This window comes from Rattus norvegicus, chromosome 9 (assembly GCF_036323735.1).
Source record: "Rattus norvegicus strain BN/NHsdMcwi chromosome 9, GRCr8, whole genome shotgun sequence".
In the NCBI taxonomy this organism is placed as follows: domain Eukaryota; kingdom Metazoa; phylum Chordata; class Mammalia; order Rodentia; family Muridae; genus Rattus; species Rattus norvegicus.
In genome coordinates, this window is record NC_086027.1 from 82,296,184 (window position 1) to 82,402,463 (window position 106,280).

At 41.8% G+C, this 106,280-nt stretch overlaps 1 long non-coding RNA gene across 1 annotated transcript; it reads left to right on the forward strand.

Moving 5' to 3' along the window:
- Nucleotides 1-19,914: 19,914 nt before the first annotated feature.
- LOC134480294 (uncharacterized) lies at nt 19,915-97,617 on the forward strand. Its single transcript, XR_010054665.1, has 3 exons — nt 19,915-19,997; nt 21,391-21,464; nt 97,236-97,617. It is a non-coding gene; the product is annotated as an uncharacterized LOC134480294 (long non-coding RNA).
- Nucleotides 97,618-106,280: the final 8,663 nt, after the last annotated feature.

Below are 106,280 nucleotides of genomic sequence, written 5' to 3' on the forward strand. Positions count from 1 at the left end.
TTGTGTGTATGTGTACACATGTAGGTCAGAGATAGAGGCTGGTGTCTTCCTCATTCACTTCGCTCTCTTTTCTAATTCCTTTTTTTTTCCTTTCTCTTTTGAGACAGAGTCTCTTTCTGAACACAAATCTCACTGACTCACCTAGGATAGTAGCTGGCTAGCAAGCCCCAGGGATCTTCCTGTCTTCCCTGCCCCAGCCCCACAATGACAGACACTATTGCACTTAGTTTTTATGTAGTTTCTGGGCATCAGAATTAAGGCCTTCATGCTTGCATGGCAAGCACTTTGCTGACTCAAGCATCTCTAAGCCCTATTTATTGCCTATTAACCAAGACCTAAGTGATTGAGTCTACAGTGCCAGGGGTTCTTTTCTGATGGACTGGATCAAAACCTTCATGTGTCACTCTATAAAATCTCCTGTCTTGACTCATCTCCTTACTGACTGACTCAGGTCTTTATCCTTGTGATAGGCTTGATGGTTAGTTGACATGAGCTGCATTTCTTTGTAGCTTAAGGTAGAAAATATTATGTAACTACTAACGGGTAGTTTCTCAACTTATACATAAGTAAACTACATAAATCAGAAACTATTTTCTTGCACTTGTTAAAATTTGAAGTGAAGAAATGTGTGAGTGTGTTTGTGCGTGTGCGTGTGTGTGTGTGTGTGTATGTGTGTGTTTGGGTACACATGCATCGGTGTATAAGCAGGAGTGGCGTTAGTTTTGGGACCAACCATCCTCTCACCAGGCGTCCCTTTCTCTGTTAACTATGGACATCACTTTTGAGTCCCTGCAACAAGCAATTTGATTGAATGGGCCATGACGGTTGTAAGGAGAATGGATAACTTTACAGACTTGCAACTATCTCTCTAGTTTATCTAGACAAGAACAGAAATCTGTATGTCCCTGACAGCTATAGTTCAGAGGAAGTTTCAAACAAAGCAAAATCAAGAAAGCACAGAGATATCAAACTTAACAGGACAGAACCCAGGTGAGACACAGTGTTCTAGAAACCTGAAACAGACTGCTGTTTACCACTGCTGGAAGTCTGGGCCGGGAGCCCAGAGGAGCTCAGTGTTAAATAAAAAGACCTGGGTAGGGCATAAAGAAGAGCTCCTCCTTGGTAGTGAGTTTAGAGGATTAAGTCAGAGACACTGGGATGTGCTTGGCCATGCTTTAAACTGTAACAGGCCAGTGCAGCCATAGCACAAGGCCCTTATCTGGACAAAACCGAGTGCTGTGGGGTCACCTGATAGTAGGCTGCTTTGCTCATCTCTGAGCTACTCACACCAGCTCTCATAAGAGTCCCTCCTCAAGTTTACTTTTAGAAACCTTGTTCTGTATTCAGTTACCTTAAAAAATTAAGCCTGAGTTCTATGGGGTTCAAAAAACCCCATCTTTTTAATTTTTGCTTTTTTGTTGTTTCATTGATTTTTTTCCCCAAAAGATTGATGTGTAATATTTGTAGTTCTTTTTTTTTTCTTTTTTTGGTTCTTTTTTTTTTTTTTTCGGAGCTGGGGACCGAACCCAGGGCCTTGCGCTTCCTAGGCAAGCGCTCTACCACTGAGCTAAATCCCCAACCCCTCTTTTTTTTTTTTTTTTTTTTTTGGTTCTTTTTTTCGGAGCTGGGGACTGAACCCAGGGCCTTGCGCTTCCTAGGCAAGCGCTCTACCACTGAGCTAAATCCCCAGCCCCATATTTGTAGTTCTTTATGAGTTGCTATGTGATCTCTCAAATTTCATTTACACTGGATAGATTTTTATGAGAGCCCAACAAGGACGCTCCTCACACCCTATGAAGGCTTTGCACCCTGCATCACGGGTACTTTATATCCCACGTTGCAGATGAGGAAACCTAAGCACAGAGAGACGTGACTGGATCATGGCTTGAGGGCTGCAATGCTCATTGGTGATGGAACTGATGTGTCTCCCCATTCCCAGGCAATGTGGCACAGAACTTTAAGTCCCACACACAATGTCACTCAGACTGGTATTTACTTCCTGGTCTTGTCATAGCTCCCTTCAGTTGTTAAATTTCTTATGCATGTGGAGATGACTGGGATTTTTATCTAAGATGTCCTCTGAGGTTTCAGGTTTTGACCACTTGGGTTTCAGTCCTTGGGGTTTTGGAAAGTAACTTGATCACGAGGGCTTTGAGCAAATCAATGACTTAATCCCAAGACTGATTCAGATCCTGAATAGTTTCTGAGAGGTTGAGAGGTTATAGAGCTGTAGGAGGGAGTTGGAATGCACCTCTGCAGGGTAAATCTTGACCCTGGTTCCTTTCTGGTTTTCGTCTCTGTTTCCTGCCTGCTGTGAGGTGAGAAGCTCCACCATTCCCTCCCTTGGCCATATCCCTCCATCATCATGGACCTAAAGGCAACATAACTGTTTGATCGCAGCTATGAACCTCAGAAATCATGAGACAAATTAATCCTTTCTCCTTTATATTGTGTCTTTCAGATATTTGTCATGGTGAGGAGAAGTCTACTGATGGAGAAAGCTTAAGGCCACCCTTTCATTTATTCTAGTGGGTCTCAGCTCCCATTTGATTCTCATTGGACTGTATTGGAAACACTTTTAGCTCAGGTCCATGTACTGAGAGTCACAAGAATGTAAGGAGATCATAAGACCCTTCACAGACTGGTGCTGGCTACAAACAAGTCCAGCCCTTTCCATTCAGTCCAAGCCACACAAGAAAAGAAGAAAGCAGCTTTGTTAAAGATGGTGTTGCTACACTATGTAGTTAGATTCTTAGGGTCTGGTATCATCATGCCATCCTTGAGTCACTTCCAGACAGTCTCAGCCTTCTTAAGGGCTGCACTGTGGTCTTAACTGTGAGGAATTCCAACAGGAATGGATGGATGCCACCAGCTCCATAGAGTCATGAAACCACGTCGGCCTGTTGACTAGCCATGGGCCACCAGCACTGCATTCCTTCCTGCCTGCAAATGTCCCACAGATTCCCAAAGGTCCCAAAAGAAGGGAAAAAAGTGAGGGAGTGCAGAGAGCAAAGGAAAGGAAGAAGACCCTCTGTCTAGACCTTGGCAGCCAATCTCTACACTGTCTTCTCTGAACGCTCACTCTTTGTTGCTCATGTCCAACCTTACCGTCCTGCTCTGTGGTCACTGAAGCCCTGGGGTTCCAACATTTAGGCATAGGGGACAAAGCTCACCATACCCTGGTGCCCTTGAATTGCCTTTTAGCCAACGATGACCTTGAACTTTTGATCCTCCCATCTCTGCTTCTTGAGTGCTTGACTCAGAGACCTGTGGCAGCACTTCATTGTTTTATGCAGTGCTGGAGATCAGAGCCACCACAACTTTGTGCATACTACAGAGTTCTTACCCTGCTCTATTTGTAACTCTTGTCATACTGCTATGTTCCTCTCCCTTTCCTCTGCCCAGCTCCTCCTGCCTGTCACTCTCCTTTTCTACCCTGTCAGTTTCTATCTCTTCTTCCCGTACTCTCAGTGATGTTAGCCTGCATAGGATTTTCTAATGTAAGTAGCATTTTTCCTGCTTCCTGTCCTGTTTTTTCTTTATAATCTCCCATTTTCCTGGAATTTCTTCTCTCAGGACCTTAGACTGATGATTCCTTCCTCCTTATCCTCAAAGAATCAACTCAGTTTTCCTCCAAGGAGCCTGCCCTCATCCACTGTCCCCTGTTTACCACTGTAATACAGTGTTAGGTCTCAAATCCCAGTGATTTTACCTTCACAGGAAAAAAAGCTCCATGGAGGAAAAGACAACATCCCTTCATATTGTTTCTACAAAACACAGCATCTGTACTGTGGAAGGTGCCAGCACGTCTATGTAATATTGGAGATGCCAGCATTACATAATGATATAACCCGGTATCGATCCCTAGCAAATACACTTAGCCTTATCTCATGCACGTAATCAGAGCCAGACCTAGAAAAAAGGTCAAGGCACCAGTAGAGCATGAGCAGCTGTTCAGGTTACATATGGGACTGGAGCCCAGGCCTATGAGTTTCTCAAGAAGACAACATATCATATGGAGTCTGAGTCTCCAGAGCCCAGTGTCATGTCCGGAAAGTAGCAGGTGTCAAGTGAATGAATGAATGAATGAATGAATGAATGAGTATACTACACTCTGTTCTTTCTGCAGCTCAGTATAAAGTGGAGCATGACCAACTCTGATGCTACGCTTGAACTGCTCAGTCTTGGCAACTGAGACAAGTAATCAGAGCCTATGATTCCAATTAAATACAAACTTCTCGTCAAAACCTACCAGGTAGGCTGACAATCGCCCAATTGCCTTGGTGTTCTGCAAATTCAGTAAAAAAATATTGTGTCTCCCTACAGGACTACCAGGTAGGCTGACAATCGCCCAATTGCCTTGGTGTTCTGCAAATTCAGTAAAAAAATATTGTGTCTCCCTACAGGACTAGTCACAATAGATGGATTGCCTCCTAAGGTGTCCTAGATACACGGTTACCAGCCTGCCAGCAGAAGGAGGTTGCTACTATTTTTAAATTTCCTCTGGAAAGTAGGTGATATGATTCCCCTTGCTTGTCCATTCTGATGTCACTCAAACCTCCAGGGAGGATAGCTCCCCTTCCTGGGCTGCTAAAATTGATCTGCCTCAGGTTTGGAATCTCTGTCTAGACAGGTCAGATCAGAGATGTGAGGACAGGCTTCTGGTAGCAAGCTATCACCTTAAGTCAGTCCAATTTTCCTGGCTCGGTGGAAAGTACAGACCAGAGGGTGCATACATTTATGTGATGTTAACTACAGAATGTGGGCCTGGGCTGTGAGGGCTGCTACTGCTTCTGCTATAGGGGCATCAGAGAATGCAGAAGCCAAGGACAGCATAGCAAGCACTGTTATCTGCCTCCACTAATACTATGTTATCTGCCTCAGTTTGTGGCAGGGATCCTTGTGACCATTCTGCTCAAGGTTTTCATCAGATACTGGGTAAGAAGGAGCTGGGATATCCCCGATTTCCAGGGATTGGAATTCATAAAGCCCTATTTTGAGCTGAATTTTTTGTTTTGATGTAGGGTCTTATACTTATGTGACCAATACTACCCTAAATTTACATCTCTTCCCCTGCCTCAGCACCCCAATACCACTGAAATGAAATCCCTTGTTAATAACTCATATGCTAATGCTATCAATGATGGCGATGCTGATCTTGTTTACCCGATTGGATTCAGTATTCACCAGACTTTGTGTTTCTCATTTCCATACTCTAACTTTTAGAAGCCAATCATAAAGTGCAGCCCACACGTGAGAGCAGAAGTGGGGGCATTAATCTACTGGAGAGGGGAATAGACAAACTATTTGAAATACAATGCAAGAAATATTAGTCTCTTCTCTCATTATTTATTTATCTAATCATTATTTATATTGGTATAGATCCTTGGATGTTTATTTTATATTCTAGGCTATAACCTAATACTATGTTCTTTATTTTTGTGCTCAAATTATTTTGTTATAGGATATCAGAAACTCCTGTTTTGGCTCTCGTATACTTTGATGTACTCCCATCATTTATTCTTGGAACTTTCTTACTTTTTGGTACCACAGGATTGTCCAGCGATCACTCTGTATGCCAGGGCATTAAAAGTTGTTTGATAAAATTATAGATCTAATTATAGATCTAATGTGTATTATAAGTGATTTTGAACTGTCTGAACTTGTTCACTCTGTTGACATTTTAAGTAAAAGCATTGCCTACATCCTTTTCCACATGTTACTTTTATTTAATCAATTAGTGTAAAATTAATTTCATTATCAGTATTATGCCTCCAACTGAATTTATAATGTTATATTATGTTCCACTTTGAATGGAATCAAGGGTCAGCAAAGAACAATGGCCAGTTTGCTTACTTTCTGTTTGAAGCATCTGGGCATTTGGCATTTATAATATTTATTGATATTTATATTAATTTAATTAATTTAATTTAATTAATATTTATATTGTCTTCATTTATAGGTTGGCCAGATTCTTCCTCTGTGAGAATGACTAAAACAGGGGGCTTTACATTCTGTGTTTCATATACACTCAAGAAAAACTGTAATAGAACTTGAGCACCATTAGTTTAGAAGGTCCATGTAATCTAAAAGAAAACCTGTGCTATATCAAATGATATGTAAATACACTGCAACTGCACATGCCGAATTATCATTTTCAGGCATGTATTTTCTCTAACTCCCACTAAATCTCAAGAAAGATGGTAGTGATTCTTCAGCAAATTTGGGACTGTGCCTTTCACACAAAAGTGATATTATCCAAGACCCTGCTGGGGTCAATATTTTTTATCAATTTAGCTGAATTCAGAATCACTTAGGAGAATGAATCACACCCCTGTGTATGCCTGGGAGGACATTTCAGAGAGAAACCCTGACTGCGGATATCACCATATCTTGGCCCGAGGCTTAAGTGGAATAACAGAAGAATAAGAGGAAAGCTAAGTAGTCGCATTGTTTCTCATTGCTTCCTGCTATGCTAAGCAGCTAGTCGCCATACATTGCTGCTGCTGTGGAGTGACCCAGTGCCACGCCTTCCACAACATGATAGACTATAACCTGTCACACAGTGGATCAAAATCCATCTGCCTTCCTTATGGTTCTTACCAGTTAGTTGATCACATCAAAAAGAATAAGAAAACAGAAAATTAATACTTTGAAGTTGGGATACTGCTGTGAAAAATTGAAACAGATGGTTTGGAACTGGTTTTCAAATTCAAGATAAATTTGAAAGATTGGAGCTGTGGGCTAGAGGAGCAGAACTTAACAGGGCACTCAGGTAGGGACATGGAAGACCAAATTACTGATGTAAACATAAACAGTAACTACCATGTTTGTGTTTTTAGAGCAGAATGAAGACTCCAAAAGTAACGAGGCCAGCAGCCATTCATGTTTGATTCTGGCGAAGAATCTGGCTGTGTATTGTTCATGCTCTGAGAACTGGAGAAAAACTGAATTCTGAACTAATGGATTAGGTTTCTTGGCAGAGGAATTTCAAGACAGCATAGCATCCAGGCCTTGGCGTGGTTACTACTCGCTGCTTTTAGTCACATTTTACATAAGAAATGGAAAAAGAGAGAAGGGGAAATAAAAAAATAGAGAAGTAGCAAGGAATTGAGGGTGAACATAATTCCAATTATGGTCAGGGAAGTTGCTGATGGAGCAGCTGTAATTTTTGAAGGGGTTGGTGCAAAAGAAATCCCTTATTCTCTAGGAGGATAAATGTAAGCAAGGCTTCTCTGCAGAGGGCTCCAGAGCATAAGAAGGCGAATTCATTTAAAAGGGGGTACCTAAGTACAGAGCTTTCTACTGCAGGGTTTTCTGTGGAGAGACAACCTCCTAAGGAAATGTTTTCTGAGGTTCAGACACTCAGGCACTGCAAGACATCCGTAAAGGTGGACCTGGGGCTAGGCTATATTGTTAGCTGGCAGCCAAACCTGGAAGCATCAGCCACATGCTGATTTTTGGAGGCAAACAAAGTGCAAGAGTAACAAGGTCATGAAGGTTTGCACCAAGGTTTCAGGAAGGATCTGAGGCCAGGCTCTGTGAGGAAGGATTGAGTTCTTGTGGGTAACTCTTGAGTAGGCTGTGGGAGGCAAAGCTTTAGTTGCAACTGAGACCCCCAGATGTTAGAGCTGCCAGAACCATGGGATTTCCATGAAGGAAAACCATATGCTGCATGTGCTACAGAAAGCAGAGGAATACAGATACCCAACCCATAGGTTGCCATCACAATCCCTAATGCTGGGCGTGGAATTAGAGGGTTTAGCAGCTGTCTTGCTTGGTTTCAGTTTTGCTTTGGCCCAGGATTTCTGCTGTCCTCCTGTTCCTCATGTGTATATGATTGTGCATGTGCATATGCGTGTGCATGTGCATGTGTATTTGTGTGTGTTTAAATGTATGTGTTTTGGACCTATATATATTTTAAGTTATATATGTATTTATGTACTTGTATGTACACACACACACACACACACACACACACGCACATAACCTAAGGTCCAAATTTTCCCATTGTTCCTCCCAAACTAATCACCTGGCAACTTCTTGTAGTATGTTATCACAGACCACAATAATCTAATTGGTAACCTAAACAACTAAAATCTTATGATACTACTCCCTGAGACTTGACAGATCCACCTATGTACCCCCATCTGCCCACATACAAACATTTTATCCGAGTGCACCCCGCATATGCACTTAAAGGAACATGTGGGGAAAGGGCATGAGGACCGCATGAGCCATGGGAGCTGAAAGGAGACTCGGAGAAGGTTATAAGGTGAGGGGAACAGGGAGCAGGTTGGGAGGAGGTGGAGAGATAGAATAACCTATGAACACATAGCTTGTTTGAAAATAATATAGTAACATTTAATGCTTTATATGTTGAGTTAAAATAAAAAATAAGTTATAAATTGATAAACAGATGTATAAATTAAATAAATAAAAAGGAAATGTTGTGTTACCTATAGAGAGTTGGGAAAATAGAGATGAAGTATTATTGGTCACACCTCTTCTAGCTTACTTTAATGCAACTGATGGCAATGGTTCTTTGTGAAGAAAAGGGGAAACCCATGAGTAAAACTAAAACCACGTATGGCAATATGGCAATAAGCTTAAAACTGCACTCTCCTGGGCTGAACATGAGGACATCTTTTGTTTTGCTTTGTTTGTGGTGTGTGGGGTTTGTTTGTTTGTTTATTTGTTTGAGACAGGGCTTCTCTGTGTAGCCTTTGCTGTCCTGGTACTCTCTCTATAGACCAGGCTGGTCTCAAACTCACCTGCCCCTGCCTCCCTAGTGCTGTAATGAAAGGTATGGCATCATCTTCTTTAATGCTCTCTTGTCCTCAGATGAGTAAGCCTTTCAAAGATTCCGAAGTCTAGATAAGACTCAGAGAATTTTGCTTCTTCAAAGCACCGTGAACTTGTGCACAGGCTCACAGGACCACATATGGTCTCTAGCATGTGTCTCTCAGCTGTCTGGAACTTAGTACCTCATCTAGATTGCGCTGGATTCCTGTGAGCAGACACCTAGAAAAGTCTCATCTGCCCATGTCAAAATTCGGTCCCATACCCTGTGAGTTTGACTGGACAACAACAAAATCTTGAGGTTTTTCTCAGCCTTTCTCCTTCTCTTCAGGTCCTGTCATGGATCCTCAGCCTTTCTCATAGATCTCATCTAAACTTTTATAGTTAGACTATCTATTAATGGGAAAGATTTTCCAGAGTCCTAGTCTAGCAAGAAAAAAACAAAGGAAAAATATGAGGTTGAGTTTGTCAGTTTTCAGTTCTGGGGCTCAAACCCAGAGTTTCATGCATTCCAGGTAGGCATTGAGCTGAGCCCTCAGCTAGACGAGGAGTTTTACAAAGACCTAACTCTCTTCCCCAAAGGGTAAAGCTCCCATTTCAAGGGAAGATGGATAGCAGGGTGCATAATACAGCAGTAGTTCTGTTATGTTCATATGTGATGCTACCATTTTTTCCCTTGCTTTGAATACACATTGGAATAGGGCCACAGTTGGATATTGGGCAATGGGGCAGCCAGACTGCTTATTGGGGATAAAAGATATTTAACATAAGACTCCAGACCTCATGGAGTTCATGGGTTACTTCAGAATCTTTCTCCCTGCTACAGTAAACTGCAACATCAGGTTTGCTAAACCCAACCTCAACGAGGCACACACATCATTTGGGGAGGTGATCATGGAATTGAGCCCTGAATGGGAGCCAAACCAACCCACCAGCTGCACACTTTCCACACTCAGACTTTTGGTGCAAACCCAAATCCGTCCCTGAGAACAGCTGCCCACTGAGGAGCAGTAATGCTGAACAAGGGTGTCTTGGTTTACAGCTGGCGCTTGGTGGTTGAACGAAATCATGGATTTTGGTTCTTGTGGCATTCGCTCTCTAGAGCACATGTGATAAGTTATGACAATCAAACGGCTCTTTGTGGCAGGCATAAATAGTGGTAAAAGACATATATTTTTGTTCCTATGATTTCCTCTCATTTTCTTGCAAGGCTTCTTTGGGTTTGTGCCTTACGATACTCACTGCTGGGCCCAGATCAGGTTTCATGAAGAGATTGCTTTGAGAATTAGGGATTTCTCCCTTATCTCCCCCCTAGGAAAACTAAACACTCTTTGTAGGAAATATGGGTCTAGAAAAATATGTTCCACAGATATGATTGGTAAGGTCTGTTCTGAAGGGCTATTTTTTAAAAAATCTCTCTAAGTAGGAGGGTGCCTGCCTGTGGGTTATCTTCTATTTTATTATGGATATGACAGAGAAGAGAATGGGAGCCTGTTAGCCAAACATCCAGCTTCGGTCACACCAGGTATGGTGCCCTGTGATCAACTATGGAATTATAGAGTATTGGCGGTGGATAAAGATCCAGGGGTCATTATCAGAGGTGAACAGAAGCTCAGTGGTCACCTCAGTTCTGACTTTTGACAATGCAGAGACCAAACATGGTGGTAGAGCTGAAACAAGAATCCAGGCTTTTTTGTTTTGCTCACTCCAGAATTTTCCCCACGTGGCCACAGACCACGTGGATCCTTTGAAATCCTGCTGGAGAGAAGGAGATCTTTGAGATTGAAGTTTGAGATTGAAGAGATGATTGGCAACTTTGGAACATAATTTAATATACCTCTTGCTTATATAATAGCATCCCTGGTGATAAATGCACTTATTCTGGGGACAAGTTCCTTAATGCCATCTGGGAACTGCCTTTTCTTTAATGTCTCCACCTACCTCCTAACCACCCACTTCCCTAGAGGGAGTTTGAGATGGCCTTGGTTTGTCTCCCCTTTTGGAGGGGGCCAGGGTGAAATCTACTATGAAGACCAGCAGAAGGCGGGGTTCTCAGAAAAACTAAGTGAGGCAGAAACTCTGGTGATCTCCCACAAAAACTATCTTCTCCATAACCCCCTGATAAATTTTTACCTATGTGCAGAAATCTTCATTACTGTCATCTGTCCTCTCATAAATGCCAGTCTCTTCAATGCTGCATGGGGTGGCTCATGCTCACAGTCCCAGCTCCTGAGAGGCAAAGGCAGTTTGGCACCAGCCTAGGTTACCCACAGAAACTTGGTCTCAAAACACAGTTTGATACTTAATGTCTCACTATGCTGATCACACAAGCCTCAGGGAGTAGGTTCCAGTGAATGCTCAAAGTTCCCACCTTCCTTCCACAGAGGTTCCATTTTTTCTTTATATTGTCATAAAGCAAAGGCTAGGGTCCAAGTTCTTAGCTCCAGTTCCTCCTGTACTTACATTTAGTGAAGTTGTTCATGTTGTGTGCCCAACAGAGGCACTGGGGCTCCTTTCTGTGCCCTGCCTCTCTGGAACATTCTTGCTAATCCTCCTGCAAGTGTTCCCATTACCCTGACCAGGAGCTCCTGAAACAGATATCTGCAAGACATAATGCAGTTTCTTGTTGGCCTCTGATCACAAAACATAAGCTTGGTGAAAGATGGTCCGGACTCCAGAGGAGAAAGCAAGAACATGTTCATCATGCCAAAGGCCACAGGCAGTCTAGCCACCATAACCAGACTACAGATGACACCGGCACAGTGCTGACACTTCTCGTGACTGGCACCATCAACTCTCTCTGTGACAGCCGAGTAAATTAAGCTCCTAGAGACCAAGCACATTTTAAATGGGAGATTTTAATTCACTGCAGATCTGATTCACTGCTGTCTAGTATGGATTTCACCCAAATATATGAGCTCAAAAGTAAAAGGAGATATTTTATGTCTATTTTTCCATCAATCATGTTCCGTTTTAGTCTGGTGTGTCAGGAAATTTAATCTTACTCTCTACACTTGCCAAATCTCTCATCTAGGATGCACTAAATGTTCATGGCCTCACATCAGACCCTGTATCTTGATACCTACCTATAAGTCTCAGGCAGCTGTCCAGTCCTCAAGTGCAGGGTCCTCCCTTCAGCTTTCTTCTGTTCTTGGCAATCCTGGGTTCTCATCCCGTTTTCCTGCCCCCAGCAATTCCCGCTGATGGCAAAGCAATCTGTTACCTCTCTTCCCAATCTTTTTCTTTATAGCCTTCTTTTCTTTACCCTCAAACTCTAGTATCTTCTGTGGATCTAGCTTCTAGAGACAACGGCATGGAAATTCTAGTGAATATCATTCCTAAAACAGATGGCCACAATATCCTCTATGTGCATGAATGTTTAGAGGGCCAACAGGAACAAGCAAATTACAAAAAAGGCTGCCCCATGCCACTACCCAGAATGACCCGAGACGGGCACTTGGCATGGTGTTATCCAACTACAAGTTGCCCCATGCCACTACCCAGAATGACCCGAGAGGGGCACTTGGCATGGTGTTATCCAACTACAAGTTGCCCCATGCCAATAACCAGAATGACCAGATGGTGTTTTCCAACACCTTCCCTCTTTCTCTCTTTCTGTTTTCCTGAGGCCTTCCTGGCCATTCAGAATAAGCCATCTACCTTGACTACTTCAACTCCCAGTTGTCTGTTTCCAACAGTAATACTTGTTCAGTATTTGGTTCCTGCTCTGGACCTTGATCCCTCAAGATTGAATGTTAATAAAACCCACCCCTCCACTTCCAAACTCCACATCTCACCCCAGACCAGGCCAGTTCAGAATCTGAAATCCTTGTTTCTACCAGTGTTTGATTTTTGGTTATTTGATTGTGACTTTCTCCTGATGACTGTTACAACCCAGCTACAAGCCACTCTGTCTACACCCTATGCTAATAATGTCTACCTGGTTTCTGATGGCATTTGCGTTGAGACCAGCAGCTTAAATCGTTCCATTGGAGGAAGACTGGTGAAATCAAGGTCTGTCCAGCTCTTGCTCCACCGTATGTTCAGTGCCTAATGGAAGTTCTATCTAAGGAGATGCTAAAGTAGACCAAGAATCCTCTCAATCTTCCAGTCTCTGAATTTGGTAGAGTTCCTTGGAGTCTGTCTGGAGGCAAATTCTGGTTCTACCACTAAATAGCTTAGTGATCACTTTCCGTGAGATAACTTTATCCATGAACCGGGCATACCAATCATCTCTCTTTCAGATGAGGTGAGCTTTCACACGTGAAGTAGTCAACCGGTGGCTACACGTCACTGAGGTTCTTAGTGAATGTTATGTATGTGCGGCCTTGCCTTACCCTTCCTAATTAATTGAGAAGGGCCTGGCTCTGGTTTTCATGGAGCAGTTTCAACGTTGTTAAAACACAGAGTGGCCTATATGTCTTACTGAGAAAGGCCCTTGCACTATGGCGTTCTTCCCAGCCTTGTATCTGGTCTTGCCTCAATATCACTCACCTGTGTGCTTCTGTGCTGTTTCAGGCGAGTACATGCAAGCTGACCGTGCTCTGGTTCTTTGAGAGATTCCCATAGGACACAGAGGAAAGGTAGCTTTTCAAATTGGTTTAGGAGAGTCCATGACCAGTTGTCCAAAGCTGAGTGGTTAAAAGCAATAGAAAGGGAGGCTGGAGAGATTGCTCAGAGGTTAAGAGCACTGGTTGTCCTTGAAGAAGACCCAGGTTCTTTTTCCAGCACCCACATAGCAGCTCACAATCACCTGTAACTACAGTTCTAGGGGATCTGATGTTCTCTTCTGTCTTTTGTGGGCACAAAGCATGCACACAGTGCATGCATACACATGTAGGCAAAACACACACACACACACACACACACACACACACACAGAATATAAATAAATCTTAATGAAAACAAACCCATAAATGTACCATCCTGTCATTTGGACAGCTAGAGATGCAGAACTAAAATCATGCTCGGACCATGCTTTCTGATTGTTCCAAGGGAGGCCCCTTCCTTTCTACTTCAGAGAGTTTCTGCAGTCCTGGGGATTCCTTAGCTCAAAGGCATTAGTTACTTCCCTTCTGTTCTCACCCCTTCATGGGCAGTGGGAGCACATGCATCTTTCATGTCTAAACATAGACTAGGATGATGTCGTGTGTATCCTAAATCCACCTTTGCGTTTGCCTAATGAAAAGAGATTAAAAAATTAAAACCAAATTGTAGGGTCTTTTCTATAGATCTCATAATAGAATTAGAATAGGGTCATTCTAAGTCTGGCTTCCTCCTCTGGAGATGGAGTCCAGCTGCCAGGTCTGGTGGATTCTCCCACTTTGTCAGTGTGATTTTTTCCCCTCTGCATACTGAGTGGAAGCACACAGCTACTAAGATCATTCTTGCAACTCCCTGTCTCTGTGTCACCATCTTTGTGTTCCCCATTTGGGGATTTATTTTATCCTGGTCGCATGTTGAAGGCACAGAAAGTAGGAGACTACAGTAGGCTCTCTTTTACCAAGCAGGGTGTTTGGTATTCACTGGGCTATGTTGGCCAGGTACTCAAAAATATCAGAGAAGGCCTGGGCTAACCAGTATTGTTTAACCAGCAAAGTAAGAAGGACTCAGGTTACCCAAGCCTTTTTGATTAGTGGTTCAGTGCTTATGTGATGCAGAAAGGACATCTCTAGGGAAGGAGAGCATGGTTTTGAAAGTGTCACTGATTTCTCTTCATTCAAGATTCATTTTTATAGTATTTTATCAAATGGGCATCGAGAGAACATTGCTTCTTACTATCTTAATGATTCCTTAAAAAACAAAAATAACCCTAACTCTTTTAATAACACCTGTTGCTTTATAGTAAAAACAATCTGGCTTTGCCCACAAATGTGAGTGTTGTATATACATAATACATACATACACACACACACACACACACACACACACACACACACACACACACACAGAGCATTCACATTTTTCTTTTGAAATCACTTTCCTTACTCATACTCTGCTGCCTTTTAGGCATAGTTTCCTTCCTGATAGTCTACTAAATAACCAAGTGAATTTGTCTTCAGCCTTAACCTTGTGGTTTCAGCTGCAGTAAGTACTAGTGTGACACCTTCTTAATGCTCACATCCTAGCTAGTCAGGTCCTGTAAGAGCGATAATCTCTCTACCCTGCAGTCAGCATTACAGCACTGATGGACAAGCCCTTGTCATTCATCCTTCCTTTCCCGAGGAGAATCCCCTTTTAGTCCTTTACCAGGAGAGAATGAATAGCAGTACTTACAGATCCCATGGCCTAGAAAGCATCTGTGCTATGTAACAACTGTCAATCTCCTCTTGTGCAGCCCTCTTGAGTATATTTGTTTCCAGGCCTGTGTTTGCTTCACATCCAGTATAGCATCTTCCCTGGTGTCACCTGAGAGCCCAAGGATGCTTCCTGTCATCCTGCCAGTCTCTGTGTGGACAGAGTTTAAAATGATGAACAGCTACCACACAGCAATCTGTTTTCTTCCTTTTACTTCTCCTCTGCTCCCTGCTGTTTCCTAGAAACTCATTGCCAATGGAGTATTCATCAAGGTCTCATTTTAGGCTTAATTATGGTCTCGATTTTATTCTTTTCTCAACTTTGACAAGCCCTGTTGTTTAGGGAATGGAAATATAATACACTGCTGGCTAGAGAGGGGGAGGACACACACGTTACCATCAACTGTGTTTTAGGAAAAACATCACAGTGATTTCTTTGTCCTTGCCCTGTTCATATTAGGGGTATGGCAGTCCCCCCAAAAAGATGGTAAATGATACTGCCTAACTTGGTGGACAAGACCTGAACCATAGAGGTCATGGGTGTAGAGAAAGCAAGAATGGGTTAAATCCTGAAATGTAAAGGCTCCTCAATTCTCTGTGATAACACACACACACACACACACACACACACACACACACACAAACACAAACACACACACACACACGTGTATATGTATTATATGTTTTTTGAGACAAGATCTCTCTGTGTAGCCTTGGCAGTCCTGGAACTCACTCTGTAGACCAGGCTTGTCTCCAACTCAGACATCTGTCTGTCTCTGCCTCCTGAGTTCTGGGATTAAGGTGTGTGCTACCACACTCAATAACATAGGTCTTAATTTACAGATCAGTAAAGTAAGGAACAGAGAGATATATCACCCTATGTAACCCAGGTGAGATGAGAGTTTAGTAAAGGAAGCCTGGCCCAAGAACTCAAGAGTTAATTACTGTTATTGTGTTTTCATTAAAAATGTCAGATTCATCAAAGATGTCAGCAGTGAGAACAATCCAGTGCAGTGCAAGAACAGACGATGTCTTGATGTGGTTCTGAGGAAACAATAGAACTTCATAGGAAGAAGTGACCGGTACACCATGGAAAGTCAGAGAATTTTCTAGAGACTGTGTATCGAGGAACCAAAGAAGAACCATTTAAAGATGAAGAAGAAGAGAGAAACATGCAGCGTCATGAGTGAGAGTGGGCAGTGAGGCTGAGGGTGGGTGGTGGTAAGGAGAATGGAACGGCAGAGGCAGAGGTAGAAAAGAAAGTTTATCTCCATGAGTGGTTGGGATCTGGACTTTGGAAGTTAGATCCTGGCAAAGATTTTCCATAGGGAAATACTGCTGCCAGTATGTTGTGAGTTAGAGTCCAAATCATGTTATTTGCTTGGTAGGAGGGGGAATAAGTTGTTCAAGAAAACATCAGAGGCAAGACAACGCTGGCTATTGGTGTTCTGAATCTGTATCTATGCTTGTTAAGATAAGGAAACCTAGGGTAAATTGTGGGGACCAAAATAAAATGCCTTTCTCACTTTCTACCTTTCCCTCAATTAGACAGCTTTGTGGCTTCAAAGTTCTCTTCAGACATCTTGTGGATTCCCCAAATACAGTCCCATGTTGCTTAACAACAAGGATCCATCCTGAGACATTGCTAGGTGACATGGTCACCAGGAAGACTCACAGAATGCATGCACATGCATATAAACCTGTGTGGCATATGTCAGTCAGTCCACATGGCCTACAGTGCAAGGGAGAGATTCAGTCAGCATGAGGGCGATAGAAGCTGCCGCCGCCAGTATGCTGTGATGATAAACTTTTACTAGCAGGAGTACAGTAAATTATGACAGCATGCAGTCACTAAACTCATAGAGAAACGGTGTAACTGTTTATCACTTTCAAGCATACAGTCACTGTGTGTGACTAGATGTTCTGGACTTTTATATGGCTGGCAACACTGTGGTCTTATTTATACCTGCTTTGCTATGGACACGTGACCATTGTACCATGCTAAAATGTCACAATGGCTGAGAGATCACTGGGTCATAGGAATGTTTAAACCCACTATTATTTTATGGCACCACTGCCATATTTGTACTCTATTGTAGGCTGACATATTGTTGCATATCAGTGACTATACATACGCTCACTCATCAGAGAAGACTCATGGAAGCCTTGCTGCTTTCATACTTTGAGAGACTTCATAGCTCTCTAAGAGCAAGAAGATATAGCCCTTTATATCATGCAACAAAGACTGATCAATAAATACACCTACCTGTCTTCGTATCCCAAGGCTGTGAACTTAATTCATTCCAATAGGAAGGTGTGCAGGGGATAAGATTGTTGTCAAGGGAGATGGAAATGGACCACATCTGGAAAGGTATCACAGGGTTCTTCCTTTCCCATGCTCACAAGCCCCTGGGTGTTGATTGTAAAAGAGCTACCCCTTGCATTTTTCTGATCAGGGAATTATAAATTGCAAAGAGCAATTGCATGCATGAGCTCATCTGAGCTGCATGGAAGCTGCCATTCACACCTCTGTCATGGAGACCAAAATACCTTGTGACTTCGCTCAGCAGCTGGCTGAGGTGTGAGGAACTCAGCTGCACAGGTGGCTTGGGAGGCTGGGGAGGGGACCCTAGAACTACTTCTGAGTTGTAGGAGGAAGAACAGTAGCTAGGGGAGAGTTAAGAGAGGTGAGCAAAGCCTGAAATCGTTGTTGTTTGTGTTTGCATTGAGACGGGGTTTTACCAGATAGCCCAGGCTAGCTTCCTACTTGCCACTTTCCTGTCTTGGCCTCTAGAATGCTAGAATTAGAGCTATGCATTACCGTTTCCAGCAAGCCCATCCTCTACATCACTCTTTTTGCTTCTCTCCTTAAGCCACATTCAGCTGAAATGGGAAAGGACGTGAAAGCGAAGGCCCTCAGTTGGAGAAAGTTGATTTCGTTTCTATAACATTCATAATTAACAAAGTCATAGGATTTTCACTTTTTATTACAGCCAAGTCTGTTTCCCATTGCTGTTATCATGCTAATTTTGATTTTTCTCTTCATGATAATAAATATTCTTTCTGGGAAGTGGGAGCTGAATCATGTCTTCCGAACCACTTTTTTACATAGATGCTCATATTGAATTTTTCATGGCTTATGTGATATAGGGAGGAGCTGAGGGTGAACATTAAGATCAAGAAGAGATAATAGAATGGGGACCCCTTTAAGACTGGGTTTACTGCTTACCCAGAACTCAGCTATTTGTGTTCCATGAGAACATCATGGGGAATGAATGAACAAGGCTGGAAGGTAGATTCGGTGTTACAGAGCACAGTTACTGTACACTTGGTTTCATAATGCTCTCTTTTCACGATTTTCTACATACATTATCTCATCCATTCCCTCAAATGTGGACTGTCCAAATGCAATTCACTCAGCAGAGAAAAACAACAATCCCAATATAGACTAACCCACCTCTAAATAAGCAAGCTGAGAGGGGACCCACACTTGTGACTTCCAAGCACACATTCCCTGCTCTTAAGAACTGCCAACCTCTAACTTGTCCACATGCCTTCCTAGCATGGAGGGTATATAGTTGTCAAGAAGGACTTCCCTCCTGGTTCTGAAGAGGAAGCAGGAATTTTGTCTCTTTTCACTGACTTTGGGGCAGACTCAGAATGACAGGTCCTTCCAGGGCAAGTCAGGACAGACCAATTAAAAAAGACATGATCTTATGTAGGTGACTCCCTTTGGGCTTTGAGATGGCACTGTCAGATGGTTACGGCTTCTTCCATGTCTGAATTCTGATTTAGGATTTATATTCTTTCCCAAAATTGTTCAGAGTTTCTTCATGAGTGGAACACCTTCATCGTGTCTGGGCTCAATTCGATTTATTTAATTTTATTTTTTTGAAGCAGGCTGGCACTGAGAATCAAAGGTGCTGAATACTGTTAAGGACAGAGCTGTGTGAAGCAATTTTTTTTTGAATAACAAAACAAAACTAGTTATTCCGCACACCAGTAAAATCTTCAGAAAGAAGTTCAGGACTGGGTGAGCCATGGCAGCCATGGAGAAGGAGGGTGCCTGAGGCTTCTCCTCATGACAGTGGAATGTGAGTTTTATTTGGATGAATACATTATTAAAGATAAAATTAGTCTCATGGCCCAGATTGACCATAGTGACAATATTTTTTTCCCATTTAAGGGAGACATGCACATTTGCATGTTGTTACTTGGATGTATCTAGAAGCATTGAGAAAAAGGCCTCTCTTGTACACAACCCACATCGTTCCCTTTAAAAAACAAAATCAGCTTGTCTGCACGGAGCCCCTCCCTTCTGAAAATCTCTACATATAAAATCCTGTCTTGAAAGGCCTTAAGAAGATGCTAAGGGCTTCCAAGTCGAGGACTTATTGAAGGGCTATCTCCCCAGTCGATTTTCTGTCCTCCCCACACCCCTCCTCTCTCCTCCGAGGAGTGCCAGAAGGGGTTAGGTTATTACATTAAATAATAATTCCTGACATTCGGCTCTTGCTTTCTGACTGCCTTGGTTACCGGACTGTGTTTGCTCAGGGAAAATGGGTCATAGATTGCTGAAGGGGCTCCTCGCCGTGCGGTGGTTAAGAGCTGTTTGTTTTTCAAATACCTTAATTGTATGGTCTACCAGAAAAGAACAGCACTGAAAATTATACCTTTGCACTAACTGCAACCAGATGGGCAAAAACAACAAGGCGTTTGAAAAAGATAAATGCCCCACAGTCCCCCTGTGGCTGGTTTTATCGCCAGTTAATTTCATAATGGCTTCTTCTGGAGCAAGGGGGTAGGGGTGGGGAGTGGATATTCCCCTGCGGTAGGAGCAGGGCCTCAAAGAACCTCCCGGCAGCTTCTAGAAGGAGGGTCCTCCTTGCAGCTGAAGTGGTGAGAATTGGAATAAACGTGTTGGTTTGGGACTGAGGTGATGGGCCGAGCTGTGGGGAAAATGGAATTTGAAGCCAAAAGGCAGCACATCCCCTTTTCACTTTACGCTTCCTGGTGCTTTCAGTGTTGTATGACCTTCCACGAAGAACAGTGTGGAAGGGGAGGGGAGTGTTGGCTACTAGAGCAGAGGCAGTGGGAAATACACTATTAAACGATCTGATTGGTCATTGTCAGCTCAAAGGCACAGATGCCAAAGCTACTACTGAAAGAATAGTGCATGCTGGGCGAGGGTCGCGTGGATGCTTCAGTGAACTTAGGGTGAGGCTGACTTCTGGATCATTGGTGCTTCTCCCAGGACCACAATGTCCAGGCTCCAGATCAGCTCTGTGGGCATGCTGTAAAACCCAAGTGACCAGCTTGCCAGACGGTTTTCAACCCACACATTAGTCCTTATTATATGCCACTCTTACAGTATAGAGTAAACATACTGGATCCAGGGACTGTGAAGAGGTAGTGTGGGGAGAAAGTCCTGAAAGAGAGGAGGCAAACGAACTCGTTGACTCTCTCTTAGGAAGCAGCTGTGGGACCAGGGACTGGTTACAGATCTTACTAAGTTCTCCCTCTCCTACTCCATCATCAACTCTGACCCCATTGCCACCAACAAGGAGACCTTGAAAATGGAGGACAAGGAAGTGAAACACAAATTTAGGAAGACCAGGGAATGGTCAGTCAGTTACTAATGCTGCTGGTTCTGTTCTAGAATGATCTCTGTTAAAGCTGCTGGGTCTCTATGTCGCTTCAATGGTAACAAGTCCCCAGTCACCCCAATTGGACTTTGCTTCAAAAGGTTGTTTTTCTGTGAAGTCTCCTTTGGGTCTTGAACTCTCCCTCACCAGAAATGTTATCATACTGTCTCCCTTAAATATCTTCTCTGTTGTATGCCAGTTAAACCTCAATAGAGCTGGTTCTAAAACAAAAGTTTTAACTTTTTATTATGGTCATAGGCTTAGCCACAGACTTCTGAGAGGTGGGGGAAATATATGTGTGTATATGTTTTGTGTGGTTATGTGCACATGTATGTGGAGGCCAGAGGTATCTTCCTCTGGTATCAACACTGGTATCAATCACATGCTCCGTCTAGAGCTTGCTGAATCAGAGAGAGTCACTGACCACTGAGATTCAGAGACCCTCTTACGTGGTGACAAGTACCTTTATCCATTGCACCATTTCTCCAGCCCATTTCTTGGGATTTTAAAAGCTAACCAATGAGACACACAGCTTGTTTCACAATAAAATTGACTTAAGTTTTACTAAATACATTCATTCGTACAGATCGATGTGGGAGATCTCAATCACCTTAGCATTTAAACATTATTTAACTTTATCTTCTTAGGTGTATTGGGGCTTTATCTGCATTAACATCTGTGTAACAATGTCAGAACCCTGGAACTGGAGTTACAGACAGTTGTGAGTTTAAATTATTTTTTCCTGATTTTTACCAATGTGTGTCCTAGTTTTTCTTGTTCTAAAACATCAAAAGGTTGAAGTATACACCAGGTCCCTTTGGGCCTGCTTTCTCCTATTGAACTTGCTGGTTCTGAGTCATTTGTGTTCCTATCATTGAAGCCTTTGAACAGGGGCAGAGCGTACTGTTGTTATGAATAACCTACAATTTGTTTATTCGTTCTTCTGGTTGCACACATTTGAACCACTTCAAATTCAAAGCTGACCTAAACAGCCTTATATAAATCTCTCTGCAAATGTTTGTTTTATTTCCCTTGGATAAATATAACTTCAATGTTTAGGAGAGTGTACACTTCGTTTCAGATATAATACATGTACTAATGAAAAAAAACCCTTTCTTAGACTTCACTGTTCACACCAGGCTTGAGGGCGTGGTTGGGTGGAGGAGCATTTTATAACATCGACCAGTTCTCCAACACAAGCTAGGCATCCAGCAATTCGATTATCACACTACTTGTAATTAGTGCAGACACTGTGGGTTAAGGTCTCTAGCCCATAAAACTGTCCCTCCCACATTTTAAGCCTCGATCATAATGGCGGGTCCCTAGGTTATTCACAGTCTATATGATTTTGCCATGAATTGGAGGCTACCAATTTATGCTTTACTCCTTAGTTTCAGTAATTTGCTGAATTCAAGGAAACACTTATGCCTGTCAGCTTATTCTGACTATATGCTAAGGATGCAGAGGATCACTCAGGTGAAAGGGTACAGGTACTCGGGGTGGGGTCTGGAAGGGTCCACAGCACAGAAGCATGCTTCTCATGGAGTTGGGGCACACCACTCTCAGACACAGGGATGTGTTCACTGTGGGTTTTTTTTTTAAAAACAGATTTCATAACACAAATGTGGCTAGTTATGAACTAATCTCTAACTGCTCTCATCACCATCAAGGATAGGAAAGGAACTAAAAATTCCCAAGCTTTTAATATGGCTTTCTGACAGACAGGTCCCACCCTGGGACCTACTGAAACCAAAGCTCGGCCTCCAGGTTCATTACTCAGAGACTGCAAGGTTTTAGCAGATCGGCATTGAGAACCAATATTCGTAAATTTTGTAATATTTCACCCATATATCTCTTAGTCACTAGGAAAATGCAAGTCCAAAAATACAGGAAGATATCACTTAATACCTAATAAACTGACTTTTACCAAAAAGATGAACAGCAGAAGGGGTTGGGGCAGAGTTAGAGCCTTAAGGAATTACTGTTGGGAGCACGAAGGGGTTGATTTGCTTCACAGAGGTTTGCGGTTCCAAATTGAACACTTCCCTAGTTTGTTTATCTGTCTAATTCCATAAGGGCCTCATCAGCAGTAAAGGAAGCTCCATACCTTCCATCTAACCACAGTCCTGAGCACAGGCAATCTGTCTTCAACTATGCTTGCCACTTCTGAACGTGTTATACAATTGGAATGATGTGGGATATGCTCTTTAATGACTCTGTGCTCTTTACTAATGACGGTGTTGTCTAGTTCACCCATGCTGGCATGGGTGTTGGCTCTCTATCCCTTTTAATCACCAAATAATATCCCATTTCATGCACTGCCATATTTGGTTCATCACTTGTGGCATGGACATTTTATTTGGTTCTGCTATTTTTGGCAATTATGAACACATTGCTATGCATATTTATTCACAAGATTTGGGATAAATACGTAGCTAAGAGTATGATTTCTGCTTAATATTTTTGAGGAACTGAAAATTTGGAAGCAACCACCCCCTTTTACACTTTTGCTAGTGATGGATGACGGGATCAGTCCATGTTTTTCAAGTCTCACTGTTGCCTGTAGTTTTGGTAAGAGTCAACCCATTGAGTGAGACTTGGTATCTTCCTGCTTAGGCTTCACTATTCCCTCATGGACCCCTTGTTAAGCGCTAACTGGCCATTCATAGGCCTTCTTCAGAGAAATAACTGTGCAACTCACTGTCTATTTTGACATCTCAATTGAGTCATTGCAAGATTTCTTCACATGGTTTATATATATATACATAAATATACAAGGGGCCTGAGGGTATGGCTCAGTGGTTAATAGTGTTTCCTGCTCTCCTGGAGGAGGACTCAAATTTGGTTTCATACACCCATTTCAGGTGGCTCAAATCACTACAATTTCAGCTGTCGGGCATCCAATGCTCTCTGTGAGGATTCTCACATATATGTCACATGCTAACACAGATAACACACACGTACACATAAACACAACATGACATCATGCAGCCTGCTGATGTTATCATGCATTGAACTTCTCGATTTTATTTTAGAATACTTATGTTTATTTTCATTGATATTTATATATTGAACTTAAATCATAATCCTGTGTGTGTGTGCATGCGTGAGTATGAACAAGCACAGATGTGTGTGGGGTGGGGTTACTGCTTAGAATTTTTATGTAGAAGAATTATGCAAAAGACACACTGTTTTACTTTTTCTATTCAGTATGAATGTCTGTTCTCTTTGCTGCAGAATTTCCTGAGTAGACCCTCCAGAACAATGTGGGTTAGAGGCAGCAAGAGTTGAATCCTTATCTGTTACTAGTGTGTTGAGAAGCTTGCAATCTTTCATTGTTAGAAGTGCTGTTAGCTTTGGGCTCTTATTAATGTGCTTCTATTCTTAGCTCAAGTGTTTGTATCATAAAAGTGTGTCAAATAGTTGTCTGCATTTCGCGCAATGATATAGAAGTTTGGTCCTTACTTCTACTACTGTTCCATGGTATATTGATGCTCATATGCTACATCGAACTTGAACTCTCGGATCAATCCTACTTGGTTGTGGTATATTATTCCTTTTGCATGCATCCCCATTCTATTTTCTGGCATTTTGCTGAGGATTTTATAATCAATATTCATCAGGGGCATAGATTTGTGTTCGTTTTCGGCATGTGTAAACCAGGTGTGTCAGTTATTTCTATGTCCCTCCACATACCCCCAATTAACTTGTGAAAGCAAGACATTTCATTTGCAGAGGTAGGAAACACAGCACTCGATGGGGGTCAGCTGCAAGCTGTTATGCAATCTCCATCTTTGGATGACAATCAAAGAAAAGCAACTCTCAGGGGACTATGAAGGTCTATGTCTGTCTAAGGAGGGGCAGGAGTCAGGGATATTAACCTGGTTGTAGCTTGCTGTACCAAACACATATATAGGAAGCACTAACTAGAGGTAACTCTCTGTCTGAGCTATATCTTCAGATTACCACCCCAGAAAGAGAGAATTGTGGCATTAAGGAGTGTGAATGGAACACGAAAGAAAAGACTAGACAGCAAATGATCTTGCAGTAAAACAAACAACAACTAAAACAGTCCCAATATTAAAATGTACAGACACCTGGGAGTTTCTCTTTGGACAGATTTGGATGTAGAGTCCCAGCCATCTGTCTCAGACAGGCTTAGTAGAGTATATGGTGGGACAGGAGGGTTCTGCTTAGACCTTCTAAATTGCATATGCTAAGATTTGTCATGGGGCTAACAAGATGGCTGGCTCAATGAGTAAAGGTAATGCTTATATTTGATCCCTTGAACTCACATCAAACTGTAGAGAACTGACCCTAGAGAGTTGTCTTCTGATTCCCACCAATCCTCTACCCCCCCAAACATCATGTAAGCACATGTAGAAAAAACTATAATAAATAAAATTTGTGTTAAAGAAAAACAGCTCTTTCTTCATCCTTAGCAGCATCCACCCACCATCAAAAACTATTCGGTTTACCAGCCATCTTAAGCCAAGACTTTTCTTGGACTCTGAGGTGGTCTTAAAGTGACTCTGCCTTCTCCAACCATAACACAGAGGGACTCCAACATCCCTGCCCAGCCTTCATGGCCAATGTGCAGCGGCTGAGATCCTCACACCCCTCAGGATGCCTGTGGAGTGAGGTCACAAGGTGTTTCAGTTCTGCGAAGATCCTGTGAGTCACAGTAAAGGGGGAGGAAGAGAGCTAAGCCTGGGTACCAAGGTAACACAGGCTTTCATAATTTTATGACTCCATCCTCATTTTCTGTTTTCTTTCCCTCTCCATCTTTGTCCCTTTCTCCCTCTGCCACTCTCTTCATACTTACCCTGCAAAGGAGCATATAGAAAAGGTTGTCTTATTTTGTTTTAAAGCCAGTGTTTTAAACTTTTATCCAATTCAGAAACAAATGCATTTCAGAAAGCATAATTTTTGTTTGTATGGTTGGTAGGCATGGTCTCACTGTGCACTCTGGCTGGCCTGAAACTCACCATGTGGAACTCACAGAAATCTACCTGTTTCTGCCCTTTCATCATGTGTGTGTGTGTGTGAAACAGCAATTAAAGGTAACGAGACTATGAATTTGAAGCACCACCATCTTTTTGTGGAATGGCCTATCGGAAGCCCAGAGTTTCTGAAAAGGATGGTGTTCAGAGGTTGGGATAGAGTTGGTTGGGCTACTGAAGAAATGATAGAAGCATCTATTGGGAGATTAAAATGGGTTTGGGGCACTTGTTTACCTCCACATTCTTGTGTTCTGGTTTGGAATCCAGGATCTAAAGTTGTAAACTGAATTAAAAACTGGCCTCTACCAGTAGAACCAGCTCATTGTGGTCAGCCTCTGCCATCAACCCTCAATTGCAGCCATTGCTGTTTCATCCCTGCTAAGTCTCCTCCCTTTCCCAGTCCCTTCTTCTTCTGCTACCTCAGGTGCCTGTGCCCAATTTCCCAGCTCAGCATCTACTTCTCTCTTTAAACCAGTGGTTCCCAACCTTCCTAGTGCTGCTGCCCTTTAACACAGTTCCTCATGTTATAGTGACCCCCCCAAACCATAACATTATTTCATTGCTACTTCATAACTGTAATTTTGCCACTGTTATGAATCACAATGTAAATATATGATATCCAGGGTATCTGATATGCAACTCCTGCTGGGAGTCGTGACCGTGCTTTAAACTGTTTCTAGATAGACGAATATATATTCTGTCTTTTCTCTCTAGAGTCTGATACCTTCTATAATTCCAGATACTTTCAAACAGAGCTCTGTTCCCTAAAGACTGTCTTCCAGGACAATCAGGAAAGCATTCTGTTCTTTTGTGTTTGTGCTCATGTGACCCCCTGCCTTGTGCCATCAAACCTAAAGAACATTCACACAGGCCGAATCGAAATCATTTACTCTGCACATTGGCAGTGATGTCTAGCATCAGTTGATCCTTTGTCTGTGACCTGAAATTTTAGAACCTCAGAAGTTTTCAGAATTGTGCCAAGTCAGGAGGAATTCGTAGATGAATCTACAACGCATGTTGTTGGGAGATGCCTTACTCTGCGAGATAATTTCTGGCTTTCATATAAGCTCTACATGTGATTTCACACACATAGCCTCTGCTGCGGTCATCTGTCACATTTCTGGACCCTCTTCCATGTCACCTGTTATTTCTGAGGACAATGAGATTGCATGGATTAGTAGTGATAACAGCAAGGACCGTTTCCCATATTAAGCAGCAGCAGGCCTTAGAGAGACCTAGCAGGCTCTATGGTTTCTTTCCATTACGTCTTTTATCTAGTGTTTCAATGGGAATTTATGGAGTGTGGATACAGGATGGGGGTAGGGGCGGGTATTATGAGGAGTGATGACGGATGGGAGGAAGTCGCTGATGAGCTTTGCCTCAGACTCTCATGCTTCTGCCTGGTCGGACCTTGAGAAGATAATGGCCATTTGTTCTTCCTGTCAGCTGGGGAACAGGCAAGGGGACGATGGTTAATAATGTGGCAGAGAGGATCAGGGCACACAGTGAATTTCACCACTGACAAGCTCCTTGGACACTGGAACTATTGACCAAGTGCTCTCTGAGTGGGGTGACATGCCCTTCTCTGGAGGCCACCAGACACATCTGTCTGACCAAGTATGAATGTGGTGTGACCCAGAGGGAGAAGAATGGGTAAATTCATGCTTGATTCTTGCACTCCAGCCTGGCAATATTTAGTTTAAACCCCATTCCTGACCAAGGACGGCCAGGTTTCTCAGTGTGATTTTAACGTTATCTTTTCCTTTTCACTTAATGGGCCTGGACGGGGATGGCAGTGTGTTTTTGTGAAAGAGAGAGACCAGTGGTTCCTATTTCAGGTATTCACATAAACAGCAAGAATTTACAGGCCTAAATATTTACATTAGAAAGAATGACAATTGACCCTTGTAAAGTCAGCGTGGTGTGGGAAGTGTTGATTTGTCTTACAACACATCCTGATGATAAGCTAAGGGGATGGGTTCCAAGAAAATTGACTCAGAGTTATCAACTGTGATGACTTGAAAGTACCTTGAGAATCCTCCAGTGGATCAGGAAACTGAGTCACAGAGAGATGGATAAACCGAGGGGAGGGGAATAAGAGCAGGAGGTTCAGCGGAGGTGGGCAAGCACTAAACATCAAACAAGATGGCAGAACTGTGGAGAAGCGTTGAACTCAGAGGGGAAAGACATTCTTTCTAATGTAAATATTTAGGCCTTAAACCGGCTGCCTTTTAAAGCCTCAAAAGGAGGAAGTACTAGCTGGTAGTGACTCCCAGAAACCAAAAGCCTCCTTTCCTATCAGAGATTCAGGAGAGATGGAGAAGAGTTGGGGTAAGCTGGAAGCTTCCTAGATGTCACTCTTTGCTCCTCCTCACACCTTTGGGTGTCTCGGTTTCTTCAGGAAGAGCTCCATTTGCAGAAGTGGAGATATTTAAATGTTGAGCTACATTTAATTCTGAAGCAGGGGTAAAAGCAGCTACGTTAGACTAGTCAAAGTTATCACACTGACCTCCAATATGGAAGCTGTGCTGAGTATCTCCTGTGTTCATTATACTCTGCACTCCCCCCTCCCACTTTTTTTTCTTTTCTTTGCATATTTTATCTTTCCTCATGGCCACAGAACTCTCTGTAGATCTTAATCTACGGGGACAGTTTCATTCAAGTCGCTCATCTCTCCACCAGAACTGATTGCCAAGGGACCAATGCCAGTCTGATCAGTATAAAATTTAAATAAGAAATTATTTCCACTCAAGGAATCTCTCACTATTGTCCAGTATAACACAAGGGCTGCAGAGGCAAGCTTGGTCGATTCTGGCTGTTTTGTGGTTGGAGTTAGTAACAACCGGTCTGCCAATGACGGGGGCCAAGCATTCCCTCAGTGTTCATTGCTACTCGGGAATCTGTGTTCATGTGGAAATGCTCCCGTGTTCCTTCCAGGACCTGAAAGATAGCAGGTGAGTATAGAGGGTTAAGTCTGGGACAGTCTTGATCCACAAGCCCCTGCATGACTCAGATAAACAAATGACCCAATTAGTCTTTCGTTTGCCCACTTCCACTCATCAAGCATTTTGAAAAGAATCCTAGTTAATTACAGAACTTCTGCCAGAGACCTCTTCAGGCTCTCTCCAATTTTTTATTTCCAAGAATTGAGATCTCATTTTGAGAGGATAAAACAAGCCCTACATGGTGCAGGGTGCCCAGGACTCAGTCAGTGAGACAGAAGCCTCCTCTGATCACTTGCCTGCTGCAACAGCCAGCTTTTTGTTGCTGTAACAAATGCCTAAGGAGAAGCGGCAAGGCTTTGCTTTGGCTCATGGTTTCTGAGGTTTCATTTCATGGTTTGCTCCATTGGTGTGGCATGGTTATGAGGCAGGGCATCGTGGCCAGAAGTAAATAAGAGTCCAATTACCTGCATTGTGATAGCCAGGAATCAGAGAGAAAGAGAGACACTGGAAGGTGCCAGGAACAAGATATCAAAGCCATGTTCCCAATGGTCCGTTTCCTCCAACTCCCATCAGCCATTCTGTATGACCTCATTGGATTAACTCATGGATGAGATGAAATCATGGCCCTGAGGATCATCTGTCAGTAGAGCAAACAGCTGGAGACTAGGCCTTAAGCAAATGAGCCTTTCCCAGGAACGCTTTATACCCAAACCCTAACATTATAGTAGCATCCGTTCCTAGCTTCATGGAATGTGCATCTATGGATGAGTTTTGTAAACCTTCTAACCCTGTTTCCTCAAATGCCTCCCGCAATGATAATCCTCTCTTCAGATTTGATTGGCTTTTAAACTGAGGTCTCACTTTAAAATGCCTTAGCATAAAGTATGGCACATTGTAAATATTCAAAAACAGTTCTCCTGATACGTTATTAACTTCCAAATAAGTTAGGTATGCCATTTCATAGTTATGTCATTTCTCAACAGAGGAAATCTCAGGACATGATTCAGGTCACGCCAGTGAGATCATTCTCCAGGGACCCTCATCTTCTCCAGGCCCTTCTGCCTGCTCTCACCCCTCTGACCACAGTGCCCAGCACTTTCCTTTTGAGGTCTCCTTCACCTCTCTGGCCCAGGTTCTCTCCATCTGCATCTGTAACACCTCTGCACGGTCCTCTCAAGCATCTACTTGAAGCATCCAAAGAGTTTACCCACCACTCGCTCTGTGATAAGGCAGAACACCGCTGTGGCAATATGTGGAGCAAAAAACCCCCGCTTACCTCACAGTGACCAGGAAAAAGTAAGACAATTTGCAGTCCTAAATAACTTCTCTACTTGAGTTGGAAACACAGTGTGCCGTGTAGCTCACCTCTAATCGCATCACATCATCCTCATGATGATGAGGATGATGAGGATGATGATAATGATAATAATAATAACAATAATAACAATAATAATAATTGCAATTACAACTATCACTTATTCAGCCCTTATTATATTCTGGGCATCTGTTTCTACTTTAGTATACCTATTAATATTACAAGGTATGAATTACTATATTTATTTTGTAGTTTATTTTTAAAAAGAAAACCCTAGAGCTCATTGAAGTAATGTAGCTGACCCCAAGTCATGTCAGTAAACAATTAAGGCAAACTTCAGCTTCCCTGGTTTGACCATGTTAAGTCCCTCACCGGGGAACATAGACATCCGGTAGGTACAAAATGAACATTGGTGGGTTGGCGGGGCAGCAATTAGGATGCAGCCTCGTACAGATGTACTCAGTTGAAGCCTCACTGTGCATTTAAGATAGGGAAGGACAAGAGGAAATTTCCCCCTTCCCTTATCTTCCTATTTCCTCTGCACTGTAGAGAAACTGACACAGAATAGTAGAGTCAAGAAACGCAGGTCCTGCACTGACCCTCCCCCGCCACGCCCGACAGCCAGGCATAACCTTACTGCTACCTACAGTTGAATGTTTCTGGACAGGCTGGGCTTGCTGAGGTCACCAGTACCATACTCGAGGTTCCAGACGACATTGTTAGATGGAGAAAAAGAATAACACACTAGAGGATGCTGGAGTTTTCTTTCCCAGAAGGCCTTAGACTTGAGTCTACCAGAGGAGCTGAGCATCTCCTAGCTCCCTTCTTTCCACCTACCAAGTGCCAGGTACGTTGCAAGCCGCTTGGCACGTACAGCCTTTCTTTAAAAGACTCACCACAACCTCATCCAAACGCACTGAGGAATGTGCCGAGTGGGAGTACTAGGCGTCATCTCGCCTGGACTGGAACGGAGGGGAAGTGCTTACAGAGCCCTTTCTCCACAGCCACGCAGCTTCCTGAGCGAAATCATCTTCACGTACCCAGAAACCCTGCACCAGGGTTCTTTATCCTACCGCACTACCCACCTCCTCTTGGGATGCCTCAGCTTTTATAAAATGTACATGGAAATCTACCCCACATCTCCTGTCTCCTCCCTCTTCACAGCCCACTCCAGGACCTGTGTGCTCTGTCGTATGCAAATGAACCAAGCACCTACTGGGAACGAGCAATGACAGGAAGATTGGCTGGCTATTTATACCTCTACATACATCTCACTTTCTCAGCTACTCAAGACGCTTAGGGGAAAACCTGTAACATACACATTTTTCCATAGCTAGCCTCCTCCCAGTCTTGCTCCAGTTTACTGAAAGCATCAAGCATTCATGGTGCTGAACATGCCCAGAAATGACATACAGAAGAGGCCTCCAGAGCATCCTCATCCTAGAAAGCAAAGTTGTATTGAGACACAGGACAGGGAGGCTGGGGTAGAGCCCTTGACTGCTATTTCACCTCACAGGACATGTTCAAGACATCATATCCAAAGTGAACAGAGTTACACATAATTTCAGATGTGATGACTTCTTGCTCTGAGCATATCTTTTATATGCATTTAAGCACCTTCCTTATACATGTTTTAATTTTAATTTTTATTCATTCTCTCCCCCTCTCTCCCTCCTCTTTTCTTTCCCCCCTCCGTCTCCCCCATCTCTCTCTCTGTAGCTGTATGATCTGGGTGTGGAACTGTGGGTATAATTTGTCCTTTGGCATCAGTTGTGAGCTCAGCTTTCTGGAGGCAGTATGTGCCTTTCACCTGGTCGGGAAAGGTCTGCCTGGTTGTTTTTGTTTCTGTGGTATTGCATACTCCAGTCCCTTCAGCTTCTGGGCAGTTCTCCTGTCTCCATCTCCTGTCTTACCACAGGAGTTCTAGGATTACAGATACTCGGTGCTATAACCCAAGTTGTTTTGGGACAGGTGCAGTGAGGGCTGGGGATTGAACCCAGGTCATCAGCTTGTGCAGTAAGTGCTTTTGACCTGTTGGACCATTTTGCCAGTCTCCATTTCCTAACATTTTTACACTATGTAAAAAATAATACCAGTTAAGACATCCAATGGTTATTAGTAAGAAAGCATAATGAAACCATAAACCCTAGTCTTTTTCGTTTTAGGTTCCAGTGTCTCGTGGCCTAGGAGTGAACTTGAAAGCTGTGATTAATGAGGCTTTGGCATGACAATGTTTATAGTTTCAGTATGTAGAGCACTTTTGGACATTTTAAAGCATTTACACGTTAATTTGCTTTCCCTCAAAAAAACTCTGAGAGTGAGGCAAGGCATGGACCATCTCCTTTTATATAGGGTTGTCCTCTGGTCCAGTCGCAGCTCCCTAATGTGGCAGAACCAGTGCCCTCATAAGTCCTGGCATTGAGACAGGAGGGAGATAGGGACATATCAGGCTATGTGCAGGGAATGAGTCTAGGCAGCATGATTCTGCAATCCTGAGTGCTGCTGGCCAGGCTGAACCCTTCCACCTCCTCCTCTCAGCCCTGCACCGCAGGACCTCTTTGTCCTGGCCAGTTCTTGCTTTGAGCTCAGCACAGAAGGCTGCTGCTTGTTTCCAAGTTGGCTGTTTACCAGTGGAAATTAGGTGCCAGAGGTTTTTGCTGGTGACTGCTCTTCTCCAGTGCTCTCCCATGGTGTCGTATTTTCTCAGCTTGTTCTTAAACTCATCTTACTGACCGCCCTGGTGCTCAGTGACCCTTTCTCAGGTCACTGAAAGGAGTTCACTGCAGACTCCAACACCATCTTCCCTAAGCGTCTATGCTATCTAAATCCTGTACAACTTAGAGACTGGGTTGCACCACATACACCAAACTTGAAAGCCTATCCCATAACTGAATGTGGTTGGTAGTTTAAAGGAACCCAACAGACCACATTCTCCATTTTAGAGTGAAAGTGTTACAGGCTCAGGCTCATTAGGGAAGCCCTGCCCAACCTCTAATAGCCAGGGAAGCTAGTAGAGACTGCCCCGTGTCCACCTCCATCTCCATCTCATTCCCTTTCCCACTTCTCGCTGTCTATGTGAAGTCACCTGATAGTTCCTGGCCACAATATCCCGATGGCTCCTAGCAGGCTTCCTTCTCGAATCCTTTATACTGTTCTGGTACTTCTAAGGAGATTTACCTCTGCTGTGTTTGTCTGGAATCACTGGTCTTCTGAAGCCCTCACCTTAGTGAATCAGCTAAACTCTAGAGTTTTGGGGGTAGGCAGGGAGGTAGTAGCCCTGGCTGTCCTGTCCAGGAACTATATTTGTGTCTGATCTCCAACACACAGACATCCATCTACCTGTGCCTCTATCTCTTGAGTGCTGGGATTAAAGTTATGAGCCACTATACCAGCCTGTAAACTGGAGCTTTTTAAGTACTTAGCTTTCTTCATACCTAAAGTATTTTACCACAGCACAGTTTGGAGTGCACTGGCTTGTTTTCCTCATCTAATTAATTACAACTTAAATGCAGAAATTTCATCTTCTGTTTTCTCATACTGTATCTCTTTACTGTTTCTAGGTGAAGGTGTGGTATTGTGAGGTTTACCACCACCATACATAACAGTAATGTTATATCCTAGGCACAATAGTAATGTTACATCCCCTGCATAACACTAGTGCTGTTTTTCATGCACACCACTGTTATATATTATGTTCCCCATGTAAGAACAGTTCTCTCTGTAAAAGGCAAGGGGGCTGCAAACCACAGAGAATCAGAACAACACACTTCAATGCAAAGAAACAAGACCATTCACAGCCAAAAACTTCTTCACCATTCTATTCACAATATCCTATTAACTACTAATTTTATTAGTGATAAACAAGCCATAAATAGCACATAGCATGCCATTCTGGTGTGGGTGACTAGTAACAATCTATACTATATGATCGTTAGATTATAAATATACCATATATAGTACATGGTATATTGGAGTCATCCTAAGCAATGTATTCAGATTATTGCATTGAATTCTTGCAAATTTCTCACAAGGTAGAAATTATCATTGTTTTATAGATAGAGAAATGGATACTCGACAAATACAAGAGACTCATAAAGGTGATAAATCTAAGCAAATACCATTGGTAATATCCAACATCACAGGTCTCTGAGGTTATGGATTGGGTTCACAGGTGCCCTTAGCATAGACTTCCCATCAGTCTGAATCCTATTTCTAATGCAGTGTCTGTGTGTGCAGCATGCTCACCATATCTTATTGAGTTGTCTATTATTTCCAAATGGAGATGAAGTTCATTGATCATTTGCGTACTATGTTCACTGTGAAAAAGTTCAACACTGTTGAACAGTAAAATTATTCCAAATGATTTCAAAACCTCAAGATAATCACTGCTATTGCTGTGGTAGGTATCCCATTAAGACTTTTTCCCTACATAAGCATACACTATGCTTTCATTAAGGGAAGTACTGGTATATGTATTTTACTACTTTTTAAAAAAAATTTATCTGTACTAGTTAGTCAATTTGTCACAATCTATAATCACCTAGGTATATAATTTCAATTAAAGAATTATCTACATCAGGTTTACCTGTGGGCATGTCTGTGGAGGATTTTCTTGACCATTAATTGATGTAGGAAGACCCAACCCATTGTGGGTGGCACCATTCCCTAGGCTGGACCTCGATATATATAAAAATGAAGAAAACTAACAAAGAATCAGGCTAGGCATATTTGTTTCCCTTCATTCTTGACTATGATTGTAAGACAACCAGTTATCTCAAACCTCTGTGACTTAACCACATTATGGACTATGACTTGGAATTTTAAGCCAAATAACCCCTTTCACCTCACCTTAACTTTGATGAGAATATTTTTATCACAACAAATAAAACTAGAATATGATACAGCCTTTTTTCAGTGTTAAAGCATTTTAGAACTCAGCTCACTTTTAATGGTAAGTAGTATTCAGATGACTAGATATATAGCTTCCTCATATAGAAGACTTCCCAGGATGCCCCAGTGGATTTCTGAAATCATGGAACACTACAAGTCAATGTATTTTCTACATAACAAACTCTGTAGCTTTCATTTGTATCCTGTGAGGTGTGATGGCAAAGCTAACATGAATTCCTTGCTCCTCCTTCATGATTTTGTGGGTAGAAGATTTGTCCATAACACTGACTTCAACAACCTTTGCCCCACTTTTTATTAGGTTGACACGTCTTATCTTTTTTATCTGAAGGACGCACTTTATAGACTCTTGGCATATCTGAGTTGCCAGCATCACTATTCTTGTGCTTCAGGGTCATCATTAAATAAAGTAAGGTTAATGGACCACAAACACCTTGATACCTGAGATGCCTAAGTGACTAATGGGGTTGGGAAGCATGTATAGCATCGATGCTCTGGACAAAAGAGTGATTGGCATCCTGGGTGGGCTAAAGAGGTGACATGAGATCTTATCCTGACACTTGGAACAATACACACTAAAACTTGTGAGTTGCTTTTTTTTTCCAGAATTTTTCCATTCATATTGTAGGTCAAGCTGAAACTGCAGAAAGTCAAATTATAGACAAGGGGACTGCTGGATCATAACGATATGAAATGATCCTCATTTCTTTCTTTGTTTCTAGATCAATTTGAGTAAGACATCTATCTCTCTATTGCCAGATACATTGCAACCTGTTCTAATCCCCCAACTTTGCAGATTGTTAGAGAGATGACGGCTCAGCATGTGTCAAGGTTACAGTCCTGAATTTTACAGTGATTTGTTAAGGTTTATGTCTAATATATATGTCTAATATAGACCTCTTAAAAGGCAAAAATAACTCACTCCATTGACCATGTATGTGTAGCACAGAACTCTTCGTGAAAATGGTGCTTTCTGATGCTCCCCCCCCCCGCCTTTTCTGTGCAAGTTTTTCTTTGTTTCCAAAGAGAAAAGAAGACAGGAGTAGTGGGGAGAAGTTAGTTTCACAAACATCATGGGGGTGTTCATCTTATTAGAGGGAGGACGCTGATCTGGTAACTTTTGATAGTCTTCATAAACCTTAACAACAGTTTTCTGGGTCTCTTGGATGTTTCCGTATGTTAAGAGCATTTCTCCATCCTGTGTGTGACTGTGTACATGGTTTACAGGCTGATATTTGCCATGGTGGATGAGGGTTCCTCCAAGAAGCTGCTAACAGCTCGGAGCTCGTCCAGTGAGAGGACATTTGAAAGCTGCTATCTCAGTGTGATTCTCACTCACATCTGTTTTTCATGCCTTTCCAAAATGGGGATTGCATTTGCTTCCCCGTTGCTGTAGGAAGGTGAAGGGCAAAATCTAAAATTAGGAATCCAAATGAACGGAGCATACACTTGTCCCTCAACGTTGTAGGTTGGCTTCTTATTCTTGATTTATTTTAGGAGAAAAATATTATTAGCCAATGGGTCAGGGGAGACAGCTTGAGGAAGCAACTGTAGAAGTCAATTGGAAGACAGGCAAATGAGGGCCAGGGTAGGAAAGTCATCCCAGTGTGTTTATTGCTAATAGATGATTCCAGACTTCCTCTCTTAATGGGGGGATGTGTGGAAATCTGCTTGTCCATTGAAAGGAGGGGACCCAGAATTCCTAAAGAGGGAAAAAAGCCAGAGGAGAGTGAAGCAGGTGTTTCCTGCTACCCAACCCTCAGAGGGACACTCAGCCCTGGGAGGGAGTTTTCCACACCCTGAAAATTGAGGAAGCCATACTATTCCATCAGCCTAATTTAGTGGTCAGACTCACAGTCGCCAACACAGCTTCTTCTCCTCTTTCTCCCCTGTCTCTAAGCCTCAGAGGTGTGAGAGACAAGCGAAACCTCCTCCATTCTCTGGGGTCCCTTTCCACACCTGGAATACATAGCAACTGTAGGTTCTTCTTATTGAATGGGTAAAAGGTAGCTTTTGGTTTTGAGAATTCTTTCTGTTTTGTCTATTTATCTTCCTGGATGCCCTGGTAAGAGCTTTTCAGTTTCCTTATATCCTGGGTCTCATCTGCTTTAAAAACAAACCACAAGGAAACAAATCCCTCCAATCAAAATAAAACAAAATAAAACTTGCCCATATCAATCAATCTTCATTTACTTTCTTCCTTTCTATATTGTTTCCTCCCTCCCTTCCTTCCTTCCTTTCTTTTTTTTTTGTACTTAATGTGAATATTCATACCCAAACCCAATATGTACTTTCCTCACTCAAAAGTATATTAAGAGGTAGGCCCAAATTTGGGGTACAATATTGCTGTGAACTTGCACAGTACACTCCCTAAAGTCATTTGGCTGAGCTCCTCTAAACCCAGTGAGCAAACTAAGAAACTCGTGACTTAGAAATATTTATGTTACATTGTGATGGTCGTCCATTGTATCTTTTTAAGTATCTGTGAGCCTGCCTACGCTTTCCCTCCTTTATTCTCTTTCTCTTCCCTCTGTCCACTGTGCATGTCTCTTTTTCCTTCCTAACAGTGAGTCATCCAGGGGGAAAAACTCATGTACGTGAGTGTGTTTCGTGTACCCTCCCAAATTTAAAAACAAAAAAAATTTAGTAGTTCCCTCACAAATTTTTTTTAAACTAGGGGAGCTGGGTCATTGGGCGATGTAGAGAAGACAGCATATATCACCCAGATGTTGGTCTACAGTGGCCCAAACATCAGGCTTTGGGGAGACAATTGGAAGACACAATGCTTCTTTCAGGGCAGACAGCTGCTCACGGCCCCATGGCCCCTCTCCCTGTGTGTGTGTGTGTCTATCCCTTTCAAGCCTTTTTGTGGTCAAGTCATAAAGGCCTGTTTAGTGGGTGGGATGACGTCACACTGACCACAAAAGCTTATATTTCCTGCTACTAAATACACAGCCCCTGCTGACGAAGTGGTCATTACAGAGCGAGCTTGTTCTGTCTAGGTCACTCCGAGTGGGGATAAAGGCACTGGGGGCAGGGGGCCTGTTGAGAAAGCAGAGCCATTATTCCCAAGTGTGTCTGCTGGCCTGCTGATTCTCATCTTGTTGGAACTAAAAGATGAAAATAGAAGTCCCTTTGTGCTTCCTGGGGCTCTTTCTCAGGAAGGATGCAGGAGCATACTGGGCGGCCACATGGCAGAGAGAAAGGACCAGATGAAATCCAGGTCGTTGATTCTGATCTCTCATTTCTATGCAGAGCGATTCTACCTCTCTGCCTCTGAGCACAGCAGTCTCCATTTTACAAAAGAGAAAAGGATTTTATGCAGGGATCGAATGAGATCATGTGACTGAAAGTGAGATATTTTATTACTCGGATGCAAACCTCATTTCTTCATGGTCCTTATTATTATATAATAATATATAATATATATTAAAATACATGTGGGACATATAGTGACTGTGGTCTTTCCTTTTTGAATGTGTAAAACATACCTTTGGGTTTTGAGAATTCTTTTTGTTTTTGTCTATTTTCCAGGAGTAAGTAGTAAAGAGCATTCTCTTTGTTTTTGACAGTTCAATACATATCTATATAACAAATGATGTTTGTGTTCACTGTATCACCCTCTTCTATGCCTCTTCTCTCCTTTAGCTCTGGGCCCTTTCTTTTTCCTACCTTCTGTCCTAGTGTCTACACTATTAAAGAAAATAGCATCCCACCTTCCGAGGATCATGGATAGTTATTAGCCCCTCAGGAAGTGATGAGAGCTTTCTGAGGAGGGGGACAGACACATCCTTTATCAATGGTGGGAGTTAAAGGTCCAATCTTATGTGGCTTTCTTGTGACAATGTCAAATCTTGGTGACAGTGTTACAAATTAAATGAGGAAACTTTCCAAGTTGCAGCTAAGAAGCCAAGACCTCAGAGCAACAGAGCAGGAAGAGAATGGACCAATGAGACATCATGGAAGCAGTGGTCTGGGGTTGGGTCTAGAAGTGTGTAAGATTTCAGCAGAGAGCAGTAGATTAAAGGTGACAAGGTAAGGAGCCACACCCATGAGCCCCTACATGTCGCCTGGCATTACAGCAGCATGTGGCATGCTCAGTGTCAGTTTCTGGCATCTGAACTGCACATGAAACGAAATCACACAGCTACAACTTTTAAATATTTCCCACAATCAGACTAATTTCAACATTGTCAGAAGCAGAAAACCACTGTTTAGCCAAGATCCTACGGAATTTTTCCTAGCCTCAGCTCTGAGCTTAGACAAAGAAGGGCTCAAATTCCCATGCTTTCCTTTCTTTAAGCCTTCCCTCTGCCCCATCTTGAAGGACTATTATGCACAGGACCATAAACCCCAAAAGGACTTTGATACCAGTCTCTGCGGTGATTAGAGAAGGGATCTGTTGCTGTTCTCCATGTAACAGGTGAGAGGGACCATTATCTGCCTAGCCTAGCTGCTTCCAGGTTTTTGTGGACCAAGGTTATTTAGGTTGGTTCTCTAAGAAAACGAAAACTTGAAAACCTGTATTCCCTTTACCCATGGTAGATAATAGATGTATCTACCATGCATCTATCGGGGATATGTTTCCTGGCAAGTCCCCTGGCTAATTTAGGGGCCTCTCTTAGGCCCCTAAAGTTATGTCTGATACCATATATACCCCTGTTCTGAAGCCATGGCACCTGCTGTGTCTCAGCAGCTCCCCCATAAACTGCCAGCTCCTGGCACAGACATTAGCTCTGTTACCCGTGTTTCCCCTGGAACACATTAGATGAGCTGCTGGCAGGGACTACAACTATTGTTCTCATTTCCTAATTTTAAAAAAGTGTGTGTTTGGCGACAGAGGGAAGGCAAGCCAGGCAGGCAGCTTCAGAGTCTTGCTGTAGGGGAGACGGTCCTGGGTACTCGCTTGAAGTGTTTCGGGGGCAGGGGTCCCAGAAGCTGAAGTGACATTCAGAAGAAGACGGATGATACTGGGATCATCCCTGTATCCCCAGGGTCATCTCTGGAAACAGCTAGGAGAGAGAGTCACAAGTTGTAGCATACTATTAAGCTAATAAAAGTGTCAAAAAATAAGAAAACATAAAGACACTGATGCCTGGAACTGGGGAAAAACAAAGGTTTTGAAAATGATCATGAAGACTGTTGGCAGAAGCCAAGTTAACTGTCCACAGTATTATTTTTTTTAAAACCTTCTTTTTTTTGTTTTTGTTTTTTTTTTGTTGTTGTTGTTGTTGTGTTGTTTGTTCTTTTTTTCCGGGGCTGGGGACCGAACCCAGGACCTTGCGCTTCCTAGGTAAGCGCTCTACCACTGAGCCAAATCCCCAACCCCTGTCCACAGTATTATTACCAGACTCCTGGGGAGAAGGGTGTGGTTGGAGCCAGAGAGCAAAAGTTGAGAGTGGGACAAAGGAATGGAGTCACAGCTCACAGACACTGGAATCCACATTTAGGAAGATAGGAAGGCAGAGGAGGACATGGTTGCCACAGACACGGGGGTCAGTCATTCAATGTAAATGCATAGCAAAATAACGCACTGTATTCCCACACATAAAATATATGCATTTTCTAAAAAGTGAAAATGAAACATAAGCAAACAAAATCCAGAATGACCTGGAGGCCATTGATCTAAGAACGCAGAGTGATGATAACTTACGAAAAACTAGGGATGGAGAGCATGTCTCTTAATGATTTCAACTGACTATATGAAATTCCTCAAGCATTCATTGTCTCCAAAGAGATAATCAGAAAAATGTTTCGGTAAATGACATCTTTGCATTGTTTTTGATGCTGCGAGAGACTCTGACTTGACCTATTAAATAACTTATTTTTCTAAGCCCCAGTCTATCTATCAGTCTCTATTACCTACACACCATCTTTAGAGAAAAGAGTATCTTGATGATCATGCTATCAAAAGTCTTTTTTTCTATACGATATTAAACATAACTGTTTAAAAAAGAACGAAAGGAGGCCCAAGTCTTCATCCCTAGATGTGATTTTCATTATCCAGAGCAAAATTCTTGACTGATTATTTTTCCCCCATGTTGATTCTCATTTGGCTAAGCTAACATGATTGGCTCCTTTGAGTTTGGAAAGACACTTCTTCACTGACCCAAATGATCTGTTTGTTGATTTTACTCAAACCAATCTATTGACTGAATTTCATGCCCTTGTTTTCAAGTGGAAAGCTAATTATATAGCCTATGTCTGTGTTTATAAGAGGTTTGCAAGTGTGTGCCTTCATTAGCCTGAGACTAGTTTTCTGGAAGGCTTGTGAGGTTACAGCACTTCAGGAGTAGAGAAAATGAATAGCTTGGGTGATGCCCAGTGTAAATCTCAGATTCGAGAGAATTTTGTTGTCAACGGGAGTCTTCCTGATTATGAAGCTTTCCCAAAGCAGATGTGAAAGACTCCCATCTGTCTAAGTCCCCGTTGGTTCCCTACTACCCTGTTGTCCACAGTGCCTTTTTAAATTTACAGTTTAAAGTACCACCATACTTTTTCTTAGAACTTTGGGATGAACCTTACTCCGTTTCGCTATTTTTCCAGTAGTATGGGAGATTTATGCATACTACATTATGCATTCTAGCTTAGGCATAACCTACATTTGCAATGCCCACTGAGTATGTGTTTCGTGGTCAGCTTTGTACACCATCCATGATTACAGAGCGTTTCTGATTTGAAGACATACTACTTATGTGGCTGTCTACTGCTATCGAATTCAGGGCACTGCCAACACCAAGCCTTGCTGTGCACGTCAGGTGCTAATGACTGAGACCCATATGGTGGTCTAGTGCCCTCTTGTGGATTTCAAACTGAGAGTTTTGAGCTTTAGAGCTACTAGTAGGATCACAGATTCAAAATGCTGCTACAAAGCACAAAAATAATGCTTGCCTTCTTCTATTAAGAAAAGGACAATGCCCTTATAGAACTTACCCAAGTGGTGGTAAATCTACTGTCCTCTGAGCCACTAAGGACCCTTTGGAGTGTAGAGATCAGTTAAGTGTGGGAGTTTAATAGACCTTTCAACTCTACACACACAACGTAAGCCAAATAAAGGCTCAAAACCTCTTCCCCAACTTGACAATAACTCCCAGTTTGTCCATTCACTGTCATCTGAACTCACTCATTCAAGGGCTCCAAGTCTGACTCTGTCCAAGTAGTTTCACATATTTAATCTGAAAGCAGGAAAATTAGATAATAGTGATCTCAAAAGCTGAAACCAGTTCTCATGTGAATGAATCCCAAATGGCTGTAGTGAGCCAGAAATGGATGTTAGAGATGTTGGTTTACTATAAAGAAGAGTGTACTGCTGATCAACATTGTATGACAGTAGGGTTTCTGGTCCCTCAGTAGTCAAGAAAAGATGGATTGGCTTGGGTATGTAAGTAGGAAAGTACATCAGAATATGTTATTTTTAATAAAGTTACTAAATTTTTAGGGCATTTACAAGTTTAGCTAAGAACATCTTTCTGTTGCCAACCAAATAATTCCAGTAGTTAAGTCCTCTCAGGTATTCAATTCAGAAACTTTCCAGTGCATTTCTCATTCATAGCTACCATAACCACTTCCGGGAAATCATAATGTGTGTGCTTATATGTGAACATGTATGTATAAAGCTGTGTGGCATCTACAAACCCATTTTGATAACTTTTCTGCTTCCGCCTGTCTAGATGGTAATGGGACCTTTGGCGTAATCTGTCTGTTAACTGCTTTTCATCACGGCAAACCTTTTACACCTCCATACCTCGCTGCATCTAACGTCAGCTCACAGACTGAAGAGCTATGTGCATGTGCTTAATTCTGATTATATGGCAATATAATGAGCACACAATAGCATCTGCTAAAAATCCATTAATCATGGCACTGAGACATGAATCAAAAAACGAAATTTGAGAATATTCCTGAAAAGTGAGAGCAATGGTTTCTCACTCCCGAGTTGTAGCGACAGTCATGTTGGTTTCAACTTAAGCTGGAGACAGGGCAGTGGAGACAACACACATGGCTTTCCAGTTTGATCCTACTCTTTTCAAGAGGTGGGATGACATCAAAGTTAGGAACTGACCTGGGTTTTTCTCATAATTTTTAAGTGCTATGATCTCTTTCTTTTGGGAACTTTATCATAAACCTTCGAAGGAAACAGCTGACCAGGCATGACTCATGAGGAGCCAAACTAAGTCTAAATTTCAAAAACTCCTACCCTTGATTTTTGGACTCACGGTTTTCCATAGGAGGTAGAAACTTGTTTCTTTGCTTTGCCTCCTCACAAAATGCTACACCACATTTCCTCCCTTCAGACAGAGGTGGAATAGAGATGACAGTCTCCTCTGGTAAACGGTGCATCCTTACAAGGCTAACACTTGGACTTAAGGGAATGCTGGTTTGGATTTTTGCTCATTTTCCTCTCAGTTACTCGCCTACCTTTGTCTTGGCAAAAGAATCAATAGTCCATGTCCTAGAGCTCTGCTGACAGCCCTTGGCTATAGCAGAAGAATTCTAACTCCATTGCCTCTCCATGGGAAAGTCACACAGGATTGTCACCAACCTGTGAAATAAACCACCCACCTGGTCATAGAACCATTTCACAGCCAGGAACTCCAGCCCTATTCAGATGCGCCATATGGGAAACAGAAAGTGTTTTTCTCTGTATGGATATGCCACATATTAACAGGAGGCATTTGCTCTCTGCCTCAGCCAAATGCCTGGACTTTGTTGAAACAAACACATGAGAAGATGAGTTTGGCCTCACATGCTGGGGAGCTGGATATGAACACTGCAAAATGAATCAAGACACAAACTAGGTTGTACCATCCCATTCCCGCCTCTCTGGAGAGATGAAGAATGCTAGTTTCTTAAAAGAGAAAAGTGTTTTGAAGTTGTAGAGAGCATAGATTGTAACTGCCTTCTTGTGGCATAGACACAAAACACAAAGTATTTGAACAGATAGAGTCTTAGAAATTGACCTTGAGCCCAGGGAACACACACACACACACACACACACACACACACACACACACACACTCATTTTCATATGTAAACTGAGAGATGGTGATTTGTTTGCCACACGCAGGTGTGTTGCAGCCCAGTCCTTCCCCTCTATTCTTTCCCATAATGCTCCCCTTACAATATATCTGCCACCGTGTTGTTGCTAGGATTCCCCTCCATTGTTCACAAACTCAGTGAACAAATCACAATGAACTTTTTGCCATCTTTCCTCAGTGAAAACTTGTATCCACATCCCCACACTCCTTTATCTACAGATATCTCTATCCATCACTATGGAACTTAGAATATAGGATAGGAAAACAAGACCTGAAATGGGCAGCAAAAACCTGCATCTTGATCCCAAATTCTTCACCAAATGCCACAGGGAACATTTCTTATGCTAACAAAGGAAAAACCAACTCTAAGGCAAATGATCTGTGTCTGTCTTGGGTTGCCCTGTGCCCTACATATCCGGGTCCTCCAGTTCTCAAAATCTTTCTATCCCTCTTTCCTTGATATTCCCTAAGTCTTGTCTGTAAGGGTTTCACTGTGGAGTTACCAACTGGTGCTAGCTTCCCCAGACTCACGGATTCTGTGTTCTGACCAATCGTAGACCTCTTTAGACTCCTCCATATTCTACAAAAAGAAGCTTCTTTAATGAGGGATGGGAGTTACACATATCTATGGGTATAAGTATTTAGAATACAGTTAGAAAATGTATTGGTTTGGGAAAATGGCTGTAATAGGTTATGTCTGTGGTCTATGCCCTCTCTAGCTATGGGGAGTTGGCCGGGTTTATAGTACCTGGCACAAATTCTCTTCTATTGAGCAGAACTTAAGTCCAATTAGGCAGTTGTCGATTATCCTGGAGTTAAAGTGTCTCTATTGTACTGTCTTGCAGGGCCATAGACATAGTATAGTTATTATACTGTTATATATACATTGTTATAGTTCCAAGGTTTTCCAGCTGGGTAGACTATTAATTCTCTCCCTTGGCATCTTGCATAGCACATTTAAAAACTATAAAAGTCTCAAAAACTAGAATCGCACAGGTTGTTGAGGAAGAATAGATACACAGCCAGCATTGCTGTTTTCCTCAAGAAAACAGAATTTTCCAAAGGTTCTTTTAGATAGAATACCCAAGGACCATTCTGTGAACCCTTCCATAGAATCAAAGACTGTCATACGAGAGAGTGCGCCTGAACCAGAGCCCAGGCACAGAAGGTTGCTTGCAACTCTTTGTTATCAAAACCGTTGATTCGATTATATTTTGCTATCTATGAAAATCTAAGCTACAATTTAGTCCTGACATCAAGGTAATAGTTAGCCACTTCTCAACCTTGTGACCACCTAAAATATGTTGTTTAATTCTCTCTTCTTTTGAGAGTAATTAAAACCCAGTGGTTGCTTCACGGCGACATTTTCTTTTTTAGTGATTCTCCACATGACTTTGGGAAGCCTGGACTTTATGAATGGTCCAAAATTATATTATCAAGGTATATTCATGGATCAGGAGTTTCCAAAGTAATTCGTGTAGTGAAATTCAGTTAACAGAAGTAGGAGGAAGGCTATGGAGGTGGACAGGAGAATCATGGTAATAGAATTAAATGTTATCCACAGTAGTCAAAGCTACATGTTGACAGGAATGTGTGTGGGGGGGGGGTGTACTTGTGTTGTTTATATGTGGTGTGTGTAAGTTTAGTACATGTGGGGTGTGTGTGTGTGTGTGTGTTGTGTAATGTGTGAGTACAGGTGTGGGGGAGGTTGTATGGGTGTGTATATGTGTGATATGCATATGTGGTATGTGTGTGTGTGATGTGTGAGTGCATGTGGTTTTTTGTGTGTATGTGTATATATGTGTGATGTCTAATGTGTGTGTGTATGTATGTATGTATATGTATGTATGGAGTGAATGTGTGTGTGTGCATGTATATGTATGGAGTGAGTATGTGTGTGTGTGTGTGTGTGTGTGTGTGTGTGTGTGTGTGAAGGGAACCCACATTCTACAGCCTAAATGTGAAAGTGAGAGGACAATTTTAGGGAGCTGGCTCTCACCTTTTTCTCTAGGATTCAGGGATCAAACCCTGTTTGTCAGGCCACTGCTTTTACCTGCTGAGCCATCTTACCATCACATTAGTGATGCTGTGTGTGCTCATCTGGGTCTCAACTGACAGAGGAATTTAAATGGCTGAAGTGTACAAAGGGTTTGATATCCTCCATGGCACTCTTATTAGCAGAATGTGGCAGAGGTGGAAAGAGAGCCTGCACTCAAGCAGCGCTTTGATTTAGAAAGTAAAGCCAGTCCGTTGTTGGAATTCTGTCTTGGGAGAAGAGTGATAAGACTGCAGTACCCGATTTTCCAAGTTATGTCTGCCTCTCTCACGTCTGAAGCTGGAGCTTAGAAAGGTTAAGAGAGAGACTTTATGTACGGCCACACACTTCATTCCTCGCTGCAGTGTGTATCCGGGGCTGTCTTCCTTGCTGTCCACAAAGGAAACAGTATGATAATCAGTGGCCAAAAATGATCCATTAACTGAGTCAGGATGAATAGATAGCTAATAGCAGGGGAGGAATGGAAAGACAGTTTGTCTGGAATCCAGCTTTTAAACATATCCTGTCCCCTCCAAAAAATACAGGGAAGCCTGGAGAAACACAGTCCAAAATAGTATTTCTCAAATGTCTAATTGCATAGAGATCAAACATAGACTGAAGACAGTGTCAGCAAGCTATGGTTGACAGTCCCTTATATTCCAAGCGTTACTTGATGCCGTTTTTAATTTTCTTTTACCATGACTGCTTGTCTCTTTGAGTAGCTTTTGAGCAGAAGGGTGCTCTGACACATGTATAAACCTCGAGCTGTAACACCAGCCCCACCTCATTCCACCTCTGACAACTTCTGCATGCCGCCTACCATTGCAGAGCACATCTTGTTTATTTATAAAAACAATGCCACCCATCTTGCAGGATATTTGTGAGGAGTAAATCAAATGAAGGGCTTGACAGTATCCGGAACGATTCCTGACAGACCAGAGAACAGGTGACAAGAGAGCCATCTGAGGTCTCAGAGGATATTTTCAAACATCAGAAGGCAGTTCAGGGCAGTTCGAGGCAGGTTGGGGCAGTTCGAGGCAGGTTGGGGCAGTTTGGGTATTTTCCCTCCATTCCCCACAATACAATTTCGTTCACACACTTGTTCATTATAAGTGAATCCACATTAGAAAGGATAACTTTGAATGGAACAGTCAGCCCACTACAGCTCATCACTTACAAGACACTGCAGGATACGACTTGTCCCTCTCTCAATTCCTTCAACATGGCTTGTTGGAATATTGAACAGGGTTGTTTGAAAACAATACATGTTCATCATCATAGACAGTTCTCATTTGAAATAGTTTGTGATTTGCCTCAGCGCAGAATGACATCATAGGTTTCTCCCTGTTTTAGCTTTTCTAATCAAGAGAATTCTGGAACAGGTGTTCACTTTAATTAGATAAGTATTCATAACATAACAATTGCTAATTATGTGAGGTAATAAATAGACTAATTAGTTTATTTACCATCCCATGATTTGTACATAAATCTGAATATTATGGTACTCTATGCATACATATATATAATTTTATTTATCAATTAATAATTTTCTTCATTTACTCTCTCATTTAAAGATGAGGGAAATAATAGGTCACGCCCTACAGATTTATCAGTTTTAAAACATGTGGTACATACAAAGTACTCTTTATAGGGAGAGTAGTCACTTGAATGAGAAATGTTCCCATAGGCTTGCACATTTGGCTCGCTTGAATTGGCAAAAAATTAAGCCTCCAAACCAAGTCTAAGCCTATCTGTGTCAGCTTGGTCTGATGCCCAGTGCTTAGCTGCAACTTTCTCTTCTTTATTTTTTTTAATGCAAAAAACATTTTTTTCAACAAAAAAATTTTTCAATAAAACTTTATCTGTTTCCATGATGAATGTAAATCCTAGCAAGGTGACAATGAAGATTTCCCATCACAGGAAACTATTCCATATTCTGTGTTAACTTCCATCCTGTGGCCTGAAGCTCTGCTCTGTCCATCAAAGCCTGGGTGTGTTTTGGGGATTTCCCCCTTCTCTTTCACTCTCTTACATATTTTCACTGTCTTGAGATTCTCACTTGTTTCAAGCATACGCTTAATTTGCATCGTCTGTTTTTAATTACTGACCTAGATATCAGTTTAATTATGCTTTCCATTTTCAAGACAGATGAATCATGACAGCAGAGTGGCTAATGCTGGTCTCCACGTTGGAGTTATCAGGGAGCCAGTGAAGTCAGGGAAGGGAGTAGGCATGGCTGTGCCTGCAGAACAGCCCATGAAAGCAAGCACAATACTGAAGGGAAATCTGGAAAGGTCTGTGGAAGTCCGTATTCCATTCGTTCCCATTCAAGGGAAAAACTAACTCTGGTTTGCATAGTAAGTAACTCAAAATATACTTGGGCATATGTACAAACACACATTCACATACATTATTAGTAGATGTAGCATTTATCTTGACATGCGTAGAGATACATACAATAAGTAAGGCACATGTGTAAGTTAGCATGGACCTGTATACACATGTGCGCACACACAAACACACACTACCATCACCACCACCACCATCATTGCATATGCGTAGGCATGTGTGTGCACGCATGTGCGCACACACATGCACATACCACACACACACCACCACCACCACTACCACCACCACACCCCATACATATACCCACCCTACCACAAACACACACAAACACATATACACACACAAACACACACACACACACATACACATAATCAGTGAGGCAGGAATATTAATTACCTTTGTAGTATCGCAAATCACCCCAATACTTAGGTATTTAAAAACTCATTTATTTATCTCCCAATTCATGGAGTCAATATCCGTGCTATACTAAAGCCAGATGAGACTGCTGGGATTGTAGTGGTCTCTCATGGATGCTTGGCTGCAAGTCCAACTCAACTGCTCAGGGGTTACAATAATGGAAGCTGTGAGACTTCTTAGTGGCTGAACTCTAAAGTCTTATGATGTGTCTATGGTCATTTCACTGTTTGGAGGCAATTTGGGCTGTGGAGGTGAGCACTGCATAAAGAAGAGCTTACCTACCAAAGTGTATTGGAGCTGTGTTTCAGAATCTAAAGATTTCATTTTCTGTGTTGAAAAAAATTGTTTCCTTTCTCTGAATTTCACTGAGGAATGATACAGTTTTAAGTTTTATAACCACTATCCTAATGCTTAGAAAGACTCGCTCCGTGTTGTCAATAGTCAGCTGAGCCAGTGAAAAAAGAAGAGGGTTTCTAATGGGCAGACTAGTCCCCGGTAAGATGTTCATGCCTTAATCCCTACAAGGAATATGTAGTCTCTCTCTCTCTCTCTCTCTCTCTCTCTCTCTCTCTCTCTCTCTGTGTGTGTGTGTGTGTGTGTGTGTGTGTGTGTGAGAGAGAGAGAGAGAGAGAGAGATAACATATATACATGTGTAAGTATGCATAGTGTTAGGTGACAAAGTGGCCTTGCAGATATGTTTGAGGGGAGAAGGTGACTGATTCCAGACAGCCATCAAGCCATGAAGAGATAACAAGATTCCTCCAGCAAAGAAAATTGCTGTGGGAGGGATGAGACCTCCAACTCACTGACATCTTTGAAGGTAAAGAAAAGGGACCATACACTGAGGACTGGGTGGCCTCTCGGAGCTTGGAGCAGCCCTCAGCTTATATCCAGCAAGAAAACTAGAATCGAAGTACCTTAAATTCAAAGAACAAAATCTCAACAGCCAGAAAGAGCAGGAAATATCATAGGCTGAATGCTCGAATTTCAGTCCGGGGAGACCTGAGCTGCATTTATGATCCCCAGAACTTCGAGAAAGTCACTTTGTCTCAAACTCTGCATGTTTGTAGCAATTTGTATGGCAGCAATAGAAGACAAATGCCATCCATTGTGATTGCTCATGAACAGAAATAGAAGGTGTTGGTTGTGGTTTTGGAGAGAAATGGGCAAGCCTTGGTTTCCTGGTTGGCTGGACTGCAGATCCATTCAGTTTACACTCACCAGAACACAGTATCTTTCCCACATCAGCAACTGTGCCTGTGTGGATTTCCCCCTTTACTAAGCAAATGCAAAATGGTGAAGCTGGCTCCTTTTAATCCCGTTAGCTACAATTATTCTTGCAGCCTTTCAAGATATTCTGGAGTCTTGTTTTTGTCATTCAATAGTCTAGCCAACCACTCCCTTTTGTGGGTTGTCAATGTGGATCCTTCTACTTAGGGTGATGCTGTTTTTTCTACCTATGGTATTCACCTGATGCCCTGACCCCTGCTTGCAAAAACCTTGTGTTTTTCAGGGTGCAGATTGCTTCCCATGCCTGTTACAGAACAATGTCTCATAAATCCCTCCCACTAGAAGTGATCTGACCCTTGGTCAACTCCACATAGGTTTATCATTTGTGGTTTATCTCAGGCTAGGCTCACTCAGATACTAACTATTCATCTCTCCTCTTAAATCGTAGTCCTTTTGAAGAGAAGGGTCTTCTTTTAAATTTTTATATCGCCTAAAGTTGTTACCATGCTGCATAACATAACAGGTGCTTTACGCAAAACAATAAGTCCATTTAGAGGGTCATAATTGAGCCAAGATCCATTGCTCTAAAACAATCATTTTTATTTTAAGTGGGTTGAGAAAACTATATAGGCAAGCAAGTACCCACCACGAATAAACAACTTGTTACTCAAAGCATCAGTGGTTCTTTTGAGGGGAAAAACGATGGCTTGGAGCAATGTGTATAAACTTCATTGCTGTGCCATATGCTTGATTTTTATGAGCATATTTCATCCCAGACTCCCAGAGAACAGCAATTGGGTTTTCAACTCAGAGAACCTAGCGTGGTGCTTAGGACAAGGATGTGTTTAATCCCTTTGGCAATCTGTTCATCTAGTTGGGGAAGATTTCTTCACATGGTACCAAGGACCATCCCAGCCCAGCATTCTCATGTTGATTCAGTGCCACAGCAATGTCAGCAGTGATGTCAGGTGCAAGCATGAATGAGTAATGAACCAGCTAGGACAATACCGACTGTCCATGTAGAAGACCCGGACTCAAAAGAAGTCATTGATAAGGTTACTTCGATAGAGAAAATGAAAAGACATTCAGGGGGAGGATAATTAGAAACTCATCTCTTCAGCCACCCAGCACCTTGAGGCTTGTATGCATGTTTCATATATATATATATATATATATATATATATATATATATATATATATATATATATATATACACACACACACACACACACACACACATACACAAATAAGCTTAGCTCAGCTTCTAACTGTTGTCCTCAGTCTTGCTCCTCTCAAGGTCATGAGAAGGCTAACTTTGTTCAGTCACAACGCCTTCCAGCAGAACGACGGTCTGTACCATGAAAGAAATGAGCTCTTTCCTATGAACCTCCCAGAAGACCTCTCTCCATAGTTAGCATCAATGATCAGGGTATATACCTATCCAAAACTAATCAGTGGCAAGGCAGCAGGATGTGTGCTTGTGAGGAGAAACTCAGGACTGCAGATCCATAATTGGGTGCTCTTAGAAAGAAAGGAAGAGGTGAAAACTGGAAAGAAAACCAACAAAAGTCCCAGCAGTGAATGTCAAGTCACTAACCCCCAACTGTATGTATATATGTAATGAGTGTGTACATTCTCCAGTTTTTCCTTTACATCTTTGTGTGTGTTCCCTTTTCTGAAATCACCCACGTTTTGCTTGAAAGCTGTTAGGGAACTGAAAATTGTTTTTTTTTTTTTTTTGCTTTTCCATTGTAGTATTTAGACTGAAACGGAATAACAGGCAACCACACACATTTGCACATGACTCTGACTTGCTAGTCCAATTCTCGCCATAGTTTTTGAAAATAAAGAATCTTTGTGATGTGCCAACTTCTTGAGTTTCCCATCCTGTGTCAGGGTTTGTTTCTCTGCCTTCCAAATAGACAACGATGGCTTACATCTCTGATGAAGCACTTGAAATTGGGGTTGTTTAATGGAAATAGACATTTTCCCCTTCAGATAGAATCAAGATGTTTATCCCACAACTGAAATTTAACGTCTTCTTTGTCTTATTTTTTCCTCCCCAATTTCCAAAGAGGCTGCAAAACTGTATGTGAGCTAAAGAAATTACTATGGAACATTTTGCAGGGGCTGGGAGGGTGAGTAAAGAAAGAGTTGAAGAAGATTGATTTCTTTATATTTTTTAATATTTAAAAATGAGAACCTTTTAATTTAATGATAAGTCAAGATTTACGCTACCCTTAACTCATAACTCTTGCTTACATTTGGAACATGCACTGTAGTTTCAAAGTCACTTTTAGATTATTTATGTGTGATTCTCAAAGTGAGGTAGAATTAGGCATGCCACCCATATCAACATAGAAAACACATTTCAGATGTTAATTAATTGGTCCTAAGTCACAAAACTTAGTGGTCAAGTTTGCCCCAGTAGTGATTTTAAACCTCGTTTCACTGAATTACAAGTTGCTACCTGGTAATATGTTCTTCCTTCATGTTTCTCCCAGTTAACTGAATGGCCACTCAGTCCTGGAGATTAGGAAACACACATTAGAATATCAGCGGCACCAACCAGCTTTCCCTCTGCAGGTCTGGGTATTCAGAAATAGATACTGGACCAAGAGAGGATCCTTTCACTCCTATGTACAGGACAAGTCCGACGCTGCAGGATGGGCTGACTCAGAGTTGAGCCTGCAGGAGATGAATGTAGAGTTCCCTGGAAATTCAAAGCTGGAGGGTTTTCTGGTGCAGTCTGTGAGCCCACAGACCTTTGGACCTACGTGTCACGCACATTCAGATGAGTGTTTTCCTCCTTCTTTGATCTACTTCTTCATGGCCAAGGTCCAGCCACGCTCCACTCTCCTCAGTGTCATCAGCTTAGAGTCTTACCTCCAAGAGTTCTTATTTACTCATCCTAAGCCATGAGTTGCCAGGGAGTCTCAAGTTTGCAGGGAGTGACTTTTCTGCCTTCATTAGCTCTCCAGGAGAGCACAGCTGCAGGATGCATTCAAGTGACTGCCCCCATGGAATGCCACAGGCCACCAACCTGGCAGCAGATACGTCCTATTCCATCTACAAGCAAATACCCAGCTCTGCTTGCCTGCCTTCCCGAAACCACATTGGATACAGCTCCCGCTTTTCATTCCAGACCTGGAATGGCTGGTAACTACAAATCAGATGTTATTCTTGGGTGCGTAATCCTCTCGCCATCCACTTTCCCCCTCCACTTTTGTTTAGAAAAGAAATCACACCCTGAGCTGGGTCTGCTTTTTGTAGAAACTTCGGTAGGTTTCTATCATTATGACTAGTACTTTTAATGTTGAGTAGCTGGTTGTCTCCTGGTGCCTTTTGAGCACTTGGAGTCAGGAACTTGTGTCTGCCTCACAGAGATGGCAGAGGGAAAGTGACTTCAGGATGGGCCAGTATTCGACTCCCTCAGTGTACTGCTCTGAAGATGGTCCAAGGTCAAGTGTGTCCAAGCCCGTAGAGCTGATTTTGTGCAGGATAACTCACTGATAGAGACTGAACCCTGCAGTTTACCAGACAGATCGTTCATGTCTGAGTTCAAGGGAAAAAAAAAAGCTGGAGAGATAATTTAATAAGTAAAGTACTTTGCTTTAAAACAAGAACCTGAGTTCAATTCTTAGAACATATATTAAAATGAGAGAGAGAGAGAGAGAAAGAGAGAGAGAGAGAGAGAGAGAGAGAGAGAGAGAGAGAGAGAGGAGCTGGGTGCCTCTGAATGGCTGAATGTGCTTGGAATCCCAGCCCTGGGGTAGGAGAAACAGGCCCATGTCTGGGCCTCTCTGTTCAGCCAGCTTGCTTAACCTGTTTGGTAAGTTTCAGATCCATAAGAAACCCTGTTTTTAAAATGAAGATGGTAGGTTTTTGAGGAATAGCACCTGAGGTTATTCTCTCTCTCTCTCTCTCTCTCTCTCTCTCTCTCTCTCTCTCACACACACACACACACACACATACACTCACACACACACACACACAAAAGAAAGAGAAATAGAGACAGAGAGGGAGAGACAGACAGACAGAGACAAAGACAGGAAGAGGTACCAAAGTGTTGTGGAAGCTTGTTGCTTGTCTGCATGGATGCATAGCATCTGACTTCACATATAGCACATTTTGTATAGGAAAGAAATAATGAAAGCTTAAAATAGCACAACTTCTTATCTAACCTTGGAGTCTAAAAGTCATCGCAATGCCCTCCCTTCTTCAGAAGATCACAGTGTTTGGCCTTGCTGTTCAACCTAATTCCCCCACACATCATCCATGTTTTGCTAGCAGGGTTGGGTCACATAGATGCTGCTCCAGAGTATGGATTTCTCCCCCAAACACTTGCTGATTACCATTCATGAAATGATGTTGCATAACATGTCATGTGGAGGTCTCTAAGAACATGCCATCTGTATGCTTTTTCTCACTGGGATATTCCCGAACACTCTTCAGTGTGCTGGTTTTTGACTTAAGGGATCTAAATTACTTCTTTTGAAAGAAATAAGGGCAAACAAAAGTTGAATCGAAGCTGCCAATAGATCCTAGGGGTGCTTACATCTCATCCTCATGTTTCCTCACTGTCCTATGGCCATGGAAGAGCTGTTATACACCCAGGAACATAACAACTATGGTTATAGACTACATAGAAGTTGTCCAGGATAAAGCCCATGAACCCCCAGTCATAGATGGAGATGGGACATAACCCCTGGTGAGTTGCTTAAGTACCAATAGATAGTTCCACACCCATGCCCATACAATTGAACCCAGTTAAACATAGCGGGTCACAAAACAGAACCAAAACAATTACGAAAGCGGGGTGGGAACTGGGTGTGGGATGGGGAAGAGAATTAAAGAGTCTAGAGATGAATGTGGCTGTAGCATATTACATGCACATATGAAATATTCAAAGAACAAATTTATTTTTGGAAAGAGTTTCCCCAGGGAAAATGAGGGCTATATGTGTAGGTAGCCTTTGCATATTTACATCTCCAAGATAAAGATGAACAGCTACTCAGTGTCCATGGGAAACATATCTACCTACACTATGCTGTGGCTGAGGAACCCTACTGCAAACATCTCGGAAATGTATCCTATTGGGTTATGAGTCACAGCAAAGGTAATCACATAATTGAGCATCCACATGGGACACTGTGAAGTACACTAAATGATAAGCATCTGTCGTAGCTGCTCTTCAGTGACCCTGACCATTTAGCCTATTTAAATGGCTCGAATGGATGTGCTTTTACTAAGAACCCATGTGGTAATAGCTAAATCAGGCTCTACCATCTCTGATCATGTTTACCACTCACCTAAATCTTAGGAGGCTGACAGAGATGTCTCTTAAAGCACAGTGTAAGAAACTGACCATTAGGGTTTCAACCTTCGCTATATCAAATTCCAAACTTTCATTTGGGATTTTAAAAGTTAAAATTACCACAATTAGGGGGTAAATGGAGGATCTTTCATGATTGTAGAAAACAACCTCTGTGTTTGTGCGCACACGTGTGTGTCTGGGTGCGCAGGCAAGGCTAGACAACAAGTCTTGGGGACAGGTTCTCTCCAAGGTTCTGTGGAATCTTCAGATCACATACAATCCTTGACACAGTTGCCTTTTCCTACCAAACTTTCTCATTGCTAGTTCCTACCTTGGTTTTTGAGACAGATTTTTCTTGTTATCCTAGAACTCACTGATTTGGCTGGGTTTTCTTAGAAAGCCAGAGGAACCCCATCCCTACCTCCCAGCACTGGCTTACGAGCCTACACTACCACACCAGGTTTTTTCACCTGGGTTCTGGAGCTCAAACCCAGGCCCTCATGATTTTGTGGTAACCACACTACTGGCTGAGCTCTCTCCTCAGCCCCTGCCCATGATTTTATTAACTTGTGGTCATGAAGAGAAATGTTGATTCTTGACAGCATTTGGTTTCCTTCCTCCATGCTCAGTAGGCCTGAGTCTGACCCTGTTTGTCCTAATTCACTCCTCAAGGGAATGCCTGGGACAGAGAGAAGCTCAGTTACAACTCCTATCTCATGCCTTGCTCTCATCTACTTCATACTCATCTGTTCTCAGAATATTAAAAAATAAAATCGCTGGGGTCATGCAGAGGATAAGGTCTTGCCTTCTCCAATACCCATCCCCAAGAATCTGCTTTTCCATGAGAACTGGCTCTGAAGTCGATGGACTCTGGGTCCAAAACCCAGAGCTGGGGGTGAGTTAGGCAGGCCAGAACAGGCTTTTGGAAGCAGAAGGGCAGATGATCTTCGAAAACAGAATGTCCTTAGAGCAGTTCTTGGAAAGTCAGAGAAGGTTAGAACGGCAGTGAGTATCAATTTCTCCCAGCAGAGTTAACGACCTCTTTCACTTGGTTCATGGCTTAGATGTGAATATCTACCCCACAGTGGGAAAGACATGAATAATCATCTGACTAAAAAATCTAGGACCAGAGGCAATAATCATCAGTCACATGCTGCTGCTTCTGCGGTTGATGTCATATTTGTTCATCAAAATATAAATTAATCAATCCAATGTGAGTGTTTGAGTTTGTTTTCCTGGAGGTTGTCATCTTGTGGGTTGCAATGAAGATGCAGATGATTAAGTGAGCAAGTGCATAAACTTGAGTTGTATGTGACTATCCAAGTGCAGAATGCCACAGCGTCAGAGCACAGACTACTAGTCCAGTCCAAGGAATTGGAGAGGTTTCTCAGAGAAAGAGACGCATGCTCTAAAATATACAGGAGTGAGGTCAATCAATCACTCCAAAAGAAAGTGAGCTTGGAGGACATGGCTCAGTCAGAAAAAAATCTTTACTGTATGGGCATGGATACCCAAATTCAGTTTACCAGCACCCAGGTAAATACCCAGGTATGGTGGCAAGTGTTCGTAACTCCAGTGTTGAAGGGGCAGAGACCTCTGGACCCTGGAAGTATGCTGGCTAACCTCTCTAACTGAAGCAGCAAGCCTGGGGTTCAGTGGAAGACCCTGTCTCAAAAGATAAAGAGGAAGCTGAGGAGGAAGACACAACATTGGTCTCTGGACTTCTATATCACACAGCTTACTTCCATGTTCACCCTCCCCCCACAACAGGCTTATGCGTCCACCAAGTGAGAGACATCTGTAGTCATCAACCTTCATCATTAGGTGTGGAAAAACTGAGGACCAAAGGTAAAAGGTGACACATCAAAAGTTAAATATTTTCAAACACGAGTACACACCAACTGGAAGAATTCTGTCCCTAGCTCTGTCTAGTGTTCTTGTTTGCCACAGTCTAGCTATTTTCCTTTGTAAGAATATTTGAAACCACATGAACATTTGACTTTGCATTCCTGGACTAGAGATCCGTTGAGAAAAAAAGAGCATGAACCAATTGGGAATTGAGCTGAGCTGTCTTATACCCTCAACCGTTGCATTGTTTGCATAGGATTTTGGCTTAGTGAACGATTTTAAAGTGTTTATCTTCTAGGTAAATACATCTTCTGATGTTTACACAATTGGTTAGTCCCTGTCACATGCTAGTGCCTCTAGCAAAAGTATTCCATGCTTAAAACAGAAGGCTCTGAGTGTGCGTTTGTGTGTGTGTGTGTGTGTGTGTGTGTGTGTGTGTGTGGGTGGGTGAGAGAGAGAGAGAGAGAGAGAGAGAGAGAGAGAGAGAGAGATCAGACAGACACACAGGGGGGAGGTTGGAGGGGAGAGAGAAAGAACAGTTGACAAGAAGACATTATTAGCAGAAAGGAATTTACAGACTGCCAAAATGTTTAAATTATTCATTACATATTCTCTGAAGAACAGTGAGAAATTAATGGCAGAGGGAGTAGGGGCTCCCACTGATTGGAGACACTGGGGAAGTATAAATGAGGTATGAAAAATGATACGGCCAATCGGGCTGAAACAAAAGGAAAACACGAGAAAGAGGTAGGCACAGCTCAGTGTAGGTCGTACTGGCTTCCCAATGCCAACTACTTTAGTGGAAGATGAGGATACCGAGGGAAATTTTGAGTGGTACAAAAGGGGCTTTCCTACCAGGACTCTGTGTGGCCCTAAGGTCAAATCCAGCCTGTGATGTGTGACCCTGGTGTCTCACTCTTTTGAGGGCTGAAGGTACTAATGCTTCTGGCTACCGAGACTGAGCATTAGTACCTGAGAAAACACACTGATTTCTAGAAATTCTCCACCCAGTGCCATACTCGTCTTCCCAGACTGTTGCATATGGAGGTGGGGCACATCATACTGGATTCCTGTTCAAGTCTGGAGCTTCAAATTGGCAGAGGCCCCTCCTACGCTTTTCAGCACTGTCCACAACAAGCTCACTCTTTAGTCTTTTCCTGGAGAATCTCATCTGCCACAGGAGGATTTTGCTAAGTTCAGACAGGCTGAAAGCCAACCAAAGAGCATTAGCATGGAGGGGCTCTGAACATCAAAAGCTGAAGAGAAGAAGAGAATGAGATGGGATTCACTGGAGAAGCACTCACCTAACACGCACGGGCTTCTGGGTTTAGTCCCCAGCATTATCAGAATGAAAACCTTCTAATGCCTCTACCTCCCTTCTCCATCTTCTTACGTTTCCCAAACTGGTGACACATTAGACTAACCTCGTGGAATTTTAAAAAGTTGCTGCTATATTATTCCACCCCAAGAGACTATGACTTATTTTTTTAGCTGTGGGAAACCCCAGCAGAGATCTACACTGGTGCCCACATTTCTACAGCACACTTGCAAGGGCATCTCTCGTTTTGATTCGTACACATACTATATAGACGTGCATGCTATCATTATCGTCCCATTTAATAAAGGAAGAAAATGAAGTTGAAAGAAACTTAGCAACATGCCCCGGGGCACCTAACTAAAGCAGAGATAAAGACAAGATTAAAGCCATTCAAGGTCTCCTGGTGTTCTTTTCTCTATAACTCACAGCCCTGTCAGCTCCACTGAACAGAATTCTCAAGACCTGTTCTGGCACATGCTTCTCTCTTCTCCCCACCTTTGCTAATGCAAAGTGTTTTCTCAGCCTGCCCAACCCTTCTATACAATGCAAACTCCGAGAGAATATTGGAGTAATCCAAGGTGTGTAGACAGCCATTCACAACACTGTCATCATGATCCTGTCCATCAATGATGTGGTCCTAAACTGTCTGGCAATTTTTGACCAGAGGGAAGACTCCTAACTCACAACTGCCTTTTAGACGGGGAATTCACTCACTTTATTTGTTTGATTTATCTTTTCAGTGCCTTCTTACTTTACTTACTTATAGACTGGAGGCTCAAAGAGAAAAGACATAGACCTCCGTTTAATAAAACAAACTTTTCTGGCCCCTTTATGAATCAACTAAGTCAGAGCAATCAGTGAGGCAAAGAGACTGAGGCATGCCTTCCAGTGTGCTCGGTAGCTCCCTCTGCTTCCCTAGCTCCCTTTCCACTTCATGAGTGACTAAAAGATGGGTTTGTCAACAAAGTATCACACACAAACACACACACACACACACACACACACACACACACACACATGCAAGGAAGTGTGTGTTGTGGGGGTGGGGTGGGGGGATGAGAGTTCTCCAGAGAAGCTGACGAGAGAAGCCTTGCCAGGAAGTTGGTGAATATCTCCAAGAGGAATATGAAAAGAATGTTTCTATATCTTGACTTAGGAACATATATTCATTAATTATTTCAACAAGTAGACACTAGGGACCACTAATCCAGGGTGTTACTGTTTATAACCTTTTCCTTCCCCATCCCTTCCTTCAATCCATGAAATACCCTACCTCTTTTACCCTGCCTTCCCAATCCTTCCTCTGATCCCCATCACTACCACCTCATACCAAGCCCTTGCCACCTCCCTTGCTACCCCCCAATCTATTTTTTTCCTCTACAATTAGGGATGTAACAGTGGTGCTAAGTTACAATCCTATCACCTACTCTGTGTCTTAAGAATCTTAGGGTACATGGTGAAATTCCACCTCTGCCTGAGTTGAGTCCTTCTCATATTCCCAGCCTCATTTGCCCTGATTTGTCCCCCTCTATGCTCCAGCCATGTCAGGTTTCTTACGTGCTCCTCACCAGATCTCTAACACCTGCTACCTGTTGCTTGCATTCCCGCAACAGTCCATTTTCTACTGCTTTGAAGTACTTACAGTATGGCCTCTGCACGCCCGTGTGTGGGTGTGTGTGTGTGTGTGTGTGTGTGTGTGTGTGTGTGTAGGCCAGAGATCAGCCTCAGATGTGTTTCTTCAAGTGCCATCAACCTTGTGTTTTGAGACAAGGCCTTTTATTGGATCTCACTATGTTCTCTAGGCTGACTGGCTGGAGCTGCAGGAACCCTCCCATTACCACCTCTCCGAAGCTAAGGTTATAAATAAATGAGTGCTACTAAACCTGACTCTTTGTATGCAGTTCTAGGGCTAGGGATTGAACTCATCTCCTCATGCTTATTCGTCAAATGTTTTACTGAGTAAGCTATTTCTGTATCTCTTACTTTTTCATTGTTTTCACTCATTTGAATTAGTCTATCTCCTTCCCCTTACTTTTCCCACTTGCCAAGTTGCATGAAGATAAGGCTTTTGTATGGTTCTTAACAAAGCAACCAGTTCCCAGTCCCAGCCAAGTACTTGTACAGAGAAGCTCTCAAACACTTGTTAAAGGAATTAATGAGAAAAACAGCAACTGAAAGAATGTTACACATGTTTAACACTGGAGTGGGCCTTGCCCTTATAGAAGTGAACAATCCAGATCTGCTCTCTACCTGTGGATCTTCTAGTCTATTTCTAGGAATGGAGATTCAGAAATCAGCATATGACTATTTCATTATATACAGATTCTGCCAACCTCCTCCATGCTCTTGCTTGTAGTGATAAATGGTTAGCCAGTGGATCTCAACCTTTCTAACGCTGTGACCTTTTAACACAGTTCCTCATGTTATGGTGACCCCCCCAACCACAAAATTACCTTGTTGTACTTCATAACTGTAATTTTGCTACCATTATGAATCTGTAAATATCTGATATGCAGGATACCCAATATGTGACCCCTCCAATCTGACCACTGAAATGGGGACTGACTCTAAGATGGTCGCATTGGTTTGTTTTCAGATGTTTTCTACAGTGCTCAAATGCTAAGACTGAGAAAGAACTTGTTACTTCTAGTTCAGAAAGGCCCAGCAGTGGCATATATTTTCCATTCTTGCTAAAGCTTCTTGGTTGGCATTTGAAGAGTTCCAGTCTTTTATGCCATGTCTTTATGATAAGACTCCCCCTCCCCCACCCCCAAGTGACAGGTATTTGAACTACCTAAGTAGCCCATGAACCTGTCTTTTAGGATTTTCTGACATCCTGGGGAAACTATAAACAGATCCTCAGACCTTCTCAAAGACTTTCTCCTGAGTCATTGAATGACCTTAGGCTTCCTTTTTAGTCAATATGAGTCAACACATGTATCTGTGGAATGTGTCCATCCGGCTCTCTTCACTCAGGGTTCAACTGTCACAGGAGTGTGCACACTATATTGTCACACAGAACTCAGTGACTATTTCTGTGTGGAAAGTTCTACTGGAGAACAGATCTACTCATCCATTGTGTGATGCCTACGACACATTCCTGAGTCAACAGCAAAAGGGAGTTTCATCAGCAAGCACCTGACCATCAAAATTCAAAGCATTTACAGAAAATAGTCTGACAACCTAGAATGTGAGCTCCCAATGGTCTAAGATATCCATTGCATGTAATTAATTTTTATACATCTAGAACTATGTGACCCCTAGAAGAATTAGAAAACACTTTGTAGGGCTTAATACTTGCATGAAATTTTGGTTGAGAAATACTGAAGCTAAGGAATTCTAAATGCTCCCCAAAGTGTTTTCTAGCCCAATTCTCTAGATCTTTCTGCTTCTTTAAATTGATTGTTTATTAAACTTACATAGAGAAGGTTGTTAGGAGTTGACAAAAGAGGTTGCTCATTATCCAAGGCCCCCTGAAACATGAAAAGTGTCTCTGTCAGTGTACCTCAGCTTCGTCTACTACACAACAAAGAGATTGAACTAGAATTTGCAAATTCTCTTCAATAATTAATAACTCATCTGAAGGAAGATAAAAAAAATCAACCAGGTACATAAATACTAGTGAACAAGGGGCTTAGAGGAATGGCTCAGGGGATAAAGTGCTTGTTGCCAAGTTCGTGATCTGCACATAGATCTCCAGAACTCAAGGAAAGTTGGATGCCATAGCACACATCTGCAATCCCACGTCTCCTACCACAAGATGAGAGGCAGACAAAAATCTCAGAGGTTCACAAGTCAGCTGGCCTGCTGTCCTCAGCAGTGAACAAGAGACCGAGTGTCAATCGAGGTCCAAAGCGAGGACTGACACCCAAAATTATCATCTGACCATATATGTGCTGTGGCACTCATGTGTTTGTGCTTATATTCACGAGATACATGCATAAACATGCATACACACATACTGTGCATATATCATGCGCAAACATATTTAAAAGATAAATAGCAGTTTAAAAAAAAGAGCTGTGGAGAAAAGTGGAGTCTAACTTTATGGCTAACCGGACTGTCACGAATCAGTGTGCAAAGCTGTGTGCAAATCCAGGGGTGTGTATTTAAGAAGCAACAAACTTCTGCATTCTTTTAAATGCTCCTTGTCCAGAGCCAAAGGAGAGAACAAATCTTCTGCAAGAACTTCACTTATTCCACTGAGATCCCTGGCAGACAACCCATCAGTGGGAACTTTTGAGACAGTCCCTTAGCAGAGTTTGTTTTACTTTTTACTTTCAGACTTGCTCCAAAAGCTTAGCTGAAATTACAGCCCAGAGAGTGCCTCCTTAAATTCCTTTAACAAGCAACCCCTCTCTGTAGACACAAGTTTGGGCCTGTCCACTTACCTCAAACAGGCCATCCATCTACACTGTTTGCAGTGGCCCCGGGCTACAGGTAGTTTAAGTGCCACTATCAGATTGCTTCTCAATCTTCTCCCCTAGACTCAATAGGCCTGATTTTGTCAGCACATTTTCAACTCTATAGTGCCAGTGTTAACCATTTCAGCACCGAGCAGCCACTTTTTCCTGCTCCAAGCCACAGATTTGTTCTCTCTGAGAGTTCAGACACTAGAAATGGGACTTATTGGCTCCAGGTCCCCTTTCCTTCCCTTTAAAATTATTCTGATGTTGAGAGCTAATGACAATTGTCTGCTAGGAATGCTCAAGCATGAACTTGCAGCAAGTTGGGGGACTGATGAAATAGACCTCAAAATTCAAGATGCCCATCCTATAATTAAAGACCACTAATGTATGGCCCCAACAGGTCATGGAGCCCCACTTACAGTCTCCACAAATTAAAGGGCTCCAAATAAAGATTCCTTTCTTCCAAAGAGTAATTTTTTAAGCAATGCATTAAATAAATAATTATTAAACATATTTGCTAGGTTGAGCATTGTATGGACCCATGGCATAGAAAGTTGACTAATAGAGACAGCATCTCTGTCCCCGCAGTACTCATAGGCATCTGGGATGGTGTTGAGAGGGAAGCATCATACAAAAAAATCCAAGCCATTGTAAATGATCTGAAAGGAAAAATCTCCAGGCCTGTGATGCAGGACTGCTATGGGGGTAAGAAAGGATAGCAGAATTGGGGAGGAGAGACACAGAACTCTAGGCAGACAGAACTGAGAGGGGAAGAAACACCTTCAAGGCTCTGAAATGACTTTCACTTGGCTGCCCACAGAGCAGAAGCCCACAAAAAAAGGGGGTGACAAAGGAATAATAGAGCACCCTAAAGGCAGGAACAAAATGCACTGGTCCCCCAGGGAGGGGTCATTTTGTAGTGCCCAAGATCAAAGTTGCTACTGCCATCTAAGCCTAGGATGGTAGCCAGGGTACTGTTCACCTGTCACATGCACAAAAGCATCCCCAGTGACACTGCCTCCAAGGTCACCACACTAAGGTTCACAGGCCCAGTCTTGATCTAGCTCAGTGAGAGGCACTAAACCGGAGTATCCAAACCAGCTCAGCTTGTAATGTCACTCTGGATCGAGGCAGCAGAATGTATTAGAAAGACCACAGGATAGGAGGATGTATTTATTTCATTCACAGAGGAACGAGATGAGACGTAAGCATCTCCAAATTCCAGGTCAATGGCCCTGCTACAGATTCAACCTCAACAGCCTTAGCATATCAGAATGAAGGTGATCATGGGACTTTCTAGGTGTCATGTTTTTCATGATTGGTTATGGATTTGAGGCTGAATAAATGAGGCAAAATGACTGTTTAATCTGCTTCTGTGTATATCATAGTGCCTCATAAGGGTTTTGGATTCAAGTATTAGCTAACTTTCACATAAAACTGTGGTGTGTTGATATTTTAAACCCACATACACATACTCACACATACACACAGAGGACATGATATCATATATTTGTGAAATTTGGCTTCCTTGTAACAGGTGGAGGACCTATAAATGAACAATGGACAGCTGCTCGCCATGATGACATGCTCTATAATGTTAGCCCAACCTGGAAAACATGATAGTCTCTATTATTAGAGACAGTATTTTGTGTGGGTTTGTATACACTGTATTTATGGAAGTCTCTTTAGTGCAGGGCGGAACTGAGTGGTCTGTATCCACCTCTTCCCTACTCACTTCCAACGCCCCAAATAAACCATCTATTTATAGCTGTGATTTAGTGAGCACTTAATTAGCTATACTAGGCCCTGGACTGGGTGTTTTATAAGTATTTTCTCACAAAGTCTTCAAATAGATGGTAAAGCAACTTTTTTTTCAGTTTTATACTCAGGAAGACTGTTGTTCATTTCATTAATATATATAAAATAGTGATTCCTTTTCATCTAGATTTTAATCCAAGAATGAAATTTCCTCTCAAGACTCCTGAACTCGACCCCTTGAGCCTATTTCTAGTCAACAGCAATGAATAATTCCAAGAGGCCATCTGGAGCAGGGCTATCCACTGAACACCTTGCCTCTTGGAAACTCCAGTCATATTCATGTTGATAAAGGAATACTTGGGCCCAGAAGGGTTCACTTGTCTGAGCATTGGTTCTTTCACAGACATACACACACTCATACACACACGTACACACACACACACACACACACACACTCATACATACACACTCACACTCACACACATTCCCCCATCCCTCATTCCACCATCTCCACTCTTCTCTTCATGTAAGTCTACAGTGGGTGATTGGCATCTTTGTCCAGAGATGTTCTTTGTCGAGTTCATAAAGCCTGTAGGTTGTTTTGACACTCAAGTCTCAGGTTTAACCATAGACAAGATGTAGCTTTTCCAGAGTTGGAGACCCAGAAGAGAACCCAAGGCACTGTTTGTTCCTTGTCATGACCACGGGATGTTTTCTAGCCACTCTACAGATAAAGACTTCTTATCAACCTCAACACTTTCACATCTTCCTGTTTGGAAAGCATGCATGTTTCCTGTAGTTGGCAACTTATCCCAACAGCAGAGCCAAATGTCTCAAGGCTTCTGAAGACATGTGCAAAAGTCCACTGGGATTCATCTCACAAGATATTTTCAAAAGAACTCAAATGACTAGCCTGCCAGAAAACACATACCCACCAGATGAAATAGGATATTTTCTCCTCTTAATCAAGAATCCATTTGCCTAGTTCTCATGGCCTAGGCCCTAGATGAGACCACATGACACATAGCCTTGGGTCATCTAAGAGTCAGCTCACCAGGCAGTGCTGAGTGAGGTCACATTGCTGAGAGGTCCAAACCTCTAAATAAGCAACTTTCTTCTAAAATTCTAGATGTGGGCTTCATGATGCCTGGAGACATATATTTGTCTATGTTTCACATGAAGTAGGGATCTGAGGAGCACCTGTTTTCCAACTACAAACAATAACAAAACTCAAAGTCCACAACTAGAAATACCCTGCTTAGAGACATTGATGCAAAAGTTAACAAGCTCCCTCTGGCCACGGGTTTCTTCCCTTGGACTCAGGAAGTCAAACCCCTGGTACACATGCAAGTCAGAATGGGTTCCAATTTCTCTCCTAGTGAGAACACAGCATTCATGCCATGTAGCTGTTGTAGCAAGTGATTGCTTGGGTGCTGGCCTAAAACAACTGACATTTGTCCCATGCAGTTCTGGAGATCATAAGTCACCGTGTCTGCAGGGTGCACTGTCCATGGAAGTTCCTGGGGAAGATTTGTCACTTGCTCCTTCTAGTGGCTGTGACCATTCTTTGATGTGTGGCTTCAAACCAATGCCTTCCCATGTCCCTCTGTTTCTGCCCATTCTCTTGTGCCCATTCTCTCTCTTTGTGTATGTGTGTCAGAAAGGATGACTATGTATTTGTGTTTATATGTGTGCATGCCTGTAGAGGCCAAAGGATAATCTTGCTTCTCAAATATCACCTTCCTTGGTTTTTAAAACAGTTTCTCATTCAACTGGAACTCTCTGAGTAAATGGGGTTGGCTGATCAGTGAGCTTCGGGAATCTGCCTGTCTCAGTCTCTCCAGTGATTACAACCATATGAAACATACGCACCATACATTGTTTAAAGTGGGTCTGGGAATCAAATTCAGTTCTTCATGCTTGCAAAGCAAGCACTTTAGCAATTAAGCTATTTCAGTAGCCCAGAGATTCCTATAGGACATCTGCCTTCCATTCACTCTTTCCAGACCAGAATTGAGGCCATAGAGATGGCTTTAAAAGTTAAGAATGCATACTGCTTTTTTGCAGAGGACCTGAGTTCAGTCCCCAAGTGCCTGTCCATCTGCAGGGGATGCAAAACCTCTAAGCTTCCTCAAGTACCATACTCATGTGTACTAGGTGCACACACACACACACAGACAGAAGATAGGCACACACACACACACACACACACACACTAAAGAAGAGAGAGAGAGAGAGAGAGAGAGAGAGAGAGAGAGAGAGAGGGAGAGAGGGAGGGAGGGAGGGAGGAAGGAAGGAAGGAAGGAAGGAAGAAAGGAAGGAATCTTAATAAAATAAAATTTTAACTTGTCATCAAAACTAGTGCTTTGTGAATGCTAGGTACCACCTGGCATCATCTCTAACTTCACCTCTTCATTACAAGGACACCTGTGATGGAATTTAGGACCCACTAGAACATCTAGAATAACCTGCTCCTCTCAAGAGGTCTAACACTGCCTTGGCTGCAAACACCCCTTGGCAAACAAGAAAACATTGATAGGTGCTAGAAGTAAAGACTTGATATGTTCAAGAACCGTAGTTTAGCTCACCACAAACACCCATTTTGTGGGTGGTTTCTGCACATGTGCATGCCAGTGACTGTGTGATGGGACGTCCATTCTTTGGCATGCATTGCATTTGCATGTATGTACAGATTTTGAACCAAGTACCCGAACTACACTTATATTAACATTCTGGGGGCTCCTCAAGCTCAGGTTCCTTGAAATTTGGGGCTAGGAAATTCTTACTGCATACATCTGTGCGTTGATGTATGTTTGGCAAATACAAGAACCCTAATTAGAGTAGATGTTCATATACATAACGAATGGCTACTTAGAATTAAAAAGAAAAAACGTTTAGACAATGTGGACAGTTTTGGACCTTATAATATCCCCAGATTTATTCTTTGTAAAATTCGAAACTTAAACATAGTTGTTGCACTACATTCGATATGTCACCCCAACACCAGATGCCAACAGCATACGGGTGATGACACTGCCTCTACAATCTCACCACACATTCCCTGGGAGATGAAGCCACCCACCATAAAGCATCAACAAATAAACAAATAAAAAGTCACACAAAACTGGAAGTATTCAGAAAACCATGTGGAAATGTTTTTTAAAAGAAAATCATGGGGCTGGGGATTTAGCTCAGTGGTAGAGCGCTTACGTAGGAAGCGCAAGGCCCTGGGTTCGGTCCCCAGCTCCGAAAAAAAAGAACCAAAAAAAAAAAAAAATCATGCACTGGTGGCTGTTGCTACTTACTGCAAAGGGCTGATGGCTTTGGACTGCAGGGACAGCCGGGGTGGGGGGGTCATGGGGTTTGGGGGTTTTGTGTGCATCACGGTGGTAGGAGGCCTGGTTTGACAAAAGCTATCTTTTCAGAATAGTCTTGCCCAGCCCTGTCCTTTCAGGCCTCAGAGCCTCTGGCAAAGCAACAGGACCAGGCATGAGCTCCCATCCCCCATTCACCCTCTAATTTACTTTAATTATCCTCTCCCCCAACCCCCTTAGTCTTTAGGCTTTTCTTGGGTGCAAGTGACTCTCACAGACAGGAGACAATTGTCTGGCGGTCCCTCTGCAGAGGCATTTTCACCCCGAGCATGTCCCTACTGGTAGCAAAAGCCAAACAAACGAGGCTGTGTATGTGTGCACGCATGTGCATGTGAATGTCTTTCTCCCTTTCTCCTTCTTCCATTTCTACCAAACATCTTCGGCCTTTCCACCGCTAGGATCCCATAGCACGGTCAGAGAGCAGGCCCCCATCAGTCCTTCCATAATGATTACCAGGAACCTCTCCTCCCTAAGAAGGGGAGCGTCTCCCCATAGAAGGTCAGCTGCCTCTATACGACATCAAAATGGACTCTAAATACGGAGTTTTCTCTAAATATAAGTCTGGCATGCACACAGCGGAGATAGCGATCAGATGTGTGTATTGTAGGCCCACAAAAACAAAGCCATAGGCTTTCTGTAGACCCGTATCAATGACAGATCTATATGGGAAGATAATGGGGATTTTACAGATGGGCAAAAACCAAAAATGAGCCTTTGAAGTCTCTGAACCAAAATAAAATACCAAAGAATGTCCAGCCACAAATCCCATCACAAAGGAGGGTTTTCTTTCATCTAGTACTGCTGCCGTGTCAAGAGGAGACTCACCCAGAACAGCGAGACTTCACAGAATAGGAACAGGGTTCGGATCCTATGATTCAGCGAAGAAAGAGGATTTTCCCATGTGCTTTTGGTCATTAGCGCCATCTTTAGTGGGTATAAATGACTGAGCTCTGTACGGCACCGTATGCCTGTCCAGAAACAAAACTGATGCTGTAGAAGCTTTAAGAATTAACAATGAGTAAATAAACACAGCTAAACATAACTTGTTGCCCCTGGAATACAAAGACCCAGGTAAAAACATACGGCAAGGAGACCCAGAGACCAGATAACCGTGTAAGGACAGTCAAACCAGAATAAGGAATTGTTCCAGAATAAGGAATTGTCTTTCCTTTGCCTCCTCACATCCCCAAGCTAGGAATCACTCAAGACTTCACTTTACAAACATGGAAAAAGAAACCCAGAAAAATGTAACACTTTACTCGTGGTTAAACATGATCACGTTAGCCAACAACATAGCTTTGGAGTTAGGAATTTTTTTGTAATTTTGGAGTTAGGTCTCTCACTGACTTGTTTGTTGGATTGGAGACCTGCCCTCCTACACCTCTCTGGCATGGAGATGGGGCAAGCTTAATTTTTAAGGTGATTTTTTCTTTTTTCTTTTTCTTTTTTTTTTTTTTTTTTTTTTTTTTTTACTTACAGTGAAAATGATGGAGTTATCAGGAAGCAGAAGGCACCCACAGAGGCTCTGCTGTTGCAGTGTCAGCCCACTGCAGCCTCAGGTGCTTCTCCTATGTCATGTTGCAGAGAAAGGCATCCCATAGATTTTTAGTGTGTTTCAGTATTTTAAATACCATGTATCCTGGGGTTCCCTTTTGGATGCTTTCTTTTTCTAATTGAGCCCAAATGTATAGACAGTGAAACATGTAGGTCTTAATTACCCAGGGCAGGGGTTTGGCAGTTGTCTATCTCAGGGTAACCACCATTCAACAAAGCTGTGAAACATGCTCACCTTCCCCAGAAAGGTCCTTCAGGCCAGGCATGTGTTGCATCTGTTCATGCCCAGACTACTACACATCTAGTCTGGCGTCGTTTCCTCGATGATGCTGTGTTGGGGACTTCATCAGAAATTACCAGCATGACTATTGAGAGGCATCCTCCTCCCCTCTCCCAGAGGAGAGCCACGTACAATAACAAACCTGTTTGTGTTCTATCAGTCCCGGAGCCCCACAGAGGTGAAGCATCAGAGATTTACTTTTGCCTGAGTGGCCATCTCTTTTTCACCATGATTATCCCTCCCTCCTTCCTGCTTTTCCCTCCACTCCCTTCCTCCCTCCTCTTCCCTCTCTTTACCTCCCTCACTGTCTCTCTTCCTCCTGTCTTTCCTTTGCCTCCTCACATCCCCAAGCTAGGAATCACTCAAGACTTCATTTCACAAACATGGAAAAAGAAACCCAGAAAAATGTAACACTTTACTCGTGGTTAAACATGATCACGTTAGCCAACAACATAGCTTTGGAGTTAGGAATTTTTTTGTAATTTTTTTTTATTCACTTTACAACTCAGTATCAGCCCTTCCTTTCCTCCCAGTACACCTATGTAAGTCCTCTCCCACTCCTTTTAGAAGGTGAAGCCCTGATTTGGGTGTCACCCACTCCCCACACCCTCATCCACCCACATCCCACCCTATCCTACGCAGCAAGTTGCTGCTGAACTAGGAACATCCTCTCCCACTGAGGCCAGACATTGTCCATTTAAGGGTGCAAGATCCACAGGCAGGCAGGTAGGCAATAGGCTGAAGCATAGCCCCTGCTCCAGTTGTTTGGGGGACCTGTATAAAGATCAAGCTGCCCATTTGCTACATATATGCAGGGGGCCTAAGTCCAGCCTGGGTATACTCTTTGGTTGGTGACCTAGTCTCTGGGAGTCCCCAAGGGTCCAGATTAGTTGACTTTGTTGGTCTTCCTATGAAGTCCCTGTCCTCTTTGGGTCCCTCAATCTTTCTTCCAACTCTTCTGCAAGACTCCTCTAGCCCTATCTCCTATTTGGATGTGAGTCTCTGTGTCTTTTTCCATAGGCTGTTGGGTGGAGCCTCTCAGAGGACAGTTATGTTAGGTTCCTGTCTGCAAGCATAACAGAATGCTTCTATTTATTGGACTAATGGTCAGAGGTAGCACCCCATTCTGAGCCTTTCATCTTTTGAGAATGAACTTAAAGTTGTGTGGATAGGAAGGGAGAGAGGATCTGGAAGGAATTGGGAGAGGGGAGAGAGATGATCAAAATATTTAAATTTAAAAATTGTTTAAAAATTTAAAATATAATAAAATTTCAGGCACACTAAAATGTATAAAATGTTTCATAATATATAAGTGTGTATACTCTTTTGACACAATATATCACACTAGTAGTGAAATATGTTAAACCATTATAACCATTACATAGGATAATGGAAGTTCGCACACATTGCACATAACAAGAAGCAGTCATCACCTGCAGGGTCCTCATCCAGGCCATGGGTCCAAGCCCTGGCCTTGTGCTTGAGTACATTTTTAATGTTTTTATTTATATAATTATGTATATTAATGGGTTTTAATATGATAGTTCATAATGCTCAAAATGCATTTTTCTTTAATGTCACATGCATTGGTGTTTTGCCTGCATGTATGTATGTGTGAGGGTGTTGGATCCTTTGGAACTAGAGCTACAGAGAGTTGTGAGCTGTCATGTGGGTGCTGGGAATTGAACTGGTGCAAAATGTATTTGATTATCTTCATGCCTATTGTCCTCTCTTGTCCCCTCCCATTCCCACTCATCCCTCTTCTTCCCAGTCAGCCTTCTACTTCCATATCTGCCTTTTTTTCTTTTTTCTTTTTTGTGACTCAGTTCCATTGGTTTGCTTTGGGGAGGGCTTACTAGCCTAATCTTTAAAATTTTATTTATTTATTTATTTATTTATTTACTTACTTACTTACTTATTATTTTGATGGAGGATATCTGATTTATTTCCAATTCAGAATTCTCAACTTTCAAAGCTCTTCCAGACATTTCCATGCAAGCATTTTCATGGTGACATGTTTTCTTTTCTCTTGGATGGAAACCCAAGAGTGATGCTGGATGCAGTGACTTTGTGTTTGACTTTATAAAGCCAGATCACTTTCCAGACGGGCAGTGCATCAGTCCTGCATGAAGATTCCCACTGCTCTGTATCTTGGGACATTTGGTTGATAGCACACAGGCTTCTGTATCCTGGTGGACATCAGTTTGGTAGCACGAGATCTTTGGAACTTATTCTAAGGTGTGCAAAGTAGTTTATAGATCAGTAGATTTTGATCTGCATTTTCTTGAAGACTACTTATAGTAAATGCATTTTCTTGGGCTATCTCTAAATCTTCTTTGGTGTTGTGTCTTACAGGATCTGGTGAATATTTTATAGAATTCGCCGGCAAAATAATTCAACCCAACATTGTCTTTTGGGAGGGAGTCTGATGATGAATTAGTATTTTTAATAGATAGAGGGAGGGTCAATCAGATCTTTCTAAATCATTTTCTGTTAATCATTGTAACATAATTCAGTTCGTGTTTTTCAATGAGTCTTTCTAGATTTTTAATTTAAGTGTAATTGCCTGATTTTTTTTTGTAAATCTCCACTTGTCCATTTCTTTCCGGTATCACTTCTTCATTCCTGATATCAGTAATTCATTACACCTTCCACTACTGATTATTTTTGTCTTAAATTAAGCCAATTTAACTACTCTACATGAGAAATTTTATTTCTTCTGCTTGAATGAAGTTGGCCTTTCCCCCAAGCTTCTTAGGATGGAAAATTAAAATATTAATGTAAAAATTTCCTCTTTTTCCAATATGAGCACTCAGTGCTTAAAAATATCTTATAAAGTTATTTTCATCTTGGACCTATTTACCAATGAGTAATTAAATGCTATGGAGACTTACGGACCAGTGTTTGGTCCATCTTGGCTCCGCACTCACTTAAATGTAATCCACTCTGCTGCTATTAGTGGAATAGTCTACAGGCTTCAGTGATAGTTGCCTAATGGACAGAAACTTCAACAGAATCTAGTTGCCTGATGACTTCATATCCAGCTGATCTCCCAGTTAATGAGAAAGAGCTATTAGAAATTCCACACTACAATAAGAGATTCATGTTTCCACCTTTGCTCTTGCTCTTCTTGCCCTCTTATTTTAAGAGACACTTCTTCGAACACTAACTCTTAGAGTAGTTTCGTCTTCTGTAGATATGACTTGCCATACTGAAATGGACGAATTGGATTTTTCTTTTGACAATCCTCTTGGGTGCTAAAGAGACCACTCTCTAGTCTGAGTGTTACCCCCTCCCCCCTGTGATTTGTGCCTGTTCTTTATGTGGTAAATCTTTTCGCCACTGCTTTAATGTTCAACACATCCGCCTTTACACTAACATACATCCCTTGTCTTCTTAACCAACTGATAATCTCACCTTTTAATTGAATTATGTATGCATTGATAATTAATGTAACGATTGCTGCTCTTGAGTTGACTTCTCTCTTGCGATTCCCTTCTACGTTCTACCACGTTGGGCTCCACCCTTCCTCCTTTCTTTCGCTGGCACCTCTCATTCTTTTTTCTACTGAGTGAATTGATACAGTTATTTTTTAATTTTTTTGTTGTTGCTGTTGTTCTCCATTAGATTGTAAACTGTAGGCATTTTGTATTTTTTTTTACCCACTGTGAACTTTCAAGCATTATAATATGAAACCGATTTATCGAGGTGTCTAAAGTTGACATGCACTTCACTTGAAGTGTAAAGAGCTCATTAACATAGCCATAAAATTCCCTGGGTCCTTTCCCTCTCTTAGAGCTACTTTTAGTGTCTATTTTACATCTGCCCACCCAAGAAACATGAATTAACTAGCAATTTTTTGTTCAAGTATTTTGTTATCTTAAAAATAAGTAAAATAAAGCCTTTGGGTTTCTTCTTTCTAGCACTTTTCACTTTGGGCTTCTTGAGACAAAGTTTTCACAAGGTTGCACAAGTTGACCTCAAGCTCTCTATGCAGTTCCGATAAGCCGCAGGTTCTTAGAGATCCTCTGCCTCCCTGGTGTAGAGATAACGGGCATGTTCCAGCGTGCCTGGAGCTTCAGTCTTCCTTTTGATTCCAGTTTTGTTTGAGAGATGTGTTAAGGCAACAGGAGCTCCCTTTAAGATAACCCCTAAGTCAAACCCAGAAGGAATACTTCTTTCTTTCCTCATGTTTGCCGTATTTGTTTTTCTCTCAAGAATCAAAACCTGGCACTGTTCATTGCCAAATACTTAAAAGCAGTTCTTTCCATATTCCATCCGGTCTTAATGGCATTTCCACTGAGGCGCTGTCATTTGCACAGCACAAAGTGGGTGGCTTCACTGGCAAAAAATTTGTCCTCCAGCTCTGGGCACCAGCAGACCAAGATGAAGGGGTAGACATGCTTGGCTTCTTTTGAAGACTGTGAGGAAGGATCTTTTCCTTGCTCTTCTTCCTGTTTCTGTTAGCTCAGGTTATCCTTGGCTTACAGAAGGAAACCTCTCTATTTCTGCATCAACTTATTCCACGACTATTCCTGCTTCCACAGTTGCCCCTCAATCATGTTGAAAGAGAGCACACTGCAAAGACCTCGTCTAAGTCAGGATACGTTCAGAGGGGATAATAGTCAGGACCTCAGCATCATTTTATAGATGCCAGTCAGCTCTGAAAACAAGTGTGATTTATTCTTTATGGTTAGAAGTCAAAAACATCCTTGAGTGATTTCTGTCAGTGTCAGTCAGCTATCGATTTGCTCAAGTTCAGTCTTTCTAGGAATCAGGCAGATCAAAGAAGGCTGGAGGTTAGAGATCGTAGCTTGATAAGGCTTGAGCTAATGGATAACACTGAGAAGCCTAAGGTCTTCCAGAAGAAAACAGGCTGTGTTGTGGATTATCCCCATACAGCTGACCTAAAAGGAACCTAGGGTATGTTCGAATCACCCACTCACTTACATAAAACAAAACAAACCCAAGTGCTTGTATGAGTCAGATCTGGGCCCAGTAGCCAAAGGTAGAGAGGGTTATGAGGTAAACTTCTCCCTAGCCCACACGGAGGTTTCATTCTCATGGTAATTTAGAGACTATATATATGCTTGAATTTTGACTGGATTAGTTTATTAACAAACTAACCAGAACTTTTATTTTATTTTATTCCTTGTTGAAATAAATACGATGCAGCTGAAAGTTGAAAAAGTTTTGTGTGTTTTTTTTAAAATTCATTTTTTTAGTTCAGCAAATTTCTTGAACTCACATTGGTCCTGGAACTGTAGCTGCCAAAATATTTGTTTTTCTGTGGAGAGATGAGGTGTTTATCAGACAGCAGTCAAGGTAATCATGTTACCTTATGAGTACTGTTCTGACCAGCCCTGCACTCACATCAGCTCCTCTGTTCCCCGAACAAGTCAGTGATGGGGTGATGGAGTGAGAGAACCTGACCAAACTTTGCAGCTACTTTGAGGGAGAGCCTGCATGCGATCTACGACACTATGGCTTCAGAAGTTGAGGAATAAATTGCATCTTGGAATACTGTAGATGCTTTGAGTTGTCTTTTCAATATTTTTCCCCCTAATTTCCAACTGTCAAGAGCACAGAATGGTTCAGGGCTCTCCACCCTCCATTGTGAAATCATATGCTTCATGAGGAAGGTTCCTATAGCTTTGAGTTGTTCATCACTGGTCTCATGCCTTTAATCATGTAGTAAACATATGACAAAGCTTGGGTTTACACAGCATGAGGAATGCATACTGGAGACTACTGAGAAAGGTGTCCTAGCTCTTAAAACCATAGGCAGTCACATTGGGGAGAATTTAGGAGGACGGCTTCTGACATTACTAAAAGAAACAACCTCATGGCCAACTCCCTGACCTCTTGGCTCTTTCCTCCCTATTTTTTTTCTTTCTTTTTTTTTCCGGAGCTGGGGACTGAACCCAGGGTCTTGCGCTTGCTAGGCAAGCGCTCTACCACTGAGCTAAATCTCCAATCCCGGCTCTTTCCTCCCTGTCTTCCACAATGTTCCCCAAGCCATAGATATAGGAATATTCTGCAGATGTGTCCAAACACGATGACCCAAATGTGAGATGAAAAGGGACACCAATGGACAGGCCAAAGTCCACAAGGTTTCAACCCTACACAAAGAACTATAGGCAACCTAGGAAAGCCAGGAGCTTGGCAAGTGCTCTTCCCCAGGGAAGAGCACACCAACTGGTTATCCAGCGCCGAATGGTAGGCCTGAAAATATACATATAGGCAACATTATTCAAATTGGATAGGTTATATTTTGGAAATAGATGTATATGTGTACTTGTATGTGTGTGCATGTTTATAAAATATGCATGTACATATAAGCATGCAATAACAATTAGTGAAAAAAGAGGCCAGGAGTTTGAAGGCAAACAAGGAGAGGTATATGGAAGGGTTCAGAGGGAGGAAAGGGAAGGGAGAAACCTTGTGATTCTATTATAGTATCAAAACATCAGATAAGAAAACAAATCAGCAGCTGTTTCTGGAAGCTGTGATTTCTGTAGATGATGTATGGAACTTTAGGGCCCCAGCCAAGCAACAGACCAAGGATCGCAAAGCAGAAATGGAGGTGTAGCATAAGAGCCTATTCGAGCCTCTAAATAAATCAATTCTAAATTAATGCTAACTTCGAATGTCTTTTCCAGAATACATGGGAGTGATAAAGTGTCCTTATGAATGCCATTTAGAATTAGACCTGCCTGTAATCCTCACTGAATCATGAGTCAATAGCAAGAAACCCTAAAAAGTTTCTTTTAAAACTAATCCCTCCCCCCCCCCATCTTCCTAACCTGTACCAAAATATGTCTGTCTTCTGCCTGTTGAAGCCAGAGTATATATTTTGGAAGAGGTGCAAACACACATGTCTTTAAGCATGCAAAGGCAGCTGAGAGGTTAGAAGCTGACTACAGCCCATGATATATGTTTGAATCTCACATTTCTGGGTTTGCACATTCAGAGAGCAGGGATATCCATCAAGCTTGCTAAATCCCCCTTTTTAAAAAGTGAATTTCAAGTAATATTTAAGGCTGTGTATATTGGCTGCAGATTTCTTGCCATATTCTTTCCATGTCAACCCAAGGAATGAGAGTCCCTCTATAATAAGGGGCCTTTTCTCCCCTTAAATAGCCACTTATTTAGGCTGAGGATCTAATATTAGCCTGCCATCCCACTGAATAAAGTTATTGGATTTTTTTTTCCACAAACCTCAGGGTCTGGATGTATCGCTGCACTTTTCCTCAATGCTTTACACAAACTTAAAATAGCGTCCCCCTCCTCTTTCCCTTCAGCTTCATGCAAGCCCGGCAGAACACGCGGTGCTGGATTGGAGCTTTGGAACCGTCAGACTTGTTTCAATTTTATTTTCCATATTTAACCTAAGTCGTTTTCCTTTTTATATTTGAGGAAAGGAATGAATATCCTCTTTATCAACATGACTCAGTGATGATGGTGGTGGTGGTGGTAGTGGCGCCAGTGATGGTTGGTGGTAGTTGTGTTGATGGTGATGGTGGTGGTGGTGGTAGTTTCTTGCCCAAGACTATCTGTGGGCATCAGGAAACTTGGAATGCCAGAGCTAGAACACATAGAGCAGGTGAATCCAAGGAAGCTTGTGGATAGGACCATAACTTCCACAGAGTCCTAGCAGAGAGGAATAGCTTCTGTTTGGAGCATTACAAAGGGCTTTGATTTATACAAAGGGGAACAGTGGGAAATGGGGCTCTTTGATCAGGCAATAACTTGTAGGGAAAGTTCTGGCTTCTGGCAATGGGGACACCAACAAATCATTAGATATTTGATTTTGCATGTCAGCTCTCACTGTCTTTTTGTCTGTTTGTTTGTTTGTTTGTTTATGATTCTGATTTTTCCTTTTCTTACTTTTAATTTTATTTATTTATTTTTTACTTATTCACTTTACATCCCGCTCAACTGCCCTCCTCTCCTGGTTACTCCTTCCCATAATCCTTCCTCCATCCTCTTCTCTGAACTGATCCCCCCTCCCCCCAGGTATTCTCCCAACCCTGGCACTTCAAGTCTCTGTGAGACTAGATGCTTCCTCTCCCACTGAGGGCAGGCAAGGCAGCCCAGCTAGTAGAACATATCCCACTTACAGGCAACAGCTTTGGGGTTAGCCCCTGTTCCAGTTGTTTCAGGACCCACATGAGAGCAAGCTCCACATCTGCTACATCTGAGCAGGGAGACCTAGGTCTAGCCCGTGTATGATCTTTGGTTGGTGGTTCAGACTCTGAGAGCCCCAAGGGTCCAGGTTAGTTGACTCTCTTAGTACTATGGACTCCTATTCCCTTTGGGGGGACTGCAATCCTTTCCTTTTACTCCTTCCTTCTGTTCTTCCATAAGAGTCCCCAAGGTTCATCCGTTGGTTGGTTGTGGGTGTTGTATCTAAGTCAGCTGCTGGGTGGAGCCTCTCAGAGGACACCTTGTTCCTGGCTGCAAGCATAACAGGATATTATTAATAGCATTAGGGATTGGTGCTTGCCCGTGGTATGGGTCTCAAGTTGAGCAGGTTAATTTTTGGCCATTCTCTCAGTCTCTGCTCCCTACCCCCTGCCTACATTACTTGTAGACAAGATAATTTTGCTCAGGATTTCTGAGATTATTCATTGTCTTTTGTGATTCTCTAAGAATTCTGGGAATTTTTTCCTATTGTTTCTAACAGGATCTTTGTGCAGTCTTCAGGTTCTCTAATAAGGATTTTACTTTCTTTTTCCCATTTTTATTGGATATTTTCTTTATCTACATTTCAAATATCTATATTTCAAATATCTATATTTCAAATATTTATATCTATATTTCAAACCCTTCCCAGGTTCCCCTCTGGAAATCCCTATTCCATCCTTCCACCCCCTGCCTCCATGAGGGTGCTCCTCCCCCCATTTCCTCCTGTCTCCCTACCCTGACATTCCCCTACACTGGGGCTTTGAGCCTTCATAGGATCCAAGGGCCTCTCCTCCCACTGATGCTCAACCAGGCCCATCCTCTGCTACATATGCAGCTGGAGCCATGGGTCACTCCATGTGTACTCTTTGATTGGTGGTTTAGTCCCTGGGAGCTCTGGGATGTCTGGTTGGTTGATATTGTTGTTCTTCCTATGGGGTTACAAACCCCCTCAGCTACCTCAGTTCTTTCTCTAACTCCTTCATTGGGGATCCCATTCTCAGTCCAATGGTTGGCTGCAAGCATCCTCCTCTGTATCTGTTAGGCTCTGTCAGAGACTCTCAGGAGACAGCTATGTCAGGTGCCTGTCAGCCTGGACCTCTTGGCATCAGCAATAGTGTCTGGGTTTGGTGGCTGTATATGGAATCCCCAGGTGTGGTAGTCTCTGGATGGCCTTTCCTTCAACCTCTGCTCCACACTTTGTCTCTGTATTTCCTCCTGTGAGTAATTTGTTTCCCCTTCTAATAAGGACTGAAGCATCCACACTTTGGTCTTCCTTTTTCTTGAGCTTCATTTGGTCTATAAATTGTATCTTGGGTACTCTGAGATTTTGGGCTAATATCCACTTATCAGCGAGTACATATCATGTGTGTTCTTTTCTGATTGGGTTACCTCACTGAGAATGATATTTTCTAGTTCCATGCATTTGCCTAAGAATTTCATGAAGTCATTGTTTTTAATAGCTGAGTAGTACCCCATTGTGTAAATGTACCACATTTTCTGTAGCCATTCCTCTCTTGACTGATATATTGGTTCTTTCCAATTTCTGGCTATTATAAATAAGGCTACTATGAACATAGTGGAGCATGTGTCCTTATTATATGTTGGGCATCTTTTGGGTATATGCCCAGGAGTGGTATAGCTGGGTCCTCAGGTAGTACTATGTCCAATTTTCTGAGAAACCTCCAGACTAATTTCCAGAGTGGTTGTACCAGCTTGCAATCCCACCAACAATGGAGGAGTGTTCCTATTTCTCCACATCCTCGCCAGCATCTACCTGAGTTTTTGATCTTAGCCATTCTGACTGGTGTGAGGTGGAATCTCAGGGTTTTTTGATTTGTATTTCCCTGCTGATGAAGGATGTTCAATATTTCTTTAGGTGTTTCTCAGCCATTCAATATTCCTCAGTTGAGAATTCTTTGTTTAGCTTTTTACCCTATTTTTAATATGGTTATTTGATTATCTGAAGTCTAACTTCTTGACTTGTATGGATATTGTATATATTGGATATTAACCCTCTATCAGATGCAGAATTAGTAAAGATCTCTTCCCAATCTGTTGTTTGCCATTTTGTCCTATTAACAATGTCTTTTGCCCTACAGAAACTTTGCAATTTTATAAGGTTCCATGTGTCAATTCTTGATCTTAGAGCATAAGCCATTGGTATTCTGTTCAAGAAAATTTCCCCTGTGACTGTTTTTCTGGGAATTGAAAAGTTGGGTTACACTGGACTTTTGTTTTGCAGTAGAGAAGACTAAAGAGACTGAGTTAAGTGCAAACTAGAGAACCTTTCATTCATTCTCTTTCTATGTAGAGAAGGAGCAGGAGAGTCAGGAAGGGTATCACTGAAGGTTGCCCTGTAAATTGGCAGCTGAAGAGGCTCTGTGGTGTGGGTGAGTCCAGATGCAGCTGTGTCAGCTTAGGGTCGCCCAACACCCTTGCATTGCATTCCCCCTTCTACAACTGTCAGTACCAAGGCTTGCTGTTAAGATTAGATAAGTAAAGTGCCACACACCTTTAATCCCAGCACTTGGGAGGCCAAGGCAGGCTGATCTCTGTGAGTTCAAGGCCAGCCTGATCTAAATAGTAAATTCCAGGACAGCAGGGGCTACACAGAGAAACTCTGTTTCAAGAAATTATACATATGTGTGTGTGTGTGTGTGTGTGTGTGTGTGTAATATCATATATATGTATAATTTTTTAGATGAGATACAATGTCTAATGGGCTCAGTGCCAGGCAAATAATACATTCCCAATACATTTAGCTTTATAAAGACTGGCAAGATTGCTCAGTGGGTAAAGGCAGTTGCTTAGGTTGACAATGTGAGTTGGATTCCCTGGGACACACATGACGGGAGGAGAGAATAATTTCTCACAAATTGGTCTCTGGTTTTCACACATGTATGAACATTATGGCGCACACCTGCACTTGTGCATGCACACACAATAAAAATAATGAAGTGTAATAATTTTTAATTAGCTAGGATGAGCCCAGATTCAGAAGAAAAGAATTCAAAGCAGGTGCCTGGCCTCGTCCAGCTCACCCCTTTACTCTCACCTCCTCCTCATTCTCCATTTAACACCAAAATAACAGACTCACCCAAGACGATAGACGCCTCAAGCCTTCACCCCCAGAGCCCTAGACCGAAGGGCACTGTACTACACCTGTGCCATGTACGCCATCTTGTATTCTGTTGGATTTTAGTTTCCTTGAGACTCTTTTCCCTGTTGTAAATGTCTCTTCCTATCGTAGTCCTTTTCTTCACAGGGAAACTGTCACCCACCAGACTAAGATTTAAGTGAAGCGCACCCAAGACTGCCATGCTCCAGGATGGATTGTAACATCCATCTACCTGCTAATGGACTTGATGAAAAGGCTAGGTGAGACCACATTCCTTTTTGGTAGGGGAGACGGAGAGGAGATCAGATCGTGGGGAGGTGCTGAGAGATTCCTCTCCGAGTCGAAGACTTCTGTGTATCAGATAGCTCATGTCTGGCAATGGCCACAAATCTGTGACTCTTTGCCTCTCTCTCCATCACTGCCTCTCTCGGGTCAGAAAACAAAGGCCAAGAATCATGTCTCAGAAGGTGATCGCTGTTACCTGAGTCTCCTATTAAGCAGCCCTTCAGGTTTAGCTGGAGGCACCAGCAAAGAGATGGGAAGGAATTATCAGAGAGCAAGCCCTTGTGGAAACAGAATACTAAGAAGAGCTGATAGGGGCGCCAACCTCATGCCAAAAGCAGATTAATTAACTCTCCACTGCCCGCCGTGAATTGTAATTCATGTGCTCATCTTACACACAGGCAAGAAACCATAGTGTAGCCAGCACACTCTTGTAATGAGCCTGCTGGTCCTTGAAGCCTCATGCCCCCGCCCCTCGCCCCAGCCCCGTGCTTTCAGAAGTCCATAAGCCTGTGCAAAGCAAAGCAGTGGTGTGCCTGTCTGCAGGAGCTTGATTCCTACAGACTATGCCTTGTTGCAAATCCCAGTGGCATTGAAAGACAGGCTGCCCTTTCAGGGTGGGCAAAATGGAGAAGCAATGAAGTTCAGGTAGATGAAGTAAGGGAAGCTCTTTGATTGAGAGGAGGCAAAACTGAACCAAACCCAAACCCTCATAGTTATCTTTACTCAGTGATAGTGTGTACGGTATTGAGCATCGGGAAAGCACTTGTTTCTAACTGCCAAACGAGTCTGTTCTGCTACAGACCGTCAATTTGCATGGAAGATGTGAAGTCCTTCTGTCCCCTGTGTGCAGAAACTCGTAAGACTAAAAGGAAACACTCCCCTCCCTTATTATCTGTGATTTTCAATTTAGGGAGAGAAAATTATAAGGTTTTTTTGAGAGGAGGGGAGTGTCCATGGACTGGTAGAAGCAGGAGGGCGTCAACTTGGAGAGATTCTAATTCTGTCTTTCTCAGCAACATGAACAGAGTGGAGAGACCAGTGGTGAGGTCAGAGAGTAGAAGCTTGGCTTGAATGATTGACTTAACAATTAGTTCTATGCCTCCATGGGCTGAACTCTAAAGCAGAACAGAGAAAGTTTGCTTTCTCTTCTTGATCTTTTTATCTTACTGTTTTTCTTTTCCTTTTTGTCACTTATTTTCATCTTTTAAAAAATTACCATTTATTTATTATTTATTTGTGTGTGTGTGTGTGTGTGTGTGTGTGTGTGTGTGTGTGTGTGTATTCACTTAAACTCTCATTATTGGTCCTTCGGTGTTATCCAAAAACTCTGGTTCCTCTCCTATCCACTTAATACTTTCTAAATTGGGACGATGGATGCCAAGCAGAGGACCCCCAAGAATGCAGCCCACAGATAGGCAGAAGACACCCACTAGTGTCTTGCTCCAGTGAGAGTCAGCTGTGAGTTTTCTCCAGTTCTGTCTGAGCTGGATCACAAAAGGATGGAGGTTGGAAAGAGGACTGGTGAGCTGTGGGCTGATGGAAAACAGAGTAGACGAACATGATCCAGCAGGGGAAAGGTGCGTGTTATTGTGTTCACAACCAGATATTTTGACTTTGCCTGCTCATCATGGTAGGACGCTTCTGAGATCTGCACCAGGAAGTCTTTCTCTGACACTAGCCTCCCTGGTCCTCTGGATTAGCATGGCCTTTACAAGTGAGGGGCATTCTCCAGATACATAAACTTAGGTGATTCTCCCAAGCTCCTTTCAAAGGATATTCAGTGTTTGAGTGAGGGTTTCATCTTTGCTCACACTGTTCTGTGTCCACTCAGAATTCGGCTCCTTCTAGCTTTGCCCTTCACAGAAGCATTGACATATGGGTGTGAAGCAAGAAATGTATGAATGGATATAAAATGAAATCTCTCACCAGACCTCAGTCCTAAGCACACATCCAACTCATCAGAGGATACACATGTCATATAATAATAATAATAATAATAATAATAATAATAATAATAATAATAACAAAAACAAAAACAACAACCATGGAATACAGAATCAATACAGCATATTTAACAAACAAACACTGATTAAAGGTAATGATTGGTCTTCAAACATCAACAAAGCTCAACCTTCTCTCCAATGGACTCAAATATATGACCAATAGTGAACCCACAGCTATTTCGTTGCCCAGGCAGTGTGTTAAAGACTTCAATTCATGGCATCTTGAAGCTTTCATACAAACTATATCATGACCCATCACAATTATAAATATCACTATTTGTATCTGAAGAGAATGAAGCTTATAGTAAGGCTACATAAACTTTGACAAAATCACCCAAGCAGTAATAAAAGAAGAGTTGAAACAGGCAGTGAGTAGCTGGGGTCTACTCTCTGTTATCCCGAAGTCAAAGGGTGCAGACACAGTGAACTGTCCCTCCCTCCACACTGACAAGAAAAAGAGCACCTTCTACCCTACAGGAATGCTAGGGATATAGCTCTTCTCCTTTCGCTCCCTACTTCTTGACTCCTCCTAAAGGACAAAGCTTAAAGGGAGAATCCAAAGACATGAGGTTCATCATCCATTGTTTGGTATTTTTGATTGATTGCTGTCAGTAAAGCTCAAGATCAGAACACATAGGTCATATTCTTTATTCCACTGTAGCCCAGAAATCCCTTTGTTTTATACACATAAAGCTTCAGGTTTCCCTTATGTCTGGCTGAGTAAGCTTGATTCTGCAAGCCAGACTCAGAGTAAGGTCTACAGTTTCAACTTGAAAGTGTACAATGTCCCATCTACTTGACTAGATCCAGTATGCTCTCCAGTTCCGTTGGATAAGCATCTTATCTGATGGTCCCTAGTGAATTCTTGGGTATAGATTCCAGTGTGGGACTCTGAAGAGTTAGAATGTGAAGTTGACCTGAAAATCAGCCATCGTTGTATACTACAAGGGTCTTTGTTCCGCCGTTGGCTCGTAACCATTGGGTGTGAAGTGCTTATAGACCCAGTTAAACAGTTCACAATGATAAACACTCGGACCTTAATAAATGGTGGGGAACTGACCAAACAGAATCCAACATCATCAGTACACAGGACAGTCACATTCTAGGGTCCTCCTCTGCAAAGGCTTCAAGTAGAGTCAGCCCCAGGGTGAAGGGGATGCTCTACAGATCTAGGGATCTTTGCTTTTATGTAATTAAGGCTCCATACCAGCTTGTTTATACACTGCCACCTGACTTTACACTTTTGGAAAAGGTGCTTCACATATCTTTCCCGCCAGGCATGTTATGGGCCAAATATCCATGTTGAATATCAGATAAACAATCCTTTACACAGGAATAAGACTTCAGAGTCTGAGTTAGGATACTTTCTTACAAACATGTGGGGCACCATAAAACTTTAATGTCAGCCCATTCTACTTAAGGAGATGGATGAATACATGTATAAATTGGGTTTTGACATTTGCTTAATCAAAACCAGATCATTAAAATTAGAAACGTTCGCCGCATAATTGTTTCATGTTGTTGCCTCTGGCCCCTTCACAGAAAGATGAGTATTTCCCTTAACATGTGACCGTGACATATGACACAATGGGTCTATTTTGGATGGAAACACTTGGAACACATACACAGTGGTTAAATCAACAGGTCAGCTATTTCTAAAGCAGGGTTGGGAATAGGTCTTGACGACTTTGCATTCTATTTCAAGGTATGACCCACTAAAATTATTTAAAAGTTCTAAAGCTAGAATTGTATCCCAGGCTGCTATATTGAGAGAGTTCATTGAAATTCACTTACTGCATGTGAATCTCCTTTTCTCATTCTCTAAATTTCCCTCTTGCCCCCTTTCTCCTTGCCTCATTTCATTTTCTTTTTCTCTCAGTTTGAAAAACAAAAGACTTTTTTTCCTTTGTCATAAAGTAATAAATAAAACAGTGATGGTGTTAAATAAATTTTCACATTCATATGGAATACCATCTAATCTGAAGCATTCTCACATAATAAGAAACTTCACACAGTCTCTATTTTTAGTGGGAATGTCTTCTTCCAGACCTTGGGAGTTTCACTTTATAGCAAAACAGACTCCTACGAACTCAGAGGCTTAACTTTGAGATTTTCTGACAGCCTGACCTGCAGCCTGGAGGTCAAGACTTTGGCTAATGAAATAGGGTTCGATGTAAATAAAGATGCAGTTGTCTGACCTTTCTTGTTTGCAATCGGCAAACAGAGAACTGGACTCTCTAATCACTCCAGCAGAGTAGGCCTTTCTTCGGATCCAGTGGCTTCTTCTGCAATGTCTGCATTGGAGAGAATGAGCTGTACTGGTGTGAGAATGGTGAAGGATTAGGGCAGTAAAGATGCTAGTAGGAAATATGGTGTCAAGAGTCTGCTGGGATTGATGAGCACTGCAGAGGGGGCACAGATATGATGGATGAACATGAAGCTAACAATGCTTACATACCAGGTATCTCTGCCCCAAAGCATGCTGGGGAGAAGGAAAACATCTCAAAAGATTTTTCACAATCATTTAATCTCATGATTTCCAAGTGGTCTCAACACTTCGATTTTTTCTTCAAATCCAACTCAGATTTCAGATATATTAAACAAATACGTTCAAAGTTGCTGTGGGCAAAATTCCAAAAGAGAACTAAAAATCTACTTTCTCTGTCCATCTACCAAAAGACCTCTGAAATCTCTCTCAAAACCTTGTCCTCATCAACACAGAGCCTAGTTTGAGAACCACACACATATTCTCAGCTCCTTTAACACATATGTCCACCCCCACAGAGTATCAGAGGCCCCCTTGTACCCTTAGACATACTGCACACAGAGGACGAAAGGGAGAATGGCTCCCATGAGGTCTGAACATCACTATATGTATTTGCTATAGATCGTTTGCCCTTTGGAGTTGGAAGACATGACTACTCCATCTTCAAGGTCTCAGTGACCAATGCGACAGCAGCCGACTTTAATAAATATTTGTCCTGGAGAAAATGATGATAGACAGGGGTGACAAATGAGTTGTTAATACTAAAGTAATAAAAAGCACCCCAGATATTGAACTAAGCAATGAAGTTAATACTTTAAGAGCCTACCTTAATTCTACTAAAAATCTTGAAGGTTTAGCTGTTCTGTTTAGTAGCAGAACAAAGACTGGGGAGTAACAGACAAAGCAAGGCCACACAACTAGTAAGCAGGGAGCTGCAGTTAACCCAGATAACTTTTACCACTCTGACAGAAGGCCATGATTCTTGGTTGAGCCTAGAGCTGTAAGACACTCACTAGAGACATGAGCTGGGGGAAAAGGAAACAAAGGGTCCATGGTGAAGATGGAGGGATCTGAGTATTATTTCATATTTTTCCTAAGAGATGCAATTCTACCATTACCTCCACCCCAAACTCCATCTGTCTTGTCTTCTTTGTGTCAACTCACATCCTGACCCAGATTTTTTTAATTCTAGCAGTCGATGGGTGGATACTGTCTGGATTCCTGAAGGGTTTGTGCTATAAGAACATTACCACCCAATGATGTCCCCTCCCCAGTGACATCTACACCAGCAGCAAGGGGGCCAGATACAGACAGGAGGAAATGAGGTCACGGATAATGCGCACGACTAGGTATGTAGCCTCTGGCACATAGCAGGTGATAAGTGACTTGCCATTTTCTCTTCCTTAAAATACTTTTTCCTGAGGTGGGAAGATGGCTCATTCAGTGAAGTGCTTGCCTTAGAATCATGAGGACCTGAGTTTGATCCCCAGAACCTGTATTTTAAAAAGCTGGGTGTGGTGCACACTTATAGTCACTAATGTTGGGAAGGAAAAGACAGATGGGTCCCTGTAATTCAGGACAGTCATTCGAGCCTACTAAGTGAGTTACAGACCAATGAGAGAGAGACCCTGACTCAAAACAACCACTGCCACAACAATAAAAACCATAGATGGCAGCTGAGAAGGACCAAGGTTGACTTCTGGTCTCTGTGTGTACTTACATACACGCGTGCTTCTCTGACACATACATTTCTTCTTGCAAGTTCCCCATAGCTTCTTTCTCTACTGTCTTCCTCTTTGTCTGGGAATGTTTTGGCATTACTGTAAGTTCATTAAAAAGGATGCTTCGTAAAAAACATCCTGGAGCATCCCTCCATTGTAGTCAGGAATAGCCTTCCTCCTAAAGCGACTCTCCTTCACTCTACACTCGTATTTGTCCCTATCACCAGCTGAGACCCCGTCCTGTGTTAAACCCAATGTTAGTATGTGATACTGTTGAGCCTCCATTTTCCATTATTGATGGAGCTGGAGATTTGGTTTCTTGCTTTGAAAGCTAAATTGCAAACAAAGACAATGGGCAGAAAAAAGAGATTTTTGTCTTGCTATTTGGTGCCAAAAATATGGTCAGATTTTTTAGAATAATTTCCAGTAATTCCATTTCAAATTGGAATCAGAATATATATTTAAAATATATGAAAATATTGATTTCTTGAGTAGGAAAATCTGACACTGGTGTCTTGCAAAACTATTTTGTCTTTTCTTTTATTGGATATTTTCTTTATCTACATTTCAAGTGTTATCCTGTTTCTAGGTTTCCCTCCAAAAACCTCCTATCCCATCTCCCCTCCTGCTGCTTCTGTGAGGGTGCTCTCCCACTCATCCACCCACTCCCTCCTGCCTCCCTGCCCTGGCATTTCCCTATACTAGGGCATTGAGCCTTCACAGGACCAAGACCCTCTCCTCCAATTGATGCCCAACAAGGCCATCCTCTCTCTGCTACAGATGCGGCTGGTCCCTCCATGTGTACTCTTTGATTGGTGGTTTAGTCCCTGGGAGCTCTGGGGTGTCTGGTTAGTTGATATTGTTGATCTTCTTATGGGGTTGCAACCCCCCTCAGCTACCTCAGTCCTTTCTTTAACTCCTCTATTCTCAGTTCAATGGTTGGCTATGAATATTCACCTCTGTATTTGTCAGGCTCTGACAGAGCCTCTCAGGAGACAGCTATATAAGGCTCCTATCAGCATGCACTTCTTGGCATCTGCAATAGTGTCTGGGTTTGGTGGCTGCATATGGGATGGAAACCCAGGTAGGTCAGTCCCTGAATGGCCTTTCCTTCAGTCTCTGCTCCACACTTTGTCTCCGTATTTTCTCCTGTGAATATTTTGTTTCCCATTTTAAGAAGGACTGAAGCATCCATACTTTATTCTTTCTTCTTCTTGAGCTTCACGTGGTCTGTGAATTGTACCTTGAGTATTCCAAGCTTTTGGGCTAATATTCACTTACCAATGAGTGCATACCATGTGTGTTCTTTTGTGATTGGGTTACCTCACTCAGGATGATATTTTCTAGTTCCATCCATTTGCCTAAGAATTTCATGAAGTCATTGTTTTTAATAGGTGAGTAGTACTCCATTGTGCAACTAAGTAGAAGCAAAAAGAACTATGCAAAAAATCAACAAAATCAGGAGCTGGTTCTTTGAGAAAATCAACAAGATAGATAACCTTAACCAGGCTAACCAGAGGGCACAGAGACAGTGTCCAAATTAACAAAATCAGAAATGAAGAGGGAGACATAACAATAGAAATTGAAATTTTAAAAAAATCATCAGATCCTACTATAAAAACCTACACTCAACAAAACTGGAAAATATGGATGAAATGGACAAATACTAGGTACCAAAGTTAAATCAGGTTTAGATAAACCATCTAAACAGTCCCATAACCCCTAAAGAAAAAGAAGTAGTCATTAAAAGTCTCCCAACCAAAAAACCAGTCTGCCCAGAACCAGATGAGTTTAGTGCAGAATTCTATCAAACCTTCAAAGACCTGATACCAATACTCTTTGAACTATTACACAAAATAGAAACAGAAGGAATGCAAAGCTATTTATTAAGTAAATGATAACCTCTTTTACATACTAAGTTTGGCAAACTTCATCAGGCAGGGTGTTTTTATCTCACTATTCTTTGATTCTAGCAACATTCCTGGGTATTTGTAGATATCGCAGGGGCCATTTTAGACACACTTTATATTCTTTTATAAGAAGCATAGAAGTTATATGACTCTCCCACAGTTATTAGCCCTGTTGTGTAACAACCATAACTAAAAAACAGGTCCTCTGAATTGTGAGGACTATAGCAAAAAGAGGGTTAACAGAATGGTTTGGTGCATTCATGTCCTAGCAATGACTCTTTTCTGAGTTGCCTGCCTGGATCCTGGATCTGTCTTTCTCTGTTTGCTGTGCTAGAAAATAAATGCAAAGAACTGATCTAGAGATGGGATAAGGAAGAAGAACATGGCTCCAGGGACTAGCTTGAGACATGCTTCTGAAGTCAGCTGGGTGCTATCATGAAACTCAAACAGGAACAGGACTTTGTTCTAACCAAGAGCAGGGAGCCTCCTCACCTCCAGTCTATACATCAGCTTTTCTCCCCAATCCTTGCCACCCTTGCCTTTGTGGTTTCTTCATTATTTGTGGCAAGAAAATGGGATATGTCTAAGCTCCATCTTCTGGCTAATCTTACTTCCCCTGCTCCCTAAAACAATCTCTCAACAGCCTTGTCAGTCTGAAAACGTAAGGCAAACCTGAAACCTCGCCCTTCCCGGGCTTGCACTGTTTCTCGGTTTCCAGACTGTCCTCTTTAAAACTTCCTACGAGCTTACTTGCCCTCCACCCTTGTCCACCCAGCATACTAGAAATCTCTACTTCTATGAAGCAGGTACGTGGGCAAATTAGAAAGGCTTCCTATGGAGAATATAAACACCCTGTCTCACTGTGTCTTTACCAAGATAGTTTTGTTTGGTTATCACAAAGATCACATTTCCCATTGTTCGACCATGTAAGAAAGTAACTGGCATTCTTTTTTTTACCCCCAAGTAGTTAAAAAAGATCTGCTCCATAGGGATTGCTACCCATTCTCCTGAAATACCATTTATTGCACTGTTAGTGCCTGGTGGGATAAGTAAACTGAAGAAAGGATTCTGGAAAGTTCTATGTCTACTTTCTTCATGGGTATTTAATGATTTGAGGAGACCTGAGAAGCCCCTTGACTGTGGCCCTTCTTTTCCTACTCCACAGGGAGTTGTACATTCACAGCTTGCTTACTGGATCACATTTGCAGCCAAGTTTTTGAACAATGTCATTAAAAATCATAACTAGTCCATAGTCTGCTCAAAACCCTTTCTTTGTCCTCATCTATTACAGTGTAATAAATATTGTGATATGTGGATGATGACCACATTATCACATGTATGTATCCTATGTAGTGTTATTCATATTTGCATGCATGCATACATGGATCTCTCTCTCTCTCTCTCTCTCTCTCTCTCTCTCTCTCTCTCTCTCTCTCTCTCTGTGTGTGTGTGTGTGTGTGTGTGTGTGTGTGTGCGCGCGCGCGCGCGCGCGCATGCGTGCCAAAGGCCCCACTTGGGTGTTTCTCCTACAGAACTGTCCACGTTATTTTTGAGATGAGATCTCTCACTGTTCTGGAGTTTGCCAATTATTTGAGACTGGCTAGGCAGGGAGCTCCACAGAGTGATCTCCTCATCTTTGCCTCCTCAGCCCTGGGATTCCAAGTCCTCCTGAGGTGACTGATGACTTTCCACTTCTCTCCTCTGCTCATACCACATTTTGCTCCTGTGAGTTTATCTCCTTTAAAGCTTGACAGCATCTGTGCTACAAGCACCATCCATGAAACTTCTATAAAATCTACAAAGCTAATTTTTATTTTATTTTGTTTTTGTGATACTAGGGATTGAATGTAAAGCCTTGAACATGATATGCAAGTGCTATAGGTTAAGCTAAAGGGTTGAACATGTTAGGAAAACACTATATGCTAAGCTAAATTTCCAGTCACCTTTTTATTGGGGGGTGGGGGATTAAGTCACTACAGCTAGCCTAAAACTTAAACTATAACTCAGGCATCTTTAAGATCTCGAACCTCTTGCCTTAGCCTCCTAATTACATGGGACTGTAGATCTGTGCCACTAGGCCAGACAGAGTTTTAAAATCTGTGCTCCAGTCTCTCTAAGTTGGCCTCCTTTTATATTTCAGTCATTTCTATTAGCACCCAAAGTCATGTGGCATCACTATGTGTACCCAATTCCTTGCATCACTATGAGTAAACTGAATCCTTGCATGCCCCTGGAATTCTGATGTTGAATCCTAGAGCCCAGCGTGGTAGTGTGTGGGCTTTTGGGAGAGAGCTAAATGGCGAGATTGAGCACCTCTATGAAGGGGACTGTCATCTTTCCACTCTCTGTATGGGGAGACATAAGAAGAAGTCTTAGACTCCTCAGCTGTTAGAACACAAACTTCTGTTGTTTACAAGTCGCACAGTCTACAGAAATCTGCTCTAGCATTTCAGCATTTCAAGCAGACTCTGATAAAAGGCCTTGGCTTTATGCCCATCACTGTTGGTCACAATGCTTCCACAGCTGACTGATAGAATGACACAGGCACACACCAAGGGAAAAGAACTTCAAAGACATTCTAGAAATCCATAATTGCTTTGTCTGGGTGCCTGCTATTCATTAGACAGATTAAATTTGTATTTACCACTAATGGCTGAGAATGGCGCTAACATTTACCTTGGCATTTTCAGATTTGAAGCTTTGTTACTCCCATGAAATTTTTCTCAGCAATATTTAGATTTGCTGTGGTCATTTGATAACCAAGTTGTTACACTCAGTTTAGTTTAGTCATAACAACATAAACTCACAAAGCAAATTTGATTTTCATACTTATTTTCAAGGGGAAAAAAAAGGTGTCTTTCTAATTTAAAACTTTCTTGCTCAGAACTTGCACTTTCCCATTAAAAATGGTGTTTTCACAGAAGGATCTTTGATAATGCTAGGTTTCTTAGGAGACATGTACCTTACTACTTCAGCAGAGACCGTAATTAAGCCTTTTTATTATTATTTGGGTTCACAGTGTTTTCTCCTATCCAAATCTCTCTGGGAGGTGTGAAAAGCAGTGTTCTCAGGGGATAAGGAATAGGCAAGATGTCCTTGTGAAGACTGGGAGGTGTATTTCTAAGGCCTATGAAGGGCACCCATAAGTGGAACCCTTCCTGCCTAATCAAATGCATGAAGAAAATGAATAACTGATTTCTGAGAAGCTTGAATAAACAGTGAAATTTCAAGGACACTGTGTTGGTAACTTCTTGTTTCCAGGAGCTTTGCTATGCAGAAGAGGGAAGCGTTGATTAGAGTTAGTGATGATTAATAAACTCCCAACAATGCCTCTGGGTAGTACGTCATTGGACATACAATTCAGTCCAGGACTAGGTAACACCCCTCTCTCCCAACAAACAAGGAACATACTCTCTCTTGAGGGAAGTTAAACCCAACAGGCATCAGCCTTTGGTTAAGACTAAGATACTGTTTGACATGGAGTCTGAGTCATCTTCTGTTCTACTCTTTCCTTATAACAATCCTCTCTATCCCAGTGCTTAATGAATCACTCATGTATTGGGTTTTTGCCAGGTAGAGAGGATTCTAAACTTCTTTTTAGCACCTTGCCCTTCTATCACTCTAATATAAGTTACATACTGCCGAGATCCCCATTTACAGAATAGAACATTGAAATTTAAGGAAGTTGATCATTTGGTGAGTTTTTGAAAGAATCTAATGACACAGAGAGAGTCAGGCCTTTATTTTCATGTTTTTCATGAAAATAAAACATGAACTTGGAACCCTTTGCTCAGGAGACAGGACAAACTTGTGACTGAGAGTAATTAAATTTAAAGTTCTTTTTTCCGGATCTCTCTTGACTTGTCACAGTGTGTTTATTTTTATTTTATCTTATTTCTGGAATTAAATGTTATTTTAAGTATTAAAATGTAATATTCTATGTTTAAAAATTAACTATTACTATTGATTTCACCATTTTGCTTAATATACTTGGCCCTCCATATCTTTTGGCTCTATATCTGTGGATCCAACTAACTACACGAATTGAAAATCAAGAATTGATAAAATGGTTGTCCTAAATATATCCAGATTTTTCTTCTTCCTAATCCTCTAAACAATAGTCTAATAATTACTCAATGACATTTACATCATATTATGTTATTTATGTATTTAAAGCACATGTATTAAAAGTTCACAGGAGAACTGTACAACCTCCATTCAGATACTGAACTGTCTTATATAAGGGAGTTGAGCATCTAAGGAGTTTGGTATCCATGAGGATGTTCTGGAAGCAGTTCTCTGTATTAAAAGAAAACTGGATTATACAATGGTACTTGTAAACAGAAATAGTGAGAGCATTTCACTCTATGAGGAACCATCACGATAGCACAAAGTCTACTTCCTAGGATGTGCAAGCATAGGCACATTATTTAAATCATTAAAATTAATCACCATTAAACTGTTAGCAGAACATTTCAGTTCACTCTAATTTATGAGCACTCTATGAATAGCCCTTACCTTGACTTACTAATGAGCAAAGCAGGGCTGCTGTGAAGGAGAATTAGAAAGGACCTCGGCTCTTGCTTTCTATCTACGCCATCACATTTGGTAGAAGAGGTCAAGCAACACAGGGAAAGAGTATGAGTAATGAAGTCTATGATAGGTTTTCTCCCATTCTAGTTTCTTTGGTGCTGTTGCCAATTCTGTGAAGGGAAAGCAAGTTCTGATTTGGGTAGAAAATCTGGCCCCTTGGGACTGTTCAGTCATAGACATAACACACTTGCTTGTAGTTGGTTTGAGAGTTTGTGGGTCCATCAGAGTCCTATGCTCAAGGGATCTCCCCAAAATCATGTATGCAAATAAATATACAAAAAATAGAATTCAGGAAAGTTTTGTGCTGTGGCTATCTCCTCCATTAATATACAATTTGGACTTCAGATATAAAACACAAAGATAAAGTACTAAGCATTACAAAAATTTCCAATTTTGAGATGGCAACAGCACAGTATTAAACCAAACAGGAAAACTTCTTCAGCATGGAGCCCATGACACAGCACTGGTCACACCCTTGTAAAGTTGGCCTTGGCCAGGACCCATGCTTGAGTCCATGTGAGCCCAAGTTCATCATGCCTACTCTACTACACTGTATCAATGCCCCCTAAACACAAGACGCCACAACTTTAAACCTTTCAGACTTTAATCAGCACACTCTACTTGTAGTGAGCAGTTTTAACATGTGTCCACAAATTATTTAATATGCTTTCCTTTAAGAGATGGAACTTAGGTCTGGGTTTCAGGTCTTGCTCTTGGATTCAGTCCCAGCTACAACACCAGTTAAAAGAGAAGGAGTTTAGCTTTCTTCCTAGCAGTGAACTATATGTAGTGATGACTGACTCCTGGCGAATATAATGGGGCAAAATGATAAGGAATGACATGTGAAAACCCCTGAATCTTCTGTCCTCTTGTTCTTGGATCACTTGCTCTGATGATACTTGCTGCTGTACAGAAGAAGATAAAATACAGATGCTTTATAGGGCAGAGCAACTGGGAGCTCTTGCATTGGCGTCAGTAGGTAATGTGAATAAGCAATCTCACGAACTGGTCCTTAGAGCCATTGTAGTTTACACAAATCCAAACTGCAGCTTCACGGGAGGCCTTGAGCCATAGCCTCCCAGTTATGTTGCTCCTGTATTCCTGACTCAGACATTCTGACCAAGTATTTGTTGTTTTTAAGCCTCGAACCTGGGGGGAGGGGTAGTTGGCTATGAAGCAAGAGATGACTAACTTAGCAATATTTTCAAGTAAGCCTATAATCTTGACACAATCCAAAACAATCTGAAGACATACCAAGGAGTTTTCTTGGTCATGTTAGCTATCTACAAAGATATTGAAATGGGACATATGAAGGAAAATACGCAGGAGATACTTAATTTTTGTAGACATTTTATTTCTTGTGGGTGCATACAACAGGACCAGAAATCATTTCATTGCCTTGATGACTGGAGTGAGAAGCAGTATCCATGCCTACCCTTCATTGGGTACAAAACAGAAGAGCTGCTAATCTGATTGGTTGCCATAGCAGCAAGTGATACAGGAGTCCTGGAGAGGTGCTTTAGTTGACCTTTGCATCAAGCCAAGCCTCTTCAAATTAGCTTAGCTTCCTTCTCTTGGAGGCCTTAATGAAATCAATGGACTAAAACCATGACGGTGAGTAGGTGTGATATGTTATGGGGACGTGCTTTGCCAGGAAGTGGGATTACTATTCCTTGCAGTGGGAGGAAGCCCAGATTCCCTTCCTGATCTCACTTCTGTTATGGCAATCTGGCCAGTCACAGGCTGAATGTCTTAGGATTGTCCAGTCTCTAATGAAAATGTGAAATTTTCTTACTGTTCACAAGACTATTTCTTCTATCTCTATGAACATACCTCAAGTTGGTCTTATCTTACAGGACTCATGCTAAAACTCCTTGAACTTGGGTATTCATTAGTTGGGAGATAAGTAGAGCTCTACATAAAACTGACATTGCAAGTATATATTCAAACTAGCTTTGATAGAACAGATACTTTTTTCCTAACATGAAGTAATTTCTGTCCATGAGTATGGTATATCTTTGGTTTTATCCAAGCCAGCTTTTGCATCTTTAAGATATATTTTCATTTTTTTCTCATTAAAACTTTGCATTTTTGCATATCCGCATTAATTATATTTTCCTTGGGTTCTCTGTCATGTCTTCCTGGAATTGTCATCTTCTGGATGGCTCTCCTGTGAGCTGATTTCATATTGTGATCACTATTAGAGTTTGGGTTAGCTTTGTCATTAGTTCTAAGACATTACACATGGATGATCGTGTAAGTAGGAGACAGGTTTGCTTTTCTATCAATTTTTCGAAGTAAGATCTTGAATCTATTTTTCTTGTGATCGTAGTAGTTTATACTTTAAGAAGAACAAAGAAGACTAGTGAATGTCTTTGCTTTCTTCTTGTCATTAGCAGAAATTTCTCATGGTTTAGGGATGTATAACTTATTTTATTATGTTAAATTAATCACAAATTTTATACTTTAATTGAGAGAAAGCAAGCACTTATATGGAAAGTGTTTATTTTCAATCATTTATAGATGGTACAAAATTTTTCTTAGAACTTCTCGTAGGTAGACATTTGGATTTTCTAATTTCTAATTTCATAATTATTTGAATCTCTCCAATAAATCCCACTTTATTAAGATGTGTTTTCTACATGGTAGTAGATTATATTTGTTAAAATGTTATCTAGAAACTGTAAACCCATTATTTTAAGGGATAGTGACTGAGAAATTTATGCGTGTATCCTTTCCATGTCCAGTGAAGATTTCAATGTCACATCTGCTTCAGGGAAGTACTCGTGTATTTCTTTTAATTTTAACTTTCTGGAATAATTTAGGGAATATTTATACCCCTATGGTTTTTGCAAGCATAACAAAACTTTTCCTGTCCTTTTTTCCCTTGCTGCCTTCCCCAAGAAATAACCCAGGTCTGCTACTCAATGGTATGACTAACCCTTGGTAACGTTCTTCAGGGCTTTCATGGAATGGGTGTACTAAAGCCTTTCATCTCCATAAGCTTTATATTTCCAAGCAAAACAATACAGTTTGTCTAATTTTTCAATTTACTTGCATAAAGAACTATAAAACAGCATCATGTCTAAAATTTGTTCTCATTTCAGAAATATCCTTTCCGGATTGTAAGTGTATAACTTTTTGCTTTAACCATTCCTATTAAAGACTACTGTGTGATTAATCTCAGTTGTTAATTTCTTCACAAACCATAAGGGAGAAGATTTGGGGTTTAATTAGATCTATTGTCTTTCTAGTTGTTGATTCCTTGTGTCTTTTCCCCCATCTTGTTCTTTCTTCTATTCCATCAGGGCTGCAAAAACATCTTGTATATGGAGAAGAGCCATCCTCAAAAGGAGCCACCATCCACGGAGCTGGTGGCCCAGATGAAAAGCCGAGCCCAATATGTGGAAGCTTACGTTCATCGGAGCAGTGGATTGTCTTGGGCCAGACATTTGTATGGCTGCTGTTGTTGCCTCTAGATTCCTCAGCCTCTAGATAGACACACCAATGCCGTATGGAAGTTCTCACACCTTCTGCTCCAGACTGGAGCCACATCTCTGTCCCCCGGCTTTAAAGTACCCAGATTCTTATACAGTGTAGCTCCAGGGCATCCCTGGCTCTCCAGATTACAGGTGATTAACATCTGAGTCACCCCAATTAATTCTCCCTTACAATTATTTATACACTCAACAGCCCCATTCTCTGGTGAACTCTAACCAACACACTTGGTTTGCCCACTCGATTTGCACAGAAAAGTCACTTTTCACTATGCTTTACCTTTATATCCTTATGTCTCTCATAATTTGACTTTGAATTGTGTTGTATTGATTTGGTGGACAGAAATCTATAGCCATTATTCTTAATTGCAAATTCTGTCTTTTGCACGATTTAAAAAGTCATCTTCACACTTGATCTTAGCCAAAAGGCTGAGAAGCGATGGGAAATGGCGTCGCTTGTCACACTGAAACTGTTGTTATGAATTCTTGGCCTGGCACCTCGTTCTCTAACTTACTTTCTAAGCACTTCCATTTACTGGAACAGTCTCCCCTACACTTTCCTTCTCTGGTCATTTGGGTTTGGAGGTTTTCCTCCAGTTTAAAAGAATCTCAATGGTTGAATTAAGCCCATTTACACTTTCTGATATGATTGGCATACTCTGTTCACTTTGTTTTATTTCTACTTTATTTAAACGTATAATATAGGCCCTAAGGAATATAGGGAAGGTTTCATTCTTCCATGCAAATCTTCTATTTCACCCTATGTCAAGACACTTGAAAGTTCACCATTGTAAGTTGCACTGTTAATCTCCTTTTTCAGATAAATTTCATCTTGTAAGCACATGTCTCATTAGGGTTCATGGGCACAAGGTCTCTTGGGCTTTTCTGTATTTAATGCCATTTTTCTATGACTTCAATAGTTAAAGGATTCTTTGGCTTACCTTTGAAATCTAATAGTTTTGATAGGATAACTTTTATCCTCTTGGTTACTTTCCTGTGCTGATTTAATGGCCTTACTATGCTATCATTCAGATTTGGTTTACCTCTGGCACCTTATAATTTAGTCTATTTTGTATATGGATTTTCTCTTTTGTCTTCTGCCTTTCCTCTCTTTTCATGTGTTGGGTGCTTTGTGTTTGTGTGTGTGTGTGTGTGTGTGTGTGTGTGTGTGTGTGTGTGTGTTACATTTCAGACTCAACATGGGGTGTTACAAAAGTGTGCGCTGTGCGAGGATCTTCTGTTCAGGTTGGAGTATCATCTTGCATTTTTTCTTTGGCTTCTTCATTGTTTGATTCCAGACCAACTTTCATCAGCTGCCCGTGCTCCGACACTCACTCTGGTTTCTCTTGATAAGCATTCATACGCACAAAGCTGGTTTGTGTCTCTACGTTTCTGTGCTGGGGCAGGTGGTTTGGAAGATTTATCAGATACATTAGAGAACACTTTCGTCTGTCAGTGTAATAAAATATGGTTTTTATCCTGAACGATTTTGTTACGGGAATGGGGGTGGGAACACAGTGGTAGGCAGTGGAATAATCTATAGGATTCTATATTTCAAAATTTATTTATTTTTGAATTATAAATTACTTATGCTATTATATAATTATAGTAATTTTTCAAATGCTACATCATAATTTATTTCATTAATGATTCAGTTTTCTTTTTGCCTGCAAGTTTTCCCCTTTCTTGTCAGTCTTCCCCCTGAAGCATTACCTTCCCAAGACTGCCTGGCTCCATTCACCTTATCCACTAAGGCTCCTCCCTGTCTGAAGTCAGTGCTTTGAACTAGCAGCACACCCCTCCACACATTCCAGTTCACTTGTAAAGAATATTCGTTTCTCTCTGGCCTTCTTCTCCTTCTCCTTCTCCTTCTCCTTCTCCTTCTCCTTCTCCTTCTCCTTCTCCTTCTCCTCTTCCTCCTCTTCCTCCTCCTCTTCCTCCTCCTCTTCCTCCTCCTCTTCCTCCTCCTCCTCCTCTCTTTTCTCCTCCTCATCCTTTTCTCCTCCTTCTTCTTGTTAGAATTTTAGGGGGAAACACTAGCTCCCTTTTTCTATTCATACTGTTACCCTCCTGAATTCCTCATTTTCTGTAAAGACTTGCAAGTATGATTTTAAAAATATCTATTTAAAACTTAGTGCTTATCTCTCCATATATAAGAATTTGATGTTGAATAAAATTTTAGGTTAATTCTAAGTTTGCAATTTAGTTATGATGGCATATAGATTCTTATATTAATTATGTTTTTCTTGAGTATGTTTTAAGGTTCACTGGGAATTTGGGGTTAGTGAGTCAGCCATTAGCAGCTCACCTATTAAGCCTTCTTAAGCTGTAATTTGTTTTTGTTTTTACCCAGATATTCATTTCCAGAACTCATCATGCACACACTGCTATGAGTAAATGAGGATGTTTTTTCATTAATTCTGTCAGGACAGAGGTGTGATTTTAGTCTTTTGAATTTAGACATGTGCTGAAACTGTTTGGGTTAAATAACAAGTGAGAAAATGTTATTTCCCCCACCCCCAAAGATGGTTGTCTGAAATAAAAGCAAAATATTATTATCCTCACAAAATAAAACTCAAGGGCAAAAAATAAGCATACCATTTATAAGTCATGTGTACTTAGGAACTTTATGGCAGAGATATTGTGGATAAAGTCTGATTTGCTTGGTAAGGGCGGCCCTGTGTCAGAGTGCTTGGACTTGCACTACAGGGAAAAACTTTGTCTGAGATTTATGATGCTACACAAAATCTCAAATCTGTGATTGTAGGTAAAGAGTATTCTTCTGCAGTACTTACCTTTCTCTAATATCTCCATGTTTGGTCATATTTAATGTATTCTGTATTCATTTACACAGACACACAGACACACACACACAGACACACAGACACACACACACAGACACACAGACACACACACACAGACACACACACACAGACACACACACACAGACACACACACACAGACACACACACAGACACACACAGACACACACAGACACACACACACACAGACACACACACACACATACATACATATAATATGGTACAATGCTCTCTAATGATGCTTGCGGAGCAGAGGCTGAGAGTCTAACAAATGCAGGAATAATCAATCCATATTCCACATGTTTGTTATATGTATATACAGTATAGGATATGTGTATATATAATATAGAATCTTCAAGGGTGGACTTTCCTCCTACATTCTGAGCAGCAGTAATCATTCTGCTCTTACTCCAGTCCATAAAAATTAATGGATTGGGATTCTATGGTGAGTGAATTTTAAGGAAAAGTTAAAACAACGTTTAAGGGTTATTTTGCCTTATTCTAACTTTACTTTAGAAATTTAAGTTCATCAAAAAGTTCCAAAATATTAAAATAACTTATCTATTATATACCTTTTTCATGAAGACATATCTTGTTCTATTATTGAAAGTTAGAAAATACATTTCCTAAAGCTGCATAATGCTCTTCCTAGTTTTATCTGGCCCCATTTCTCTTGATTTATGATGTATTGTGTTCTGATAAAGCCACTGTTAGGGCAGGGAAATGGTTCCATGAGTAAAACGCTTGCCACACGAAGGTGAGGACTTGATTTTGGATCTGTAGAACTGATGTGGAGTGGCACGTGTCTGTACTCCAAGCACTCCTACAGAAAGATAGGAAGCAGAGACAGGAGAAACAAGGAAGCACATGAACCAGCCAGCCTGGCACATGCAGTAGTCAACAACAAACCATGTCTCAAGGTGGGAGGTGGGGAACAATGCCTGATGCTGTCCTCTGACCTCCACTTATGCACCTAAATACACACACACACACACACACACACACACACACACACACACATACACACATACACACACACACACACAGAGTGCCAAAATGCAGTATAAACCATAAACACAATAATCTGAAAATACATTAAATATACCTATTCTATCAAACACGTGAAGTATGGGCTGCTTATCCCTGCATTGGCAGGGTTCTCAGCCTCGTCTCAGCATCATTAGAGAGCACAGTAACACATGTCATTGGCTCCTGTCCTAATTACAGTTACTACTGTGTGGTGGAACACGATAGCCAAGAGTAAGTTGGGGAGAAAGAGTTATTTGGCTTATGCCTCCACATCACTGTCCATCATTGAAGGCAATCAAGACAGGAACTCAAACAGGGCAGGAACCTAAAGGCAGGAGTTGATGCAGAGGCCACAGAGGGATGCTACTTACTGACTTGTTCCTCAGTCTGCCTTGTTATATAGAATCCAGGACCACAAGCCAAGGGATGGCAGCAAGCACAACGGACTGGGACCTCCTCCATCAATGACTAATCATGAAAATGTCCCATAGGTTTATACAGGGCCGGTTATTATGGAGACATTTTTCTCAATTGAGGTTCCCTCCTCTCTGATAACTCTAGATTGTGTTGACATAAAACTAGCCACACACCTCTGGAAAAGATCCAAATCCAAATCTAACATAGTGTGCTATGTTTTTATTGTCAAAATATTGAAGCTGAGCATCTTACCCAGTTTTGAAAACTCAGAATTGCAATAATGACCCGCCTGGCAAGAGGTGCCAGTTGGAGCAATGGCTGCATGAATGTTATGGGAGTAACCAGCCACTGTTTGATTGGACTTAAGGCTTGCTTTGGGTGATAGAACCCATCCATACCTGACACTATCAGTGAGGCCAAGAACCCGAAGTTAGCTAGGTAATAGCCCTAGGAGAAAACCTACCACTATCATTCTCATGAATAGACATAGCAATAATGTGATTCCTAATGACATATTGCTATACTCACAAATCAAATTGCTCAAATATCATCAGAGAAGTTCCTACTTACAGTTGATGGCAATTACCACAAATGACCAAAGGACAGAAAGCAAGAGAGACTTTGGAATGCTCATCCCTATGTAAGATATCTTTATTATACCCATCCCTTAAAGGCTCAGGGATCCATGCGAAGGCAGGAGGAAAGACTATAATCCAAAAGGTGAAGGTGAGTTCAAGGAAACAATGTTTAACAAGCACATAGGTAACAATAGGACTGATGTACTTATGAGCTCACAGAGGCTGGTTAACAAAAATCTCAGCATAGTGGAGGACAGTTGGACATGAAGTACCACTCACTCTTGGCCAAGGTTCTCTTGGCAATTGATTGATGCTAGGAGAGGAAAAGTTTTCTTTTCTTTTCTTTCCCAAAGGATGATGCTTGGCATGTTGGTCATTTCAGGGCAGGCCCCATTCCCAGAAATCATCAGACAATACAAACTGGGTGGGAGAAGAGGGTTAGGGGGGAAAGAAGGGAGGGAGGGAGGGAGAAAGACAGAAAGAGAAGCAGAGGGAGGAGAGGGGGGTAAGGAGGAGAGACAGAGAGGCAGAAAGACATACACAGAGACACACATAGAAAGACACAGAGGAAGACAGAGAGAGATGATGAAGTATAGTGGGTGAGTAGGAAGAGGAGGGGCATGAACATAGCCAAGATATATTGTACTAAATTATAAAATTTAAAGAATACATAAATAAAAACATTAATTTAAAAAGTTTATGAGTTGATCAAGTCAGGGGCTGTTTGAATTAACATTGCCCAGGAATAGATTTTTCTTTTTATTTGGCTAGTTAGAAATTTTATTAGTTATTGTTACACCTTTATAAAATTAATATCCTTCATAATCACTGTATAATTTTATTTTGATAGATGATGTACATGTCTACTTTGAGTGAAACATGGTTTTAACATCATCACTGAAGGTTAAAACTAGATTGTCTGATTTTGCAAATGAATAGACAGTTTGTCTTACTAATATGTTCATGTTGACTGTGTAATAATAGCCCATGAGATCACATGATTTTAAAAGGCACTAACTTTTAAGAGTTGCAATGTTGAAGGAGAGAGGTGAGGCTGGCTAACCAATCTGGTAAGGAATATCAAGGCAGATATCAAATGCATACACTTATAAAATAGGTTTTCAATTTAACTCATTTTGTGAATACTGGTATGGTTGTATCTCTTCTAAATTCTATAACACTTATTTCTTTTTTTCTTTGAATTATGTATTTATGTCTTATTTGTTGATTGCTAACACTCATTACAAGTAGAGAGATGTCTGGTGAGCCAGTTATGCACACAGCTTTTAATCTGTGGTAGAGCCCATGGTCAGGGCTACTTGAGTCTCATAAAGAGGTCTGTGATGGAAAAAGCAATTCCGCTAATGGATTAGACATTAGAAAACTCTGGATCAAAGGATTCTTTCATCATTAAAATGCCATGGAATGAGTGCTGTGGTTTCTTGTGGCAGGTGCCCAGGTTAATTTCTCAAGGATTTGCATTTGGGGAGAGATTGGCAAGTTAGCTATTTGAAGCTGAATTTATCTCTAAATCACTTAAAGGAAAGAACACACACCTGGCTGGTAAGGCCAAAACTTGAATTTGATGAATAGTTTGGTGAGATTTTATGCTTTTGGTTTTCTGCAAGTCTGATCTAAGTCAATGCCCATCTGATCACCAGCAATTAGTGGTAGGCAGTAGATTGCCTTGGGTACAGAGTGAGGACTTGTGGGGACACATACACATAGATACAGAAAGAGAGAGAGAGAGAGAGAGAGAGAGAGAGAGAGAGAGAGAGAGGCAAGAGGCATTTACATTTGTACCAAATACATGATCAGAGCCCTGACCTACACATAGGCATGTAGAAAACTGGTGGACCATCTTCTACACTAAGCACTATAAATTCTTTGAGATATGAGAATAAAACACCTATCTCTGTCTGGTGGACAACATGTTTAGGGGTCATTTCAGAATCCTTAAATCTCTTTTTAAGTTTCTAAAAATCGCAATAGAAAAAGAACAAAAAGAGACACCAAGACTTTCTCAGGGACCATCAAGTTAAGAGGTCTAGAGACAGGGAGATGAATCCACTTTCATAATTACTGTCTCTGGCACAAGGAATTGGAAGCACCTCCCACTGCATCCTAGCTGGGAACCACTAATGGGAATAATTCCCCTGGAAACTGCACTTACCCCAGCAACAGGGGAAAGCAGCCATTCATCACCACAGCTGCCCGTTTGTGATAATGATAAGTAGGGTAGCTGCATTTGGTAAACAAAAAGACGGGATGGTCCATGAAATTTGAATCTCAGATAAACACTGAATAATACTTTAGGGATAAATATGTATGGCCCATGCAAATGTTGAGGTTATCCCTGTAGCAATTAAAGGACATGTTTGCATGGGCATACTCATTCCAAAGTTTAACCGTTGTTTATCAGCATCTGAAATTCTAATTTACTGTGTGTCTTGTGTTTTTCTGGCAATCTTTAGCCTAGTACTCCTCTTCCAGACTTCCCTTTAGAAAGGAAGAAAGGAAGAAAGAAGAAAGGAAGAAAGAAAGAAACTTTGGCTAAAGAAAACACTAACTACACATGAAATTTAGGTTTCTATGACAGAAAATATTATTTTATCAACGAATGTCAAATGGTATATTCTGAAAAATTACACATGTGCTTAATATTGTCATTGGGAAACTGTTTTGAAATAAATACATATCTTTTGACAATCCAGGCTTTGCAGATGCACACAAAGAAAACTGTAATCCCTTCTATTCATTGTCCTTCCACCCTGTGGCCTCAAAGTGATCAATATTCACAGTTGATAGAGGTACATATGTCTTTGGTTATGATCATTCAATTATGTAATCACACATACTTCCCTTTTTAATTTTTATTAGATTGGTTCTTTGACAGTTTAATGCATGTGTATGATACATTCTAGCTATTATCTCCCTACATCCTCTCTAACCTCTCTCCCATCCCTGTTAATCCCCATTCTTCCCTACCTATGCCTCTCCCAGTTGATGACCTTTGGGTTTACTGGGTGAGTGGCTTATTTAACCACTCGGTGTGCTATTGGAGTAGTGCTACCCACTGGAGCTTGCTGAGGTCAGCAGTAGGAACATAACTGAAGGAAACAGTCCCTCCTTTCCCCGAGTCTGTACAAGAAAGTTCGGTAGGAAGAAGTAAGGCTCCTATGCCCCTTCTCATCCTTGTCTGGCTATTGATGGGCTCATTCTTGTGCAGATTCAGTAAAGTCACCCATAGGCAATAAGAATTGGATGGCTTTTCTCTCCCATTTTTTGGTTCTTATAACAAGTTTAATGACTATTAAACCACATTGGGTTTCTATTCTCTGAGGAGGTTTATAATCCTTTGATTCCTTCAATACAGCTGTCACCATTTACATGTGGATTCTGAGCACTCAATGTCTGCCTTGTCTGATTGGAAATATGCCATTGTACACCACCACACTTGAATATAAAGATTTGGTTGCAAAGCAAAGAATTTTCAATCTACCCTTAACAATTTTATACCACCCATTGAAATAATAGTGGTTGGGATATGTCAGGTATAATGCACTCTTAGAACTGATATTGTCGGTTTAGTTTTACATTTTGAAAAAGGGAAACTACTAGAAAATTAGAAATTGCATATGTGATTTGCATTCTCTTTTGATCTGTAGCATGGCCAAGCCCCAAAAGCATTGCAAATGACCTGACTATGTCCTAGGGTCTGAAGAAGATATTTTTCAGGAATTTGGAAAGAAATGCTTAACTTGCTCTTCTTACTTCATTTATGTTTTTGTGACAGTCATATGCTGTACTTAACGTATGCACATGGAAGCAATGTGTGTGATGTGCTACAAGTGAGCATGCTTTTACTGGGAGAGGTTTAAAAACCTTTGCAATTACTTCCTTTCTCTCCCAAGACTTGTTCAGCAATTTTCTGAGCAGGGGAAAAGAAGCTGCCAAGTGTTACTTTCCTCACTTCTGCTTCTTAGAGTTTGATATCTGCTGCAACTGGG